Source organism: Xiphias gladius, chromosome 20, assembly GCF_016859285.1.
Source record: "Xiphias gladius isolate SHS-SW01 ecotype Sanya breed wild chromosome 20, ASM1685928v1, whole genome shotgun sequence".
Classification (NCBI taxonomy): domain Eukaryota; kingdom Metazoa; phylum Chordata; class Actinopteri; order Istiophoriformes; family Xiphiidae; genus Xiphias; species Xiphias gladius.
In genome coordinates, this window is record NC_053419.1 from 25044965 (window position 1) to 25183669 (window position 138705).

Genomic DNA, 138705 nt, shown 5'->3' on the forward strand with positions numbered 1-138705 from the left:
CGGTGGACGCGGCCGCGTGACTGTGGTCGAACCTCTCGGTGACTCTCCTCCATCATGCAGACACACGTTTGATTTCTCCTCCTCGGGTAGGAATGGTAAATGGAATGATCTGGGGTTTTTTTTCCTCCTCCTCTGTCAGCAGCTCTGACCTTCTCTCTCTGAGACAGAGGCTGCTGAAGGACGTCCCGATTGGCTGACACTGCACTTCCTGCCTGCCATCAGCGCGCTGATAGCTGCCAAGGTGTGAGAGGTCTGGCTGCAGCGTGGGCACTTGATGAAGCAGAGGAATCGATGGAGCGAGGAATGATGAAGAAATGAGCGGCGGAGACGGACAGGCTGCAAAAATGAGTGTGTCACATTTTCTGGGGGGGGGTGGGGCTTGGGGGGTTATCAGTAACTGAGATGTAACAGTCTCAGCATCTGTAGCAACCCCGCTCATGCATCAAAGCACAGGTTGTTTCATTATTTTCATGTTTAAAATAAATGTGAACTACACTGTTTAATCAGTGGTTTTAATTAAAGTTCTTTAATGAAGTTATTATAGAGTAAAGCTTTCACAAACGGTCTCATCGCAATTCTTCTGTATATTAAGGAGGCTCACCTGAGGCCTGCTATTCTGCGGGAAACAGAAAACCACTCTTCCTCTGATCACTCTCAGAGAGTCAGAACAATAATAAGCAGACAGGGAAATGATTGATGAACGTATGGAATCCTAAACTGCTCTTTGGTTGGTTGCCAGACAGTCGAGGTTTATTTGTCTTCATATTGGGGCGAGTCTGTGTTTATGTTCGGCCTCTGGAGGAACCACATGTCCTGAGAAATGACCCGGTCCGGCAGAGAGAGCACAAATATGAAGTTCTGCTCGACTTAGAGCCGGCCGGCGCTGCCGTCAGTGCGATCGTTTGTCTGAATTTGGGAATTACGTGTAGAGATCGTAAAAGGAGCTCTACTGCGATCCTTCCTCCGCATGGGGTATTGAGGGCAGCTCGCACTGAAGTAGCAAAAGCACAAACATTATAATCCTCCACTTATTATTATTATTCAGGCTCGTTTTCAGCAGATAACTAGTCCCGCAATGTTAGAGCAGCGTGCACAAAAATAACATCAAATTAACGGCCATGATTAGAACAGAAGGTGCTCCGAGCTTTGGTAGCGACTTTTTCCCATCAGGGCTCGACAGAAACTGTCGACCCCTAGGCCTCTGCATCTCATCTAATATGTGGAGAAAGTCCAGCTGGAATCAGATGTCATTTCTCTGTCTGCACCGGCTCCCTACCCGCTCTGGAAATCTCTTGTCCAGTGTTCTGCTTTGAGAAAAAAGAAATCAGAAACCGAAAGGGAGAAATGTATATTTCCTGTTGTTTTGGTTTCATGATGGCGCCCCCTAGGTTTGCATTGCCGTTAAGCATCCGGCTGCGTAGATGGAGACTTCACTTGGATTCGGCCAATCAGAAGTTGCATTCGGCAGCGAGGTCAGTGTGGAATCAGGGGCGGAGCAGACATCAGCCGCTACACAACCAGGGCTACAGACGCCGAACAACAACCCACATCAGCTTCCTGCTAAAGTCTGCCCCTCGTCGTCTCGTCCTGACCGGCTCCAGTAACGTTTCTGTGGTTGCCATGGTCACCCGGTAGGCCGCGAGGTCAAAAAGTTGAGCCCTTAAATCAATGAGTTAAATAAATAAATAGGATCGATATCAACCGATCATTCAGCCTCCTCAGGCCCGATACGTCGGTTTTGGCCTCACACATCACAGGTTTTTTCACGTGTATCAACGTTGACTGAAAAGTCTGCAACTTTTTTTGGTTTTTTTTCAGCGGCAGGTTTTCTGACACGTCGGGACACTGCGGATTACAGACGGTGCCTTTAACTTGACTTAAAACCTCAGGTACAGGAAGTCAACTCGTGTCACCGCGGTGTTGAATATGAAGACGGAAACAAACGGTGCGTTCAGACGCAGGTTGATATCCAATGAATACTTGTACGTAGATCGGTGGAGGTGAAACATTAGATGGCAACGGTAGAATTAGGGCATCTCCTGCAGTCTGCAGCTGTCCCACTATTTCCAGGCAAATTGATTTATTTCACATTATTAATGAACTTTGCTGCAGCTCCACTTGTCAGGCTTGGCCCTTGAGGGTCAATAACGAGAGGAAACTTGATGTTAGTGGATCCGGCTTAAGTGATTCTGTCGCGCTAACGATTCAATATATCAGGACAAATGTCAGCTGCTTGTAATATGTTGATTCTCTGGGCCTGATCTGCATAAGCACTGCATTCGCCGGGGTGCAGGTCTCGCCGGGGCGGGGTGGGCGTATAATGACGAGCTGAAAATTCTTTTAACTTCCAATAAATATTTCATGCAGAGGTAAAGCCATCTGAGCGGCGAGATGCAGAGTGAAAACCCCGCTCACTGAATAAACCAACACTGGAGGGACTCTGTGGTGAGAATCGATAAAGAAGGTGTTTTTAAAAACAAGACGGGATTTTAAAGACATACTTTCATACCCTAAGAGTCACATCCCCGTTGTTTAAAGTTGGGAATAGTCTGACATGTGTGCTCGCATGATCTGCAGCGATGTGTGTGAGCACCGGGCGGGCGGGGCGGGGGGAGGCGTGTAAACACTTAAGGTGACTAAACTGCTGGCTCGAGTTTTCTGGCCCGCTGCAGAAATCAGTGCGATGGATCGGATGGGAGAGATTTAGTTGCAGGTGGCAGAGGTCGGTGGATTGTGTATTCTGTGCAGTCAATAATAAAGTTAGGACTTATGCCCACAGAAAGTTAATGAGTAATCACAAGGACCTTGGAAAGTCATTTGCATCTGGGCACCGGCTCTTCACTTTGGCTGGGAGAGGGCCCCGGGGACACGGAGAGGAATGGCGATGCTGCAAAGCAGGAGAGTTACTCTGAGCTGCCGTACGAGGAACAAAGGAAGCACTGCACACGTAACGATCAGACGCTAGGAAATACCTGCGTGCCCCTCACCTCTAATGTCATCCAGTAAGCCTACATCTATTCTGACTACAGTTGACTGAAAATCACTTTCACCTGCTTTCCTCAAAAAAACTAAGTATAAATTATACAGCAGTGCCGGAGATTGCTGAATGTTTTCCCTCTTTCCAGACGGCCATTTATTTCAGTGCACTATAAAAATGCACTCGCAGAGATTTTACCCTCGCTGAGACGATCCAATTCAGTTAATGTGTCGTTTGATTTTTTCTTAAAGGTAACATGGTACGGATCGGCTGATGTCCCAAAAGACTCTATGTCCACAGCTCTGTGTAAAAGTTTTCAGCACTTCAGGTGTTTAGACTCTTCTCCATCGTCAGTCCCATCAGGAGGCGTCTGATCGGTTCCAGATTCGTCCTGCGGCAGGACAACGAGTCCAAACCTACAGCCAGAGTCGTGAAGAACCGTCTGCAGAGACCAGGAGAACAAGGAGTCCTGCCTCCCACAGAGCCCTGATCTCAGCATCACGGAGTCGGTCTGGGACCACACGATGAGACAGGAGACACTGAGACAGACTGAATCCACAGAAGAACCGCGGCAGGTTCTCCGGATGCTGGAACAACCGACCCTGAAAAACTAGCACTGTGGTTGAATGAATAAAAACGCTTTGCCTTGACCAGTTTATTGGCCACGACCACCACCTCTCGGTAACTTCAACCACGAGTTACCACATGTAGGTTTCACAGAAAGTGAGACAAATGTCGGATTGCCTACTGATCAAACATGCTGCCTCCCTGTCTGTTCTCATCAGTCCTCCGCCCGTTCTCTTTTTTTTTAACTTATCATTTCTACGAGAGTTGCCGGTGTTGGTGGATGTATTAATCTGTGTGTATCAATTATGTTGTTTGTCATGAATATATAAGAAACTCTATGTCATTTTATTCCACTTTTAACTGGCCGGGGACAACAGATGAAATTTATCTTTTAGACTAATGTTCTTTTTTTTTTTCTGTTGATCACTGAGCATTGTCCAGGTCAAATAAATGAATAAAACAGATCAAATAAAAATCAACTGGACATAAAAAAAACGCTGATATTGACAATGATCCAGGGTTTTGCCGAATCGTCCAATATCACCTCATCTACGGCCCCAACAACACTGAACTGTGGGGCGAGGTCCAGGCTGCGCCACCACTGGTGCTACAGGACCAGAACTCATGAACGGGCCCAGTCCTGTAAGCACCGCCTTCTGCGACAGTGGCCCCCCCCATCGCCACAGAAATACTGAACGAGATGGGTCCGGCTGGTCCTGCTCAGGAGTTCCGGTTGGTTTCTGGGCAAGTGATTCATGTGCTGACTGTTCGTGTAGTTGGGTTACAGGCCTGGGCTGATGACATCACACCCCACCCATGACGGAGCCGGCGTTTTTTTAAATCATGAACATGAATCCATCTCCGCTCTCTGTTGTCTTTGTGTGCCGTCCGAGTGGAACCACCGGAGTCAATCCCAGCATGCAGCAGCCCCCTCCGCACACGTATGGAGGCTTTACTTTATCGCGGGGTCGCGCTCGGCCACGCCACACTGGCCATGTAATCGCCTCGTCTGCTTTCACATCCACAGCTATGAGGCTGTAATCTGTCCGGCACACTGTGAGGCAGGAGGCTGCCCCCGCCGCCGCTCCCCCGGGGCCCCGCTGGCCCGTGTGGCCCCTGTCAGCCTCCAGACCCCCACAGGATCCAGACGCAGAGCCAGTGACATTCATACCTACCGTATTACCTGCATGTGGAAATGATTTGTCATAGACTGGAATGTAGCATGGTTGCGCTCACTGAGTGGCTGGTGCCAGGCTGCGGCAGGATGAGGCACATTTTCAATTTTTGATTTCAAACAAATACAGAAAAATCTGCACCTTGTCTGCTGCTTCAAATCATTAAAGGACTCGATAAAGGTGAAAGCTCACTGACCTGAGCGTGGCACACGTTCAGTTTACAGTGATAACATCCAGACTGCCCACAGAGATTCCTGAAACCGAGGCTGCTGGTTTCAGACTCATTTCTAGGCGATGACCAGCGTTGAAAAGAGGACTGTCGCTGGCTGATGTCAGCTAACAGACTGAGGCTAAAGCGAACAGGTGCCAGGTACCGAGTCGCCATCCTCGCCAGGTGATGATCGTACAGGTGCCGCGGGGTATTTCCTGTAGTTACTTTATTCTAACATCACCCTGTTTGGCGGCTTAGCTAATTAGTTACTTTTAGGACTGAACAGCCGAGTTTCAAACTTGTCCTATCATCGCTGATACATTTTTATTTTTATTTAATATTAATATGTTTTGTTACTTTGGTGTTAATATATGCTGTGATATTATGATGCTTGGTTTTTAAAGAGTGTAGTGAGGAGTGTGTGAGGATTTTCCTTAAAACAACACACACACACACACACACACACTTCACCTCAACCACTATACTGGATTTGTCCTGTGGTTCTGGGAAGGAATTTGATCAGATCAGTGCAAGATGTAAAATAAAGTGATTTCTGTTTTATCAGCCTAATTATGAAAAAGTCCAAGTAACTAGTAGCAGTAATTAAGGAGCCCAACCAATTAACCTTGTCAGCATGTCCATATGTTGTTATATGATACATGACATATCATGAATGAAATAAAGAGTTGGCGCCGTGGCTGACAGCCTCAGAAACACGGGCTCGAATAGCCTGGATTTCATACGTCACACACCTGAGGAACCAATCCCGTCGACCTGCGGGGCGGGGCAACAGAAACCGGAACCACCGACGCCGCGACAGCCGCTGCCAGTTACGAGCTAACGAGCTAGCAAACAATTAAAAGAGGCTGACAACACTTACCATCCTGATACGTCTGCCAGTAGCTGACTTTGCTGACATAATCTGACAAATGAATCATCTTGGTGATTTGCATTTATAATCAGTTATTATAAAGCATATAAATATTTAATAAACGCTTTCTAACAGACTCTGACGCAGCTGTGATCAAATCTCAGTGTTTGTCAGCGTCTCTGTCACCGGCTCCGACTCCTCCATCAGCGGAGGCTGCTGGATGAACAGACGATGAACCACAACACGGTAAAACGCAGGATGGAATAAAATAGAATATGTCTTCATAGGAGAAGTTAGAATCTCTGACAAATGCTGTACATTAATAAAAACTTAAAATGTCCTTATATCTGCTTACAGCCACATTATAGTCAATTATAAACTCGTGATTACATGTTTATATATTGTTGATACATGTAAAGCAGGGTGGGTTTTTGTAGTTGATTAATGTTGAGGAAAAAATGATAATACATTGGCCTAATTTTCTTTATTTCTATTTATTTCCACGTTTTTTGTAACGTGTTTTTTTTTTTTAAACAATTGTGACCAGGAGATTTTACAGTTGAAAAATAAACTTGTCCCTTCCCTCTGGTGGACACACCATCAGACACTGTTTGTTTCAAAACATTTCTCTGGCATTTCTTCACGTCTTTTTCTTCAGTTTCATCTATCGGCTCCGACATCACCACGTAAGTGCTCATTTATCTTTCTGACTCGGGGGAGATAAACAGCAGAGGTCTTTATGGACCATATTTTTCAGGAACATCTCATCAAATATCAAATCATACGAAAAAGCAGAAAACTACATGAAGTGACGCAGGTGCCCATTTACTGTATAGACGATAAATGCAGCTTGTGTGGCTCAAATTACAGGTGAGAGAAGAAACGACAACAACGCAGGATAACAATAAGTACCCGAGACAATATGATGCACAACGGCCGCAGCAATTAACCGCTGAATCACGACAGTGACGCAAAACATCCTAATAAATCACGGGTGATAAGCGCATGTGCAGTGCTGCGCGCGTTTCCCCGGAGCGTCGGTGCCTCCTGGCTGCCTTCAGACCCCCTGAGGTGTCGAATGGAAGCACATAGTTAAGGCTGGCGGAGGGAAAAAAACACATTTCATTGCTTTGCTTTGTGGCATTTTTTCCACGTCATTACAAAGCAGTAATGGGCGATCACAGGCAGAAACAGATTGCTCTGCTACTCGCATCCAACAGGCCTCATTTTAATGTGCCACCATTACGCGACTCACTGCTTTGTTACAGTCGAGTATGAGCGCCTTTCTCCCTCCTCCCTGTTTTTATGTATCTGTATAGAGAGAGTAGACGTTACTCTGTTCTGACACGAGACAAATGTTTCATTCAAATGTTGCTTTCGCATATCGTGGAGGAAGTAATGAATTCCTGCACGGTGTCGGCGGCGGCGGCAGGCCCGGTTCACCGTGTCAAGCCCGAGCGCGGCGCAGGCACGGCTCCACAGCAGCAAAATTAAATTTAATGTTCCATTCGCCGCGGGAAAGGTGCATAAATCAAAGCTTTTGATTTGCATGGACTGTGGCGAGCAACCTCATCCCATGCAAAAATAAACCAGGACAGAATATGATGTCACGGGAAAAACAATGTAATCTCAGACTTCCTAATAAAAACAAGCAACAGGCGGGGCCATTTAATTCAGACCGCTGCTCCGATGTCAAGTATATTATTAAAAACATTGCTCCTTCACACCCTCCTCCTTCATTTCAGGAAAGAGGAGGCCGTCTGGAAAGTGCAATATTGTTTCCGTGAAAATGAAATGAAAGTTTGAACATTTAAAAACACAAAGAGGCAGCATGTGGCACCGACAAGGGTGACAGGATGACAAAGGTGACAGGTGCAGACCAAAACCCTGCAGGGGTCCAGTCCAGTGAACAGCACCCCACTTTGGTTTCTAAACGTCTGACCGTGTCTTAGCTTTATAATTATCCAAACTGCTGTGAGCAGTGAGCCTGCGGTTTGTGTGACGGCTGAACAGCTCCGCATTAGGAAAATATGACCGGATGGTTTTATATGTGGAGTCTTGCAGTAGAAACAGGGTGTTAGTGGGTTATCGGCACAGGATTCGAGCTCTGCACCGACAGCAGCACAGAACCGGTGCTGGTCGCCTACAGGAGGTCACTGAAATAAAACCGACTGTTTCTACATTTCAATTTAATTCTAACATTCCCGGGTTAGTGCAGGTCATTACAAGCTTCTGTTAAACGAAGTTTTACCCCAGTTGGGATCATGTTTACCAGGAACTAACTGTGACCATGATGCTGTGTTGTGAGCAAATAAACCGCAGGGGCACAGACAGCAGGTTTCGTCCCTGACGTGACTGAGCCTCGGCCCCCAGGTGTGTGCGGCCTACAGACTCCTCTCAGCGTCAGCCGCTTGGTGCTCCGCTACGTCAGCGCCGTGAACTCTAAAACTACACCGGACGTTAGCATCCGACACATTCGGTGCTGGGAATACACACAGGGAGGTAGGTGATAAAATATTGGTGTGTGTGTTGGGGGGGGGTTTATTCAAAAAACAATCGGTGTAAATGTTTTTGACACCAAGAGCGACACTGAGTAGAAACAGGGTGTTAATAAGAAAATGGAAAAGGTGGCCGACGTGTTCACCTCTGTCGCTGAGCCACGCTATGCTAAGGTTAGCTCAGGCTGGACAAGCTAATGTCACCGTAGCTTAATCCAACAGCAACATTTCTATCAACAACTACCAGAAACCAAGGGGCTCACCTCAGTCTGCATCACAAAAGCCTCACGTGGTGACACAGGTTCCTGGGTCAGGTACAGGTGTGTCTGTCCTCTGTCCAGGTGGAGCACAGAAATCTCAGTCTTGACGAATGTGCAACGATTCCTATCGAAAAACAAAAACAACGGACAGGCAATGGAAACTACTGCTCTATTAACGTACCCAACCTTTTTAGAATCATCATCCCATCTCTATGGGAACCATCCAGGACCGCCCGCACACAGTGGATGAGACGGTCCTGAGCGGGACTAGGGCAGCCTGCGTGTAACCTGAGAGGTGGAACCTGCAGGGCACAGGGAACTCGCTGAGGACTCGCTAATCCAGGTTATTGCCGCGAGTGCACGGCATCTGCGTGTCTTCAATCAGCCGCCGGAGCTCCTCCTCTCTGGATTCTGGCAGCAGGACAGTCAGAGGACATGGCACTGTGAGACTGGAAGAGCGAGGAGGACGTGTCCCCAAGGAAGAACAACCTGATGTAAAAACGAGACCCCTGCAGAGTGTGTTCCTTCTGCACATTAAGGTGAACTGGGCCCGCTGTTCATTATCTATATGCTCTGAACGGGAAATGGGTGAAAGAACAATCGTGCTAATAAAATGCTGTGACTGAGCTTTTCAAACCCGGCTGTTGGAAATCTCAACCATCTGAATGCTCTGAAATAATCATCTTATTATCCGACTGTTACCCTCAATTTATTTTGAAAGTTTTTAAAATAATACCATAAAAAAAGCAAAGGATATATGACAATAACCTCCTGTCGTTTCCTCTGTAATGACATCTCTATCAACACACACACACACACACACACACACACACACACACACACACACACACACACACACACACACACACACACACACTGAAATGGTAGCTTCAAGTACAGTGATTATCAGGCTAATCGCTGATGTTTCCATTCCTGTAAGCTAAAGCTAAATAGCTCTGCATGCCCTCCAGGAATCACACACACACACACACACACACACACACACACACACACACACACACACACACACACACACACACACACACACACACACACACACACACACACACACACACACACACACACACATTGGTCTTTCTATAGTTGTGAGGACACTCACTGACATAATGCCTTCCCTAGCCCTTTACTCCAAACCTTAGCCACATTCTGGCTCAGCAGGACCAGGCTTTGGTCCCCATGAGGACTACTGGTCCCGACAAGGTCAGTGTTTATACTGGAAAAGGTCCCAAAGAGGTAACAAAAACATGCACACACACAAACGTACACACACGTACACACACACGTACACACACACACACACACACACACACACACACACACACACACACACACACACACACACACAGGTCTAAAGCCCCATTAGGAATCAGCCTTGATCAATACCCAGTGAATTAGAGTGCTACTGATCTGATTAACTCCCCATTATTTTCTGCCGGCCCTCATTTAGGATGCAAGATGAGAAAATATCCCACTTTCTTTTTCTTTAAATGAAACACACACGTCCAGGGTTGGGCCTGGTTAAAGACGAAAGCTCCTCTTTTATAGGTTACAGCTATTTGTGGTTTCCTGTAACAGTGCAGACCAGTATCTGTGGGAATTATGTTCACGATTTAGGTCCAGACAGTGAACAAAGTTTACCCTGAAGGCTGAGCTGAAACACTGTCAATTACAAAAATTCAGATGCAGTTTCTATCTGCTCGGAGCAAGTTCACATCTGAGCTCCGCATTCACGTTGGCTCACATTCCTAGTGGAGCAACACGTTGCATGTTGGACTTTCATGAGGGAGGAGACCAGAGTTTGGTGAATATGTGGTGGTTCATGAACAGGAACCACCATTTTCGTTTTTCAGAACGCCGATGTTCTTTCCTGCTGGTGGCGTTGAGCTGCGCTCACTGCGGACGTGTCTGCCTGCAGTCAAAACCCTGGGTAACAACGTGCCCCGGCTGCGCTTGGTCCTTTCGCCCCGCGCTGAGCCAAGCCACTGGGTCTGACCTCTGAGTCCAGAACTCAGATGCAGGGCAGATGCAGGTTATTGAAATGAAATGGATCTGCTCTAAATCTGACCCCCCCCCCACCGTTGCTTTAACGGCGCTGAGGAAGAAGAGACGAGGAAGAGGAGAGGAGAGGGGAGAAGCCAAGTCCTCCTGAGGCATGATGGGATTAGTGTTGGGGGCTATAGAGCGATTGCGGCCGGCCCTGGATGGAGAGGTTCAGGTGTAGCGACTCACCCCTGTAGTTAAAGAGATTATCAACAATGCAGATAATCTAAAGAAAAGTTCCTCCATCCAGACGCAGCACGAAAAGTCTCGGCATTTTTCAAACAAATTCCCAGAAAAGGCTTTTTATTGTATAAGTGTTGTGCGGGCGGGCGGGCGGTACAGGTGGCTGTGTGCTCACCCTGTGATCCCCACCAGCTCCACTCGCCTCCGCAAACTTAATAACACACCGGAGGGATGACAGGCTTTTATATTAAAAGCCATATATTCTGATTAATTCTTCTTTGTGAATTCCAGGTTTAAGAAAAAGATGGGGGCACTGACAGTCTCCTCTCAGAGCAGAGAGGCAGAGGGAGAGCTGGATGTTAGAGGACCAGACCACGGGGTTTTTACACGTTTTAGCTCATTTATTAACAATAGTAAACGATGCTCGCGTCAAACCGAACCGCTCTGCGGAACAAGCTGCTGGTTTTACAAATGGGGACGTATTTCATCTACAGGAGATCTGTTGGTGTCTGTTCACTTCTGGGTTCTGTAAGTTACCACTACTCAGCACAAAGTCATTTGACGTCACAGACCACACCTGAATGGGAATGATATGACATGAATATTCATTTTCTAAACTGCCATTTTGGTTTTTACTGAAGTCCTCACAGTAATCAGGGGGTAGAGCTATGGAACTCTGGGAATTCAGAGATTCGCAAAATTAACTTTAAAAATCTTTAATAAAATCTTTAATTTCCTCAAAATATAATCCTGAAATATGACCTTTTTCTAAAAAACATTAAAACCTTATTGCAGAAATATTTCTATTCTAACTTTTTTCTCAAAATAATCTGATGTTTTTCTCAATTTATTTCAAAATTACGACTTCTTAAATCAAATTCTTACATTTTTCTCACTATATATATATTATATCACATATATATTATATTTTACCCTCAAAATAATATAAAAATTGCCTCCAAAATATTATGAATTTTCTCTAAATATTTTGACTTTGTTCCAAAAATATATGAATTTTCCAAAAAATCCTACATTTCTATTGAAATCACTGGTTTCTGAAAATCTCACAGTATTTCAGAGGATCATTGGCCCAATGCAAGAAAGACTTTTCAGATCACGTTATGTTTAAACTGCATTGTCATAATTCAGTAATGTAACACCGAGAAAAACGAAATTAAACAGCTGCAAGAGGTTTCAAGAGTCTGCTAATGGATGAATGAACAGAAATGAGTAGAAAACTACCTGGAAGAAGCAGAAAAATACGCCGAAAAATCAAAATCCACCTTCATTATTTGTAGATACGGAGGTAAAACTTTAAAAACACAGATATGATCCTTTAAGCCCTCAAAGATGAAACCTAATTATCTGATAAAGAAGCATTAATATTCACAGCCCAGCTTAACTCCTTATTTTGAGCTGATATGAAAAATCAAAAACGCACCGACGTTCTGTGTCCATAAAGTCTGCAGCTGCTTCTCCGATTTCACTTTCACATGTTTAATGGATCATTTTAGGATGAGCTGCGATCAGAGTGGGTCATTTAGAGGTTTTATGTATCAGAGGAGAACCGTGGTTCTTCCGTTATGAGGGATGTTGTGGAGGCGGCAACTTCTGAGCATCATGAAACGGGCGAACCATCTGTGATATTCCCTGGGCTGCAGAGAGTCACTGTTTATGTCCGTATGTCTGCGCACAGGCCGGTCTGGTAGAGCGGAGGCTGCTGAGAGGTGTGTGTGTGTGTGTGTGTGTGTGTGTGTGTGTGTGCCTGCGCGAAGCGTGTGACTTTATTGGTGGTGAGAAAACAACTTGTAGTGAACAGAAATCTGAAAGTCTAGGTTTCACATAGATCCAGTCACGTTTTCGAAACCCCGGTCATGGTCGTTTTAACCTCCCGAGGGGCCCCGGGGCGAGAAGTCAGCGTTGGGCCCCCACTGACCCCTCTATGCATGTTAGATTCATTACTTCCTAAGGCTTCCAGAAACCAACCCGTGCCCTACAGCTGAAACCACTAGATGGTCAATCAATTCGTCGATTGACAGCAAGTCTGATACTTGATCAACCATCTCTGTCATTTTTAAAAGACAAAATGCCAAAACTTTACTGGTTCCAGCTTCTCAAATAAACTCAACATCTTTGAGATTTTGCCTGTTGGTCAGAAAAAATAAGCAATTTGCACGTTCTTCAGGGAACAATGAGGCATTTTTCACCATTTTCTGACAATCGATCAAATGTTGAAGAATGAAAGAAATTAGCCGTCAGATGTATTGATAACGAAAGTAACCGCTGGTTTCAGGCGGACAGGTCTCCTGTGATGGAATAATACGACCGTGCCTGAGGTTTTCTGACGCAAACACAACCAATGGAAGTAATTTGATAAAACACAAGTTTACAACAAATGAGCACCAAACTGAATCGTTCAGGTCTGAAAACCAGGTTTTGACTCACAGTCGTTGTACGAGACCGGGGCCACGAGACGGTGGCCGGAGGACTCGTCTTAGCCCATTTTTTACTTCAAGCTGTCGATCGAGCTCTGCGGACCAACCAACCGGACTCAGGTTCTCAGTCCATTTCCAGGTGGTCTCTGGTGGTTTGTTTGTGGTGTGAGAGCAAAGCACGATTAAGTTCGTTTCAAGCCTCGTTTTAAAAATCATCTTCGGGCGTTTTATCCACTTTTTTCAGCTCTCAGCCGGACGTGAACTGGGACCAGGACGACGCATAAATACACGTTTTTAATCAAGCATTCATAATTTCTGGAAGTTTATTACACTGACTGGTGGCTGACATTTGGTGAAGCTGCTTAATGACTTATTTAGGACTCGAAACACAGAAATGATCTTTAAAATGCTCAAATCTTGACCCAGTTAACTTTTGTTCTGCAGTGTTTGTACATCAAAGATTTCTAAGTTAAGCTCGAAACACCTGAGGCTGAGAATCATTTCTATCGTTGGAAACATCCCTGGAATATGTTTTAATAACCAGTAACAAGGCCACACTTGGCTGGCTACGAAAAACATTTTTTGCATAAATATAAAAATCATTTAAAAAAGTCAAGGCATTGGAGAGTTTGGAGGAAGTTTTTGGTGCATGTGAAGCTGAGTATTGCAGAGGCAGGGGGTGGGTGGGGATGGAGGAGGGAAGAGGGGAGACGACGACGACGGGTGGGGGGGGTTCAGCAGTGAGGGGCTGTGAGAAAAACACACAGGCTCATACAACAGCGATTCAAATCAATTTCAAAGCAGAGCTGGAAGAAATTTCTGTCCCAATGAGCCCAGGGTTCCTCGTTTGGAGAAGAACAAGTACACAGAAGTGGAGAGGGGAGAAGAAATAACCAGCCCCCGAGAGGAAAAAAAAGGAAAAAGAAAAAAGAAAAAACTTCTCCAGATTCCAACTTGCAAATAAAAAAGCAAAGCAATCAATCATGTCGGAGAGCCCTCATTCCTGGACGCTTCTTCCAGGCAGCGGCAGAATGAAATCGGACAAGACTAGAATATGCAAACTTATTCGCTCTTTCTGGTCGGCTAGGGAGAGGTGGAGGGGGCTGACGGAGGAGGAGGTGGCGGGGGGTCCGAAAAGATAAATGGGCATTCCAGGGGACGACACGGGGGCCTGTTAAAAGTTTACTGTCACAAACACTAATTAATCACCGCAGCGGTGGCTATTAATCATATATTAATGAGATGGTCTCTTTACTTTGGCCTGCCCAGGCCTCCTCTCGGCCCCGTGGCCCCTGGAAGCCTCGCTGAGCAGAAAGCATCCAGGACTCAATTAATCTTCTCGCACCTCCGCCCGCCGCAGACAGACACCTTCGGTGAGAGCGGGCAAACAGCGAGGACATTTAAACTGTCCATATTTCAGAGGGGGTTTTTTGGGACAGTTTATCACCTGGAGCTGCTGCGTTCGGATCCAGGCTGTCTGTTCCAGACTGCGGCGCGATAACGACGCAGACAGGCAGACATATTGTATCTGCATCCCACGTTTAATCTTCCCTCCTCACAGAAAAGGTGAAAGTGACAGGGAAGAAACGGACTTGGCAGATTATTTGGAGCGATGCCCTTTTGATTGTCGGAATTGCACCTTGGAAACACATCGGCTGATGTCCAGCGAAGGCTCGCGTTGCGGTCGAGCTCGCTGTGCGCGTTGCACTCTGGGTATCGATCGGGGCCGCCTGAGTCACCTGGACGCAGAGTCCTGCTGACAACGTGGAAGTATGTCGGGCCGGCACAGAAATCATTTTACTGTCGCACGTTCCGTAAATCCTCCACTCACCTAGTGACCACCAAAGTCTTCTTCGTGGCATCAACTGAATGAACCTCAAGTATCAAAGAACTCACCAATAAACCAATGAATTGTTTCAACTCTGTTACATACGATGAGGTTTCTGGGACTTATTTGGATTTTTTTTTTGTTTGAGGGGCGAGACTGTCCTCCAATAAAAAACTACCCCATAGGTCGTCTTGGCAGCGGCTAATTACGACCCATAGTTACGTTTTATTGTTCAGCGGCAGCGTCAGTCTTTTCAACAAACGCCCAGCAATATGTTTACATTCGTGTGACAGCGCCCTCTAGCGGATGGATGGGTCGACAAAACACCGGACTGCTACATGGAACAAAATATCTTTATGGTTTTTTAGGCTGGAGGACCATTCTTCAGGGGGAGAAGGGGGAAGGGAGGGAAGAAAAGTCTCAGGGTGTCTCGTGACACGATGAGGGGAGAATAACCAAAAATGTTCATGTTCTACTACACTAAGAAGAAAGAAGAAGAGTCTCTGAGTCTCCTGGTCTCTGGAAGAAAATGAACTGAAAACTAAACTCAAAACTCACTGACGCGACCAGACGAGGAGTCCTGAGGAGACTGATTCATTCTGAGGTAAAAACGTTGGAAACCACAGAAAACCATGACCTCAGTGTCTCTAACATCCTGATATAGTCAGTCCTGGAAGAAGTATTCAGATCCTTCACTCAAGTAAAACAACCAGTACGACAATGTTAAATTACTCCAGGACAAGTCCTGCATTCGAAATCAAAAGTATGACCAACAAAATGTACGTAAAGTATCACAGTAATAGTACTTCATTTAGTTCCAGTATCACAGTAAAAGTACTTCCTGTAGTTAAAGTGTCACATTAAAAGTACTTCCTGTAGTACCAGTGTCACAGTAAAAGTACTTCATTTAGTAAAAGTATCACAGTAAAAGTACTTCATGTAGTTAAAGTATCACAGTAAAAGTACTTCTTGTAGTTCCAGTATCACAGTAAAAGTACTTCCTGTAGTACCGGTATCACAGTAAAAGTACTTCCTGTAGTACCAGTGTCACAGTAAAAGTACTTCATGTAGTTCCACTATCACAGTAAAAGTACTTCCTGTAGTACCGGTATCACAGTAAAAGTACTTCATGTAGTTCCACTATCACAGTAAAAGTACTTCGTGTAGTTCCACTATCACAGTAAAAGTACTTAGTGTAGTTCCAGTATGACAGTAAAAGTACTCCATTGTGCAGGGACCTGTCTCCTGTGACTGGTCTCTGATTCTCTCTGACGTGATCAGATCATTGATCCTGAGTCACGGAGGCTTCGGCAGCGTTTTACCGGTGAAGCTGCTTTTAGCTACGTCATAGACACAGAGATGGTTCAGTCCACTGGTTCCCAACCTGGGGGCCGGGTCCCTCCAGGGGGTCACCAGATGAACCGGAGGGGTCGTCAGATGGTTCATGGGAAAGAAGAAAAATAATCATCAAAATAAATGTGAGTGTGAGTTCACTGACCGAATGTAGCTCATAATGTACTGGTATCTAACACTGTACTGGCCCCTCTGAATGTGTTATAATATATGTAAAGTCATGGATTTAGTTTTGTTCAACTGATGGGTTCTACTGTCATTGGTGTGATATGTTGGTGTTGTGTGTCTGTAGTTGTGGGATTTTACATTTAGGTTTAGTTCAGGGGTTTTCAAACTCTTGACACTGTGGAACTACAGTTCCCATAATTTGGGGGCTTTGGGGAAAATAAACAGGAAGTATAATGTTGCCATGGACTCAGGGATTTAGCTGTGAGCTAGTTCTTGAGCCTATTTTTTTAGAGCTGTCCCATTAGAAGCTGCTGAAGCAGCTGAGATCAGCTCCTGTTCTCAGTGTAGCCGAGGACGTTCAGAAAACTGTCACTGGGTCACTGCGACACTGAAGGAAACCTAAAAACAGGAAGATTCTGAATGAGGTTTCTAAGTGGCTTTCTGGAGCTTTATTCTGGCGGGACATCAGAGATCGCGACATCCTCAGGAAGTGGACGTCACACTCCATCTAAAAATATGTGTATGGTGTGTGTTCAGATCCGACTGAGTTATGAAAATGAATATTAATTTTGACGTGAACGGCAGCGATCGGCCTCTAAGTGTTAAGTATTTTACCATGTATGCGCGTGCCCCTTTCACCTCACGCTCTCTCCCATGATCCCCTGGGAAGACGCTTCACCGTTTGACAACCTCTGATTTCGTGGATTTGTTTTATTGCGTTATTAATTAGTAGTTTTTTTCTCTCTCAACTGTAAAGACAGAAGATGCTCCGTGCCAAAGTGTAACCTGATGCCAGCTGTGAACCAGCAGCAGAGGGGACGAGGCTCGTTGTGTTTACCGTCGTCCTCAGGACGCAGTCAGCGGGAAGCCGTGGCTCTGGTGTCATCTCTCGTGGAGATGAATAACTGCAGGGTGATTTAGGTGTTGGAGAAAATTACACGAGATTCCTCGGCTTCGGTCTTTACTGCCGTCTGGCTTTGTTACTTATTATATTAGACTGCTGAGAATAAAATATGGTCGTGCTCTGACAGGCTGAGATTGCAGTGTGACGTGAGGGTGAAGCCCAGGAACGAGGCCGTAGACGGGAGCTGGCCGCAGGATCACCTGCTGACGCGCTTCACGACCAGCCCTCCTTTATTCGTATGTTATATTGTTATCGTGACGTACCGTACAAGGCCTGAGGTTTTCTGACGCGAGATATCATCGCGTCACAATAATGAGGGCAGTTTACATTACGGGCCGATGAAGAAGCGCAGGCTCACCCTCGCCTCGCCGCCCGGCGTCCAGACCCGCTGCGGAAACACCGTGCTTCACCGGGACGCTGTGTCCGTGTAGCAGCGTGGCTGTAGATCCGTCAGTCGGGCCCCCGCTGCGGTCCAGACTGAAACATCTCCGCAGCTGCTGGATGGACTGCGATGAAATCCGGTCCGGACGTTCATTCAACCTTTGGGTTCGGCTTTCGACAATGAATGGGAGTCAAAGCAATGTCCTGACAAGGATAGCTTGTGTGTGTGTGTGTGCCGGTGTGTACCTGCGGAAATGTTTATCAAACGTTGGGCATTAACAAACCGGAGGAGTGCATTATACAGTGCAGGTGTCAGTGCATGCCGATGGGAGAGAGAGGGGTATTGTCCCTGCTGTATGCAGATCGGCCCGAGGGCAGCCGTCACACACACACACACACACACACACACACACACACACACACACACACACACACACACACACACACACAGTGTGAAAACTGTTCCCAGGTCCATGAATCGCTGAGATAAGAAGGTGTGATGTTTTATCTGAAAACACACAGGCTAACACATGTTCACCTGCTCAGAGGTTGTGAGCTGATCAGTGCTGAAATGATTAATCGATTAATCAATTAGTCAACTGACACCAGTAAAGAAGAACTACGCTTTATTACAACGGGGGTCACATTTTCGTAGTTTTGTCCGTCTTCTACCGGCTAATCCGAGCTGGAGACGGAGGTAAACGAGCAACTGTGGTTTCAAACCCGCACAATCACGCTGCGATGTATGTCAATGTCATTTTTAATCACTGGTGCCAAGAAATCAGTGTCATTAAAACAAAGGTTAAAACTAAACTAAACTAAATTTAGTCCGGTTTTAACAGCTGGACGTCTTTTTACCTGCAAATCACCAAAACCTCTAACTTCAGCATTCAAACGTCTCCGCAGACGCCGTGCGTTTTTATTCATCTCGTAGCTTGTGTCAAGTCACAGTACGAACAGAACCTGAGGCTTTCACGCTCGCACTGCACAGGTCAGCTGACCAACTAGGACGCGGAGCTCGCAGCGAACGCAAGCAGCGAATCCCCTGCTCAGTTTCGACCGGTCGCGATTACGATTAAGTTTGTTCAAACGAGACGACCGCGTCCTCAGCGACGTTGATGAAAAGAAAAAAAAAAGGCCTCGTTACTTTGTGCAGAGAAAAGGAAAATATGGCGCTGCAGAAATCCGGCCCATCGTTGATCAGGATACAGATCAGGAGACGTGGCCTGAAACTTCAGCCTGGTCGTGAACGCGGTTTGGGGGGCGACTGATTCAGGGTTAAAAACAGCTGAGTCCGCACAGCGTCTGCCTGACTTCAGCCCACAGTGAAGCCGGGATCTGAATCGTACCGTTGGTTCTGTTACGACTCGCAGCGCTTCCACGTTTGCATGCGCCTTCCGTTTCTGCAGGCGTCTCTGTGCACATCTGTCCTGATGCGTTTTTCTTCATCTGCCTGTGTTTTGTCTGCAGAGTTTGCTTATGTTTTCTTAACTTGCTCACTGGCTAGAGGTTGTTGGGGCTGTGTACAGCCTGACAGGACGACCTGCAGGCACCACTCGGGGCTGAAAAAGCCCTCCCACCTCCTCTGAATATTGAGTTTGTTATAAAAGATAATTTAATCTGTAAAACGAACTAGAACTGAACATCAGTCAAAGATAAGTCAGTTAAGGACAGAGCTCTTTTCAGTTAAGATGTTAATACAATATTGTCAGTGAAACTAAATGCGATTTTAAATTGGAATGGAGCATTAATTAAATCCAACCATTTACATACAATGGCTGATTTCTTTAAGCTTGTTGGTTCATGCTTGACCTTGGAAAAAACAGTAAGGGGACCTTGAGCTCAGTCTGATTTTCGTGTTTGTCTTAATGTTGTTGATATAAAACCACAGAAATCAGACCCAAGATGTACTGAATTTTCCTGAATTTTCCTTTAACGATCACATCGATTTCAGTCATTACGACAATCAAAACCTCCCGACATTGTCCGTCAGTGTCCGTCAGTGTCTCTGCTTTCTATCTCTGTGGACTGAATCCCTCTGGGTTTGGGACTTTGGTCCGGGCAAGGCCACGCGTTTGAAGACGCCACCGTGGGCGCTTTTTTTGTTGTTGTTTACAACTGAAAAAACTGCTAGAAAGAATCCCGAAGCCTGATTCTACCCCAGGTACATGATGAGTGGAAGTGGGTCACAGCGTGTTTGTCGTCTTGTGAAAGCTGCCGGCAGCTCTGCGGCGATCACTGCTCTCCTCCACAGACGCCTCGTTAAGTGAACGGAGCTAAATGGAGCGCGGCTTCACTTTACACCTGCAGGATCGGCCGCTCAGGAGAATAAAGCAAATGGAGTGTGAAGTCACAGAGCGGCGTCCGCACAACTTTAACACACAGGTTGACAGACTGCTGCACTCAAAATCTCACCTAATGGGCCCCGAAGGAGCTCAATGATTCTACATCCAGTCCCATCATACACCTCAGATGACCAGAAATTTGCCTTCATAACGGCGAGTCTTTAACATGGGGAACTCCTGATTTTTCCCGGTTTCTGGAGGTGAACAGAAACAGCTACATTCCCCTCCGCCCTGATCTGTTTTCTCCAGAGGAATGAAGAATGCTTCGGTCCCACACTCAGCACTTCATAACGCTTTGATTTCAGAGCTGCTATGAGTTCATGTACACAGGTTTGTAAATGGGCTGAAACTCAGGGCTCCCCTGACGGTCGAGGCCCGCTGTTTCATTACGTTCTAAGCACAGCAGCACACAGACGGGCTGCTCTGTTCAGGGCTAAAGACCTTCATGCCGGAAGACGGGGTTTGTCTTTTTGAGCAGACCTGTGGCGCACGTACGTGAGCTGAAGCGTCGGCTCGATATGCACGATGATCGACGAGGAACTCTGATTGATTAGACATGAGAATCAGGTCACCGATCACATCCCGACACAGACCATAACCACAGTCTTGTCCTAACCTTAACCATATCGTTGTCAGAGAGCTGGAGAAAACTACAACCATTTGTAAGAGCACAAATAAAATCCAACCAGCATTTCCAGTGGTTCTCTCCCTACGTCTAAATAAGGATCATACTTTTTTAAAATGTTTTTTTACAATATATCTTTCTGTTTTTAGTGGGCATTAAAGTTACAAGAAACTTCATTTAGAATCTCCTTTCTTTCATATTTAGGAATACATGTGACGTACCGTGCAAAGCATCAAATAACAACTAAAAATCAACAGTTTAGTCTGATTTTTCTCACAGATGTCTGGACAGCAGGACGATGTCCAGACAGCAGGACAGTGTCCAGACAGCAGGACGGTGTCCAGACAGCAGGACGGTGTCCAGACAGCAGGACGGTGTCCAGACAGCAGGACGGTGTCCAGACAACAGGACAGTGTCCAGACAGCAGGACGGTGTCCGGACTTCAGCCAAGTGTAGAAACTTTTGCCATATTTCAAGATTTTTTCAAATTTTCCATTTTTCCACTCAGCTTTTTTTCCATCCACCAGTTTTTAGGCTAAAAAAGTGGAAATGGGAAATGTAGGATCCAGTGTTTTTGGTCTAAGAGTCAGGAGATCTCTACCTCTGCTGCTCAGAAGACACTGAAACACTGGGGGACTGATTTCAGTGAAACCAGTGACTGATGATGGCCACAAACATCACCAACGGCTTTTTAGTGTTAACTCTACTCCGCTGAGTTTGCTGTACCTTTCAGCAGACCTCTGGCTGGCCTGAACTTTGAGTGAACACATCAGAAATGTAAAGTCATCCTTCAGCTCACATTTATCAAAGCCCATCTACTGTGAGTGTAAGTAAACCAGCACTCTAACCCCCCCCCCCAGGACGTTTCTTAATAACCTTTTAAACTGATAAGTTATGGACGGGAATTAAAGCCCAATCGGAGACAAATGATGATAATTAAGCACTCAGGCAGCCATCAGAATAATCAGGGCATGTAAAACCGCAGGCCAAAACAGAATCCCATTTCCATCAGTGACCTCCAGACTGTGACACTTATCTGTAATAACGGCCCCCGAGTGTAGGGATGACATAATAAACATGCGACCCTGTGGCCAGGTTTGTCACAGAGATGTCCTTTAACTGCGGAGACGCTCTCTAATTGGTTTGCCTCCCCCCCCCGTAATTACCCACCAAAAGCAGGCGTGGAGCGTGCGTGCGGGCGCCAGGCGTGTAGGTCCGAGCTGATGGGCGCACCCGCCGTCCTTCAGTACATTACCCAGAGATCACCTGAGGAGGGTGACACAGATAGATCTCCCTCATGTGCCCCATGGGGGAGTGTGATGGCTTAAAAGCAAGGTAGCCGCGGGAGACCCATTGACCTGAGGACAAGAGATGGAAGGGGGGAGGGTGTGATGGAGCAGGAGGAGTGGGGGATAGAGGACGGGGGGGGGGGTATCTGTGCTCTGCTGTCAGTGGGTCTCTGCTGCTTTAATCAAGGACACCCTGCTGCAGGACGTCCGACTCTCAGACACAAGCGGCTGCTCTATCAGCCCCCGAGAAAATACCTTTATGTACGACTAATGTTCAACAGCAGATTCGCTCTGAAGGGAAAGTATCTGCGGCCGCGTCATGTGTTCTGTCAACGTAACGAGGAAAAGTCGTTCGTTTACATATCTGGCAAATCACAGTCACGTTGATACTGAAAGTGTAAAATGTTCACAGACGACGTGAATTTCGTTTTTTTTCCACCAAAATGTCGGTATCGTGCAGCACAACATCCACTTGCAGTGACTCCAGCGTCATTAAACTGGTTTACGGTTCGGTTCAGACTCTCACAGCGCCTGGTTCAGGTTCGGGAAAGATCCTGGTCTGGTTTAATACAGACAAAGTTCATAACCTGTACATTTACATTGAACCAGAACCACCATCTTTCCCGAACCTGAACCACAGACGAGACTCTGGACGTGAACCTGGTCTCTGGTGGGACAGTCCCGGACTTTGTACGTCCTCCATCAACCCCGACCACGTCCCTGTGACTCTGCTGCTGTTGACAACTGTAGCGCTTCATTCATTTAATCATTTATCCAAAAAATAAAGAGAGATCCCTGCGGCTTCCGCCACAGTGTCGATGTGGAAACCGTTCAGTTGTGTACGAATGAGGTAAACAAGCCGCCGTGGCTGTGGCACACACACACCGACACCCATCGATGTAGACGCACGGAACCGATCCAAAATCAAAGGATGAATTCTATTCGTTTACACATTGAGAACAGTCTAAAATGCAGCAGTTTTAATCCGTTTCTTGGTCTATATCATGACAGTGCTGTAGTCTAAGTCCACGTGTTGGTTAGTGTAGCAGCTTCTCTCTGAAGATACAGGCCTGTCTGTGGGTCTGTGGGTCTGTGGGTTCTCGTCGTGTCCTGGGCTGAACGACTGGTTTGGTTCGGCTCCGGCATGTTTGTGGGCTCAGAAGAAACTGGCGTCCGTGTGGTAATGTTAACATTAATGTTATGATTGGTTGGGCAGAGGGCCTTTGATGACACGCTTAATGAGAGGTCTGAGGGAGCGGCTCAGCAGGGTGAGGGGGGAGACCTCCCACATCAAACGGCGACCCCCGTCCCCCCCGGCTCCCCCTCTCACCCCACTCTGTCCCGCTCCGAGCACAGAAAGGCTACGAGTACCGTCCCGCACATTAACTCCTGACCGTGTGAGAACGTTAGAGCTTCAGCAGAAAGCAGCGTTAATACAGGAAGATTCAGTTTCACCAAACATCAGCGAGAGCGAGGCAGGACAAAAGGTGCCCTGTTCAGAGCCTGTGCTCAGGCTTCAAACTGTAATTACGCTTTTCTTTTTTAAATATAACTCTGGTCTTATTTCTGTAGTTTGGTCTATTGTTTCTATCGGTAATAATAACACTGGATTCACCAAGTTAATATCAGAGATCTGAAAACACAGTCTAGAAAAAAAGTCTGTCGGGTCAAGTAACAGACGATCAGGTTGGAAACAAACCAAGTGTGAAACTTCCAAAGAGAAAATGAAGGTGAACAGTGAAAACACCGGAAACAACCATCATAAGGAAGCCAATTCAAAAAATTAAATAAAAACAACTTCATTATCATGACAGTTTCTCATATTTATGAGATACTTCGCTAAATGTATAAATAATTATGAAACATTTCTAATAATTCTGACAAACTACGCCAAAGGGTTCATATTTTATCAGAAACGTCTCATAATTATGAGAAAGTTGGAAGAGTACAATAATAGATACCAAGCTACTATACTACTGTCAGAGTACCTTATATTTAGGAGACACTCTCTCATCATTATTAGATGCTTCGACATGGTATCTTGATAAAATACAAGAATCTTTCTGATAATTACGAGATACTAAGTCATGATTATGAGACAGCATCTTGGACTTCTGAGGAGGAGAACGTGTAATGTAACCCTGGCGTACAGCTGGCTCCTGGTGAACAAACTCAAACAAGCAAAAACGTCATCGGTGCAAAGATCGTCGATGTCCAACGCTGAGGAAACCACATCTTCCCTGAATTGCTGCTGTTGACCTCCACGTTGCCGACGTCAGTCGCTTGCAGGAGTGAAAATCTCATCCGTAGCTACAGGCAGTAACACGTGACATATCTTAACAAACCATTTCGGGATATATTGTACATCACGTTCCCGCTTAAAATTCACAGCAGGTCATTATTTCAAAACAGCTAAACACTCTCATGAAGGTTGGAATAAAGAGATACTACACTAAACGTTCTCATAATATTGTGGGATACTAAGCTAATCTTTCTTATTTAAAAAATAAAATTCTTTCATTCTTTTTGAATTATGAGAGAGTAACTTTCTCATAGTGTTTCTTGTGTTCATAAGATCCTCTGATTATAAGATGATCTCGTGCACAGTTGACAACTACAGAAAGAGCCTGAATCCCGTAACCACATGTTCTACATTAAGTTCCAACTTACTACACTTCATTATTTCATATTTCACTTTTCTAGTTTTTTTTACCTGCACATTTGCTCCTCGGGAGCTAAATTCTAACGCTAACTTTATGAAAATTTGACACTTTTATTACGTTTAAAGCCGTAATCTAAAGAAGCCGCATGTTATATGTCAAACGTAATGATGGATGTGCATACGAGTCAAATAAACTGTCGGCGCTCCACGTTACTGCACAAGTACAAACACAGCTATTCACATGTGTGTAGATACGAGGCTCTGTGTGTGTGTGTGTGTGTGTGTGTCCGTCCCGCTCTCACAAGTTTACTCAGCTTGGGAATTTCATCTTACAGATGGCGGCTTCGCGAGGGGAACGGGCTAATGTCACAGGGGGAAAATATTATTGCAGCACTGACCTCTGTTTGAAAGTGCTCTGAGTGAGTGTTTTCTGGGAGTCCTGTAGTCCTGACCTCACAGGACATAATCAGCCTCATCAAAGACTCGACCCCCCCACCCCACCCTCCGTCACACTTCACTTTCACATCATGTTTTAACTGAAGCGCATGACTACAGAATGATGACAGAAAGGTTCCAGACACACCTGAATGTTTTCTGTGCTCGTGCATCGAAAATAACTGAAACAAAAGGCCTTTTTCTCTCGGGTCAGAACCATTAAGTGTCTATTTGAGGAGATGTGAGACCACAGCGTGTTTTCTCAAAGAGCAAAAATCCCTGCGGTATTTACTTTAGACCACGCTCCAGCGCTGAACATCCCTCCACAAATTAACATCAAAGTGTGTCTGCTGAAGGAAATGCTTGGGAAGTATATTTTAAAACTCAGTGTGACTTCACTCTCCTGCCATCAGCTGGAAGAGGAGAAGGAGAAAGAGGAGGAGGCGGCAGAGTTTCTCACTGTCATCTGTCTCCAAATATCACCGTGCAATCTCAGAGAGAAACCGGCGTCGACGTTTAATGTGAATCTATGAGGTTGTTCAGGAGGCGCGATTAGTTACAGACACACAGAAAGTGATGCTAACGCCAGATGTCAAGTCTTTAACATTCACCAAGGAGGGAGAAATAGTTCTCACGAGATGCAGATTTAATGGAAAAGTTCCTCACCACCCACAGGTTCATTACTGGGGAGGATAATTCAGGCTCCCACCAGGACTAAACAAAGACCAGTTTCACCACAGTGACCTCTTCATCTCCTCGGGAGCTGAGCTGGGAAAAGTTCGCTTTCACTGTCTCATCACAGCAGACGATGTCCAAACGTCTCTCAATCGATTTTCTAAACCCCAGCGGACATGTTGCAGTCACACAGGTACGTGCCACAGCTCAAAGAAAACCTTACAAACATCCACCACCATTAGCTGATCAGGTTATTTCACTTAAAGCTGCAATAACTGATTTTTAGGCAGAAACCAGTCGCGAGCACATCAGTGACATATCATTAGCTTATTAGTTCATATGTTGAACTTGTGATCAACCAGCTGCTTATTTCCACATCCAGCAGTTACAGAGCAACATGATGATCCTTCATCTGGATCTGGTGTCTGTGTCACCTGATGAGTCTAGGTCCAGTTCCCCCCCTCTCTTAGCTCTGGTTTTGGTCTCCACCGGCTCCTGAGGGAAATATCTGGCTCCTCAGCTGCTAAATGCTCCACCGTGTTCACCAGCTGTTCACCACTTTTTCTCTATTAAACCCGATCAGGATCTTTCCTGAACCCGAACCAGGTGCTGTGAGAGTCTAAACAGAACCATAAAACAGTTTAATGATGCTGGAGTCACTGCGAGTGGACGTTGTGCTGCAGGATCAGATATTTTGGCGAAAAACACCATTACGTTTCTTACAAAACATATTTCCTGTTGCAGTTTAGTCGTGTAGAAATGTAAACTCTAGGAGACAGAGATGGGAGAGGAGGGGCTGGGGATCGAACCACCAACCCTGCTGAGCAACATTTCCTGCTGCTGTCACTGCAAAATATGTTCTCAGCTCTCAATACTGATCATCAAACACAACGGGATGTCGTCACCCTGAACACAGACCACAACACCAGATGCGTTTATAGGATTTTAAAGTTTAAGATTCATAAAATCCAGAGGGCCGGAGGGGGCTCAGCGTGTTGACGTGTGTGAGTCTTCAGACGGCACATTAAACCCACTCATCCCAGCCTCCTGTCACATGCGATCGTCCCATGACTTTATGGATGTGAGTGTTAGAGCCATGGAGACCTGTGTGTAACCTGCCGACATCAAAGAGCCAATCGGAGCTGTCAAAGCAGCTCATCCACCGTGAACCCGTTAAATGGAGAATCGTCATGAAGGCCGGGCTTTGTTACTGCTCCCCGGGAAAATAAGAGGACAGTGCCGAGATGCTATATGAGCAGGACTAAAACGTTTAAGGGGATGAATGTGTCGTATCTGACACAGGTTAGACGAGCTGCCTGTGAACTCGACCTCCGAGAGATTCATAATTCACGATAATGCTCGCCACGATGTTTAGTTTCATTTGCAGGGCTGCAATTTCCACTGGGGATGGGGGGGGGCATGCCCCTCCCTCACGTTTATAGTAGAAGGTTGGACTTTCTCACAGAGCGTCTCCGAACATCGTCCTCTGACCGTCCAGCCTCCACAGTCCAAAGGAGAGAAGGAGGAGTTGATTAAAAACTTTCCTAAACTCATCTGAGTCCATGTCCCCATTGGTGAAGGTTGTCAGAGATGAATGCAGCCCAAGAGGAACACCCGCAGACAGTACTCAGGGCCAAACAAAGGTCCCGGCAACGTTTATCTGCAACTGGAATTGTCAGAAAAAAGACGTAAGAATTGAGCCTCAGTTAAGGATACGACAGAAAAGCTCACAGCTCTGGGACGAGACTCTCTCTCATAAAGCGTCAGAAACTAAAAATGAGTTTCAGCAACAATAGCAGAGGTTAAACAGCGTTTCTCTTTCTATTACACTACCACTATTAACAATTTATCATCATTTGTTATATACAAATTTATATTTCTAAAACGGACACATGTATTTTACATTTTTTATACACTAACATTTTAATGCTTATATTACAAACTGTATACGTGTTATTTTCTTATCTTATTATTTTCTGTCTAATCCTTCTCGTTCATTGTTGCGCAGCATTAGCATCAGCCTTTTAGCACATCCTCCATAGCCGGGATCCTCACCCTCTGTGGGTGTGAGGACTGGAAAGCCAAGAGGGGCGTCGTGGACCAGCGGGGCCGCGAGTCCACTTTAAAGAGACTTTCTCCTGACACGTTTCAACACGCACCACAAGGATCTGTTCTGAGGGACATTATCCGTCTGACATGGAGACGGACTTTACCGAACAAGTGCATTCAGTCGAGATGAGTTAAGAAAAGAATAAAACCATAAACTAGGGTAAAATAAGCTTCACTCCAGTTCTGTGCAGCCTGGTAGACCACACTGTGCAGACCAGTACCGGGTCACGGCCCGGCCTCTAGAGTATGCCTCCCCCGCATTTCACTGCACATATTGAAAGTACAAACACACACACGAAAACACACACACACACACACACACACACACGTATATATGTATGTATGTGTGTCTACGCCCTCGTTATTTTTTCAAATAATTCATGTCGTACCGGTAAAAAACAAACTCGTGGTTGTGGTGGTTTAAGGTTTAACACAATAACAAAGAACGAACAATCCAAAATGTAGGGAACTCACTGGTGTTTGCTGAAAAATAAAATTCAGGCTGTAGTTCACATTTACATCAACGGGGGGCTGTATTCACTCCTCTGTTCGTCCTGTATTTACAGTTGATGCTTTCCTGTTGCCGTGGAGCATGATTGGACTCTGTCACTGATCTCAGAGGACACACTGAAACACAGGAACACCGTCTCCTGTCCCGCTCACACAGTCCTTTAGACATCTGACTGTCCTGACTTAATCAGTAATAAAGAGAAGAAAGAAAGTGGCGGCGATGAACCGATTAATGAATTGATTTACTTCTTCTTTTGTGATCACATCAGACCTCCTCACCCCTCCCAGAGTAAAATAACACATGTCTGGGAGATTAAAGGAGAAAAAGAGACATTACCTAACAAATACATGAACATGAATAAATGAATCCATTCACAAAAGCACCTCTAACTCCACTAGTTCCGGCCTCTCAGCAGTGATGATGCTTGTCTGTGTCTTCTGTGTTAACGAACTGAACACCTTTGACTTCCGGACCGTTGGTCGGTAGCTTTCATAAAACTGGGATGGGATTCGATGCGTTTTCACTGTTTTCTGACATTTTAGAGACCAAACAATTGATTAATCAAAAAATACTAAAAATGTATGGATATATAGCAAAATAATCAGCCCTAAAGCTGTCGTTTAGTCTTCAGGTAATTAAAGTCATGCAGTAAAATGATACCAGTGGTTATTTTCAGCACTGCACATACACACACAAAGGTCTTACTTTCAGCGGCTTGTGTTGTCTCTTCGAGACACTGGAGTCACTAGTTTGTTTCTACATTGTTGTTATTGGAGAGGTTTTTCTGACTGTACATATTATGGGATGGAGTTTTGTGTCATTTTCAGGCATTGTTCCATTTTACTGACTGTTGTTTTCTAGGTTTTCTGTAATCAGCGTTGGTCCATTAGGATGGGAGCGCTGTCGTTTTTTTCTATTTTCATGGATGAACTGAAAAACTGAACCTTAAACTTTGATGTGTTAAAAATAGCACATTTTTTAATTAGTGCGTCTTGCCCATATTTTCCCATATTTTCCTCTTTCAGGATGTGAAAGTGGAAACTATGAGGAATCATTACCGACCGCAGGCTCCTCCAGCCTCTCCCTCTGTCTCCCTGCGGGTAAAGCTGATTTAACTCACCTACACGCTCCATTCATTCTGCTGGTTAACCACCGGGCCTGAGTGATTTTATTTATTCTCCTCTGTGAGAATAGAAACTGCATTTAAGTCCCATCGCAGCTAACTGTATAAACCAATTAAAGTCAGGGAGACTTATATCAATTTAAGTGTCTGGATGGAAACTGTTTGCTGCAATTTGTTCTGCATTTAAGCTAATGACATTAAAGTCCATCCATCAAGCAGGATGGAGGGCGTTCTGGCGGTGGTGGGGGGGAATGAATGGGCGTGTGTGTGTGGGCGGGGTATGAATGGGCCAGGTAGTGTGTGTGGGGGGGGAGCAGCTGGTCGGCCATGGATTGACTTAACCTCTGTCACTTTGATGGCTTTTGTCTTTTCTGCTTGTCCAAAATACAGGGGCAGATGTCCCCCACCCTCACCTCCCACCCCCCAAATTTTCTGACACACACCCAAGTTAACCTCACAACACACACACACACACACACACACACACACACACACACCAACACCAGCTGATTAAAAACAGAGGTACATGATAGAATAAGTAGGTAGACAGGTAAACAGGTTGGTCAGCAGGTAAATTGGTAGGTAAGCGGCTCGGCAGGTTGGTTGGTTGGTTGGTTAGTAAATGGGCAGATACGTAGGTAGGTTTCCTCTCCAAGAAAACTGGAAACTTCAGTTTACTGGTGATTGGTGACATTGCTTGAAAACCACTGAAAGCCCAGTCCCAACACACACAGCTGGTCGTGACCAGCCGTACAGGATGGTAGCCACCTTCCCGAAACAAACCCAGCAGGGGTTGGTTGAGTTAGCTAATCACACCACATGATGCTAACAACTGGAAGCAGATCCAGATCCTGATCCTGAGCTCCTGTGGGTTTATCCACAGGAGCTCAGGATCAGGATCTCTCTCTATGGTTTCTAGCGATTTTAATTGCTTCCACTGAACTTTTATTTCTAAAGTTTAACGTTTTACTGGTTTATCGTTAAGCTTTTACGACATCAGGGACTGACAGCTGGTAAATAATCTTTTACATTTGCCTGTTTGAAGTTGATTCGCTGCACGTTTGAACTTTGACACCCTGATGCATAAGTTGCTGTGGATTCTGCTCCGTATGTCTGGCAATTTAGGTTCTGTGCGGCACTAACTCTGAGGACGACAACATATTCTGTACCTTGACCTTCTGATTTTGATCTAATGGAAAGGATTGAGGAGCGGCTGGACTGGTGTGAAATAGCATTAATGTAATATCAATTTTATTGCATAATCTGTGATATTGTAGAGTAGACAAACTACCTGAGGAAACAGGAATGGCAGCGCCAACTGCAGCTCTGTAATTCATTGTGTTTCTGTTTTTTCCATAAAATAAAAGAAAGACGTGAGCGAGGTAAATTAGGAACCACATCAGCCAAATGGAAAGCACCCTAGTATTCTCACCAGCAATTAGACAGATCCCCTGGAACAAGTAGCGCGGCTCTCAGGAGTAATGTTTGTGGTTTTTTGCTGAGACGTTTCTGAGTTTCCCCCATTATTGAACATTATTTTTTTAATGACCAATGACGTGGTGCTGACAGGAAATATCAAACATGGGGGATTTTAACTGATGGATGTAAATGTTTTACACTGAGGGATTTATAAGAATTTAACCTCTCTAGAGTGAAGGTTGTTTATTTTTGTATAATTTATTAATTTAAGCAGGTTTTCTGTTTGTAGCTCGGGCAGCTCTCTCTCAGGTCGTGAGTCTCCTACGAGGAGATTTTAAGCTCAAAGAAAACTTTGAAACTTTGAAAGTTCAACAGAAACAATGACTTCACTTATCCCGTGATAAACATCAATTTTAACTGATACGAGAAAAATAAGTTTTGTTTTGTTTTTTTTGCCGTTTCTTTAGCTGAATTAAGACTTTGTAATCAGGCCACATTAAAATCCTTCCAACCAAACCTCCCCCATCTGCCGCTCGGTCTCCCCCCTGGCTCCCCTCCCTCCCTGCTCTGAGTGAAAGGGAATTCACTCTGCGATGAATGTTAACCAGTCAGGGGATGAGAGGGGGCCAAACGCTGCACTGTTGTTGTGATCCACTCAGGCAGATCAGCATTTGACTGAGAAGTTTTTAATAGCCCTCTGGAGTTGCTCCATAAATAGCTTGGCTCTGGCTATTATTTGTCCCCGTTTCCTTTCTTTTGAGAGGGAGACTATTGTGCGCCACACCAGCAAGCCAAGGCAATCATTTCCACTGCTTTGGATCATTTGGGGAGTATGAATCCTCTTGATTTATCATCTAGTCTCTATTAAAATCTACAGGTCAGATTATGGCTCGGCATCTTTTAATCAAACCGCCTTCATTCACCCATTATTCACTCTGTGTTGTTCAGCAAACAATAGCAAAATGTGCTCGTTTCCATTTGCAGACTCCAAAAGTCAAATATTCGTTGTGCGACACGTCTGAGCAGAGAGTTCAATTCACAGCGACTGTGCCGAATAATACGGGGACGACTTTTTATTTTCCTGTGTGTTGTGTTTGGACCCGTGTTTAAAAAAGGTCTTAACAGAGTCTAGAGACCATCTTCTGATGGGATTACTCCAGAGCCTTGAGTCCTCAGTAGTCATTATTACATTATCACAGTAGTACTCAGTAGTCACTACCGCATTATCACAGTAGTACTCAGTAGTCACTACCACATTATCACAGTAGTACTCAGTAGTCACTACCACCATCTCCCTCAGAACATCCTCTACTTTAAATTTGCTTCTGATGGTATTTGAGTTTCTAGCGCAATTAGTTCAAAGGCGTAGGTCTGGTTTTAGAAGTAAACAATTAAGTTAAAAATATTATATACGTCTACGCTGTATACGACAGACGGAATACTGTATAGTTTTTTAGATGGTGTTGTGAGGATCATGATCGTGCAGCCAAACGTGATTTTTACAACATCGTGAGAACGGCTTCTGCATGACAACTCAATCGAGGAGACGGTCCAAACCTCAGGAGGAATTTAAAGCCAAATATGCTAATTTTTCATCAGTCTCCAAGAAATTGCTTCTTTTTTTTTTAACCAACATAATGAGAAAAGATCTTTAAATTCTATATTTTTACTTCTACTCTAAATTTATTTAAATTGTTTTAAAATTGTTTGAAATTGTATTAACCTGTTTACTTATATATTTTTTTCTATTTTGTATTTATATGATATGTTCAGGCTCTTTGTACTTTTAACTAGTGTTTTCACTGATGGAATTATCTTACGGGAACAAACAGACTGATAGATTGAATTAACATATCTGGCAGCTGTAAAATGGTGATACCAATGCATCTCTAAAATCCTCACGCTTTGTTTGTTTCCCTAGTTTTCGCCGATGGCAACTAAAGCCTGATTAATGTTTCTCACGGTTCTGTTTGGAGACTCGTGGCTCCTGGTTAAGGTTCAGAAAAGATGTCCCAACACTGAAAAAGTCAACAGTGACACGAAGCACAAAATTAGATGTTGATTTTATTAACATGTAACTGAAACCACCATCTTTCACTAACATCTACCAAACCTGGCACAACAAAGTCCATGCCCAGATCTTTGTGTGGTACTGGATGTGGTTCTGGAGAAGCTCCGTGGACTCGGAGGTCAAGAACCTTGAGTGAAGCTGAACTTGACACGAAAGATTTGCGGAGAATCTCTCGATCACGCCAGTTTGGTACAAAGCAGTTGATGCGACTGTGACCGAGAATCTCCCTTCGCCGATCCAGGACTCCGCTGTGTTTACAGGAGCAGCTGTAAATGAACAGGCTGCAGGTTGTATCACGGCTCTAGTTGTGCTGTCTACAGAGCAGAGGAGCAGAGCTGTATTTACATGTTAATAAACGTGTCGACTCTGAGGGGGTGTGACCTCTCTGTGATTACAGTCCTGCCATGTCAGATATCCCAGCTGGATGAACTTCCTGTGAACTCCAGGCAGGGTCAGTGTACCTGCTGACGGACCCTCCTCCTACACTGTCCTCTGGGTGGGTGGTCTCTGCATTCACAGCCACAGGGTGGTTGGGGGGCTGGGGCGTTGGGTTGGGCTGGGTTGGGTTGGGTTGGGTGTGTGTGTGTGTGTGTGTGTGTGTGGGGCAGCAGCCATTGTTACAGACAAAGAGGAGGGCTGAGGCCGTTCATTAAGTTAATTAGCTCCACAAGACATCTTTACCTCCATCACCCGTCAACTTACTCTCTGTCCACAGCTCCTATTCCTCTCAGCATCTCGGCGTCCCCCACAAGAAATCGGACAGAGTAAGACCAGGACTGAAACCAGTCAAACCAGGACTGAAACCAGTCCCACCTCAGAGAGAGTCAAACCAGGACTGATTCCTATGATGGCAAAATTAACATCTACTGCTTTTATCCTGTTTAGTCACTGACAGGCCACTAGTGTGGCTCAGAGCACAAAACCAGTCTTGTGCCTGTTACTCTTCTGTATTACAAAAAAAACCTAGACAGTGAAGAGGACACAGAAACTGAGAAAAATGAGAACATCTGAAACCGAGAGTCCCAGATCTCTGAACTTATGCTCAGACCTCCTGTAGCGGGTTTACACAAAGAAACAAGGGAAACTTTCCTCTCACTGCGTCACATCTAGGAGTCAGGTTTCCTGTGCTCTTTTCAGACAGGCCGGCTTGGCCTGTGAGGAAGCGGCGTTTTATAAGAGTCGGTGCAGCTGTTAGCGGAGACATTCATGAGTTACTGTGAGTTGTAAAGGTTTTGATGAATTCACAGCACTGTTACAGCAGTCAAATAAAAGCTTACTATGAAAACATGGTGTAAAACTGCCCGTTTTATTGAAACAAGTGTTACCATTATGTTGTGGGACATTATTATGGCGCAGTGCCTGTGAAAAATGGATGCGCTGATCTGCAGACGGCCTGCGCCTCAATCCAATGATCTCTGCTTTATTACAGGTCTGTAATTACAAACAGTAACTGTTAATTGTGCAACTGTTTGTTCAGTACAGCGGTTTTATAAAGACAGCAGGTTTGGTTTGATTATTTGTGAGATACATCTCCTCTGAACCACTGGAGGAAGTGAAAACCCCAGAGAAAATGGCTGTCCACTGAAAGAGAAGGATAAGATGCATTTATCAGAGGCTCACTGACTGATGCAGTCGTTTTTCTTGCATTGCAGATTGTCCCTGGAGGTAGTGAGGTGCAGAATCGTCCGATATGAACGCAACAATGAGCTGAGGGACGTGTACGGAAGGAGACTGCAAATAAAATCAATGCAGCTTTTTCGTCGTTGTTTGCACCTGATAAGGGCAAAAACATTTGAGCTGCACCGATTAGTCGATTAGTCGATTAGTCGATCAACAGAAAATTAATCAGAAACTATTGTGATAATCACATAATCACTTTGGTCATTTTTCAAGCAAAAATGCTAAATATCAAATATCAATTCCAGATTCCAAATGTGAAGATTTGTTGTTTTTTCTTTGTGATATACGACAGCAAACGGAATATCTTTGGGTTTTGGACTGTTGGTCAAATAAAACAAGACACTGGAATGGATCTCTGCCAGCTGTGGGAAACTGTAACAGCCGTGCTTCACAGTTTTCTCACATTTTATAGACACAATTAACAGAATAATCCAGAAAATAATTGGAAGATTAGTCGATAACGAAAATAATCCTCACTTGCTGTCCTCCTTCAGACGACGTACTATTCATCACGACAGTGATATTTTGTTTTGTCAGATGGAGCTCACCTCTGTGCTGCAGGGTCTACCCATAACTAAAACAGTATATACCCCATGGGCCTCAGTAGTTTTCACTGTTCGGTTGCTGAGTGTTGGTTAATTTGACGATTTGTACTTTAATGCTTCATTTAAATTCAAAATATCACCGTCGGCAGATTGATAAATACAGAGCTCTTCAGCTACTGGGTCACCGACAGTGTGCTCTATGCAACCGAGCACATAAAGAAAGTGACATTAGCCCCTGAGAAATCGCTGCTTCATTTAATTGCATTAATTAAAGTGCTGATGTGTTTGTGCCTTTTATAGGAGCCGGAGCTCGCTGGTATCGACACAGCGGCCCGGCAAAGACAAATTACACGGCTGCCACGTTTGATTAATAGCCACTTTAACATACATGTTAGCCGTGAAACATTTCAAATGTAATAATAAAAGAGCACATCATTCACTGCTCAAACAGCCTCTCTCATAAACTCAAGATGTGAATGAATCATTATAAGAAAGCTTTTTCAGCCCTGACATCCTTCAGCTGTGGCAGCCTCACCATCACTCTGCCGCTGGAACGAAACGCCGACTCCTCTGGCGGGAAGAACAGCATCGTCACATCTGAGGACCCAACCAGACCCTTCTGAAATATGCCGACATTCAGCGCTGCGTTGGCTGAGCGGCGGTCTGGACGTCCACCGAGAGACTGAAACTGAGCTCCACTACGACTGAATCAAGACGTGGCTCCCCAAGCTCTGCTGCTTTCAGGCTGGGAGGGTCCAACGAAAAGTACCTTTACAAATCCGAGCAGAACGCACCACAGACCCGCATTCATCAGCATCTCGGAGCAGGAAATCAGCCTTAATTGGCCCAGAATTCTCAGGTTCAAACCTTCAGGCCAATCCGGGTTAACCCGTGCCGATGTTTATTTGAGCTGCAGAGGAGTCCTGACCTGTGAGGAGCTGCCGGGGATGGAGGTCAGACGGAGACGTGCAGTGATCGCAATCAGTTCATCAAAAGTTGTGTGGGATGCTCTGTAAAAACTGTCGCCCTCAAAACGGCTTTGTGACGGATGATCTGGGTCTGTCCCAACCGACAGTTTCTGCAGTAATCAATCAAACTTTGATCAATCATTCAGCTCCACTCACTGTAAAGACATGGAGAAACAACCTGCATTGTTGCACATCGTGCGTTTACTTTTTGATTTATTCTTCACGTTATTTAAAGTTGAGAGAGATGTTCATATTGTTGCCGTGTATTTCCCGACGCCGGGTGACATTACGAAAAAATAAATATTTCTTCCACCTGTCGGGATGCATGACATAACAGAGTCGGAGCTGCCTGTGCAGTTATTGCACAATATATGTTGGATGCAAAGCTCTGCCTGCAAGTGTTTACTTACAGCTTATTGCAGATGGCTTATTGGTGAATATCGCTATGAGACACAAGCTGTGTTGATTTTGGGATAATACGTTTGCAATCGAAGCTCAGTTCCCCGTTTTGTTTGTCTTTATACATGAAGCCTACACTGCTGCTGTTTTCTGGGTTTTTACGTTTTGGCTTGTTTCAAATCGGAACTTTCAGAAAACCTCAGCACGTCATCATAATTTCTACTTTGTGTCTGAGGGGTTGGTAAATCTGAGACGTTAGCATTTGCTGATTAGCAGTAAACACAAAGTATAGCTGATGGGAAGGTCATTAGTTCTGCGGGTATCTGGTCATAAACCGGTCATAAATGTTCAAATGCTGACCTGGTGATGGCGCTAGAGGAAGAGTCAGAGGATCAGCAGAGTCATTGCAGTTCAACCTGAGGGGACCACGAGCTCTGAACCACACGTCATCACGTTCCATCCAGCAGCTGTTGTGGAAGTTCCGGTCCGGACCAAAGCGGCGACCCACAGACTGACAGATACCGTAATCCCTGATCTGAGCTCGGCCTCAGATCACACAGACTGTGCTCACTGCCTTTTAATGACCCTACATTAAACTGACGAGGAGCCTGAAACTCACAGTTTCACCCCCCCCCACACCCATCCCGCCTCCTCCCATCACACTCTAATCAGCCACGCATTCCTGTCTTTAATAATAACACCGAGATGAGTATTCCTGCGCGGTGTCACAGCTATCGGGCCGCGCTGGACGGCTACGGACCGCGACACCTCGTTAAAATACCAGCTGCGGCCGCGGCCATAAACCACACAGTTAGTGTTAGCTGATAAGCCTCAATAGACTTTAATGGCTGCATTTACCCAGTTAGACTAATATTATTGTTAGACATGATATTGTGATGTGACAGGCTGCTCATGTCAGAGAACAACTTTTCCCTCCGGTGGTACGAAGAATTACATCATTCGCAGCAGATTATAAAGCGAATGTGCAGAGCTGCCTTGATGCATTACGGTAGACGACTCATAAACTGTACATGCCCTCATAACGAGATCAGTCAAAGTCCGTCGGTGTGCGACACTGATTATTGTGACGGTGAGTACAATGTGTAAATACAACGGGAGTGAATGGGTCTTCATGGACTGCTGTGCATTACGTAACTCAGAACAACTCAAAAACCGTACACGTCACCAAAGGGAGATTATGTTCAGTTGATCGCTGTGTAAAACTGAGTATTCTGACATTTGAATGGATTATGTACTGCATACAGGTGCTGTGTTATAAATACAGTAGGAGTGAGTGGGCCTCCACAGACCTCGATGCATAACCTCACCTATAACAATCCATAACCTGCACACGCCATCATCATTAGCTTGGTCACCGTTGAGCAGTGAGCAGAACTGAGCAAGTCCGAAAGGAGTTTTCACTGGATACAATGGCTGAGATATAAAAACAATGGGAGTGAATGGGCCTACACTGACTTTAATGCATTATGTAACTCATAATTACTCATAAACTGCACACGCCGTCTTAACAAGCTCATCTATAATCAATCAATCAATCAATGCTGAGTATCTTCAAATTTGAACGGAGTTCATACTGTGTACAGGTGCTTAATGCATTATATCACATGATATCACCTTTAACAAACCGTATCATAAGTGAGCCAATGTACAGTGGGTCAGTTTACAATACTGGGCACTTTGACCGGAGTTTGTACTGGACACAGTGGCTCAGGTATAAAGACAACGGGTGTCAATGGGGATTGTCTTTCATTTAAAAAAGTCATAGTAGCCGCTGCATGATCTGACACGTGAGTCATCTTGGTTGCTCTATTACTGGTGTTACTATCATTATTACCAGTATTATCAGTAAACATGCAAATCTTTCTAAAATCACGGGAAACTACGTAAAGTCCCGTGCATCTGTTTTTGAGTCACACGTGGGGAAAAAAAAAAAAAAAGAAAAGAGAGAGAGAGGAGGCCCAGGAAATTAATTAGAAGAAGAAGCCTGCAGGACAACATAAGTGCTGCTGCACAGAAATCACAGTAATTACAGCTGCAGCTCATGAATTTATAATCACGTTGTGATTTCGTAGGAGCAATTTATTTTAGGGAAAACTGTTCATTTTTCCAACTTCCGCAAACAGAACATTAGTCGCTGGATATAGAGAGTTTGATGCCTCGGTGGATACGTAATAATCTGCTCCTCGGTGCCCCGTGATTGAGAGAAAAAAGACCTGTTGAAAAAAAGGGGCTATTTAATTGAGTAGCTAACAAAATACAAATCTCGATAGCTTGGGAAATAATTGCGCAACCCTCATTAACCATTCCATCTGGGCAATTACCTTCTTTTTAGCCTCGGGGAGTTATAAATGACTGGCCGGTAATTGAAGCTAGCAGTCAGAGAGAGCCTGAGATGAACTGAATTACACAATGTCATTAAAATAAATACATCAAATAATTATCCGATGGAAAATAAATGGACTGAACGCGTGTAATTGTTCTTTCGAATTAGTTCCCCCACCACTCTCTGAGCCATCACTCAACCTCTCCTGCAGGAAGCGCAATAAATATTTCACTCCTGTGTTGAGCATTTAGTAGCTGCATAATTAGTTTTACATTTTTTACAAAGGGCTTCATTTGCCACATCATTTAGCATCATATAATGGTGGTGAAAGTGGAGGTGGTTCTGCTGCTGAGAGAGTAAACACAGCTCTGAGATCAACCTCTTCCTCAATTGCACCGTTTATAAGATTAAGCAGCACCGAATTGAAGAAAAGCTCATTTCTTGTTCCGAATATGGAGCACGTACTTCAGTCCAACCATTGTGGGAGACACGTCTTTGTCCTCTCTGACAGATTACTTTCTTGATTTGGTAAAAAAGGGGAATCCTTTCCTTTTTTACCTTGAACTCTGCAGACGAGCGTGTGCTTGAAACATTTTCAGCTGAATTGATAGTGACCTGATTTATGGGCCTTATTGCGCCGTATAATTAATTTTATGCATATGACTTCCTTTACAATTACCATGCCGGCCGATTGGAGAAGTTCACTGCTTATATGAAGCCATCAATAACTGCAAATTCATCACTGGGCGGGCTGAACGTTGGCATGAGCAGAGCAGAAAAGGAGATTGTCTTCTGGAGGAGAGATATTCTGCAAAAGGGCAAACGCTTCAAGTTGACTAAAGCCTTTAAAGAACTGTGCAGAGCAAACCTGAAGGACATTTAGAGAGGCGTTGCGTTGTCCTCTACTCGGTGCAACATCAAAAATCATAACATTCCTCCTTCATTTACAGGGGCACATTTAGTTTTATTTGGTGAAGCTTCGGGCTCGGCCGAGGCTCGCCTTTAAACGCAACTTCCCATTTCCCAGTGATTCGCGGAAAGCCAATGCGTTGTGGAAACATCGCGAAGGCGGGGACGCAGAATCAGCAGCATGCCAATAGAAATGCCGCTGCGCAGGACGACTGAGACGTACTGGGTCGGTGAAAAGGCCACGCCGCACCTTTTCCTTAGCTTTCGAAACTCATCCACAGTGCGTTCATTGCAGAATTCCTGCAAGCGACGGCAAGTAGTGCAGCGAGGCCTATGGTTGAAGCCAGGGGGACGGCGCTAAAACCGTTCTCTTCCTCCGCGGCCCGTCCCCTTAAAGAGCGAGGCGACGGTGCCTGTACAACTTGTGTTCTGGATTATAACTGTCTGGCCTGAGTTTTCCAGCCAAGTTCAAGTTGATAATTTTTTATTTTGAGAAACCTCTGGCTCATCAAATACGAGTTACAAGTGCAGCAGTTTTTATTCCAAAGAAAGCATGTCACTTCTTTATCTGTGAAGACGAACTAATAAAAAAAATTAAAACAAAAAAAACAGCTGGGTCTCAGATCTGTTCGATTGGGTCGGGTCTGAAAGGCACGGGTACGGGCCAGGTTCAGGCCTGAGTTTTAGGCCCATGTCAAACTCTAATCAGGCCCCCCTCAGGTCTTTTTCCTCACCCTCTCTTTAATCCAGACTGACGGTATAAAGTGGGATTTTTTTACTCAAAGAACACGAAAACTAGGTCTTCTGAGTTTTCTACAAGTTAAAATTCTCCGTTCGGTATCAAAGTATCATCAGCAAAACGCCACCAGTGGAATTAAAGGAAGATTCCAGCATGTTTCCACCCGCTGCAGGTCCCATACGTTTGTCCAATGCGGCTCTAGGGGTCGTGCTAACTTTGCACTCTTCACCTCTGTTGCAGAGATTCAGGGAAACGAGCACAAACGACGCTGTGGCTCATGGTTTTGAACCTTGACCACTAGACCTTGGCCTTATTTAGAATAATAATTTCTAAAAGGTCTCTAAAAGAAAACAACTAAATACCTGAATATTTAAAACTATGTACGCTACACCTGCTGGTGTATATAGCATTTAAAAGCACATACGAGCCGCCTGCAGAGAAGTGTCGGCTGACGGAGACGAGAGCTGATGTGGAGAGTTGGAGACTGAGAGATAAGACGGAGACAGAGGGTCAGAGGTGTTTGAGGCAGAGAGCAGAGCGGAGCTGTTGAACAGCAGATGGACAGGTGAGAGCGATGCGTTTGAGCGTTTCCTCTCAGGTGTCAGCCGGGTGCAGCCTGGCCCGTGATTGGACGTGAAGGCCGGCGGCTCTGCATGTGTTCGGCCAGGGTCAGGTCCAATCCCACGTTTGTTTTACTAAGTGAGAGATGACCGCGGAGGGGTCAGGAATAATGAAGAGAGCAGTCAGCTGACACCTACAGACACATACACGCTAACACACTTAGAACTACACACACACACACACACACACACACACACACAGAGGCCAACAGCCTGCAGAAAACAGTGCTGGGGATCTGACATGACTGGAAGCTATTTCCATTCAACCTGAAACTAATAAATTACAAAGACTTTCATACTAATTAAAAACAGCTTTGCAATTTTCAAACATGCAGTCATGATGTGGTTCTTGTTTCCAGGACTGTAAATAACCATTTTTTTAATTATCAATTAGTCTGTCGATATATTTTCCTAAGTGATGCCTTCAATGTCTTCTTTTGTCCGACCAACAGTCCAAAACACAAACATATTCAGTTTAATATCACAGAAGAAAAAGAAGAAAGTCTTCAGCTGGAGCCTGAAAACCTTTTGTTTTGCTTGAAAAATGACCAGAATAATTAGACAGATGCGAAGATGAGCGCCGCCAGAAAGGAACGGATCCACAGACACACAAAGAGCTGCTGAGGATAAACCAGGCAACCGGACGTCGGTGGTGCGGAGACACTGAAAGACCAGTTTGGACATGAATAGGATGGGACAGTTACCGAGCCCCGTCTCCGTATCGGGGCTTTACTTTTACCATCACAACCAACTAGCACAAGCCCAGTTAACTGGGCCATCCATGTTGAAGAAGAGGACCTGAAGGACAGCACATATCTGAATAAACACCAACCAGACGTTATGAATTGTTATACAACCAGATGATCTCAGGCTGTACTGACAGCACATTTCCCCAAATAAACAGCTGTGATCCACAGCTCAGGCTCCAGGTGATTCCCCGCCCCCCCCCCACAGCGTAAATCCAGCTCTCTGACACCTGACATCATCATGTTTAGGCCACATAATTGAAACCCCTTACACTCTATATCCACTCAACAACACATCACCCCCTGATTCTGCAAAACAATGACAAACAGTGTATACCGACATATTAATGTCAGCCGGTTAAACACTGCTCAGCGTTATCAGCTGCAGCTGGAGGACAGGAGATCTTTATTAAAATGAAATGAATGCAGAGGGAAAAAAGCCCGTTAGATGTACGACCTGCTCCAGCAAACGCATCGGGACTGAATTGATCTGGATGACATGAATAATTTAGCTGACACTAAAGGAGGTAATATAAATGCACACATATATTCTAATCTTTTCGCCGGTGGTGCGTGGACGCTGTGTTTTCCCGCCGCCTCCGTCTCTTCCATGTGGAAAAGCGGCAGATGCCCTCAGTGCTGAATTAATCCAGAAATGTATCTCCGCCTGAGAATTATTCACATACGGATGCATGATAATGATTCCCAGATGAATCCGTGACGAGAGCGGCTGCCTGCTGTCTTTTTGTGCACTGCAGGTAACTTTTTTCCCTCCTGACCTTTAGCTCGACAGCGGTCTCTTGTCACGGCTAATACCCCGATAGACGCCGACACCTGAGCTGGGCTTTGTTCCTCCCGCCTGTCACCCGGGAATCCCAGTGTCCCTGTAAGACAGCACACTGGGAAACGGCTGTCCTACGTTTGTCCTCGTCTCAACCAGATTCCAGTACAAATAAGTGACTTTCACTTTTTTCAGGACAGCTCGCCTGGTTTCTTGTTGAATGTGCGCTGCAGAAAAGTTACATGATGTTTTACTGTATCATTAAATGCAAATAATTAAAATATACAGAATGATGATATCTTACATATTTAAGGTGTAACAGGGCTCAGGTGTACAGCATGTGTATTGCTTGCCTCGTGTAGTTTTTATCGTTATTTCTTATCTTTTAATTCTTATTATTTCATTGTACTTCTCATTTACATATTTGTTACTTTTTCTCCATTTGTTTGCTGCTGCAACACCAGAATTTCCTCCCGGGATCAATAAATCCTTTCTTATAAACTGTTATCTCACCAAGACGCCGACAGAAAAAGTTAAAAAATAAAGAAATATTTCACCATTTTACTCATTTTTCATCACAAATAAAAAATTTGCAAGTGTCCTGTGTCTTTAGTTTTAGCCTCAGAAACTGAGGTAATAAATATAAACAAAATCAAGTCTTTGTTACTCTGCAAAAAAATAATTTCTGCAGAAGTGTTTCTACTCATTTTGGAGAGCTTGCATTTTATATATAATATAATAAATCAGTGTGGTCACATAGTGTACTTCATTACAATTTTGAGATACTTGTACTTTACATGAGTATTTCTGTGTTATACTTCTACTGTGCTACATTTATTGAACAGCTGTATTTACTAGTTCCTTTTCCTTAAAAACCATCATCAGGAGCAGTTCGGTCTCAGGAAACAACAGCCAATAAACGCCAGGTGTGATTTCATCAGTTCAGCAGATGAATAAAACCGAAGAAAACACTGAGCTGGCCATATGTGCAGGCCCCTTATCAGTACAGAACTTCATTCAGAATCTTCATGATTTTAGGTTTCCTTCGGTATCACAGTGATCCAGTGATAGTTGTCTGAACGTCCACGGCTACACTGAGAACAGGAGCTGATCACAGCTGGTTCAGCAGCTTTTACTGGGACAGTTTGACTGAATGTGAAGACATAGAGTCTAATTAATAAGTAAATAAATACATTAATTTTGGACTGTGAGCGATCTCGTTGTGTGAACAGTTGATCACGGATACGTAAAACAATGAGTTTACTAAACGTGTCCTACAACAACAGGGTGGTTCCCTGATGGATTAAAGCCCCTGGATGGATTTTAAGATTTTAAGTGCGGGTTTGATGTTACGGCACAACGATGTGCTACAGTGCAGGATTTAAAGTCCGTCTCTACGTAGGCCTGCACAGAATTATTAATTAAAGTAAAATGAGTGCATTTGTGATACACCCAGTGAGAGGCAGTGGAAATATTTTTTATTAATGTTGTTATTAATCATTTATTTTCTTTTAGTGGCACTTTGTGGTTACATGTGCACTAACAACAAAAAACATGAACTGATTGTTTAGCTGACCACACTGCTTCTGAATTCTGAACGGTTGAGATGTTCTTCTACAAAAAGTGCACTTTCAAACTTCTACAGAGGATTTTTTTTAAATGGACAATAGCCAACGTCTAACACTCCAGAAATAAACCAGGATCATGGGTCCAGACCTGGAGGGGGTCCCTGCGTTACACTTTCATTGTTCCAGTTCTGTGCTTATGTTACACATTCCTAAATGAATCCAGTGTTTAATCCAGTTATACCGCAGGTCTGAGGACAGGTAGTATTCTAGCACAGAAACCTGCAGACACGCTCTACAGGCGGGGGGAGGAACTGGGGTTACCGGGGGCCCTGGGGCCTCCTAGCAGGTTAGTCCGGCCATGTTTTGCCGAAGTGGCAGTCGAGCCAACATTTTGTCCTGATGGTGCTGCTGGACCAAAGGTCAGGGAGTCACTCAAATCATCAGAGATCGTCCTCTGGGGACCATGAACGTCTGTCCCAAATGTAATGACAATCTGTCTGGTAGCCGTGGCGAGAAGGGCCGAAAACCCACCTCGACACGGGTGCAAACTCTGCGGCGTTACGGCGCCGACGCTCTGCCGGTCTCTGAGCTCCGGAGACCAGGGAGCTGGTGTTTTGCCAAACGGCAGCGGCCACAATAGCGTTGTCTGTGGGAGTCGGAGACAAGTCTCGCAGGCAATCGCACAGATGGCCCGGGCAAAACAGCTCATTTGGACACCAACAAAGAGCCGCCAATGATTTAATGATCATTTCTCATTCAGCCATTATTTATATGGGCATATAATCAACTGACGCACAATATTTCATCTGTGGGGAGGCTCTTGTGTCAACAGAAGCTCACGACACCGAGACTTTCTACTTCTGAGGAGGAGAGAAGCCTCTGCTGAAGCACCAGCGCTCGCCATATTCATGACGTGAATTATTATGCTCATTATAAGCTGTTTTTATGACACACCTCTTTCAATTAAATGGGTGATAATGAATGCGTCCCCTGACAGGTGTTTTTGTCGTCGCTGGAATTACGGCGCTCTGATTTACATGGCAGACTAATTTGGTTGAGAGGCTGATATAAAGAAGGTCAGCCCCCCTGCGGTGAGAGGCTGCGTGTAAAGTCCTGCTCCGACGATGTTCCCGTGTAAATACACAACAACAGGCGGGCGACGGAGCTGTCGGGCTCTAAAAGGGGAGGTAATGAGTTCCGCAGGTGAAGCCGCGTGCGGCGTGCGGTTGCCGCGCTGTGCGGGGAGCCGCCTCCGACCTGAGGTTCAGGTTAATTAATGAAGTGATCCGGGCCGAGGGAGGGAGACACAAGGCTTCCTGCGCACCCCGAGCAGCAGGTCGCAACACTGACAGATGCCCTATTACAATGTTAATGATAGCAGGGCCCGGGTCAGATAATCACATTCAAAGCTTCTTCTTCCAGATAACAATCAGAAGCGCACATGCCACCGATGGCCTCCCTGACGAGGAGCTGTTTTAGAGCATATGTGGCACAGGCCCCCGAACGCCACCCCCCCGACGCCGCAATCTCCCTCCAAACGCTGCTGTCTAAACTGAATGGTTGAGTCACCAGGTTCCCCCCCCAGGCCCCGAGGACTGATCAATGTGATCAAGACCTGATAAGATCTGCTCTGCTTGGCTGACTGTCGCAGCACGCGCCACACACTCTCACCAGGGATCTATCGCCAAGTCTGCTCTGCTGATCACACACACACACAGGAAATTGACATAATGCATTCCCCTTACAATTAAATCCCCATCCCCGACACCTAAACCTGATTCCAACCTGGACCCTAAAACCAGGTCTGAATCCTCAAACAGCCCTTTCAAGGTGTGAGGACCCGACAGAATGTCCTCACAACGATTGTCTAGAACTCTAAAACTGGCCCTCACTACGTTTAGCCATACCAGTACACACACACACACACACTCAGAAAAGCCAATAATCAGTTGTACTGCACATTACAGCAGAAACAATGAGTCAATCAACATCACGTCTTCCATTTATTTTGGTCATCGACTGATTGTTCAAGTTCTGCCGAATATTTGCTGCTTTTCTGTTTCATATCTTGTAAACTGAACGTCTTTGGGTTTGCGGCTGTTGTTCGGACAAAACAAGACAAAAACTAATATTTATTTTCATGACTGATTAATCTGACGATTATTTTCTCGATGAATCAAATGTGTGTTCTGTAAAATGTCAGAGAATATAATTTCCCAGAGCCCAGAGAAACATCTTCAAAATCCAAAGAGCTTTAGTTTCCAGTGATTTAAGACAAAGTAAAATAAGACTTAAATGACTTTGTTGCTGATTAACAACTATTTGATTAATCAACTAACTGCTTCAGTTCTGATTGATGGGGCAAAAAAGGAGCTAATATTGGGGTTTTTTTCTATTGGGATGAAAATATTCAGAATTTTGGAACTACAGTGCCCATCATGCTTTGGGGACTCAAGCAGGAAGTATAATGTTGCCATGGAGTCAGGGCCCGCGTGTGGAGTCCCTCCACTCCAGACTCAAACTTTCCACGGTGAAGAAAGCAGAGCTTGTTGCATGTACGCAACCGTGTGTCCACAATCCCACAATGCAATGCGTCGCATTATACTGATGCAAAAATAAAAGGCACGTGACTGTGCGGCTGATGATGATTCATAAGAGTACGAAGTCCCAGTGACCGCTCGTTACACGACGTTCATTTTGTCCGAAGCGACTCAGAGTGAATGAGATGTTTATAACCGAGAGTCAGTGATAAAGCAGAGGGACGGGAATGAGGGAACAGGGGAGGGACCCTCACACCTGAACTCTGAATGGCTGACATTTTCTATTCATTTTACTCTTTAATCCTGTTTTTTATGTTTCGCTGTGTTTAGCTAATATCTTGTCTTAATGTCCTGCTGCAGACGGGTTCTGCATAAATAAACTTTGCCCCGGCCTCGTTTGATTGTGCTCATTTTGAGTGTCAAAGTCACAAAGTGAAGCTGAAGGGTCACCACTGCTGCTGATATATCTGAGGTGTGTGTGTATATATATTTTACAGCTGTAAAATCTGAAATAACTCATCATGAGCACATGTGAAGTCACAGAGGGAGGGGCGACCAGCAGGCCGTGATGTGGAAAAAATGAAGAGAGCAAAAGAGAGGCCAAGAGGCAAACAGGGTGAAATTTATTTTTCAACCTCTGTCAGTAAGGTGCATTAATCTAAGAACATCCTCCGAGTGTGTGAACGTGTGATTTCTCCATCAGCGGCCACTCCCCTGCTCTCTCATCCCAAACATTAAATATCACCTGCCGTGATTAATCCAAACTTAATTAAATCCATCAGCCAGACAATGGCCAGCCAATGAGCTATGTAATCATTCACATAGTAAATTAAAAGAAGTAAAGGCTCCTCTGTGTTCTCCTCTGACAGAGATGGAGAGGATGGAGCAGGGGGTCCCAGAAACTCAGCTGGGGGGGGGGCAACCGCCACCCACTAGAGCTCAACCACAACACACAGACAATCACACACACACATGAATGTACCCTCTATATAACGCACACGCTCACATATGATATCGGACACAAACGTCAGATTCTCTTTTCCTGATCCCATTTGCAAACCAACGTATTCTCCCTGGAGTTAAAGCGGGGCTGAACGGCGGGCATGAAATATCTAACTGGGATTTTCTGATCAATAAGCTCAGTGGTGGAAGTACTGAAGTAAAAGTAAAAATACCACAGTGTAAAAAGAGAAGTATAGGAGCATTAGCATCAAAATATACTTGAGGTACCAAAACTAAAAGTACTCATGATGAAGAACGGCCCATTCCAGACCTGCAGTATGTATTTTTTCTATTATATTGTAATATGTTTAAACCATTGGCTTATAATGATTGATGCATTGCTGTGTAAACATCACCAGTTTGCAGCTGGTAAAGATGGGAAAGATGGTCAGCGCGTCGCTCCGAATGTGACCGAAACATGACGACTGTTTTCCCTCAAACTTCCTCCAGTTTGTTGTTGGAGCCGATGAAAACAGCCCGGGACTAAAAACACGTCCAACCGTCTGATAAAAAACTGGACTGAATGTGACTGAAAAGATTCAGTTTTGCAGATTAGAACCTTTAGAGATGGGCTGAGCGCGGGGACGGTCTGTTGAACAGAAACATGACTGGTTTCCATCGAACACCTCAGATTCCTCGGTAAATACTTGTTACGACATCCTCGAAAAGGCGTTTGACCTGCAACAACAGCAGTCGGCTGCGTCGCTCTCAAACACGCGTCCGCACGCACGCGCACGCAGACACGGGAACGCCCGACACGCGACACGCACGCAGACACGCACGCACGCAGACACGCAGACACGCAGACACGCACACACACACACACACACACACACACACACACACACACACACACACACACACACACACACACACACACACACACACATAATGGGCAAACAGCAGCCACAGCTGGGATGTTAATGCCAGCAAACAGGATTATCCTCAGAAAGGATTTCTCTGCTAAGCATTTCCTCTTAATTAGATTTCTCAATCTCAGGGATGAATTGCCTTTTAGCAGCGAGAGCTGCCACTAAGGGAGCTGTTAGCTCCTTATAACTGAATTAAATGCATAATTAGTGATACAATTACATTAGCACAGGGTCTTTTGTATTTGTGTGAGTGAAGGGGATGGAGAGTGAGGCTGGGGGGGGGCTGACATGTGATCTATGAGGGAGAATGTGCAGCTACATTCAGGAGTCTGATCGCTGCCAACAGGTGAGCTGTGTGGATTCTGGAGAGCAGGTGAGAATATTCAGAGCAAAGACCGACTGCGGCAACTGACCCTCACACGCTACACACAGCACATCTGCACACCTTGTGAAATCAAAATTCTTCTAAAGTTTTCTCCGTTGATAAAGACCTCAACCGAGAAAGTTTAAAACCCATTTGATGTTTAGTGAGATGAACTGCGTTCCGCTGTTTTGCATGACATGAAACCAAAACCCTTCAAGGGTCAGAAATTAAAACCTTAAACTACCTTTGGCAGCTTTTATTTACGATGATAAAACCGTTCCTTTGCTGAAGACTCCAGTGTCTGTCTTTAGCTTAGCATCAGTGATATGATCTGTAACCGCCTGACCAACAGAAACACTGCCGCACTGTGCTGGGGAATGGGGAAGTTATTATTCCACTGGGTTTCATCACCACATTAAGCACATTATCAAACTACGAGACTACAAACTGTACCGTCGATCTCACACACGGGTGATAATTATTCACCACCCGTACCCGTATATGTCTCATCATGTGGTCCCAGACCGACTCCGTGATGCTGAGATCAGGGATCTGTGGGAGGCAGGACTCCTTGTTCTCCTGGTCTCTGCAGATGGTTCTTCATGACACCGGCTGTGTGTTTGGACTCGTTGTCCTGCTGCAGGATGAATTTGGGACAATCTGACGCCTCCTGATGGGACCAATGATGGAGAAGAGTCTAAACACCTGAAGTGCTGAAAACATCTCCACAGTTCTGTATATACACATGTCAGAGGTTGTTTTTTGGTCTTGTTGTTGGTCAACAAGTCTCAAAGTGAGATCTAAGATTTCATCACGAATCACAAAGTGTAAAGTGGCCTTGAACCTCACCACACACACACACACACACACACACACACACTGTCCAACTCAGAACACAAACTCTGATCTTTGGAATCAAAGTCTGACGCCAAGAGAAAAATCGTTGCCACTGAACAGAACCCAGGCAGCAGTTACACTTCCTGCAAAGCAAGCGGCACTAAACACAAAGTCCAGCACAATGTGACGACCAGACGCGCTGCAGCTTTTCTCTGGCTCACGGATGTTGTGAACATTTGAAAGTCACGTACTTTAGAGCTCACATTAACCCTTGATGTCCACAATCTGGATTCCTGGTCAATTCATCATTAGTCCTCCTCCAGCTCACACACACACACACACACACACGCGGCCTGAACATACACTGAGCACACGCCCTGCTCACACCTCTCCCTTCCATCCTCGCCATGTATCCCCGAACCATTCATCACCAGGCGGCTGCTGACAGTGACGGATGGGTCAGCCCGCCACTGGCACTCTCCCAGCCAGAGACTCATACGGCTGCGGCAGCCGACTGACAGCTGGAGCAACATGTCAAGTGGTGGAGAGACTGCGGCCATTAATAACCTCCGTCACATGACCACCGCGGCTTGGGGCCTGCGCGGGCTCAGGGGCGTCCACAGGAGATGTCACGGTGAGCGGGGGCAACAGTCATGGACGCCTGATCTTTAATCAAGTGTGCGGGGATGATGGGTAATGAATATATCGCTCTCAAATTGGAAGGTGTGCTTCAGGCGGGGGGGCGGGGATGGGATGAGATCGGTGAGCGGGCTGCGGAGGGAGATCTGATGACCCATCTCTGGTTTCCCGTGACCCGGGGGAGGGGTCCTCTTCAAGACGAGCCCGCCACTCTCGCCACATCTGAGCACATGTAATGTGTCATTCATTCAGTGAGCGGCGGTAATCATCTGAGCGGGTCTGCTCCACGAGGCTCCACGGGGCAGACCTGGAGTCAGCCGCTCCGCAGACCTGTGAATGTTCAGGGATCTTGTTGTTCTGATGCGTCTGGCTGCTTCCCTGTTCTCCCAGTAGAGCCGCTGCGATTATTTTTGATCCATTAGTCGTTTGGTCGACGGAATGTCAGAAAATGTTGACGTGTTGTGACGTGGTTAGATGGTTTGTTTTGTCTGACCCTCAGTCCAAGACCCACAAACATTTAGTTTACTATCAAAAGACTGAGGAAACCAGAATATTCACATTTGAGAAACTGGAACCAGTGAATTTGGGGATTTTTTTTCCAGAAAATGATCTGATTCATTGATCATCAAAATAGTTGACAACTCTGCTTTTCTGCTTGATTAACTGAATATTCATTGCAGCTCTGGCCGCCGTCATCTAAAAACCTGACAAATCATTTCAAATATTAGGCTTGTTCCTTGTGAAAATTTTAAACAATAAGTTTTGTGCTTCTTTCACGAGGTGTTTTTCCATCCCCCTGTTTTCATTCACATTTTCAATTTATGAGTTAAAAAAACCTGAGCTGAAACACAAAAAAATAAAAAATGAGTGACTAAACGCTGACGCACATGAGGAGGGGACCGTCAGGTCTGTGAGGAGCCGTGAGGAGGCTGGAACCCTCCTCACATCAACGCATGAAACCCACAGAAACATCAGGTTTCCATCACATTCTCCACACGGTTTCCCATCGTCTGAGCTCTGACTGCTGCGCTTTCAACGACCTCGTCTCGCCGTGTCCTCTTCTTCTGTGGTGGTTTAATGGCAGCGACGGGAGAATCGGCTCCACCGGCTGCGTATCGGCACATCTGGATGGAAACCTGGCTATTGTCAACAAACCCCTTGAAAGTACCGAAACAAACAGTGTTAGTTCCGCTCCACACTTTCTGACTCCCCTACTTTCAGAGATTCATCAAATAGGTGCATTCACGAGTCACTTCATGCATCTTGGGTGGATCAGATTTCTCCCTGATCTCGAAGAAGCTCAGAGCAAAAGCATCCAAGACCCGTTCGAGACGGACTGAAATCTCAATGTTCAAACCACCTCTGGAGGAGCTTTGAAACTCCATCCAGATGTTTAAAAAAAAAAAAAGTGTACATGCATCCATCTCTCCAAGACACATACGACCCCCCCACCCCCCCACACACACACACACACACAGTGTGGCTCCGTCAGCCAGCAGTGTGTGGAAACAGCCTCTACAGAGTCTGTAGCTGTGATGGCAGCAGCTGGAATTATCCATCGTTCTTTCTGTCATTAAAACAACAGGAAAAGGGCGCTCCAGAGATTTCAACACACATTTACCCAACAGCTTCAGGTGCATTTCCACCTCCTTCTGGGGGGTTAGAGAAGGACCGACCCTGATTTACATGGAGCCGGGAAAACAAAGACGGACGGATCAGATCTGTGTCTACGTGTAAATGAAAGTGTCTTAAATCTCACCTGCATTTTATCTGGATACGAGACAAGTCCGTTCACTGATGCTCCTCAGTGAACAAACACTGCTGAGCATCAGGACATCGAAGAATCCGACCCACGTGGATTTTACACAATCCAAAAGAAAACTACGTGAGCTAATGGAATGAAAGGACCAAAACAAACACAAACTTGTTATTTGACCCTAAAACATTCCTAAACACGAGCCTGGATCTCAGCACTAAAGCTGATTTCACACAAGCAGACAAAAGGAGCAACTAGCTAAAACATGGACTCTCTAGAAGGATCTTAAACATGCATGATATCACGTCAACAGTCAACTGTTTTAACTCATTTAACAACACAACGGTTTCAGTTTCCTACAGCAAACTGCTGTGTGGAGCGGCTTTGTCTCACGATACGGACATTAAGTCCACGAACAAGCGTCATGTTCTTTCAGAAAGACACCACAGCCTCAGCTCTCTTCGGCTGGCATCGCGACTGTAAGTCAAGAGATAAAATCTGGAAATGGAACAAACCAAAAAAATGAGCCAGCCGCATAAGGTCAAAATCAGGGAGCCAACCTATGAACATAATCAGTAAAATCTTGAAATCAACTCGAAAACTGACTGGGGACCAGTCACGAGAGGCCAGAACGGGGCTGATATGATCTCCTCTCTTTGAATTAGAGCATTAATGCAACAGAAGCATTAATGTTTAATTGACTTTCACCTCTCCTTGTCCACTGAGCTGATGTATGCAAAGCAGGAGGCAACCGTGCAACTGTCCACAGAGCCCAACACACGAGTAAGCCGTTTATTTCTCTGCAGTCTTTAAGAGCCGAGATGATCCTTTAATCCAATTCTACACGGCAATCAAAGATCCATGAATCAGGCCCATTATGAGCAGACCTATGGCCGAGCTGGGCGTTTTGCATGTCATTACTGGGGGCTGTGCCATAACAAAGCTGCTTTTAATGAGATTCCACAAAGCTCCAAATCAGGCCGTCCCACCATGCATCCTGACTAATTCGCTTAAAAATAATTCATTCGCAAAGACAATCGCTAACTGAGCAGCAAGGAGAGGGTTTGTCCTCCCGACAACCACGCTTCGATTTCAACCTTCACAGGGAAGAGCGGGCCCTTATCCCAATGAAGAAATATCATTATCCATGTGAGGGATATTTGGGGGGGGGGGGTGTACATCAGCAGCCAAATGTAGAGAGCATGATTAACTCAAATGTCCTCAGTGTCCCTGGACTCACAAACGCAGATTTGGCAGACAGCAGCAGAGGCTGTGGAGTATCAGTCATCCCATGCAAAGCTAATAAAATCAGATAATGCAAGGCTAATGCTAGCAGCGCTCACTCCTTTATGAATAGGAAAATAAATATGATATTCAATTACTACTTTATACAGAGAGAATTCAATTTCTATCTCTCTCTTCTAGGAGGGTCGCTCAGAGTCTGCAGGACATTCCTGAGGTAAACAGAGAAATGAGAGTATAAAACCCCATCGGTCAGAGGGAGGGGGCTTTAAACCGGCGCTCTGTCAGCCGAAGCACGTCTGCTGAAGTGTTCAGACGTAGATCTACATGCCTTAAATCACCCGCGAGCGTTTCCCCCGTCAGATCCAGTCGATATACAGTATCTCCGGCAGGTGAGCGCGTGAGCGTGCGCGAGAAAGATGAACACATTGTGGCTGACATCTTTCTGGAGTCGTCCATTATGGTGGGAAAATTTCAAACTGGATTTGGTTTGTAGGATCGAGCACGGAGACAGATCCATCAGGCCGTCGTACCTTTGGTTTTTGTGATCATTTGTTTGAAAGACATTAAACATTAAAATTAGGACCATGTGAAGTTAGACACACAGAAACAAAAGAAGACCTGTTGCTGAGACAAACATTTGTTGTTCTCTCCTGATTTGTCAAAACCATCTATACGGATTAATTCAATTACATTTGTTCCATATTCCTTTATAACTCTCATTGTTCTTCCTTCTTTATAAGAACCCTATCTCATATGACCTTGTTCTAAATAATAAATGAAAGTCTTTTTAAATGATGATGCATGTGGACTCATCAACACAGACCCACACGTGACATGTGTATGTACAGTTGTAAACTGGACATCAAGGCAGAGATCGGTGCTTTATAATAATCCAACCTTTATAAACAAAAAGTAACTGACGGCTTTGTTAAGGGTTAACAGACGATTTACTGATCCTTCGTAGATCATTCATAAGCCGTTAATTAAATCTTTGGGTTTTCCAGCATCTGAAAAATGCTCCAGCGTCACACATTTTGTCTTTTTAGTTCGGACGGATGGCGAATGCGGGGATGGATCTGGGCATCGTGAGACCGTCGCTACGCTTGAGCCGGAGTTACTGGTCACGATGCAGATGAAGATTTTACACACAAAACACAATAAACTCAAAAATATGGTGAATTATTGTATATTACACAGCCCGACAGTTTATGAAATAAATTAGCTGCAACTCGAGCAGCTGCAACACTGAAACGCCGTTTATACATTATCAGATCAGCATTAATAATCTACTAATGTAATATTTGATCACACAGCAGTGAGGCCGAATACTTTTACTTTGATGCTTGAAGAACATTTCGCTGATATTACGCCTGTTTTCTTAATGAAGGAACATTTCGAGTGGGGGATCACCACTTTTACTTAAACCTGCTCTTGCTGACGGGGAGCAGACGTGTGAACAGTCTCGCCTGCTCTAAATGAGAGTTTCATAAAGCAACAGATGGGACCTTTTTCCCCTCCGTCCTGCCTCCAGATCAGGGCAGGATTACGAGGAGACGAATATCAGCTTTTTGTAAAAAGCTGGCGGACATCAAGGCATCACCGTCCGACGGTGAAACGGCTCAGACACACCCCTGTGAAATCGACAGACAAAGTGCTACACTCCGTGGAAGAAAGGCACAAGCCCGGGCGATGCTGCTGAGATCAGACCACCTGTCAGAGCCGCTCCGACAGGATCTGTGGGCGGCGTGTTCCTTAACTAAAGCGCTGACTTTCTTTAACTAAACTCTCCCATCTGTTGAGTGGCTATTGTCTGTTAAGTAATGCAGCTGCAGAGCACCAGCCCCTCTTTCATTACCCAGAGAAAAACACTTATTCACCCTCCTCCTCCTCCTCCTGCTGCTGTTATTCAAATACTGTTACTAACCACTGATTTATTCATTGGCTTTACACAGTCCACTATCCCTACCCCCCTCACACACACACACACAGACATAAACACACCCCTCCAAACCCTCTACCCCGACCTTATCCCCCAAACGCCCGCCTGACGCTCCACGCTCATCCTTTTAGCGCTCGACACATCTCATCCTCCCCTTTATTTCTGTCCAGTCAGACCTCCCAGCATCCAGCTGTCACTCCAAACTCAGGCCGCACCGCTCGGGTCAGAATGGAAATCAACATTTTCTTATTCTCATAGACAGCGTCGGGAGGCTCGGGTGTTACGTTGTCTCTGTGTACACTAGGGCTGTCACTTTCTCAAAACGTTAAGTTTGAACAAATTTGACATATCACGTAATTCGTTTGGCCCTCAAGCCGATCGTCTCAGTTTGAATATTTATTTTTTTCCCGTGTTCAGACAAAAGTATGGATTCTGAAGGAAAAGTGACAACCAAAATATGAACCCGGGCTGGAGGTCTAAATATAGTAAAACTGAACACATTTGAATGGGGCCAGAAGTTTTGGAATTGTCAAGATTAAGCCAGAAATCTGCTGAATATTTTCTCTTGTTTAGTCCAAAACCCAAAGATATTCAGAGAAAAAACAGGAAATTCAGAACCGCTGCCGATTCATTTTCTGTCAATCGACTAATAGTTGCGGCTCTACACTAACAGAATCTGCAGGGATCGAGTGGAAGGAAGGTAGTTCATGCTCTGCTCTGTTTGTTCGGTGAATAAACAGAGCAGCTGGGAGGATGTTGATGATGATGCGGATGTTGTTCCCTTTGGACGTGGCCAGGCTAGCAGTTTCCCCTTGTTTCCAGTCATTATGCTAAGCTAAGCTATTTACGGATATGAGGGTGGGACCAAGCCTGACTCTCAGAGAGGAAGATAATGAGATGATTCCAATGAATGTCGAACTTTAGTCTCTTGTCTGCCTTCGGTTTGCCTTGGATTTTTTTTGGTGGAATTTCAAGTGGTTGTACAATTTTGTGACGTAACTTTTTTAGGGTACTAGCAGAACTTGGGCTGGACAGGTTTTTTTGTTCTGGGGGGGGGGGGGTTGTCCCGTAGACATTCCTTCAGGTTAGCAGGACGCAAACCTCTGAAAGAACCGAAAAGAACCAAAAGTCCCGCTCACTCTCAACCACTTGTGCTCACTTGGCTTCTCCATAAATCTGAGGGGTCACAAGATGATTTACAGGGTAGAGAAGGAACAAGAATACATATTTTTCAATGTAAAATTCAGTTTATTCTTTTGACTTTTTCTGAAAATTCCCCTCTGAAATAGGGAAGAGTTTTACTCCTTCAAGGTTAAAAAGTACTTTAGTGTATCTGATGTTGGTTCAGTCCACTGTAACTTTATCAGATTTAACAGTAGTGTGTCAGGACAGTTTTAGGATTATCAGGATAACACACTTTACTGTGATGGTTTTCACCACAATAGTCGTAGCACATCACTAGCCTCCATCAGCAGCTACAAGCATAAGACACCCCAATCTCAGACCCAAGGTCAAGGTGCACCGTGGGTAATGTAGGCTCCAGGTTTTGACAGTGAAGAAGAACAGGCGGAATAAAGAAAGGTGAGAAGCCTCCATCGTGAGTCTGACAGTGTTACAGAAGCGACGCGACGGATCTTGGGATGGCTCTGCTTTATCCGTCAGCAACAGCCTCTGCAGATAAACCTCGTGTCCCTGCTGGCTACAGGTCTGAGGACTGATCAGGTTACCCTCCTGATTAGGTCTTCACCACAGAAGGCAGGACAGACATCTCGTCTCTGTGTGTGATCTGCTCCCCGCCGTCGGCCTCTTTGTGGCCGATTTCATGCCACATTCGCCTCCGTGTTGAGCCCTGTGCTCCGACGCCCCGCGGCCTTCAGCGGGGGCCTGACGGCCTGTTGTGTTCACTGCAGCTCGCCGCAGTATACTGGACAAATACCGCCACGTACCGCCGCCGCCTGAGGGAAATATGGCTTCTTTTATGACGGAGGATTTAAGTGATGAGTTAGCGTCATCGCCCCTGAAGCTGTCAGCCGAGGAGCTGCGGCCCGGCCGGGGTCACACCCAAAACTATGGTGGGAATCACCCATCGGAGTGGGCGGGAGAGGAGGGGGACGACCAGCCCACCCACAGTCCTTTGCTGGGCTTTAATTCGAGGCTGATTTTTGTTATGCAGCCCCCCCCCCGTTATGCAGGGCAGAACAGTTTTACAAGCCCCCCTGAAGCCTGCTAATAAAGGCTGTGAGGGCTGTAGAATGGGCCTGGTGCTGCTCTCTGACTGCACATGGCAAGCGGTAATAAAGTGGGCCATTCATCCCGCACTCCCTTTCACCGACTCACTGGGGGGGGGGGCGTTTCGGATACGCTGCTTGTGTATGGAGAGCCGGGCTCGTCCAGCTGCATTAGCTTTAATTGATCTTCAGATTTGTGCATGTGAAGGTGCTTTTCGGTCCCCGTTTCCTGTGACTTCCTTTGTGGCGGCTGCATTGGTGCAATGAGATTATGAGGAGGATGAGTGGCTCCTTCTTCTTCTGCTCGAGTGGAGAGTCGGAGCACTTCAAGACACTTTGGGCCACAGACACACAAACTCACACAACAATAAAACACACGCTAAGACTCAAACTTTAAACTTGCTTCGTCCTCTTTCTTTCTTTTTGTAGAATTTCCTCAAAACATTTACTAATTGCTGTTTTCTATGTGTATAAACTTAGTTAAAGTTCAACTTAGATTCAAGAGAATGTTTTTACTGAGAAGAGAGCATTTCTGCACTGTGGTTACTTTTATTTCAAAGATGTGAGTACTTCTTCCACACCTGAATAAAAGTAAAAGTTGTACTTCTTATTAACTACCTATACCTGCATGTACCATAAGTATGAATGTTAACATCGTTGTATGTGGGGCTCCTGCACGCGGCTTACACCACTATATGTTTATGTTTTCCTGTTATTTTGATTTTATACTTATTTTTCCTGCCTTTTCATGTTAAACCTTTGCTCGTCAAGTGACAAATGGTGAGTCTTGCTGTTAAGGAAAGTTAATGTTGAGGATTATGTTTGTATAAAAATCTGTTAAATAGGAGATAAATGAGTGAAAAAAATGACCTGTTGCCGCACGTACGATAACTAACAGTTGCCCTGTGGCGTTAAGTCATCGGCTGACAGTTGTACAGATTTCGCAGTGGCAGCAACTTCAAAATTGTGGCTCATCATGGCAGTCGATCTATCTGTTCATTTCCTTAATTAGGACTTTTAGTTGTTGAGGTAAATGCCTTTTTAATTCATTAGTAATATCTTTGTAATTAGTAACTATTAGGCTCATCAGCTGAGGACAACTTTCAGGTGGCTTATCAAAAGCAGATTAAACATCATCAACAGACTAATGTGGGTTTGATGGTGCTGCGTACGGAGTCTTAACTAATGACAGCGCTCTGCTCTCAGGCTGAGTGGCCCCATTAAATCAGCCTGCCCAACTTAATGTTAGGAGGTGTTAACAGATTGATTCGCTTAATCTGTTCAACTACATCAACAGTCAGCATGGGGTAGGTCAGCGGCCACCGTGTGTGTGTGTGTGTGTGTGTGTGTTAACCAATTTCACAGTCCATAGTCATGCACAGTTAAACTCTGCAGCGGCACAGTTTTGGGCAGAGCGGCCCACGATGAGGGAGGGTGAGGAGAACTGGGGGTTGCTGCCTGTGCTGTCGGGCAGAATGGCAATCTTCAAGTTCATTCAGCGTGATTAAACCAGAGCAGGGACTTTTCTTCCCGGCTAATTATGTGGAAATTACAAAAACAATAAAGCATCTGGTAGTCATTCTTCCTCTTTCACGTTTTCCTCAATATTGTGACAGGCTGATGCATTGTGGGTGAGCCTCGGCCCCCTGCACCGAGGCAGCTCGGAGCTGAGGTCAGCAGAGAGCAAATAGATGAATTTATAACTGTGCCTTTTCACAGCCTGAGGAGCGGGGATCATTGTCCCAAGTCTGCCCCCCACCCCTCTGCTGTTCCACCCCAGAGACCACCACTTATTCTGAGGACACCCAAACTGAGCTCAGCCTGGCTCGCTAATACCAGCACACCCCCCCCAGCTGTAAGACACAAAGAGGGAAGGCAGGGGAGAAAGACTGTGAACCCCCTCCACCTCCCGGATTGGCAGGCCACCCTGGTAAAGGCGCCGTGTTTTCTAAATCTTGTGTGCTGAATCTGTGGAGGCAGACATGTCACAGCGACGGCGCTCACAAAGAGCAGGAAGTCATGTCCAACCATCACTCACTGAGCCCCCCCGAGAAAACACCGAGGAACCTAAGAACAAAACTCCTAAAAACAAAACACATTCTCTTCTCCTTATTAGATTAATTAAACAACACTTTATGTCCCCCTGTGTGTAATCAGTATATGTATAAACTGCTTTATTTATCTGTATAATCGCTATATAAAGACGTAATTAACTGATTAATTTCAGGGCTGAAAGTAAAAATTATTTTCATCATCAATTAATCTGTCCATTATTTTGTCGCTTAACTGTTGAAAGATAATAGTGAAAAACGTCCTTGAAAAGTTTTCAGAGCCGAGGATGGACTGACTCCATAAAACAATAAATCTGACATTATTTCATTTATATTTTATTAACTCATTATAAAAATGTGTTACCCATTAATTGACTAATTGAGAAAATAATACGCATATTAACTGATGATGAAAGTTTCTGGGAAAATTCTCCACTAAGATCTTTAATAAAGTTGTGTGGGTTTGTACAAAGTTTGGTTGTACAGCATGAGGTTGTCATGACTGAGCCTCCAGTCACATTTTCTCTGTCAAGTTCAGACCTTTACTCACTTTAGTCACAAACATCTGCAGTTCTGTGACAAACTCAATCTGCCGCTTGGATCCTGTGATATGGTCGAAAGCTCCACAACAAGTGAGTAAGTGGACCTTGACTTGAAATCATTTTGTCAACTGGAAACAGGAGTTTGACCAAAACAATATCTGAACTCAAGGTCCACTTACTAGCTTTTCCAAAGCTTGGTGATAAATGAGCAAACTCCATCTGCTGAGGAAGGCAGAGAGATATGGTCCAAAGCGTCAAAAAAAGTAAGTAAGCTGACCTTGAGTTTTTTTTTTTCTGTCCAAAGTCAAATGACTGTTGAAAATGTACAGTTTAACAACATGATTTTAATAATGTGATTTTGATTGAAGTTTCGAATGTTTTACTTTCCTAATATCAGACAGTTCTGCCAAACCCTGGATACATTTAATGACGATGTCTTTTAAAATTCTCCTTTTCTGAAATATCCAAAGTTAAGAGCTACTACTGCTACTGCTACTACTGCTACTGCTACTAATGCTACTACTACTCCTGCCACTACTCCTGCAACTACTGCTACTGCTGCTACTACTGCTACTGCTGGTACTACTACTACTACTACTACTGCTGCTACTAGTACTGCTGCTGCTACTACTGCTGCTGCTACTGCTGTTACTACTGCTACTGCTACTACTACTACTACTGCTGCTGCTGCTACTACTGCTACTACTACTACTGCTACTGCTACTGCTACTGCTAATTATATGAATGTGAACATGAAAGTGAATTATAAATTTTTTCTTGGACGTTGCTCTTCACCCAACTGCCTTGGATGAAATCATAACAGCTACTGAGTATTCACTTCGATAGATCCGTCTCCATGACAACTGAGCAAACTACTTCTGCTGATGAAGTCCATGTGACACTGCCGAAAGCCCTGAAAAAAAGCTAGTGAGTGGACCGTGGCGTCAGCCTCACCTGAAAGCAGCAAGTGCCCCTTGGACATTTTTGCCCTGGATTTCACCTGAGAGGCTAGATGCAGGTTCCTCTACCCCAGCAGATGTTAAAGGTTTTCTTTCATGCCCCCTTCAGTAGCCAGAAAAAAACAAAACCATTCATGCCCACCACCACAAAAAAGACAAAGCTTGTTTTTAATCAGTCATCAACAATACCGAGGAAACTAGTAATAAAACGGGTCAGGTGTAATTGTACTGAAGTAAACATTAGCAGGATAGCCCTGCTAGCATCAGAGCCCTTTTGTTTGTCTGTTAGCACACGAGTCATATTCATGCAGCTTCAGGATTGCTCAATATTACCCACCCCTGGTCATCCATGACTCTGACGGTGGCTCTACACCAGAGTGGCCCAACCCCCAGTTTGAGAACCACTGCCTAGGTGAATCTGAAAGGCGAAAGTTGTTGTCGCTGTATGCAGCCTGAAATACATACCTGCAGACAAGACTGAGGGTTGAAAGACGTCCTGTATCTGTATTTTTATTTAGGCCTACGGGTAATATTCTCCCACAAAGACACTAGACTTGAAAGAAAAAAAAAAAGACAGAGCCTTTTGTTGTAAAGATGCAAATACAACATGATCATGAAGTATCAGGGCTCTGACTCAAAAAATGATTTGAAGAGGTTTACATAGTACTACCACCTCTGATACTATATAAATATAGTAACAAAATAGTACATTATAGAGTGTAATTGTATATTTATGTTTTTTTTTTCCACAGGTTAAAAGGAGAACCACGGCTTTTTTGAACTGTGACGCTCAGATTGTTTGTCAGTCCAACATATTACAACTAGTAGATCAAACACGTTTTCTTTTTCTTCTTTGAGAGTTAATCTCCGTCTCAGATGTCTTTCCATCTCGCTTCTCACCTCATATCCACCCGTCTCCTCCACCTGGTGTCCAACATGTCTTCCTCCACAGTTCTGCTGCGACCCGCCTTAATTAAATGTGCACTTCATTAATGTAAATTGGGGGGTTTTAATGCCCTTGTTGAAATTCTGAAGAAAGTGCAGTGGCCTCGCGAAATGCTCCAGCATCATTGCAAATTAGATTAGGGACCAAGAAAGGCAGTAAAATTAGAATGATAATGGTTGATATGGCTCCCTGACAGGCATGACTATTCAAGGATCAATGGGATGTTGAATGCTTTGGCGGAGCCCACTTCTCAAAGGCCGGGGGACAAACGTCAGCCTACAGATGTGCCTTTTGGAAGCACTTGAAATTAGTTTAATTTGGTAAATGGTAGGGATTTAGAAGCTTTTAGCCCGACTGTAACAAGACAAGAATACATTGAAATGTTTTGCCGTTCTTTTATTAGCATAAAACGGGGCTGGGCCAATTTGCATTCCCAACAAGCCCATTTCCTTCCCTCCATCAGAGGCTTTTTTTCCTCCTCTACGAGATTGCATTTGCATTCTCTCCTCCGCCTGCTGCTCAGAATGAACGCTGTTTTTTAACCTGCTGTAATCTTTTTAAAGGGGAGGGGATGGCTTGATTTTATTCCCACTAATCTAATCAAAGACACCAATTACAAGGTAATTTTGATTAAAGTCCAATACCTCTAACGAGGATAAGAACATTCTCGTTCCTGATAAGACCTGAGCTCTTTGGGCCTGTCAGGTTTGGGCGAAATCATAATCTCTGACAAGTTCAAAAGCTAAAATATGTAAATGTCACCGTCACATACTTAAAATAACAGTGTGTGAGTAGGAGGCTGATGATCAAGCGGCTTAAACAGACTGTGTCCTTTATTCAGCCTCCTGCAGTCTGACATCATTGACCTAATGGCTTTGTGGGTAAACACACAGAGCTGGCCCACTTCTCGAGGGGGGGGGGGCATGCAGTGGAAGGGGAGGGGATATTTAGAAAGAAAAGTTTAAGATTAAAGCCAAAGGGCACAAACAGACAAAAGTGATTGTTTAAAACTAAATAGTTCCTTGCTGATAGACCGTAAATAGACCGAACTCTATTAATCCCAAAAGAGAATTACTGTGTTACACCGGCCAAAACACATAAAATGCAAAATAATGGGTTGTACAAATGAAACGGTAAAATGACCAACAACCACAACCTGCCGCCGCAGCCCAGGTGAGGCAGCGAAGGACCAGGAACCACGGCAGCAACATCACCTGTACAACCTGGTCCGGCTGAGCGCTTTTCACCACACTCATCCTCAGAAGCTCAGGGCTCGTAAACCATTCGATTCAATTCAGTTTTATTCATATGGCAGCCAAATCACAACAGAGGTTCTCTCAGGGCACTTTTCATGTAGAGCAGGTCTAGACCGGACCCTTTATAAACAGACAATCACATGTCAGATATAACATTAAAAAAAGCTCCAACTTGGAACGCTGTGTCAGGCAGAGACGTCTCTGGCTAGAGCTGGTCTTACAGCTGCCAAGCGACTAATAGCGTGACTTCACAGACACAGCAGAGCATGAAACACTGGGCTGCCAAAATACACCCAAACAAAAACAGAGGACATTTCACACTGTGAAAGAAGCAATTACTATAATAAAATCCTTAATATAACTGTTCTCCATGTCAATAAGGTCCAGGCAGGGCAGATGGGGCGGTTGGGGTGGGACGGAGCCAAAGGGAGGGGTATGTCTCATGTCTTTTTTTTTTTTTTTGTCAGTTGCTTGTCAACTTTGTGCTGATTAATGCAAGAACATTTGTGATTATATTAATCTACTTAATTCCTGATCTATCAACTTGTAACCTCACCCCTATAATCATGTTTAAATACCAATAAAAAAAATCAATTAAAAAAAAAAAAAAAAGATTTTTGTGAATCAATTGAGAATCATAGAGGATATCTGCAGTTGCAGCTGACCTCCCCAATACGTTTTTATTTCTAATAGAATATGTGTGATTCAGTCAATCCAGGATCAAACGCCGGGTACTGAAGTGGTCTGCAGTACTGACATTCACTTGATGCTCTTTTGTTTTGTTTTTTTTTTAAACCAGCAGCAGGACGCAGGTCATGGCAAAGTTGCAACTGGCAGCCCCATAATTAATCAGCTTCCACTGTAATTAAGGTGTCCATCAACAAGCCAGGCAACGGCGTTCGCACCCCGGAGCCACGGAGGCCTCGGGAAATCAACCTGCAGGAATAATGAGTTCACCTTTAACTGGCTTAGTAACAAATAAACACCATGTTACAGGCTGAATGCACAATTCGTTAGATGGATCATCAGGGTCTGCAGCGGTTTGGAGATTCACCTCAGAGCTTTGAAGCAAGATGTGGTCCGACAGATTCGTCTAGAACTGGTCCTCATTCTCAGCCCTGAAACCTCCTCTGGTGGTTTAGCCAGTTTTCTTGGGTCTCCGTCCTCAAATGTCCTGACATGGGAGATATCTAGGTGTCCCTTTTTGATTCTGCTTTAAAACTCGACAAAGAGATAAACTCTTCGGTCGTGACTGTTGGTCCATACTGAAATATCTCAACAGCTATTGGATAAATAGTCATGTTGCCTTGGGGGTTTGTACAGACGTTCACGGTTCCCAGAGGACGAATCCTGCTGACTTTGCTGAGCCTCAGACTTTTCCTCTAGCGCCATCATCAGGTCAACATTTTAATTTCTCCAACACTTTGGTTTATGACCGAATACCTGCAGAACTAAAGACATTCCCAGACTTTATAGGAGGCGTTCGGACAGAAAACAAAGTGAATTTTCACCTTTCACCTTCTTTGGACACGGTCCTCTCATAAAAATGACCCCTCAGGTCGTCCGTGCAGCAGCTTGTTAAGACCCATGGTTTCATTTTATTGTTAAGTGACATCTAGTGGCTACGTGAGACAGTCTTTTCAGCAAAAGCCCCACGTGACAGCGCCCCCTAGTGGCCATAGTAGTTACATTGGTATTCAGGTAGAAGTCAGGTAACGTTGTTATATAATCAAGAAAACACCAGACTGTGAAATGGCACACCGCTGTTTGTTTCCCGCTTCAAACCGACAGTCAGTTTGTTCTTTTAACCCTAACCACGGTCTTCTATAACCTAGAGGGTCGGGACAAACGACATATATGGTCGTTTAGGTTGCAGGACCGGTTGTTCTTTTGCACAAACTTGACCACTGGACCTATTACGTGTGTTTGACCCAAAGGGCCAATGTACCACCTCGTCAGACGTTAGCTGTGAGCTAGCTAGAAACAGACGCACTGTGTTTTTTAGTTCAGCCTGTGACTGAACTCTGAAGTCAGAAAAAACTGCAGTTCTGTTGTTAGTTTTGTTATAAACCACTTATGAAATGTTTATATAAATATATAAAATAATAAAGACGCTTAAAGCGTTGTCATAAGATTTGTTTTTTAAATGTATGTATTTACTTTTTAATTTCTCGAGTATAACACAGTATAATCTGCCTAAAGATGAATTTTACGGTCGGACAAAGAAGAAATTAATTTATATAAGTGTTGACCGGGACAGGGCCTAAAATGGACCCCTGCAGCACACCTGTGTATTTATTTAGTTGTTTATTTTCTCAAAGTCCTTTCTTCTATTCTAGTCACACTTATTTTTTTTAACTGTGCCTTCTACATTGCATGTTTTTTTTATGGTTTCCAAGATTTTGTGTAATACATCGCTCTTGTTGTCTTGGAGTCTAAAAATGCGCTTCTAGCCACTTTGCATGCATAATCTTCTGACACCCACCTGCCGGGGTGCTGTCGAGCAAGACACTGGATCCCAACCAGCTGCATGGCTGCTACTGCAGCTGACCTTTGACCTTTCTGAGCAAGAAAACAAATTAATTTCTCCTTCTGCCGATCAATAGCAATTTAGTAAATTAAAATGTTGTGTTTCTATATAATGCCGCATTGTTTGATTGGATCTTTCCACACTTTTTGTTTTAAGACAGAACCCCCCCGCTCAACGTCTCCCTTTTATTTTTCAGTTGTTCTATAACCTTGAGCAATCTGCTCATTGCTAAAAGCAGGGCGAGTCCACCGAGCAGTCTCTAAATGCAGCCATTCTTCGGCGAGGAGGCCCAGCCCCTGCAGCCGTGGATCAATGGTAAAAAGTGGAATTAGTCATTCTAAATCATGCAGCTGTGGTCGAAGAGAGCTCCTCCAAAAATCATTAAACAATCATGTATTCCCATTGATTTATTCTAAATACCTGAGGAGAGAGCAGATTAAAGCAGGGGAAGAGGCGGCTAATGCAGATGAAGCAGCTGAAGGATGGGGGGTCCTCAGGGAACGCTTTTGTCCTAATCAGAAGGAAACAATACTGCTGCAATTACCAGCCTAAGCAGGTCTATTAAGGCTCCTTCACTTGACATATTTATGTATTTCAGATACTGCAGGCCACATTAAATGGAGTTTACTCAGGCACTTTTACATTTCTGCAGTGGATACACCAGGGACAAGGTGAACAACCCATCTGCTCCCGCGTTGCGTCTCCTGTTGTGCACCACAGCAGATATTAAATACAGTAAAGGAAATCAAACCGCAGGGCTTTGTTTCAGACAGAGTGAGAACATAGTTTGATACTCGAACCGTTTCTTAGACCAGCGGTGCCAAACCTTTTTGGTTTACGGCTGCAACTAGATTATTTTCATTCTTTTATCGTGATCAGGCTGCCAATTATTTTCTGGATTAATCAACTGCTTGTTTGTTCTATAAAATGTGAGGAAATGGTGAAAATTGTCAGTCACAGTTTTCCAGAGGCCAAGGTGACGTCTTCAAAGTCCACAACCAAAAGATATTCTGTTTACTATCTAAAAAGGACTGAGAGAAGCGGGAACCCATTGCATTTTTGCATTTTGGGCATAATCTCTTAACAAAAAAAATTCCCTAACTCGATAATTAGAATTGTGACCAATTAATTTTCTGTCAGATGATCAACTGATCCTTTCTTCCTTTTAAAAGGAACGAGGTAAGTACGTGACCTCGTGGCCTTGTCACAGGAGGAATGGTTCATCCCTAAACCGACGTTCTCAGATTATTTCATTCTATTCGTTCGGTGTCATTGTTTAATAAGAATCTTCTTATAATACTTCTCATAAAAACATGATGTCTCATGTAGCGCTGTAACTAGCGATGATTTTCATTACCTATTAATCTGCAGATTACTTTCTCAATTAATCGATTCAGTGGTTGGTTTACAAAATGTCAGAAGATAATAAAAAATCACAATTTCCTACAATCAGGAAAAAGCCCAACGTGGCGTCTTTAAAATGTCTCCTTTTCTCCGACAACCAGTCTAAAACCTAAAGATACTGACTTTACGGTCACATGAGATAAAGAAGAGCAGCTCTTCGAGGTAGATAGATCATTTTTTCTTTTTTCAATTAACTTTTTATCAAAATAGTTGCCCATGAATTTTCTGTCATCACACTAATCAGTTAAATTGCCTAATTGTTTCAGCTCGATTCTTATGGTCGCGTTTACACTCTCAGTTCTTTGTTATGATTCAGGAAAGATGGTGGTCTTGGTTGAAGTGTCTGTACTGTATATTTTTATAACACCAATGTATTGCATAATGCAGCCAAACAGCCAGGTGTTTCCCTCAGGAGCTGGTAGAGAATAAAAAAACAGAGATAAAAGAGAGGGAGCACTGGACCTAGACTCATCAGGTGGACACAAACACCACTTGTTGTTTTTGGTGGCTTACAACTGCTCTATAAAGCATTTGTAAATTATTAAGCATTAATAAAGCCATTAGTTTCTACTAATAAACTTTTCATAAAGGGTGGCTTATTACAAAGTGGTAGCAACACCTTTTTGAAAGGTGAAAAAGGTAAAAACTATCCACTATTTCACAATAATGAAACAATAACTAAAGGAAAATTGAAGCAGAATTTGTTTATTTTCTTATTTCCAATCGTGTTGATCACCTCGCCACCCCTCAGAGTTGTCCTGCGACCCACTGGCGGGGGCTGGGGGGCCTTATCCTCGGGTTGTGAAGCCACTGCATCAGACAAATTTCAGGCTGGGAATCATTTCTCTTCAAGAGATTATCCACAAAACCACTAAAGGTATTCATGACATAGGCTATATAGATGTAATTTGATTGATTCATTTATAGCCGCCAATTGTCTCATAAAATACAGATTAATAGAAAATATCAGTTTCCATTCAGAGGCATGAATATGATGGGAAGCCAGATACCCAAAACTACAAATTGCAGAGATTTAAATAAGTCTCGCAACTTGTTTCTTATGAGACTTTAAAGCCTTGTAACTTATTCCCTCGGAGAAAATATTAATCAGGGCAGATTAAGCACTCGGCACATTTGCTTAATGTCTCCGAGGGGATGGGAAGAGAGCATATTTCAAATTACACATCTATAACAAAGCTTTTACATCTTAGCTGAAGTCAGAAAGGCCCCGCCGCCTGAGAGCTTTACTCAAATCCTCCGGCAGAAATAATGAGCGAGGCGACACAGCGGTGAAAGAGACGCACAACACTTTGAGGATTTGGAGAGATTAAACAGACTCTGATTTAAGTTTTCACAGTCGAGTGTCGCAGTCACACTCTGACTAAGTCAGAGAAGTCAAATGCATCTTTTCATCTGCCCGTGTGGTCACTGTAAAACATATGGAGCTGTAAGTCTGACGGCCGTGGCCAGCACATTAATTCAGAGCGAGGGATCCTCTCTTCAGCTGAGCAAAGAGTCATTGTATCAGTGCCGTGAGGAGCCGATGTGCTGCTGTTTAAACAGCTGGGAGTCAACACACACCCTGGTCGCGGGAACGACCACTGTCATTCGAGTCGTCCGGCAATTCCTGCACATCTTCTTAGGACAGACGGAAAATAATCCTGTCGTTTTAGAATTTCTTTCCTTGGCCTGGCCGTACATGAGCCTTTTACAGCTAGAAAGTGTGCTTCAATAGGTTATCGAGGGCTGTTTTCATGACAATTAATCTGCCAAATCATTTCTCATTAATCACTTAGTCTGTCAAATGTCAGAAAATAAAGAAAAAGAGTCCACGGTGATGTTTTCAGACGTCTTGGTCTGTTTGACCAGCCGTCAGAAGCCAAACGTGTTCAGTTTACCGTCATAGAAAACTGACAAAATTACAAAATTCTCACGCTGGAGAAGCTGGAACCGAAGAACTGTTGCAAGTTTTTAACTGTTTTTGCTTGAAAAATTACTGAAACAATTAGTCGGTTATATTGGTTGCTGATTATTTTTCTGTCGATCAACAGCTGAATAGTTTTACTAATCATTTCGGCTCTCTGAGGAACCCCACTCTGGGCCAGCAGTGTCACGAATGACAAACCAAAGGGAAAAGGAGCGGTAGTCCTCACAGCGAAACCTGGGAGGTCTGATGCAGACCCTGTGTGCAGTTTTTCCTCTACACCTGTACACAACCTGGGCTGGATGTGCACATCACCAACCCTCTTTACTAACGGCAAGACATCAATAGGAAACTGAAATTCACCGCTATAGAAAGGACAGGACACAGAAACTAAAGAGGCATGGAAACAGACAAACTCATCATCAGCATTCATAAGACGTGGTCCTCTACTACTTCAATATTACCATGTCTTCCCCAGTCCAATCGCAAGCTTGTCGAAATCTACCCTGACATAACGCCGAGTTATTGCTCCTCTACTAGTGGAGCCTCGGATCCTTGGGCCGGACCCCTCTGGCTGTTCCTAAGACCCGGCTCAAGACTAAAGGAGACCGGGCTTTGACAGTCAGGGCCCCGCAGAGACCCTCGGCTCTGGAACTCCCTGCCTGAAGATCTGAGACTCAGTCACATCTTTTAAATCACCTCTTAAAACTTCTTTTTCTTTAATTGGCAGCACACTTTCTGTCGTCTTTTTCACTACTGTTGTTTTTATTGTTTAATTTTTTTAAAAATCTTATATTTGGGGCATTTTACTCAATTTTATTTAGTTTTATTTAATTTTAAACGTCTAATTTTGCTGCCTTATTTCTATTTTCCTAATGTTGTAATCCTGTTGAAAACCATGTGACTTTGTTTTAAAAGCGCCGTATAAAAAAAGATTACCATTAGTATTATCATTATTATCGTTATCATCATTATTATAAGTGTGGATGAGATGTTAGCAGCTGTTCTTATAAGTCAACTCTGAAATCAACATATTTCTTTCAATAACATGGCAAACGTTAAGTTACAGACACATCAGTCACTGCTGACTGGTTAAAGCAAAACTAAACAAAATAAGCCCGTTCCCGAGAAGACGTCGGCCAACAGGAGCACAACGTTACACTGGATGAACCAAGTGAAACTAAACGGACAATCAGTCTGATTATCAGGATACAATTCAGGCGAGTCCACAGAATCGACATGTTGATCGGCTCCTCGCCTTTCTCATCTGGAATGAGATCCAGACTTAAAGCCTTTAACACACAGTCCATGCTACATAACAGAGATGAGACGTTCGAAAGACGTGGACATTGAGGAGGCAGCGATGGGCCCATGAAAGACATTGTCCAGTTGCATTATGGGAATGTAGGATCCAGTGTTTTTGGACTGAAAGTCAAGATATCATCACCTCTGCTTTTTAACCTGGCTCTAATAAATCCAACTACGTTCTGACCTTTATGCAGGTGAAATACTAAAATACTGGAGTGTGAAACGATCATGGAGACTCCGGTGGTGGTGAACTATAAATCAGAACCTACACTAAAAGGTATCTACAGCAGGACTGCCTCTAACCAAGTGTCACGTATAAACCCATATTAGATGATAATAATTCTTGGCTCGACATATTATGTAAAGAAGCTGACTAGTGAGCTGAAGTTCTGCTCCTCCATTTTCTTTACTCTGACAAGCAACGGGAAAAGAAAATGTCAATTCAACTTTGATGAAATCTCACAAAGAGAAAAAAAACTATTTTTGTGTTTGTGTGTGTGTGTGTGTGTGTGTGTGTGTGTGTGTGTGTGTGTGTCAGCTTTCAGTGCAGGTGTTTGAACAGTATCTTGAAAAAGCGCAGTTATGCTGATGATCGACTGGGCACAAACTTGTTGAGTGGAGCCGTGGAGCCGGTCGATATTTCTTTAGCACAAACACAGAAAATGAAAGCACTTTTAAAGGCTGAGGTGACTGTTCTGCCACAGCAATCTGCATCGAATGCAGGATTGACTGCTCCACCAGCTTTACTATGTGGGTAATCAATGAGGGTAGGGGTTGGGATGTAATGATTAACTCTATATGGGGGTTCCTTAGGCTGCCTGGAGGATGACTGGGGACATGCAGAGCCGGAGGAAGACAAAAGATCCATACCTGCACATTAGCCACCAGTTAACATATTACTATATTACAGTGTTTGGTTTGCAGCCATCTCGGAGAAAGAAGAGCTTAAAAACCTGCTTTGCATAGAATAAATATGACCGGTGCAGCTCTATCAGGATGAAACTTTTGAGATGTATCGTCTGGTTTTCAACAGGAGTCCAAAACATAAAACCTACCACAAACATGCCAAAGAAAAAGGACTCAATAACAACAACAACCTGAGGGAAGCCTCTGTAGTAAGGAAAGTATGCGACTATAGGGAAACAGTCGGTCATAGCATGACTGAAAACAAATGCAATTGGGTGGGCTTTTGCGTGATAAGTGACTTAAAGCCGCTACGATGGGTATTTTTTCTAATGCCGCTGTATGAAATGACATGTGACAAGAAGTGAAAACAGTGTGATGATGTAGGTTCTCTCGTATTAATTAACCCACAGAGAATTGTCAGCTAAATCTGCAGCTCCCCTCGACTTTACGGAGCTTTACAGTGAGTTTCAGCTCATTGTTTCTCCGTTTACTGCTCTGGTTCAGGCTCACCGCTCTCACGGCGTCGTTTTCAGAGAAACAGCTGTAGTAAGCCACCGTCCAGTACCTGCTCAGCAGCAAACAGCAGACAGACCCAGCCAGAGACCAGCCGGTGAACACAGTGGAGCATCTAGCAGCTAAAGAGCCAGATGTTTCCCTCAGGAGCTGGTGGAGACCAAAACCAGAGCTAAGAGAGGGGGAGTGCTGGACCTGGACTCATCAGGTGACACAGACACCAGAACCAGATGAAGGATCATCATGTTGCTCTGTAACTGCTGGATGTGATGAAATAAACAGCTGTTTGAACCCAAGTTTAACATCAACTTAAAAGGTGACGATATGATGATGAATATTTCCACAATCCCACTGGAAATCAGACAAGAAGCTTCAATGAAACAAAACATGCAGGACACCAACGTCTGTAAAAAGGGAAGCTAACCTAACATTAGCAAGATGGAGTTACATGCCGTGTGTGGACTAATACAGTAGGCAGTGCCTTCCCGGCCAACCTCGCAACAGACAAGGACGACACCTGTAACCCTGGTAACATTTAACAACAAAGGTGGAGGAGAAAAGAGAAAAGACAGGAGAAGAGCCCTGGGCTGCTTCCTGTCTTCTGTGCATGTCTTTCATACATGCACAGAAACACATACAAATACAAAATGTCAACTCATCACCTCTGTTTGTTTGGTGGTATTGTCTGTATATGTTGTTACACCTGTGTCAGTCTAATTGCCCCCCACCCCCCACCCCCAATTTCACCAATACAGGCACAAAAACAAAAAGAGCAACAGCTGTAGCCTCAGAAGAGAACATAGAATAAGACGTAAAAATTGTGACTGCAAGACTAAAATGAGACTAAACAGATAAAATATCCCCAGTTAACGCACAGTGGACAGTATTAACACCGATACAAATGCTGAAGCGGCCACATGACAGACAACAGGTATGTTAGATGATGGTGTTTAAGTGCAACATGAGCTGTAACACATCCCTCAGATATCCGTGTGTCTGCCTGTTGTCAGGTCTGCGGCATTAATGTGTCTCTGGTGGCCTCGTGTTGACAAAAGCTAACTGATGACAGCCCAGCAGACACAGCAGTCAGCCATATTGGAGGAAAAAACACTGTTGACCCTGCTTAGATTGGATTTACCGCAAGGCTGGATCCAACCACTGGTAGACATGATGGATTATTGTAATGGCCACCTCAATGGCCTCTTTGTCATGTTTAAATGGCAATACATTTTAGCTGGGAGGGGGGAAATTTAACAACGTAAGACCGAGGAGGCAAATGATGTGTTTGAGGTGTAAATAAAAAAGTGTCACGGGTTGACTTTGTGCTGACGAGCTGCAGGTGGGAGGACGTGTTGGACTCAAGCAGGCTGTGTCTGCCACTCAACCCACTGCGGGTTATTACTATTGATCGTCTTTCATTATGTGCATTAATCAGCAGCCATTAAAAGCCGTTATTATATCTGGCTGGACGATCGCCATGCTCGAGTTACACAGACAGCGCTGGCATTTTCTGATCGTCCATCTTTTCCAGCGGCGAACAGAATAATTCGGTTTGGTTTATTGACAACATGTTAATATATATTTATAAAGTACAACATATATCAGACTTTGACAGAGACAGAACGATAGAGTCCCGGTGCCACGACACACACAAAAGAGACACGCACACGCTATTTCACACACTAACTGGCCGTTGTGCAGTTGGGTTTTGTCGTCCGGCTACAGATCGGCCTCTGCCATTAATTCTTGTGTATTTCACTTCTTTCTAAAATCGTCATATTTGCGTTTTTATATCGTTTTTTTTATGCGCGTAAATGAATTTGCGCAAACTCACTTGCATCAAATCGCCTGTGAGAGACAAAGAAAGCATTTTGAACTGAACTGAATTTATAAAACGGGGAGTAATGTGCAGCGAGACTGTGAAGACCTCACGCAGACTTCGGGTGAGAGGCCAAATCGAAATGGAAAAAAAAAACAGGGTTTAGGTTGACAGTTTCACTGACTGTGAAATGCCCATCAAAGGCACATTTCTAAACTTAATTTTAATTTATTACTGCTGTGCCATTAATTTCATTCTTTATTTCCCCGTGTTGAGGATCTTTGATCTTGTATTTTTGAACAGAAGTGTTGTATGTTAAATGACGGATTATCATCGTCTGCTGATGAGGGTTTATGGGTACATGTGATGGAATAACGATGCAGGTAACAATGCTTTACTTTTTTGTTCTGTTTTTCTGCGAGTGGAAATGAGACACGTGCACATGCGCAGGTGTCACAATGACTGAGTCTTATAAAACAGAACCAAGTGTCCACACTGCTTTATAAAACCAACAGAAAGAATGTGTGCGCATATTTCTGTCTTTGAGTTCGTGGTTCTACAGAGTTTATGTGCATCTGCAGCCTGTTTAAGCAGCTGCCTGGAAGTTCAAACCAGTTTTGTTTGTTTGTAGAGTGAAAAGTAGGTTGCGTTATACAAGTCTGCTACAACTGAGGATTAAAAGTCAAGGAAAGGGTCAGTTTTGACACAGTTAATGTTGAGTTTAACTCAAACTCACCATCAGTAGGTGCAACACGCTGCTGGCTCCTGGACTCATTTCCATCGTTGTCTCTGGCGTTCTCACAGTCCAGCAACCTTTATCAAGACAGAGACAGATACTCAACTTGAGCCCCGTATTTTTAAGCCTCTACTTGTCCACATTCAGTCAAACTGTCCCAGTAAAAGCTGCTGAATCAGCTGCGATCGGCTCCTGTTTGCAGTGGAGCCGTGGATGTTCAGACAACTGTCACCGGATCAATGTGATACGGAAGGAAACTTAAAAACATGAAGATTATCAGGCAGGTTCTGCAGTGATAAGGAGTGTCTTTTTTGCTTCTGATAGAGAAACATTAGAAAATTAAAAGAAAAAAACACGAAGGTGAATCATATGATCAAACATTGTGTTTCAGGAAGCAGACAGGGGAAAAAGCGAGGCTCCTTCAGATAAAGCTCTGGTGAGAAACTCTGCAGTTGCTGTTGGTAGAGACACTGATAGAGACTCAAACTTCCCCCTCAGTCATACTGGTTTGCAGCTGCATTATCTGCTGCATCTTCTCACCCACCAGTCATTAAGTGTGTGACTTGTTGAACTCGCAGGGCAATCATTACACCCTTATCATCAGCTGCGCGGTCTGAACACTCTGTTCCCAAGAAAAGCTGGTACAACACTTAAAGGACCAGACCGTCAGAAAATTCAGGTCCTACATTCCAGGCAGCTTCCATCGATTTCAGCGTCTCTGAAAATTTCACGTGCAGAGACCTGAAACTGGCAGGTAGTCGTTTATCGTTTGCTTGGATTCCGTATTAATTGTTACTATGAGAACAACTACTCACCCTGGGGTCTGCTGAACTTACACTACCCACTGTATTAACCTGAGGCAGTCGCCCATTTTCTCATTTCTTCAGTTTCCTGTTTTGGGGTTCCGGCAGCTATTGCCAGCTAACAGCAAACACACGTCAACAGTCTCAGTCCCGATTGGTTCACACAAGCCCCGTTTGGACTGGATTTATTCAATACTAAATAGGCGGACCAGAGTCCACCTATTGAGGACCCGACCCTTAGAAAAGGTCCCATATTTTTACACTTTCCGGTGTTTTATTGGAAGGCCTGGTCACACCAGCACTTAAAAAGGCAGAATTTTGAATGAGCAACCCAGTAGAGAGAAATCAGAGAGAAGCTCGGAGTGACGTTGTGACTGAGTAGCGCTCGCGGGCTCCCACCTGGCCGCCATGGCGGTGGTTAGCACGCCAGCCACGGCAGTTCTCCAACTAGTCCTGAGATAGGTCACGGGTCACCGAGACTCTCGAAACAAATACGCTGCAAAGGTGCGAGGATTAGGATTTGCTGTGGCACTGTCTGATGTGACCGAGCCTTCGCCGAGCGTGATCAGGTCAGCTCACAGTGTGACAGCTGAAGAAGAAAAAGAGTTAATATCAGTAAACTAATACAAAGGAGAATAAACTCCCCGAAGCCGAGATGATTATGAAACTGAAATTGTTTTCTATTAAGGAACGTTTTCTCTGTCATATGTTATTTGCAGTGTTTTTTTGTTATGTTGACTGTTTTTTTAATCTTATTATTTTATATATCTTTTTAATTGTCTGTTAATTTTGATGTTTTCGTGTCCAAGGATCCCTTCAAAAAAAACCACATGCTGCATCTCGAAAGGACTCTTGAGATAGGTGACCAGGCTGAATCCCTTAGTTTTTGGGACAGAGCTCCACCTCCGGTCTGAGCGCTTCACGGTGCGCCTGGAGGCGGAGGACAGCCGGGAAAGCATCGGAGCGGAGAGCTACCTGTGCTCTAACACAGTCGGGCGGCTGTGTGGAGAGCTATGAAGAGTTTTGTTGCGAGGCGACATGACTGCATGACAGGGAAAAGGAGTGAGCAGGACAGGTTCATCTATTTGGAGATAGACAGAGCTCCCACGCTGGGGCAAACAGTCTATAACAGAATGTAAATGAAGTAGCCTGTGCCAACAAACCAGTACTTTCTCTCTATCATGAATAAATATTAGTAGTTCTCAGTCTCCGGGCCGGGCTGCTTGTTCTCCCACAAAGCCCTGTGTGTGGCGTCACATTCCTCGCTTCCTGTTGCTACACCGAGCGTCTTCATCGTCCTCAGCGGTGGAAACGCGGAGGGAGGGGGAAGGCTGCCTTGTTATCAAAGAGCCTGTTGGATGGTAAACACAAAGTCATTAACCTGCGACCCGGCTGGATGGCAGGACGGGGGAAGCGGGGGTCTGACTGTTTGGAGAGGAGATTCCCCCGAGTCTCAGGGAGGTGTCAGGAGGAGATGGACTCATCAAATTGGCTTTACCATCAGAGTGATACTGAAGCTGGTTAAACTGCTCGGATCCCCATCCGTGTTCGTAATGTCCCCCGGAGACGCCGCTCTCAGAGAGACGAAACCGGGAGGAAGGAGCGAAGGAAATTAGAGGAATAATCTGAACAAAGCTTCATCAGATTTGATGTTTCGGGGTTTAAAGAATGAGGAAATGTCGCCCGATGACTGAGTCATTTCTGTACAAAAACACGTAACGGACACGTTTGATGAGGATTTTTTTTTTTTTTTTAAGAATTGTGAACACGATATGAAGCTAAGTGGAAGTCATAGTTACTCTGTTCATTTCAAGTTTTTCTTCCCACCTTCGACTTGAAACCTTCAGATTTATCCAGGACATGAGATTCATATTACACAAAGTAAATCATTTGATTATTATTTGCTTCAAAGACTAATTTATAGACACAATCTAAAGTCCCATCTCTGATGGAGCTGACACTGAGGATTCAGACCCATTTTGATCGTACCCCGACTCCACCACAGTGAGCAACATGAACCGGTGCGGCTCGAGTCCCGGGTGGAGTCTCGGTTCCTCACAACCAGCCGTAGCTACGACTAAAAAACACTGAGGTCACGGCTTCAGCTGACTTTACATTCTGTAACCAAAACCTCACACGTGGTGGAAATTTTAGTAGGTCGTTACACCACCTTTAGACCCAGTGTGATAAAGCTTGAGCAGTTTTCCTGGCAGCGTGGAGGCGGCTTTAAACCAGGAGTTCGCCTTTCAAACAAATTAGCCAAAAACAAATTCATTTACAGGAAGTATAACGGATATCGGTGCTAACCTTCGATTCATTTCCATTCCATTTGGTTTTTGATGGTTCAGTTACATCAGGTAAAGACCAGTGTCGCCTAAAATGCTTCTCGGGATTTATCCCGGGAACTCACATTTCTAGCAACTGCTGTGCTGGTGAGAAGTATGAATGGTCCTTTAATGACAGATTCCTCTGAGTCATATAAGGCAGGGGCCGAACAAGACGGACAGACAGGAAGCAGAAAGTCGGGGCAGCGGTACGTGAAGAGCCGATTTGAGCGCCGTCTCTGGTGACAGACTGCTGTCTCCGTGGCGGTGAGCTTTAAATGGTTTCTCTGTCAGGGAGAATGGAGGGGATAAACTGCACTCTCCAATCCCCAGACCCATTTAGGGAGCAGATGAAAAGGCAGACGGACAGGCTATACATGTTCCTCCACTTTTATTCAGCGCCAGCCAGCTGATAAACAAAACAGCAAATATCCACTGCATTTTTTGACAGCCACTTTTCACCTGCCACTCCACATAAAGACGCCGCCGGCCGCTTTTCTTTTTCCCCCCGTCGCTGTCAATCACGGCTCGGCCTCCCTGATCGCTGCTGCTTCGCGTCTCCTCTCGCTCTGATCGCGCCCTGACAGCCCATTAATCCAAATCAGCAGCTGAAAATAATTATTGCATTATGGGAACAGTAGTCATTATTTAGAACATGATTAAATGTTTCCGCGTCTATTGACTCGAGCCTCTGTGATTTATGCATTTGTTTAGTCAATAGTGTAGTTGAAATGATGTCATTAATTACGTATGGAGAGTCCAGGAGCTGCCTCCTCCTCCTCCTCCTCCTCCTCCTCCTCCTCCTCACATCCTGACAGATGTAAGAGCAGGAATCAGAGCTTAGGGAATTGCACGGTCCCACAATCTATCTCCAGCTCCATCTTTACGCTCTTTATCTCCCATTTATATTCTCTCTCTCTCGCTCTCCTGTCCTCTCCTGTCCTCCCTCTCTCTCCCTCCCTCTCTCCTCTCTCCACCTCTCCCTCCGTCACCTCTCTCTCTCCCTCTCTCTATGTCCCTTTCTCCCTCTCCCTCCCTCTCTCTCTCTGTCCCCCTCTCCCTCTCCCTCCCTCTCTCTCCCCCCTCTTTCTCTCCCTCTCCCTCTCTCTCCACCTCCCTCTCCCTCTATCTCCCTCTATCCCCCTCTCCCTCTCTCTTTCCGCCCCCCCTCTCCCTCTCTTTCCACCCCCCCCTCTCCCTCTCCCTCTATCCCCCTCTCTCTCTCTCTCCCTCTCTCTCCGTCTCCCTCTCTCTCTCCCTTTCTCTCCGTCCCCCTCTCCCTCTCCCTCCCTCTCTCTCCCCCCTCTTTCTCTCCATCCCCCTCTCCCTCTCTCTCTCCCTCTCTTTCCACCCCCCCTCTCTCTCCCTCTCTTTCCACCCCCCCTCTCTCCCCCCCCCCCCTCTCTCCCTCTCTTTCCACCCCCCCTCTCTCTCTCCCTCTCTTTCCACCCCCCCCTCTCTCCCTCTCTTTCCACCCCCCTCTCTCTCCCTCTCCCTCTCTCTCTCCCTCTCCCTCTCTCTCCGTCTCCCTCTCTCTCTCCCTTTCTCTCCGTCCCCCTCTCCCTCTCTCTCTCTCCCTCTCTCTCTCTCCCTCTCTCTCCACCTCCCTCTCTCTCCATTCTCCTCTATCCCCTCTCTCCCTCTCTCTCCCACTCTTTCCACCCCCCCCTCTCTCTCCCCCTCTCCCTCTCAGTTAATGAACTTTTAGTCCTCAGCTGCAGGTTTTTAGTCTCCATTCATCCTGTGTCTGAACAGCCTTGTTTACAAGGTAAAAACAAGCTTACGGGACTCTCTTTTTTTTGGAGGAATAACAAATTGGAGTAATGCCACCAGAGCTCCGAATATTCAAGCCTCTTATATGAAACTCATCATTTGTGTGATTCACACTCAAGCCAAGTCAGAACAATGTGAGGACGATTCTGGTCAAAACAAAAATTCTCTAGCCCTGACCTACGGTACCTTTAAACTGACCTCACACACCTTTAAGCTGCTTTTAACTCCTACCCTCCCCCAAGCGAAGAGTAAATACTCAGGGGCTTGACCCGGCCTTGTATCTGCTTGGGCTCAGCTGCTGAACGCCACGGCCCACTCAGTGGTCCGGCCATCATCCCTACTTACCTAGCAACACTAGTTGTAGCAGTAGTTACTAGTTCTATCGGGAAATTTACGCTCTGACCTCGTGCACCTGCACAGTGTTCTTGAATCCTATCCTCACCCCATGACCAGGCCTTATGTCCGGTTGCATCTGCTCAGGTTGGGCCACGGCGGCCGGCCCAGCGTCACTCCCTGCTAATGCAAACAAGGCAGAATCGGTGTCACATTAAATTGAGATCACGTTGAGTTCTCGGCGGAGACCGGGTCTGTATTACAATTAATTATGCAGCAAATCCAATTCAAAAGGACTCAAAAAGCCCAACCGGGCTGTATGTCTTCTAAATTTTTAAATTTCAGAATTAGAAAAATCTTTGGAGAGTTTTATTCTGTCACTGCAATTTAAACTGATCATGTTACTGAAGTTCAACTAATGCCAACTTTTGCAAGATTGCTCAACATTTATATGCACACACTTCGTCTGAATGTTGCTGCAATGGCAAAATGTAATCAAGAGTTATGGCGGTTTATGTAAAATAAAACACCCTTAGGACCAACGGAATATGGTATAAAATATAATGATAAATAAAAGTCACAGTGCAGAAGTAGAAGACGACCTGAGGACGACAAGATTGGGAGCTCAGACATATTTTATGTACCAGCTTCGGGGCAAACGGGACTACATTTTTGGGACAAAAATATTTTTTCCAAAAATGAGAGCAGAGGCAAAGTTGTGAAGGAGCAAATGGCCGTGGTCCAGAGATGCAGATTAAGAAAAGCTTCTTTTTTAATGTTACTATCCCTGCAGGTCTGTTGGGGTCTGATCTCAGAAGAAATTCACGTCTATTTAACCAAAAACAAATACCATCAGTGTGCAGGTTTAATCAGTTGACCGAGCAGCTCGATATTTGGGATGTCAGTGTGGAGCTCTTAACGTAGCCCAGTAAAAAGTAAGACCAGCTCGGGCCCCCCCCCCCATGTCAATACAGTGGGGTCCTTATCAAAGGCTGCAGGAAGAAATGATCCAGAAAAGTGTTAATTCAAATCACACACATCAGTCTTCAGTCTTCATGTAACAGGCTCCTCAGGCTCTCTCCATCCGTCCATCAGTCCATCTCGCTGAGGGATTCCACAGTCAGTTTGTGGGCTTAGTCAGAGGTCAAAGGTCATCCACCATTCCCTGGTCGACCCTCCCCTGAGTAATTTCCATTTTAATGTCACACTTCCAATCTATCAAAGCCGTGACGGACATCACACAACGGGTTAAAGCCCCCTTCCCCTGGGCTCTGTTCCTTCACCCCGGTGACTGTTTAAGATGAAACCTCTCCGTTTTCCGCGCTGACAGCTGCTGCGCCGTCAGAGGCTACAGCAAACACCCGCTCCCACTTTTACTGTAGAAGAACGCGACGCTCGGGTTTTGGAACCCGCGCGGTTTATAGTGCAGATGTGGATTCAGTTACGGGCTAGGCTGTCGTACGGGCATCTCGCTCAATAAACGAAGAAAACCTTTAAACGACAGCAACGGAGCAAATAATACCAGAGCTGAAATATTTAGTTCATTAACCGATTAGTCAGTTGCCATCAGCAGCTATTCTGAAAATCGTTTCTCAACGGACCTTCGATCAATCCTCAAACTGACACCTACAAAACCAGAGAAACGGATACGAAAACAGAGCAAAGCAGCAAATCCTCACATCGGCGAACATTTGGCTTTTTTCTTTGAGAAATGACAACTAACCATTAATCAAATTGCAAGATAGCTGCCAATCAATCACGAAAGCTTGGTGCTAAGTGGCAGAAATATTATTTTGCGATGTGGGAGAACTACACTGAATGTTTAACGAAGAACGTTTTAACAATTAAGAAAAGCTCGTTTCCATAAGATTGAGTCGTTTCCTCAGAGGAATAGGATGCAGAATGATGTTCCTGTTAGATGATAAAAATCCAAATATCAGCGTCCATGTGTGGTCTCTCCGTCACAACCACAACAGCCGGGCAGTAAGGTTTTAATGACTTCACATCGGGTCACGCGCACGCCGGTCCGGCTTTCAGCGTGTGGCGACCTGCTGACTGGAGATCTGCTGCTTCACACGCACCATCATTTCTCGCTGTCAGTGTCGGCGGCGGGGGAGGAGGGAAACCTTAGCATGTAGTGTTGATGTTTCACAAACAAAATGATGTTTTCAACATTGTGAGAGATGGCTGGTTCCAGTCACTGCATTCCCCTCATGCCTGACTTGGGATATTAATGCGCCCCAGTAACTGTTAATTTCACTTTGGAGAAGTGATTTATGGGCAGACTGAGAGCAGAGGCATAATCTAATTGAGATCAGAATGGCTGTTTCTCACACAGTCACGCCTGCACCTTCCAGATGGGGCACCATGATTAATGCATAATGAGCAAATAATTCATGAAATTAATAAAAAACCATTCTTCTGCTCTTCATGGAGGGAAGAATAAATACAAATAGGAATCAAAGTGTTTCTGTCATTTTTTTCTCTGAATGAGTTTCTCTTCTCTGCACACTTGAAGGGAGAGCAGCAGGCAGCACAATCAATGGAGAGAAGCAGCATAATCAATCTGAGATTGGACTGTCTGTACGCTCGCTTTATAAAACAATAAGGAGCAGCAGGGAGGAGGTTTCTGGACCATTAAAGTCTTCGTCCCGGCGTCTGCATCGTTCAAATCACAGGGCAGGAAGGAGCCTCTCGGTGCTGCCCGACGAGAGCCGAAACCCGACAGCGGAGGTACCGAGGCTGTTGTTATCTACGAGGAGATGACGGTAGAGGAATCGGAACGGGAAGCGGGTTTTAGAGGGCGCGGAGATCAATAAAGCGGGACGCAGCAGAGGACCAGATGTGCATCGGCAGAACCTCCGACTCTGTCGTTCCTGTTCCACGGTCGTTTTCGTCAGTTTACCTGCTGATTATTTTCTCGATCATTTTGTTCCTTTGTGTTTCAAGTAAAAGTGAAAAGCGCCCTTTACAGCTTCACGAAGGCCGACGTGACGTCCTCGAACGTCTCGTTTTGTCCGACCAATGGTCCAAAACCAGAAGATTTTCCAGTGACGATCACGTCTGACAAAGACAAGCGTCAAATCCTGACATTTAAGAAAATAAAACCAGCAAGTATTTGGCATTTTTGTTTTTTTAACTCATTTGTTAAATTAAATTTTTTTTAAAATGACTAAAACAATTATTTGATCAAGAAAATAGTTGCTGATAAATTTTCTGTCAATTCACTAATTTATCAAGTAAATGTTGCAGCTCTAGTCCAGAGGATTAAATAAACTGAAGTATTAGAAAGGACCATTCCAGCGTGTCTTTGTCAACATAACGAGGAGACGTTTATAACGAATGTCTCAAATGTTCACACCGACCATATCTATAAAATGTTCACTGACAACACAGACGGGCGACAAATTAAAGCAAAATGCTGGCTCTTTTTTTATTACTGATAAAACCTCTGCAGTAGAGTCACTTCCTGCACAAGCAGTGACAAAAAGCAGCGTGAGTTTCCCATCAGATCAGACCTATTAGGATCAGGGATTACCGAACACTTTATTTTATTATTGCGTCCCTTTAACTAACATTCAGACCATGTCCGTGTCCAACTTCAATCTTTCTCCATTGTCCATTTTTTGAAAAAACTGTTTTTCTTGCCGTGCATCCAGAAAATGTTATCCTGTTCATAAATATTGAAATCTTTTCTTCTTGTTTTCACTTGATCGTTTATTGTTTCATATCATATTCCACCGGTGGAAGGCATTTTTCATTTGACATAAACTGCCACGATTCTTGAATGCATTGCAATTGCAACATTATTTAGAAGCACATACAGAATAAACCTGAAGAATTTCAATCCGGTGAGGTTGGTGAAGGTAAAAGAAAGACGGTGGTCTTGGTTAATTATCGAAAAGGTCGGGTCCTGTTTATTTCACTAACATTAAACCAAAACCCTCTTTTGATAACATTAACCATCCTGTAGTTGCCACAGATATTACAGAAGGCCAGAATTAAAAAAACATGACAGTGTCTCTTTAGAGAATCGGGGGTTTTCAGAATTGTACGATATCAACATCCTCGTTTGGCGATAGCGTTGCTTGCAGTTTTGATATAAAAAAATTGCCGACATGATTTATTATTTGATTTATTTAAACTTCTTTTTTCCCGGTTGCAGTTTCTCAATTGTGAGGATTTGCTGGTTTTCTGTTTTCAGTCAAAGTAAACTGAACACCTTTGGGTTTTGGCCCGCTGGTCGGACAAAACGAGACATCTGAAACTATTTCCTGACATTTTAGAAACAACACGAAGAATCGACTGAATGCTAACCGGTACCTTTAAGGACATGAAACTGCCTAGATCCCCTTGATCAGCAACAAATGGATAAATGTGATTTAGAATCATCATTAGAATATGTGAGAACCGGACATTAGCCGTCTAAGTGTAGCCGGGAAGATGGATGCTGCCTGAAAAAGGAAGATGGTGAAAGAAGTGGCCGGTTTATCGATTGACAAAACTATAACGTTTTCTGCTTAAACCAGCAGCTGCTTCTCTGTCGGGAAGGATCCATAACACTCAACGCTGACACCTTTCTGGAGAATATCCTCTATTGATTTCTACATAAGAATTCATCTTTCTGCATTAGAACACACTGCACTGCACATTTCCAACAAAGACCAATCAAGTATATTTATCATTATTTGATTTATGTGTCATCATCGAACGGGGGCCGTTAGACGCGTCTGCGGGGTTAAAGTGTCTCGGCGGTAATGAACTACGTCTTTAATCTGGAGGCCGGGGGGGTGGGGCATTACATCACAGTATTTATTTGCTTAGCATGACTCCTGGCTGCACTGACCTGCATAGCTTATGTTACACACATAACACATTTACACAGCTGGAGCAGAGAGCCGTGAAGCCGTTCGCTCGCATCAACTGGACGAGTGTCAACAGTTGGAAAAAGGTTAAAAGTGCCTCTTATCGCTCATGTGGGAAGTGTCCCATATCCTCACCAAGTTAACCCCGGCCTCAGCGCACAGGGCTGCAAATCTATCCGCACCGATCAGCTCAGGCAATAACCAGCCCTGTCTCCTAGAAAGTAAGTTTATACACCGCTAATCTGGAACAGCAAATACACTCGGAGGGAAATGTAATGCTGCCAGGATTAGGGTTTTTTTTGTTTTATTTAAATCAGGAGTTCTTGACGGGAAAAAGAAACCAAAAATCCTGCAGACTGCCCCTCACTTGAACTCACTTTATTAAGGCAACGTTTCCATCCCGAGACCTTCGTCAGGCACAATTCCTTCTGATGAAGTTCCGTCCTTGAGAGGTGGAATCTGAAGGTTCCTCTTCTCACAGTGAAGCCAATCACTTATCGTCAGTGTCGTCGTTACATTGGAGATTTTGTAACGTCTAACTGTGACGGGCAGAAAATGACAGGATGTTAAAGTGGGACTCTGATCTGATTCCTGTTTACTCACATGCTCCAAGCGTTTGCTGGAGGTTCGTGTTTTTTCGTCCACGCGGCTGAGACGAATGAAAGCTCAGAATAGGGAGAGTGCTGCTGACTATTACTGCGACTCCATGAGTTGTTTTTGTGTTTACATTTTTCAATTGGTCCAAGGTGATTTACAATAAGCACATTCAAACTAAAACGGAGCTAGACGTCATCAAAAATGGGACATTTTTTGAGCTACGGGATTAAGTCACATTGATCTTGATCAGGCAGAGAAAGACGCGTTTCATTTCTCTGTCTTCGTGTTTCACCTTGAGCTGTTTCAGCTTCTGCATTAATCTGAAGGCATTCACTTCAGACCTGGGTCACTATGAAATACAGAAATCTTTAGGCCGCAGTATAACAGAAAAGAACTAGCTCACACCGCATCTGAAGGACAAAGTGTTTCTAATAGTTCTTCCGAACGCCAACCCTCGATGGTGGAGTGAAAAGATGGCCGTCACGGAGGGGGGGGGGATAATTATTTAACAGATGGAGATAACACGGCGCATTTTCAGACAGACAGTCTCTCCTGGAAGACATTCATACTGTTGACCTGGCCTGTTCACACGAGTGAAATGATAAAGTCTGAGAGACAAGTTGAAACCCTGCGTACTTTGACACACTATCACACCTTAGCACAGGGTGAAAGCAGCACACTGACGCCTCGACAGGTCTGAGGTCAGCGTCTGCAAGTTATTCACTGACATCACATTTCATTCGTTTCCCTACAATATCTGCACGGAGCAACTAAACCGTGATGAAGGTTTCTGTGGTCCCGTTTAGAGAAGCGCGGCCTTGGTTAAGGTTCAGGACAGACGGTGGTCTGCGGCGTGGGACAGGACGAGTTTACTCTATTACCTTTAACCTAACCGTCCACACAGGAAGGTGCGGTACAGGAAGGTTACACGTCCTCGACCGGACGAAAACGTCGCCACTGAACATGATCCTGGCGGCGCAGACATTTCCCGCGTTACGTGTTAGGCAGGACAAATTACCAGGATATAAACATAATTTCTAGAAGTCCCGGTTGCAACGGTATAAGTCTTTAGAGTTGGAATAAATGCTAAGAACTTCATCAGTGACGTATAAAAATGCTCATATTCCTCGCGAAAGTGATCGAGTCCACTCAGGGTCTCGGAGTCCCCCCTCATGATGGTGGACCCCGGCTGAAACGAAGTCCCACGGGAGGGCAGCGATTTCAATTTACTTAGAGAGCGGGTGTGCACTTCTCTCTCAATAAATACCTGAGGATTGGATTGGACACACTTAAAGTCATTGGCTGTAAATGAGAGAGACTGTGAGGTCAGCAGACTTTATAGACCCATTATAATCTGCCTGGGAGCGACCCAGTGCAGAGAAATGGTGGGGAACATGTGAAGCGCAGCGTTCAGCCTTAACACTGTAAACATTTCCACCAAACTGAATTATTCAGGCCAATCGTCACGTCGGTTCTCACAGGCTGGGAGGGAGGTATTGAACCAAGACGAGCCCCTGTGGGCTGATCGAGATGATCAGTGCATAGATTGATTCCCCACAATGCTGACCAACCGGCACTGTCTGTGTGTGTGTGTGTGTGTGTGTGTGTGTGTGTGTGTGTGTGTGTGTGTGTGTGTGTGTGTGTGTGTGTGCGTGCGTTCACTTCACAGTGAGAAACAGGCTGAAACATCAACAGCTGCAAAATTCCACAATTAAACTGGAAAATTGTAACTTCAAAATCTCATTATCATTGTCTGACGATGATTTTCGCTGCTCAATGGCTGCACGCTGTGTTGGGAAAGTGCTTATGTGTAAAATGGGAATCACAAGACGGGTAATTTGTCAAAAAGTGTGATTCGATTTTTGCATCTCTGTGTGATTTGTGAGATCCGACTGTAGAAACACCAACTACAAAAAACCCCCACAATATTGATTTATGAATTTGTCATGTTACAGAGTTAAATATACTTTAAATGTTGTCGTTTTTAGTGAACCACATTTATCTGATGGTTCTTGTTACTTTACAAATTAACATTTTATATATAAAAACAAGTAACAGGACACAGTAAACTACCCAACAGTATATTAGTGAGTAAATTAAATTAGAAAATGAAATTACAGCTCTATAAAAACACATCTCACAACTTTCTCAAGGTGACGACATCACATAGTTTGTTTGTATTTGGGACTCTCACTTAATAATTGACAAATAGTCCATTATCAAAATTATTAATTAGTTATTAAGTGTTAACTGTCTAATAGTCTCAGCACACGTTTTATTGATACTTTTACTTCAGTAAAGGATCTGAGATTTGTGCCTGGACGAGTAGACTGACCCTGATGCCCAGAGTCTCTTTGTGCCTCTGACCCCCCCCCTTGGTCTCCGTCTCTGGCCCGTGGAGACACCCCCACAGGGGGCCCCTTTGTAATCCTATAAAGTGGGGAAATACCAATTTGTAACAATTTGTCTCACAGCGGTGTTTGGTTAGAGTGCGCTCCGGTCGGCCCTCCCTTCAACCGGCCTCCACGCAGTCACCAGGCAGCTCACTGCCCCACTGCCGCTCAGCTGCATCGGGGGCCCCTAGAAAGAAACCCATGTCTGTCTGCAACCCTTCGTCACCGGCTTCGTCGCCGAGGAGTTCAACAGATCGACTTTTCATTTTCATTTTAAGAAAGGGCCAGAGATAAAAAGGCTGAGAAGCCCGGGTCTGAATAATCCCTTCTGTGAAGCAGAAATGTGTTCCTTCTTCTTTTCTGTCTGTCTAATCATCTCGCGAGCCCTCGTCTGGGGCCCCGAACCCCGGTTTGCAATGAGAAGAAATAACAAACACTGAACGGACCGTGTGTTTCTGCCGCTGTGACGTGGATCCGACTGTTTTAACGTCGCTGCAGTGAATTCAGAGCTGTTCTGAGGAAAAAAGGTTGGAAGTCACCAGGAATAAAGACTGATGCATCAAGTAGACGGGGCAGGACTGCATTTGTAGGATTAGAAATTGGATTATTGTATCAGCTTAAGGACAGATGAAGAATTTATAATTTAATGATAAACAAATTCTAATGATAATGGCAGAGAGAGCAGCGAGATGGACATTCTTAAAGGAAACCATCACAGAACTAAATACTTAAAGATCGATCCATTTTCCCTTTCAGAGGCGGGGTCACACACACGCACACACACACACACACGGACTTGTTCCGCTATCCCTGTGGGGACTCTCATTGACATAATGCATTCCCCAGCCCCTCACCCTGACCTAAGCCTGGTTCTAATCTGAACCCTAAAACCAGGTCTGAACCCTCAAACAGCCCTTTGACGCTGTGAGGACCGGACAAGGTGTCCTCAAAACGATGGTTTCAAACCAGAATTTGTCCACGCAAAACAGAAAGACATGGACACACACACACACACACATACACATATACACACACACACACACACACATATACACACACACACATATACGCACACACACACACACATATACACACACACACACACATATACACACACACACACACACACACACACACACACACACACACACACACACACACACACACACACACACTTTCACAACTTCCTCGAGTCCAATGTGACGTCTCAAATGTCCTGTTTAGTTCAACCCACAGTTACCGTGATATAAAAAAGAAAATCATGAACTCCTCACATTGGAGAAGCAGACACCAGGAAATATTTCGCATTCAATCACTATTGTTGCCTGACAAATGACTGAGACAATTCACCGATCATCAAAATAGTTGCCAATTATTTTTCTATCGATCGACTAATCGACTTATCGCTTCTGCTCCAAAATTTAAAAAAATTAAAAAAAACTAGCTGACCGGAGCGAAACCACAACAGATGGTTTGCTTGAACTGGTTGAACTGACCCTTTAATTTCCTAATTTTCTTTGATTAAGTAATAGAAACCTGTGTGTGTGAGTGTAATTGCCAGGGAGACTGAGGAGGTTTATTCAGCTTGTACATTATCTTAAATCAACTGCAGTCGCTCTGCTCCTCATTAATGAAGAACAACAGGAAGTGTTCTCTCACACAGACATGAAAAACCAAAGACTTGACTTGGCCCTGCTCCTAATCACTCTGTCTGAGGAATTTGCACTAATGGGGTTTGGACTGTTTACCTCATAGTATGTGAGAGGAATCAGGATGTTACAGGCTGTGGCTCACACCATCACTGTGAGTGCAGTTTCATTAGCGCTGCATACGGAGCCCGCCGCGGTTAGCAGATCATTTATCTGTACGAACGCGAGTGATTTACCGCCGCTCGTCCTGTAAGCGTTTATGACCGAGCCGCATTTTGGTTCCCCGCATCCCTGCAGGCTGGAGGTGACGGGGTTAACGGGATCCTTCAGCTCCTGAGTGAAGAGACCGAGGCGCCTCCTCCGCCGCTCGGGGTGACATAACTAAAGAGGCATTAACACCCGGTTGCGACATCGCTAAACAAACGGCGGGGCCTTGGCGAGCATGGGAAAACCGCATTATAGTCCTGCGGTGAATTGACAGAGAAAACAAGGCACAATTTGAGCCTTGTGTTGAGCGGCCCGTCTCTACCTCTATCTGCACGGAGCTGACAACTTTCTATCATGTCTACCAACTTTCCCAGGCAGGATCCGCTCCATAAAAGGGCCTTTTCCTGCGTCTGAGCTCATAAATCAGAGCGGCAGGGTCGAGGCTCTCCAACGCCTCTCCCAGCAGACACGGCATGTTGACACTGGTTCTGTCTGTTCTCCAACAGCCGTCCACATCTCTCCGGTGTGTGTGGAAACCGCTGCACTGCATATCTGATAAAGCCTGAATGCTGTGGGAGGGAGGTGGCATTCGCTGGCTGCAATCGATTACACAAAAGATCCTTCAGGGAGTCCGAAATAGAGACCGAGGCGAGAGTTATGATAATTGTTCACATTTATCAAAAACAATGAAACTGCCCGAGCTCGAGCTGTTAAACTGTGTGGTGGGAAAAGCACTTAAAGGGATGACTGTGGTTAATTTTTAATCCCGCGGAGCCAAATTTCAACACATTTTCAGCCCTGAAATCACCCACTGAGAATCAACTGAGACCAGCAGCTATTTACTGGGTTGTTGATTCAGTTGCTTATTGTGAGGCAGGACCCTGTTTCTGCCCTAAAACTGGTTCAGAAACAGATCTCGGCGGATAATCGAGGATATATTCTTAGCCGTGTTGACGGGAGTGTCGCTGGGTCCACCACTCTGGTCCAGACTAAAACCTCTCGACAGCGACAGGCTGGACTGTGATGAAATTCTGTGCAGACGTTTATGATCTCCAGAGGACGGATCGGGACTCTGCAATGCGAGTGAAACTGAGTGTGTGCAAATGTGAAACATTATTTGGGGGCGCGTTAAACCGTCAAGAGAACAGATTTCACAGTTTGCAGCTTAAATGACTTGATAGTCGGTGTTAGTATTGTATGAATTCACTAACCACGACGACGTGTTTCGGTTTCAAATTCAATGACCAAACATTCTGAGTTCGGATTTGCACATTTGTCTGCCTTCTCCTCCACGGCAGTGGCCGAGGCTCATGGGTACTGTAGTACTGATGGGCCATAATAACAACGTGAACCTATATGATTAGGGCTGGATAAATCAATAAATAATTGAATAAATATGATTGATTGTGCTTTTCATTCGAATGATCCAGTATTGAACACCTTTAAAACCCTGAGCTGGTTCTTCGTATTGGCTCCTTCTCTCGCTGAACGTGGACATCTCTGCCAAATGTCCCGTGTGGTTCAGTTAGAGCTGCGTGAAGTGTAAGATGTCGACTCTGGAGCTTATTTTAAAGAGTAGCGTAGACGGGAGCCGCCGTGTGAGCCGCCCCGAGTCGCTGTGAGCTGAATGGGGAGCGAACACCAGCTAACATCTGTCTGCACATCCCAGGCTGACGTCCTGTCAACGCAGACGGTGCAGCTGAATCAGGGAGCAGACTTTCGGTTTCTGTCCTGTCTGAGCTCACGCTCATCGTTACAGTCAGCCGAAGCATCTGCTGCTGAGCGTCCACGAGTAGCTGCGTTATTTAAAATATGCAGAATGATGACGCCCTGGTATGTGGGGCAGGTTTTTGTTCTATTATTCTCGCTCAACCGTTTACACACGTGGGCCGAAAGAAATATAGATGTGTCATGTTTTATTAATTTTGCTTTCTGTCCACAGTCTTATAACCAAAGCGTGTTTCAGTTTTATATTCAAGGAGACGACAGTGTTGCTCACTTGTTGAATGTAGAAGAGGTTTAGATTCCCCAGGATAAATTCTGAGAAGCCCATTACACAGTATTGGTATTTACCTGATGAAACTGAATCCAGAATCAAATCAAATCTGGAGATCAATGCTAATATCCAGCCCTACAGATGATAGCTACATTATCCAGAGGAATCCTGTGTTCCTGTGCTCAGAAACATTGAGAAGATTTAAGAAAAATTGGTATTTCCATTTCAAACAAGGTAAAACGCTCTCTATGAAACACACATAGGTGTAAAACTACAACACACTTTTCTGATTTGTTAAGTGTCTCATCCATCATTACAGCAGAAGGGTACGATAATTACTTACATCCATTAAAAGAAGCAGCTGAAGCTGCGACGGACAGCCGCGCTGCCATTAACGTCACCGATTTGGAAAAAAGTTATCAATACCCACACATATTGACGGAAGTGTCCAGATAAGATATGGGCTGAGTTTTAGTGCAGGCTCCCTCTTTAAGGCCGAGGCAGGAGCGTGAACTCCAGCCAGCCTCATTTCACCCAGCGCTAATATCCGAAATGCTTCTTATGACCTACTTATGAAGTCAGCCTCAAAGAATCTATTGATCTGAACGCCAAATGATTTGATGCGTCTGTGCCGAATCAGGGAGGACCGGGGAGAAAAGAGCGGCTTAAGTGCATGGGGGTCTGCACCTCCCTTTACTTTCCTTATGACCAGACACTCCCCCGGGTCAAAGGTCAGAGGTCATTAACCCACCCAAGGTCACCCCGCATTAACATTGCACCAGAGTTAATTTAATTTCCAGACAACAAAGCTTATGCACAAAAATGAAATCCTTTTAAACAGCAGTAGATTTTGAACGGCGACGGGGGAAAGCTAATCGAATCAACGTCTGATTTAACTGCCAAAGTATTTTCCTCTGCGTATTTAATCAATACTTAAGACTCATAATAACCCGGGTCAGTGGCGGAGAGATTTCCATAATCGATGAGAAGAGGTTCTCAAGTTCAGCGGGGTATTGTGCTCTCCCTCCCTCCTCATTTTTCATAGAGTTATTTATTGTCAGGGTGTCTGTCAGATGGCGGAAACACTGCAGGATGGCAGCGGTGCGCTCGTTCCGGGGGACCCCGTCCACCCGAGGTCACCGTCTGATCCCTGCTGCCGCGGACCCGAGTTCTGGTCTGACCTGACTCACATGTGAAGTCCTTTTACTGCCCTTTCACAGTGTTAAGACCTGCCATTTTAGGGAGGCCACCGGCTCAGTCACATATATTTGCGTCAGTGAGGAGGGGGGCAGTTATTGAGACCTGGACCACAGGCAAGGACATCGGTGTTACTGAGGGGACTGACCTTCTCATGGCCAAAAGTTTAATGACATCTCATAAAAACTCTGTTTTTGAGCTCCCAATCCCAATCTGAGTTAAATAAATAAAAATTAAAAATAAAAAAAAGCCTGAGCTGGTCCTGATCTTGATCCTGTATTTTGGCTCAGGACACTTTTGCTTTCATTTTCATTTCAGGGTACAGAACATTGTTTGTCATCACATCTGTTACTGACCGTCAGCCGTTCACGGCAGCTTCTCGCCTACAAGCACCTACGATCTCTTAAATTAGTGATCTGGTTGTTTTTCCGTATACCCGATTTATATTCTGTGTGGGGCTGCAACTATTGATTATTTTCATAATAGATTACTCTACAGGTTACATTCTCAATCCATCCATCCTTCGGTCTATAAACTGTCAGAAACTAGCAAAAAACGTCCATCACAACAAACTACAGTAAACGGTGGTGTCGGTTAATGTCTTGTTTTGTTTGTCCAACAGTTCAAACCCCAAACGCCTTCATCCTACTGTGACAGAAAATAGAAAAACAGAAAATACTGTAATTTGAGAAGCTGGAACCAGTTAACTTTTTCCACTTTGGCTTCATTTTGTTCACAAGCACAAAAATAATGCACCCAAAATAAAAAGGTCACTGTTTTTTAACCCTTCTAATCACAGTCATAATCCTGGTCTCCGTTGAAAGGAAACTCTTTAAATTTTACAACCAAGAAGTCAGAATAAGCAGAAGAGACACTGAACCAAAGTTACAGAAGCACAAACGTGGTGGAAATGTCAGGTTTTTGCCATAAAAAGGGGAATCTAAGGAATCTAAGGAGCTTTAGTGTGAACACACTTTGGAGCCAGAAGTCTGAACCGGTTCTGCGTCGACAGCTGCTGAAGTGACGTGAGGATCCTAAAACGCTTTGGAGCTTTCAAACACTGTAGAATTAGTCCAGGTTATGCGAAGACCGAGTCCAGTAAAGACCAAAAGAGACCTGAAGCAGCTCTACCAAGGCCAAGGTGTCCCACGGGTGGGCCAGATGTTTTAATTTATCAAATGACAGAGTGTCAGCCTCCGGCGAGTGTCCTACCTACAGACTCCTCTCAGCATCAGGCCTTTAGTGCAGAGTGAGCGGCGGGTTTATTTTTTAAGAAATAAAATCTGTGCGTCGTATGTCAGCGTGACAGACTTAATACTTGATCGAGTGTGTGAAAGAAATAGCAAAAACTTTCTTCCTCCTCCTCCCCGTAGCTCGGCTAAGAGCAGCCCTGCTCCCCAGCGTGATTAAGCACCACACATACAGTTACCTCCAAATCCTTGACTTGTTTTTGCTGAGCACATCCCACTCCACATCTCCTTTTGATTTTATTTCATTTTGTTCGATTTTACGAGAGCTTGTAAAACACATTTTGATACCCCGAGCTGTTAAAGTGTAAAGAGCCTCAAGAAAACAGCCCCGTCACCGGCCTGCCAATAAAAAAATGAAAACTCATTTAAGCCGATCGAGGTGCAGCTGTGTGTCTGCGGTCAGTCAATAAACCAAACAACGGGCCGGGCAGGTCGGATCAGGCTGAGCGAGCGTCCGGTCGAGACAACAAGGTCACGGCTGAATCCAAACGAAAGCTTCAGACACCAAGAACAATCCAATTTAAATATCAATACGCTCTCCTCTCACTCAGTGTTATTTGTTAAAGTTACAATCATGACCTCTGTTTGACTCACTGTAACTGAATCGACTCAACACCACTGCTTTAGAAATACTCTGCATTAAAAAACTTCACCCAAACTACACAAGAAAAACACATTTTCTTTGAGGAGAATTGGGGCAGTCTGGTGTTATTCTGGATTTATTGCTGTCAACAAATCTCATGTTCAGACCCAAACCAAGTGTGTCGGTCCATCTCTCAACACTTCCCGACTTCTCTCCTCAGTCTGTGGCTCTCAGCTCTGAGCCCGTTGATTCCGACTGTAGACGTTGAGTCTTTACAAACGGCTACAATCAATATTTTTATACTAACCAAAGTTTACATTAGTACCAACAGAAATCACCATCGGAACTCTGCAGCTCCCACCACTGCTTTGGAGCTTTACAGTGAGTTTCAGCTCATTGTTTCTCCGTTTACTGCTCTGGTTCAGGCTCACCGCTCTCACGGCGTCGTTTTCAGAGAAACAGCTGTAGTAAGCCACCGTCCAGTACCTGCTCGGCAGCAAACAGCAGACGGACCCAGCCAGAGACCAGCTGGTGAACACGGTGGAGCATTTAGCAGCTAAAGAGCCAGATGTTTCCTTAAGGAGCTGGTGGAGACCAAAACCAGAGCTAAAAGAGGGGGAGTGCTGGACCTAGACTCATCAGGTGACACAGACACCAGATCCAGGTGAAGGATCATCATGTTGCTCTGTAACTGCTAGATGTGGAAATAATCAGCTGTTTGAACACAAGTTCTGCATCAACTTAAGCTGAGGATATGTCAGTGATGTGTTCACTACTTCCTTCTGCTGCCCCCAAGTGGTCAAACAGTCAGTTATTGTAGGATCTCTCAAAATGAGTTACTATGGCAACGTCTCTACTTCCTTCCTTACTTCTACTAAGACCTTTCCCCAGATTATTACTGCTCACAGTGCTTGGGTTTGGTGACACCAAAAGTAAATGTCTCTTCTCTCAGACTGATAAGTAAAGAAATGAAATGTCGAATCTACAGCTCTGTTTCAGTCCTGGAGAGATGCTGGTGTCAGAGAAAGGAGAGCAGCAGGAGCTGAAGCTATTTCCGGTCACCAACAGCGTCATCTGACCTTGTAACATCTGAAAAGTCCAACACAACTCATTTCATTTATTTCGCTTCATTTATTATTAGGGGGTTGTGTTTTCACCCGTGTCTGTTTGTCAGTAGGATTACGCAAAAACTACTGAACCGATTTGCACCGAACTTGATGGAGGGACGGGGCCTGGCCCAGAGAAGAAGCCATTACATTTTGGGGCAAATCCAGAGATTTTTTTATCACTTTCCTTGACATTGCGAGATAGGGCATTTTTTTGCCTTGGCGGAGGTTCGTACTCTGCTGAGTGCCAGTCTAGTTCGTCTCTTTCTGGCAACACACAGTGATCGACATCTCTGTAAATGTGCCAGGGCTAGCCAGCTGTCTAATTGTCAGCTGCAGTCCTTTGCTGGAATGTTTTGAAACCAATGAAGTGATGGTTCAAAAGCACAGACCGAGGCAACAGGACGCCTTAAAGACTGCAACAGCGGCCACTTTTTGCTCTAATTGGGCAGTAAAATATATGAAAATATGAAAAATGGCGGTATCTCAGAGTTGTGAACTGTAAGGGAGGCACAGAGGGAGATAGGTAAGGCAAAGATACCGTGTGAGGTGAAAGGGACAGGTGTTTACATATGTTCTGAAAACAGGAAGTTAGTTATTGTAGTTCAGCTGTTGATCAACATGATCACACTACACAGTTCATGGAGCCAGTTAAGGTCGGCTACTTTAAAACCCTCAGTGTCCGACGGCCGTAACTGGTGTCAAAAATCAGAGTCCTGATATCTGAACACACAGGCACGAGACACATATTTTTAGACTCATTTCATTCATTTAGAGTTTACACTTGGCAATCACATCATTATCTCCGACGTCCATCGCAAATAAACGTCTGTAAAACTGCTTAGAAATCACAGAAAAAGACGCTCCTTATGACTGCCGAACCTGGTTGATAATCAACATGTTTTCAAGTTTTCTTCAGTGTCAAAATAATGTATCGATAGTTGTCATTACAACTAATGTTACATAGCAGAGAGGAACTACTAATAATGAATTCGGCAAAGTCAATTGTCCAAAATGTAAATAAATACAGGCTAAACAACTAGGATGACCACAAAACCCCAAATGGAAGTTAATATTTGAGTTAGTTTTATCATGACTGGTTGGGTTCTAGGCTCTGACTGGGTTATACAGAAGACACTGATGAAGAAGAAGAAGAAGAACAGCGCACAAGCCATGCACAGCAACAGGAAACACCACTACCACCATCACCACAACCAACAACTACACCACCATCACGACCACCGACAACTGCACCACCATCACCACCACCGACAACAACACCACCATCACGACCACCGACAACTACACCACCATCACCACCACCGACAACTGCACCACCATCACCACCACCGACAACAACACCACCAACACCAACAACATCAACAACATCAACACCACCACCATCACCACCATCACTGACAACACCACCAACATCAACAACACCACCACCACCATCGCTGACAACACCATCATCACCACCAACAATCACCAAAAACACCACCAAAACAACACCATCCACTATTCAACACAGCTTAGTAACAGTGATTATAACCATATTTTGACACATGCAGAGCAGCAATAAGACACAAGTCAATAACCGTTGATTTTAATAAAATGTTAATATCATGCACCAACACATGAGCCATGCAGCGCAGAGTTGTGAGACACAACAACAGAGGACCTTACCTCATTTCCCGGTCGCTGTCGGGCCTATCTGTTCTTGAATCCAGCGCCGGGTCCGGGTTCACACCGGTCCCTGGTTCACGGGCCTCCTAACGTCAGTCACACTGCGGTGCTAGCAGCCGCGCTAAGCACTTAGCATCGCCGTTTTTCGCGGTAGCTTAGCGGCTACCAAGCGTAACAAACCGACCCCACCGCCGCGGACACAGGCGCTAACTTCCGGACCAGTTAACCGCCGTTACGACGACAAAGTGCGCAGACGTTTCGCCACCTCCCGCAGCATTTGGCCGGCTCCTTGGACAGCTCCAGACCGGGGGACCTGCCCTGTTCGTAGCCTCTCTCCCCGCCCTCTGTGGGTTTCTTCCTCACCTGCTGCCAATCACACAGGTGTGACTGACCGACCAGTGAAACGTAACTATTACTCCGTCATTATGTTTTATTATTTTTTTACATCTTACTTTAGACAGAAGTAAATGATTAATTATTAGCCAAACTCCTCACTTCCGCCTCTGTTGGACTCAAATGTTTTGTGTGAAATGTTTTTGGCGGTTTTGAGTCCATTGACCGTTTAGCTGCTGCGCTTCCTTCATAAGAATTTTCCGGCGCGCTAACTGTTAGTTGTTAGCTCAGTTGCTAACAGGACGACAGTTCACACAGTTTATTCAAAAGATGCGTTTGTACCATTGTCTCTCGTCGACTGACTGTCTAAAGATTCAGTCGGCGGCGTTTAGAGCAGCGATTCGTTTCACTGGTTGAAGCTAAGCTGCAGTTTTTTTGCATCTAGTTGTGTCTTTTTTTTGCGTCGTAGCGTATTGTACTATATTAGATTAGATTAGATTAGATTATGACCTGCTGTCGGAGTGAAACACAGTTTCAACACAGTTAGGAGACAGGAGCACATGCTACAGATTCCCGACTGGCTAGCATGTTAGCGGTCAGAACCCAATATTTCCCCAGGATGCGCGGACAAATTTTGCGTTAACACTCTCTTGTGTGACCGTGCCTTGAGTCTTAGGGCTATGATGGAGCAACACAGCTAATAAGCTACAACAGCTTCCTCCATTTTGGACTATATTGGTCAAAAGCGCAAATTTGTGTCAAAGTTCACAACAATTTAACTCAACACAGATTTACTTTGCCGCCTTAATCAAATCCATTAATCGAGGCGATTCCATTTAAATGAACTTTGGCCGCGACATTTGGCTGATGTGACCGTGGTTGTTATCTTTCACATCAATGACAAAAACACCTTATTGACCCGAAAGCGGATTTTCCCGTTGACGTAATAGGAAGATGAATTCAAACAAAAAGAAACACTCCGTGGCTCTCAAACCCAGCAAAGAAGAGCGAGAGACGGTTTTGGAAATGAGGAGGAGAGTTGTTCTTACGGCGGATCACTGATGTAGTCCAGATGTGCGGTAGCAAGTGCACCAGCTTTGCCCCGATGGTCGCAGCGTGTCCTTCAGCCTTCAGCAAAAGCACCCGAAGAATGTGGTAAGTTTAAGATATTCACCTAAAGGCCTTTTAAATGTCCGTTCTCTCTTATTCCTACAACATAATATGGTCTCCTGCTGAGACCTGGCAACATTTCATGCGAAGGGATGTTGAGCCTTACTTCATTTTTCATCCGCGTGCATTATATTTAATGTTGTTTCCGGTCACAGTGAAAAGCTTGTCGACGGTCACATGTGTCATACGGTCTCTGTAATGGAGTGACGGACGCCCCCAGAAACACATTTGGGTAATGTGATGGGGTGCTCCCTGTTTATCATGTGATGCAGTCAGTGGTGGTGCTGAGGAGGAAACTCATTGTGTGGCTAATTCACCAGCTGCATTTGTCAAAACAGGGATCTGTATGGAGGCTAATGATCCACGTGAAATTAATGACTCCATAAAATAGAAAAATCCACCGTCCACACAAGCATGACAGGATCCTCTGACTTTGATAAACCGTTAAATGACAGATAATCAGGAGGGTGGGGGCTCATCAGTCCCTGCCCCACTGGTAGAAGGTGAGTCCTGATGTCTCTATGTGCTCAAAATAAGGAGGCTGCACGATAACAGAGGGGACGTTATAGGGCGGGACAGCGTCTCTGTTGTACTGCGTTCATATCGACCGAGGTCTAGGTCTGCTGGTATTTCAGAATTTTCTCCTCGTCAACAAATCCCGTCCCCTACTAACAAGCACCGTGTCTGTATCAAAGCCTTATCTATTTTATTACTGTATTAAAAACACATCAGTGAGTCACACTGTTGCACATGTTCCTTCATCACCATGAACACACACACCGCAGTTTATTTAGAATCTCACACACACACACACACACCGTCCTGCTGCCCCAAACACTCACTACAGCGCCAAATGTGGCCTAATACGCCGATGAAAATAGTCCCCAGCAAAGCCGCTGTTTGTTTGATAAAAAACTCCAGTGAGCAGCTGTTTTGGGAAAATAACTGAGACTTTTTTTTTTTTTAAATGAAACTATACTGTATTTGTGTCCTCAAAGGACAGTTTAACACCGTGTTTTAGCTGGAACAGGCCTGACACACACAGTCCGCTTCCCGCTGGCTCATTTCAGGTAACAAAAGTTCTTCGGTTAAGGTTCCGGAAAGACGGCAGATTTGGCGAAATGTTGATAAACAAGTTGCGTCTCACGTTTCAAGTCGCTGCAGGTTTCTTCTTCATTAAAGCATCGTCTCTCCTGAACCTTAACCAACGGCTGCCAGCACCTCAACAGAACCACTAAACAGTTCAATACGGCTGGAGTCCCTGTGAGCGGATATCGTGCCGCAAGATCAGATGTCACGGCGGGAAACAAATGATGTGCGTTGTCGACGAACTCTTTGCTGATACACTCAACGTTTTGCGACATATGTTAATTGACAACATTTCCTTACTGTGTTATTAAAAAATGTAATCTGTGCCCATTCCATTTCCTTCAAAGCGTAATCGCTGTACCAAGTTAGTTGTGTAGGTGATTTGTGGGAGACGGGGTTGTCTATACGGTGTGCCTCCTCATTTATGAATATTGTTTCCTTTCAAGGATTAAAACGACATCAGACGTCGTAAACCCACAGCTACACAGGATAAGCCAGTATGTTTGTGACTTGCAACAGCTCCCGACCGCATATCCCGCTGTACAGCAGCTGTATAAAGAAGATGCGGTAACGTGCTGTATGGTTTAGGGCCAAACTTTTCTGTGACATGCACATGTCCTCACGTTTATTACAGCTTTCCTTGATGTCAGCTGGTATTTGTAGGGCTGGACCAACAGTTCAGAGCAGGAACCCCACTTCAGCCCAGACCATTCTCCACAGGCTCACGACGGACCACCTGTACCGTGACCGTTGTGTTTTAGTTTCCTTTAGTCTTATTACTACACACAAAAACTGCTTCGAAAAACATCAAAAATAGGGTCATCTGCAAGTGCTGCCTCCCTCGGTGCTGTGAATACTGCGTCATTCAAGCAGTAAAATGACATCAGGTGTCGTAAAACCATAACTTCACAGGATAATGCAGTATCTTCCCGTTTGTACCGTCTTCGAGTTGCATAACACAGCGCATAGCAGCTGCGTAAGCATCGGCGGGGACGCAGCTCGCTGCGGTCCACATCTCCTCGTCAGTGGGAGAATCCGTCTCCATTGTTTTAATTTCATTAAAGGCCTAATGCAGTTTATTACCTTTTTAGTGTCTTCTCAATTTATGACACTGAAACACTCTCTGCTGGCACTAAGCACCAGCTATGGAGGAGGTGCAGGTGAGATGGTGGGGGGGGGGGTCATACCAGGGAGCCCTCACCCAAATGAATGTATAATCAGGCTTTGATTTCCAGGTCTGCGTCAGACAGCCTGGGCACAATCTATTACTTCACTGCCATTCCCTAAGTGTTTGCTCCTCACGCTGACCCTGCCACTTTATCTGTTGGTTTTTATTTTCAGAGTGCACGCTGTCCATATGTTACCCTAATAGTTGCTATAATTCTTGTGCAGCAGGGTTCGTGTTTTATTAGTCCTGAGTACGAAGAGAGTGGGCAAGAATGCATTTTAATAAAACCCCTGTAGCAACACGCTAATGGGCTGACACCGAGGTATTTGCATAGAGATGAATTACGCCAGGCCGCCTTGACGTGACTTTTAAAATATGATTGAGGAGGTTATTATTGCTGCACTATGATACGTGTTAACAGGTTATTTTAGCGTGGCTAGTGCTAATAAAATTCAGAACAAAAGACTCGGGTGACGAGGGCAGGGTTTTTCATTGCCAGAGTCTACTGAAGGTGCTCATTTTGTCATTACTTAGCTCAGCCCCGCCCCCGCCCTCACCTCGTTCCGCAGGCGGGAGAAATAACAGGCAGCATTTCGCCGCCGTCCATCCTTCAGGAAGGCCACGACCGACTTCAGCCTCACAATTAATCACAATGGTTTGTCTCTGCTTTAGTCTGAGACAGTTAAAGGTCTCGGTCTGCTTCAACCCAACTGCAGTCGGATGGTAGAAGAGCGTCTGAAACCCTGCTGGACCTGGAAGGGAGGGGGGGCTACGTGTGACCATTTCTGTAACTTTCCAAAAACAGCCACAGCCACTTTGTGGGTGTATTGGACAAATCTGCTAAACCCAGAATGTCTTTTAATGACAATGTTTTTATGCATCAACTGCCAGTGTGAATGGCAGCTACAGTGGTTAAGGTTGGAGAAAGACGTATGAGTTGAGGTACAGGTCTGGTCAGGGTTAGGCGTCTACAACAATTGAATAAGGTCAGGGTGGGGCCAGCTGAGTACATCTCTGTGATGGGACATGACATCTGCTCTGCTGCATGAGAGTCAGACCCCCCTCCAGACCCCTACTGTCCGCCTCCATCGACACCGGATGTGGTTGGAAAACGTGTCAAACGAACAACTTTGTTTCAAGCGTTTCCCGCCCTCCGAGCGATGTACCGTCAGCAGCGAGCAGAGACAATCCTCCGCACGCCTCCGCCGCACCGCCTGGGATTAGGCTTCGACATGCGGTTACAGCGTCTGCCTGTAAGTGGCTGTCGCACCAGGACACCTGTTCCTAAGCAGCCGGTTTACAGGAGACGCTCCTGTGACAGAGGGAGAGAGGTGAAACATCATTAAAGGAGATTATCTCCGAATAAATACTTGAACGAGGTTAGCACCCAGAGCTGAGGGACCTGCTGATAACACCGACACAGATTATATCTCCTCCATCAGATGATCCACGCTCAGGAGTCTGTGTTCAAACACCGAGCCAGCAGGTGAGGTCTTCCCCTGGAGGAGCACCTGCTGGGAAGCCCGCACGGCCCGGGACCCAGTTAATGATTCACATAAGTTGTCATTAACTTGCTGAAGCAGACAGAGCAATTAACACCGACTTTATTTCCATACCCTATGGGCCGGTGATTATTGCACTCAGTGAGCAGCGTAATGCCGCAGGAATGAATTACATTCTCTGAGAGCGAGGTGCATTCAGAGCTGCGGCTCACACAATGTTTCCACTCAACCATGAATGTGTGGTTACAGGGAGGAAGCAGAGAGTGAGGAGGCTGCCGCCGCCACCGCCGCTGCCGCTGTGTGGCCCGTTAGCTTCTCATAATGGAGGATCCCAAGGCGCTCCTTATCGCAGGACTCCAGGCGGGTTAGAGGGAGATAAGACAACCATTCATGTCTGTGAGAGCCACAGCCTCCCCCCCCTCCCGACACATGTCCTTGTGTGTAATCTCTTGTAGTACATGGTCAACTGAGAGCCTGTCAATGGGCTCTTTATAAAGATCAGCTAACGCTAACACATTAGTCACGCCAGCAAACAGGAAAAGATTTAGTGGGAGTCAACAGGTAGAGCTGCCGGCTGAAATGCAGCTAACAGGTTGGATTCAATTCGTCTCTTGTTTATCTCAGCGGTCCCGACAAAACACCTCTGCTGAATAAATCCTTGACACGTTTTCATTCGGCAGACGCCATTTTCCAAAGTGACTCACGGGTGAGGGGCCTTGCCCAAGGACACTCCAGCGCTCGGACAGGAGGAGCCAGGGATCAAACCACCAACCCCGCGATCGGTGGACAGCCTGCTCCACCACCTGAGCTACAGCCGCTCGACTCTGCTAATGACGAGTCGAGCGGGTGATGGGGATGTCATACACCCTTACCAGCACCAGGTCATTTGATCTGTGAGGTAATATGAACACCCCTGTCCTCCAGCTGGACTTCAGCGCAGGCCTCTGCGGGATATCAGACCCTCCCCGTCCTCCACCTCCGGTGGCTGTGGACGTGGCGATCAGAGATAGAGGTCAATGGCTGCCAGCACCTCCACATAACAGCAGACTCCGTCTGCAGGTGAAGGAACAGTGGGTGTAGTCAGAGCTGGGGCTGTCTGGCAGAGGAGGCGAGTGAACAGATGCCGCAGCGGGTCCCTGAGGGCCGGAGTCGGCTTCACTACACCTGGAACACATAAAAGCAACGTTCCCCCGCACCTGGAGCCAGCGGGGAGCTTGATAGCGCCACCTGGATCCTCCGCGCTGAGGCTGTCAGTCATCACTGTTTGCCCACTGCGTTCAAATCACATCACGACACCGTCACCGACATCACTGCTGACCAGTCGGCTCACGGCGCACAGACGCTCATCACATCGCATCTGGGTTTTCACAAGAGGCCGAAAGTGACGAAGTAAATGTAATCAAGTAGCCGCCGTAACTGAGTACATACAATCAGGTCCAAAGTATTTAGACTGCGACACAATTTTCGTTATTTTGTCCCTGTGCACCAGCAGAGTGGATTTGAAACGAACAAATCAAGATGTGACTGAAGTGCAGACTCTCAGCTTTAATTCAAGGGGTTTGACAAAAATATCACATCAACCGTTTAGGGATTAGAGCCATTTTTATACATAGTCACATTCTCTATCAATTCATCTGCTGATTTCATCTTCAATGAATAGTTGAAGTCAATGAAATGTCAGAAAATGTCAGAAAGCAGTAAAAAATGTCCATCTCAGGGGGACATCTTCAAACGTCTTGTTTGTGTGTCCAGCCGTCCAAACGCAAAGGTTTCCAGTTTACTGGGACAGAAAACAGAAAACCGAGGGAAACGGAAAATCCTCACGTTTGGAAACAGAAAAAGAAAAAGACTGAAACAATGAACCGACTAATTGATTCAGCTCTAACGTCGGATGCATGAGTAGAATTTTTCATCAATTCAGATAAACTTCATTCACTACTTATGAATACAGACAACAGCGTGGTCTTGGTCTTAGTTAGGCCGCAGACTGCTCGTGCTGTTTGGGCATTTTAGTAATGTATGGGCCGAGCTGTGTTGTATGGGGAATATTATTTGGACCCAATGGTTTTATTTTCATGATGTAAAGTTGTTTTATATGTTTGTATTGTGAGATTTAGGACAATAAACGAACCAACTATACGGAAGCTGACGTTGTGTGAAGGTGTTTTTATTTGCTTTTTTGATTCTACATCACAAACCGGTGTGGAAACAGGAAATGTGAAAAAAGCGGAATTATCTGTAAAAAGTGTCTGTTGTTGTGTTCGTTGTGGAAGCAGCTGAGGACGAAACAGACGTGGCGACTAAACGCTGACGTGGATGAAGCGTGAAGAGAGGAAATCGTCAGGTCAGTGAGGAGCCACGAGGAGACTGGAACCTTCCTCACATCAACACATGGAACCAGCAGGAACGTCAGGTCTCCATCACGTTCTCCACACGGTTTCCCATCGTCTGAGCTCCGACTGCAGCTCTTTCAACGACCTCGTCTCGCCGCGTCCTCTTCTTCTGTGGTGGTTTAATGGCGGTAACTGGAGAATCGGCTCACGTTCACTCAGCAGCAGTGGAGGGAGACCAGACTCCACTCAGGTTTTCTTTTCAGGATTTTCTGGAAATTCATTTCATGTTTGGACTAAAGTCGGACTGAAACCAGAGCTTCCTGCCACAGCAGATCAACACCGACATAATACTAAACACTTAACACTACAGCACAATATGTCAGATACTATGGGAAACCACCAGAGGAGGCCTGCGATCCGTTTCCTGTCCAGTTCATCATCTCGCGGCCCCTGAGGTTTACCTTGTGTCCACGGGCAGCGGCGGTGGAGGAGGAGGTGCTCTGGTCTTCTACCAAAGGTAAAAGTTCTCATTATGCAGAATCACACATATTATAATTATTGATGCATTAATGTGTTGGTGACTAATGGCTTTGTATGCTGCTGGATATCAACCTGTAACGATACATCACAGCGTATCTGTCGGTTATAGTTGGTATTACACATCTGAATTTGGAGAACGGCCGTTAGATAAATGTAGTGGAGCAGGAGTGTAGAGTGGAATAAAATGGAAACACTGAAGTACAAGTACCTCAGAACTGTACTGAAGAAAGTACTTGAGTAAATGTACTTAGTTACTTTCCACCGCTGTTGGGGGGGGGGGGTCCTGCCGATCAGAGGTAACCTCCTCCGTGTTGTTCACAACCTAATTATTTTCACTGTGGATGAGTCTGCTAATTCCTCATCTGTAACATCTGTAACATCTGTAACAGCGGGGCCCCTCAGGATCTCGGAGACCACCTCCCGGGGCCGGAGAAGCTCATCCCCGTCGGCCTCAACACCGACATGGGGAACGGATGCGGGAACACGGGAGAAGCTGCATGTTGGAAGGAAAAGGAGTAACCGGAGGTTTCAGAGAGAAAAGCTGGGCGGTGGCTGACGAGAAGCTCCGGAGAGGAAACTCCCCGTGTGTGTGGCGCTACCGTGCGTTTGCTTCTTGTCTTGATGCTCGGATTTGGAGAGATGCTGTTGTTGTTGTCACATTTTTCATCACCTGGACGCCGCTGCCTTTCCACCGCGGACCCCGGTGGAAATCCGTCCTGGGCTTTGCTGTGTTGCCCTCGGACATTTGGCAGATGCGTGTGAGCAGAGCTCCTCTACCACGGAGTCAAATAAACTAAACTGTTCCCTGGATTAACTGATTCATCCTTGGTTTTCTATAAAACTTCAGGAAATAATGAAAATGGCTGTTATTTGTCCAAGGGGACGTCTTCAGATGTCCCGTTTGACGTTTTTCTTGAAGAATGAGGGGTCGAATCTCCTGTTCGCTGCTTCCGTTGACTGAGCTCTTGTTTTTGCCTGATTTTAAAGCGAGTCTGTGTTGAACTAAGCAGCAGCTCTTGTGTTGGGAACAGTTTTCGGTCCAGATGTTTTATCAGAAACACACTTCTGCAGCTAACGACCGTTTTTATCATCTGTTAATCTGTCGGTTATTTTCTCTAGTTTGGCCTGTAACATGTCAAACAGTCTTCGGACGTCTCGTTTCGTCCGACCAGAAAAACACGCGGTCACTTTACGTTGTCAGGACGAGAGCGTTAACACTTGACTTCCGGGGTTTACACTTCAGTTGTGTTTGTGTTGGAGTCTGACCCTAATAACTGAAATGAGACGAAATGAAAAAGCACGTCAGGCGGGAACGTGGAAACAGGTTTGCACCTGCAGGGCTGTAGCTGGGATTTCAGAAGACCCGCGGGGACACGGGTCTGCGGGAGCAAGACGTCCCTCTGCTCAAACACACACCCTGAAAACAGAATCCCAAATCCAAACCGGTTTCCAGCCCGACGCTGCTTCGGCTTCCCGGAGCCGCCGGGCCTCTTGTTTTATTGATACTTCGGGACATTTCCCGATTGTGAAGATTAATCAGGTATTGAAGTGACGACGCGTGTCCTCCGTCCTCCACAGAGAAGGACTCATGTCCTCTGTCTGGCTCCGGCTGTGAAGGCCGGGACTTTCAGATTCTCTGCATCTGTGATTAGTGTTTTTCCAGCGTCTCACACACTTCAAACCAAAATGGGCCTGGTCTGTATTTGTGTTGGTGAAGCTCTAGAACAGGGTTACATCCCCCCCCTCTCTCTCTCCCCCTCTCCCCTCTCTCCCCCTGTCAGAATGGAAATGTGTTTGTTCGTTCACACACCAGGTCAAAGCGAAAACGTGAAATATTTCCTCATCTGACATATTTATAATTCTGCAGAACCACCATGATGTGGACCGTTACCACATTCACCACATTGGGGGTTTTAACAAGGCCGGAAGAAAAGAATAAAATGTGTATTTAGAGGAAATCAAATGGTTCGTTTTGTATTTTTTTAAATGGATACTATAATCTTTTTTAATTTTATTTACACTGAGGTCCGTGGAGCCGAGCAATGAGGAGGCAGAGCCGCTGTCAACACATCACGGGGGTTAAATGCAGCCCATCGTGCGAACCGCGTGTGTGTGGCCGTCGACTCTCCCTCACCGCGGACAGAGAGCGGCCTGCTGCCCGCCGTGTCTGCACCAACACCGGGGAGGAGACGCGATGTGGACGCGCCTGAAAACCACCAGAATCTTCACCTTCTGTCGTTTCGGGACATTTTTTTTTTTGTCCACGGGTTCAGTCACTTTATGATCAGACACATCAGCAGCGCGTCACATCTGGATCCACAGCTGATAAATTAAATATCAGCAGCGCGTCGCTTCGCTGATTTTTCAATCTGAGAGAAAACGAGCTGATGGTCAAAGCGTGAAGCTGAAAACTCGCCTCCCCTCAACATCTCAGCGTTTCCCCGCTTCAACCACAGCGGCCACAATTTCCCAGGAACCTCGGTCGGGCCTCTCTCCTCCTCCGCCTCAACGCGGGTTTCCCCGTTTCTCTGTTCGCGAAAATCAAGAAAATTAAAAAAAAAAAAGGTTTGAATTTGTCCCGAAAAACGTGACGCACGGACCTTAAACCCAAAGCAAAGACAACCAGGTGGTTGAAATTATGACTGCGGGGAATCCTGCGATTACAACAACAACAACAACAAAGAAGCGATCAGAATGTTAAAATAAAAAAAAAGAAAATAGATGATGATAATAATAATAATAATAAAGAAGTGATCAGAATTGTAAACTGATAAAAAATAGTATTGATGATGATGATAATAGTAGTGATAATAATAATTTAACAATAATAATAATAATTTAACGACAATAATAATAATAGTAATAATAATAAAGAAGTGACCAGAATTTGTTAAACTAATAAAAAAGAATATCGATGATGATAATAATAATTTAACAATAATAATAATAATAACAGTCATAACAACCTGTAGCGGTATCGCAGCAGGAATAACGAGGGGGTGAAATAATGAATATTGATTCGAATATTCGATCCGTTATTAATGCATGAATCACCGCGTTATTCGTTAATGAAACTCCCGCACTCGTGGACATTAATCCGGTGAAAACAACGAGCAAACCTTTGAGTTTTTATTAAATAAAAGTGCATTACATGAACCCGCCAGGATACACAGCTGCGCGGGCTTCACTCACAACTTCCACATATAAATAAAAAGTGTGTGTGAGGAGATTTCTCTGCAGGTGAGGACGTGTGTACAGGTGCGTGCGGTGCGTTCGAGATCTCCTCCTAATTTGAGACTGATGAGTCGTGAGGCCTTCGCGGACCCACAGAAGGAGGCTCCGCGGTTATTTTCTAGGAAAGACGTGAAAGGCTGTGAGATACAAAACCAAATCCGATGTTTCCGGGCTGATCTGAGAGCAGTGCGTCTGTACAAAAACGGCTTTCACACATAAATTATTCACAGCAGGATAATTTCTATTCACACAACTCACGGTTCTATTTACAGGTTTAAGTAGCGTCCTCTCTGCTGGAGCGAGTCCGTGTTTTGGCCATAAAACGTTGTCTCTGTCCGGACAGGAGTTCCTCCATCATCGTGCAAAAAAAAGGAATAATAAAAAAAAATAAAACAACAAAACAAAAAATAAAAATAAAACAACAAAACAAAAACAAAAAATCAAAATAAAACAACAAAACAAAAAATAAAATAAAAAAACAAAACGAAAAAAAAAGACCAAACGAAAACCGAAAGGGAACCGAAGGGAAAATGTGCAGGAAACCAAGTGAAGCTTCGGACCTGCAGCGTCCGACAGTTTCATCCCCGCGGAGAATTTTACCGGGAACCGGGAGAATTACGAGCTGTCGTTTTCTGACGTGTGGAGCAGCAGAGCGGAGCCCGGCTTGTGCTTCTTCAGCAGCTGCGTGATCTTCTCGTCGTCCGAATTCGGGTCCAGGGGTTTGTTGTAGTCGTCGTCTTCGTCCTCGTTGTCCGAGGTCCCCTTCAGCCGCTCCGTCTCCGAGTCCTGCTTCTTTTTGGCGGAGGCCATCTCCGCCGCGTGCTTTTTCCTCCATTTGGTTCTTCTGTTCTGAAACCACACCTGAGCGACACACACACACACACACACACCCGTCAGTTTTTTCCACGTCTTTTACTCCCACACCTCACGAGTCTGCGGCTCGACCAAAACCGGCAGCTCTGGTTCTGGGTTCCCTGCTCCGGAAATGAAGGGCTGCGAAATGTAGTCGAGGCACCGGAGACACTGATAATTCTTTAAACACAATTGTCATGATAATCAGACTTTATCTCTGGAGCGAGATTCAAGCAGAAATGCAACACAATGCTCCGCAGCAGAAAATGGAAAACACACAAAATAATAACAATAACAAAATAAAAAATAAAATAAAAATAATAATAATGATAATAACATTAATAATAATAATAATAATAATAAACGTGAGGCATTATAGGAGCACCCGAGGATTAAATGAAGCTCCTGCCAAAATGATAGAAAGGCCCGGTGGAAGCTTTTGAATTAAATGGCGTTTTTAGCACAAATGAAGGAAGGAAATTGGGTTGATTTCTGCTCAAAGACAGACGGAAGATAGGAAACAAAATAGACGCCAACCTGCCTGGAAATGTTGAAGCCTTGATGTGTAATTGACTGGAAGCATTTTATCCATAATGATGATAATGAAAAATATAATGGTAACTATAATAACAATAAAAATAACAATAATAGTATAAATAATAAGAATAATAATAATGATAAGAATAATGATAACTATAATAACAATGATAGTAAATATAATAATAAAGATAATAATAAATATAATAACGACAATAATAGTAGTAAATTTAACAATAATAATAATAATAACGATAATAAATACAATGACAATGTATTAATTTAGCTTTTTTTCAACGCAGACAAAGCAGATTTTTTTCAAAGCAACGTGCATGAATGACATGACTTTGCTCCGGCGAAAACGAGGAAGCCGACCGGTCGGTTCCGTTGGTTATTTCAGTGGTTTTCCCAGTGCGGTTCTGAATTACCTTGACTTGGCTCTCCGTCATTCCCAGGGAGTAGGCCAGCCGCGCTCTCTCCGGCCCCGCCAGATATTTAGTCTGTTCAAAAGTCTTTTCCAGCGCGAAAATCTGCTGTCCCGAAAACGTGGGCCGCGTGTGTTTCCTTTTCCCATCCTTGTCCAGCAACACGGAATTCTGATCTGAAATCATAATGAAGTCAAAGCATGAAAATGCATCGCGCACAGCAGAGGATTCGAACCGATTTACCGGGTACGACTACTGTTACTTCCCGCTGGGCCTTTTCTGCGAATGGCTCCACACTTTACACTTTATGGACCCGAACCGGGGAGTCCAGTCCGGCCTCAGCACACGGGCCTACGGAGCCTTTTTTCTCTCTTTTTATTCTATTTTTTATTTTAATTTTTTAACACACATTTGAATGAAATCAACGCATTTCTGCTCTGACAGATTTAAACAAGCCCCCGGTCACTTTTTTGTTCCGGTGACACCGCACACACTTACGGGGTGAACACGCAAATCTGGCGTCCCTCCAGTGCGGACTCTGCATAACTCCCGGCCAGAAGATCGGCGTCCTGCCCGGGAGGTCCGCCAGGGGCTTCGGGTACCGGGCCACCGCCACCGCCGCGGCGCCGGGGCTGAAGTAAAGTCCGGGAGGCGGCGGGGGGCTGAGGCTGCTGAACCGCGGAAGCCCCGACAGAATCCCCGCCGAGGAGGAGGCGGCGGCGGCGGCGGCGGCCACGGCCACAGTGGCGCCGGCGGAGGACACGGAGGGCCGGTTGAGGATGTCGTTTATTCCGTGAGGGGTGGCGGAGGAGCACTGCTGCGGGGAGCCGAGCCCCGAGGACAGCCCTGCGGAGCTTTTGATCCCCGGGGAGGACGCGGCCATGCCGCCCGGGTTGGGAGAGGTGGTGGCCGGCGAGGTAGAGGAGTTGGGGCCGCTGGAGGAGAGCGGGTAAGCCGGATACAGCGGGGTCTTCATCTCGGCCATGCTGTGCAGCGCCGCCAGAGGAGGGGTGCTGAGGAGGAAGGCGCTCTGTCGGGACCCGTCCATCTGACCCACCGCTAACATTACCACTTCTCGGGAGGATCCGGGGGGACTGGAGCAGGTCTCTCTGGGGTGTGAGGGCCCTGCGCACCTGACAGAGTCCGGACTGAAACTAAAGCAAAACCGGCTCTTCTCCGGAGTCACATTCAAAGCCCATCTCAGGCTCGGACCGCCAGCAAAATGCCAAATTCCCCACCTGCAATAAACCTGTTAGTTTCCCACGCAGGCAGCCCCGGATCCCGGTCCGCTTCAAAACCAGGACGACGAACGGACCCCTTTCTCTGCTGAGTTCAAGAAGTTGTGAGATAATAAAAGCTGATCATCTGGTCCGACTGTCTATTAGCTCCAAGTCCAAAGTTTGAGAGGAGGAAGCGGAGAGCGGGGGCGGGGCGGGCCGGCGGTGGGGGGCTGCGTCCGGATTGGGCGACCCGACGCTGACGTGGGGCCGTGGGGCTCGGCGGAGCCTCCTGATTGGGTGAGCGGCTGGGCCCCGATTCGCCGCAGGAGCAAATATCAGCGATTGCTGATGTGATTTGTTGCCGAGCGAAGTAAACTTTTAATGAGAGGTCAAGTCATTTAAATATTTAATGAGCCGGATCGGCGGCGGGCACTGGGGCCCGGGGCGTCTGCGGCGGGGTGCGAGGTCCACTCGCGGGCTTTTGTTCCCGTGACCTTTCAACCGTGGTCGCACTGTCTTCTTCAGCGGAGGGACGGGGACTGTTGACGCGGCCCGTCTGATTTCAAATCGTTTTATTTTGACACCCAATCCTCGGAGGAAGCCCGCGTACTGCAGCTGAAAGCACAGGAGGAAGCTGTGAGCGGCCCTGGAGTCGGGCTCGTACTGGTGGGCTGCTCTTTCACGCTGGTTCGAATGCCCCCCGGAACTGATCTGGGCTCAGGTGTGGAGCCGTCCACGCTGATGAGGCCTCAGACTGAACAGGTTCTCAGGTGAGACCCTCCAGTCCACGAGGAACCGAATCCTGGCTGAGAACCGGGCGAACAGCGGCGTTTCTGCTCGCGGCTGAAATGGGACCGGTTTTCAGAAACCCGCGTTTTTATTTGTCTTCTATCCGTTTTCAACCCCGACGGCGCGGAAAGGTGCGACCAGCAGGGGGCGCGCTGCCTTTCACGCGTTCGCGCATTTTAGAAAAATACTTTGACTTTATGTTTTTGGAAAACAGTGACTCTCGGGTGAATTTCCCGGTTTTTTTCCGTGTCAAACACGCCGTTCGTGCCGTTTCTTTTCAAACAAACCGAACCAGAAGTTTTAAAACGACCGTTAAACACGAGACCATGAGACCAACCCAACTTCCCTCCTCTTCTGGTTTTCCCCCGGACTCAGGTTTGGCTCCTCGTCACCGACACACTGCGGGACGTCCCGCAGGGCGTCGGTGGAGCCGACTGGTCTCCTCTCACCAGCCTCGGGTGAAAACAACAGGTCGCCTGAGGGGGTTTTTCAACCCAGTTCTGCCGTGGCCCCGAAGTCGTCCGGCTCAAACGGGGAGTCTTCACACCGTATCCAGCCCTGGACGGATTCATGCAGGGCGTAAACAACACGGACGAGTCTACAGGATCTAGCTCCGATTATTACCGATCTGAAACAAACAACCGAGTCACTGATTCTTCAGGGAAGTTGCCGGCAGCTTTGATGATCAGTTACCTGTCGAAGTCATTGATCAGGCCCAACGACTCAGCCTCCGTCTTTTTTTCTAAAATTAATTTCATCAGTTTTACATGACTGTGAATTTACCGTCCGGAGGTTTTGGGCTAAACGATTAGTCAGTTAATCGGTTAAAACCCTCACTAGATTAGTGAAGGAGGCGGCTCCAGGGTTTGGGCCCCGGCTCGTGTGGAGAAGCACGTTTTTAATACCGACTGTAAATGAGGGGAACATTTCAGACCCCGCGTCTTCAACCAAGTTCAAACCTGCACCGCCCAAACTTGATGAGGATGAGGAGGATGATGATGATGATGGTTTGATTTTTTTTTCCACAAACACGAGAGTCTCGTTATGTAGTTGATTCCTTCTGTGGATGTTTTAACTAAACCTGGTCCGTGGATCAGGATCTGATCTCTAGGATCTGAGCTCTGCAGCGACGAGGCCGTGGTTTTTAAAGCTAATGAACGAGCTCAGGCGGTTCGCCTGCCGGTCCTGGTCCCTGACTGACTCGATCTGTCACTGTGGAGACAAACCGTGTGTAACGAGGACCACCATCGGTGGCTGAGTCACGTTCAGGTCTGATCCCGCAGCGGTACGACGGCGCCCCCCTGCGGTCAGGTACAGAACAGCACTGACAGCTCATTTTCAAGCGATTTCTACTCCGGCTCATCGTCGTCCAGGTCCCCGTAGACCACGTCAAAGCAGGACGCAGGACGCCCCCAGCAGGGGTAGGGACTTCTGATAAACGGGTTTCAGGTTTTTCTGTTCCGCTGTTGCGAGACCGAAAGTAAAATCTCACGAGGATCCGGGACGAGGTCTCACCTCAGACCACGTGTTTCAGAGAGGAGCTCTTATTGTGAAAAACCGAGGAAAACACCCTGCTGCACCTTCCCACTGAGGCACCGGCCCAACGGATCCTACACAAACTGGAGCTCTAGCTCAGACCTGCTCCATTTACCGGAACCGTTTCGTGTGTATTTCTGCATAAAGTTTCATCTTCGTGGACATTTCAGTTTCTACAACAGGAAGTGAGACTGTTCATGTGATGTAAATCAGCTAATCACCGTCAGCCGTGACGTCTGGTCTCCGCAGACGCAGGTCAACGTGGGGCCCCCGGCGTTGCCAGGGTTACTGTGAACCGCGACCGGCTCTGCGAAACGACGGCGCCTCCCTGCGGCCAGTGACAGAACGACAGCGACTGATCCAGATCCGGTACATGTGACTGTTATGACCATCCCACACTTCCTGTCAGTGGTCCACAGCATCGGCCCAGTGGAATCACTGCAGGCCTTTAGGAACCGGCGTTTCCACATCAGAACGGGGGTTTTCCGTCCAGTTAAACTCACCTCGGTGGGACTGGGCAGGTGAGCTGCCCCCTCCTTTCACCTGAGTTTGAGACTGTCAGGACCGAGACCAGTAGCTCAGCTGGTCCCAGCGAGACGCATCGAATCCCAGTGTGTTCTCTGTGACCGGTATGGAGTCTGGCAGATTTCACTGACGGGGCAGGAGCTGGGGGACGACGACGACAGGCTGAAGTACTGTACCTCACTAGAGATGAGGACTACGACCGAGCAGCTCTTCTTCCTCACCGATGTTACACTGAGGACAAAGCAACAGCAAGGAGACGGAGGCCACAGCTTGAAGGTCCACTTCAGACCTGATCGATCAGATCCCAGCAGCTGCGTCGCCGGAGACGTGTCAGAGAAACGCTGCGGACAAACTATCACACAACTGGAGGCCGAACTCAGTCAAACCACTTGTTTTACAGGTTTATACCACGAGCAGCCGAAACTCCCCCCATTTTTATCCTTTTGACCTTTTAAACCTTTTGACTCCAACCTCTCAGGTGTGAGGACCTCAGTCTTTCGTGACAGTGAAGGGAACTCTGGACCGTTGAGGACTGTGCTGCACATCCTCTCCTCCCACTGATCCGGTTCTTACAATATTAAATACAATATTAAGCCAGTGATAGAGAGGGGAGCCATTAATGGACAGAAACAGCACATCCTCAATATGAAACAGGCAGCGTCCACAAGGTGTGAGACGTTCTGTCAAAGTCTGCAGAGCATCGACAACAAAGACAACCTGGAGACCTGAGTGATAACAAGTTTTCCATTTTATTAATATTTACTCCCGTGCCATCAGTTTCTGCTTCTTCAGCTTCTTCTGTGAAACCTGCAGATAAAAACTCAGAGTTACTAAACCGTCGGTCACACAGGAGAACAAACAGTTGAGAGTTTAGGTGCTCAGAGTTTTAACGGTTTGTTTTCATGGGTCATCCAAAGGTGTCCTAAGAAGTCATCACTGCAACCACACGAACCGCGTCGGCCACGGACGACGGGAGGATCTCCGTCATCTGGACCGGAGGGTCCGGAGCGTTCAGACATCCGGCGCCAGCCTTTATTTTAACTTTCATATTCAGTTCTGGTCGGCTCAGACGTTATTCTGCTCTGCTGCATATTCCTTCCTCCAACACAAGTACTATTGTTTAATCTAGGACAGCGTTGGGTCAGACAGCCTGACGTTTATATAAAGTTAGACCTGCATCCCGGGTAACAGCCGGTTCACCGTCACACCGGCCAAAAATGGCAAAACCAGTAGAACAATAAATCCTACAGTTATTTATGAAGTACGTGAATTTGTTGACACATTTGTCAGTGCTTGGCAGCTGTATGTGACTGACTCCCAGCGATACCATCAGCTAAACTACGCAGCTTGGATCCATCAGAAAACTGATGGACGGACCGACTGTGTCTGAACGCCCCGTGAGCCCTCTTCCCTCCGTTATTTGGTGTACCGCACCTTTTTCTTCTGGGCGACCTCCTCCTCTGGTTTGGGGACGATCTGCTCCTTCTCGGTCAGGATCATCTCGATGTGGCAGGGGGAGCTCATGTAGGGGTTGATGCGGCCGTGGGCGCGGTAGGTGCGCCTCCTCATCTTGGGGGCCTTGTTGACCTGGATGTGCTCGATGACCAGAGAGTCCACGTCCAGACCCTGAAACCACATGGACGTGCAGACACAGACAGGTCAGACGCACTTTTACCTAATCAGCTCACATCTGGTTCAGTTTCCTAAACCTCTCCTCTGACCCGCCAAAGAAAACCAAGCAAATGTCTGCATTTTTTAAACTGCATCTTCGGCTGAAACCGACAATTATTGGTGATCAAATCTGACGATAATTTTCTAAATTCCTGTGTTAAATCATTTGGGCCTCTACAAGTTCCCAAAGCAAGGCTGATAGATTCCAGGTGTTTGTGTCACGTCCGACCGACGGCCGAGGAACAGAGATTTACATCATCAAAATCAATGTAAAAGTCCCATTCACACTGAATTTGGATTAAAAACTGGCATCGCTCTTCATTTAACAGATTAAAAAAATGTGCATCTGCAAAATGTCAACTGATTCACTTAAGGGCTGCAGCTAACTAATTCCCATTATTGATTAAGGAGCCAGTGTTCGGTCTGTTACATGTCAGAAAGCTGAGTAATGCCCATCACGCTTCCTTAAGGCATAAACCCAAGTCTTCAAATGTCTGCTCCTGCTCAACCAACAGACCAAAACCCCAAGATAGAGGCAGCAGCTCCTTAACAGCTGAGAAGCTGGAACCAGGGGAAGTTTGGCAGATCAGCCAGAAAATGATTCATCAGTTACCAGACAGCTGCTGGTTGACTCTGTCCATCCTCTAACTGCTGCCGCTCTAATTCGTTTCAGTTTGCCTCGTCAAGGCTCAACACGGAGCAGTGGTACTGTGGAGCACCGACATGTTCCAGCCGACGCAGGAAAACTGCTGAGCTTTCTCACGCACACAGGCAGGTGATCTGTGTCCTGAAGGCTCGTCTGAGTTAGTCCCCCGTTTCTTTAAAAATCAAACGGTGGCTGGCATATACCCCCAGACCTGAAGGTGCAGAGTTAAAGGTGCCGTGGGAAATGAATCGGCCACCTTTTTTAAAAATCATTGATTGATCATTTATCTTTCAAGGAAAAGCCAATACTCTCTGGTTACAGCTTCAAAAATAAGAGGATGATGCTTTTCATTGCACATAAAATTGAACTGAATGTTTTGAGTTTTGAACTGCTGCTTGAATAAAGCAGACGATTTGAATACATCACCTGACAGCAGACATTTGACAACTTTGACATTTTATAGACAGATCCATTAATTGCTAATGAGAATAACTTAAGTTACATCCGTTAATGGGAGCGAGGTTTTATTATAAACAGCACATCCAGCCTGAACCCGTCTGACCCCCCCCCTGCCCCACTTTTAAAAGAAATAGTACATTATAGTATCTGTATTTCTATGCAGCCTTGCTACGTTAAATCAAAATTGATTGAATTGAATTACGTTCCCAGGCCTACAAACGCTTTGCATTTATACATTAAACGTAAAAAAAGAGTGATTCTGTGATTCGCAGATTGCTCAGATTTATGGGTTCTTTTCATGGTTCATACAAAGGTGTCCTAAATGGTCATCATTGCAATCCGTTTCATGTGAATCACAGAATTCAGCTGTAAGACCAGAGGTCTGCGTGTCCCGAGAGGGTCTGGTCTCAGGATCTGGTGCAGCGCGTCAACACTGAATAAATCAAAATTAAAGCGATTAAACGTCGGTGTATTTAAGTTGGTGTTAGGGCGACAAAACAGGAGCTAACATTAACACACGGCTGATGCAGGAAACATCGATTCTTCCACACTCTTATTCCCTATGGAAGCGTCTCAAGCCAAACTACAGGCCCAGTGACAGACACCTCATTATCCACCAGTGCATCAGCACTATCACCATACTGGTCCCCCCTAAAGGCAGGAAGTCCATCCACAGTAGAATAAGAGTCACTATGAGCTGCTGGATTTAACTGATTTTCCAGCAGTTTGGTTTGATACGTGCATTTATGATACAGGAAACCTAAACATTTAAAATGCAGGTCATCATACCAAAACTCAACCTTTAAATAGAAGCAGTGATGTCTCCATAATATTTAGGATGAGGTTTCCCAACACAATTAGCTTCTAAGCATATTCTTTTTTCTTACTGCATTGTAAAATGATATAATTTTACTAGTCTGGCTCAAAGCATGAGGGCAGTGGGAGTAAAACCGCCAACGCCCGCCACTCTCCCCCCTTCCGCTACCGGCCCGTCCCCGCTTTCAAAACAGCCCTCGTTAGAGTAAATAACCACCACCTGCTCCGATCAACTCCTCCTAGAGCTAGCAACCTTCACGCTGATAATCGATTTTGACTAAGATTTGGGTCGTGCACTAGGGCGAAAGGTCTAAGGAGAATATGTTGAATCCGCCATTTTAAATGAGAGTGATCACCCCCTACGTGCAAAATGTAATGTAAATACGCTTCTAATTTCTTGCTGAAGGATACATGGGTGAAAACTGCAAAGTGAGGTCTGAATTATCCTGAACATGTGGAAAATTACTTTCTCAACACTTTGAGCACCGAATCCCGGAAGTATCACTATTAAGACAGACTGAACTGTGTCCGTCTTCTCCCGTCACCCAGGAAGAGGTAAATAACAAGCACACATCACAAAATGTTTGTCATTTCCTCGACACATCTGGGCTTGTTCTTTTACACACGTCTGACCAAATTAAAAACAGTAAACCACAGGTTTTTTGGGTTTTTTTGCATGAGACCAAGTTTAATTTAACATCGTCTCATCTGAAAGCAAACCTGTAATGTATTATCTAATAGAAGAGGAGTCAGTCTCCAGTCTGAGCTCTGCAAGAAAAGGAGAGAAGGGCAGCGGCTCTGAACGTACCTTGAGCTCAGCATTGCTCTCGGCGTTTTTGAGCATGTGGAGGAGGAACTCAGCGCTCTTCTTGGGCCAGCGTCCCTGTGTCCAGCCGAACTGTTTGGCCTGAAAACAACCAACAGTTCAGAAGAAATGTTCCTCCCCTCCTCCATGTGAACTACAACCAGCTGATTCACAAAAGCTGCTCAGATTAACAAATTAGTTTCATCTTCAATCCAAAGGTGTCCTAAGATAGTCATCACTGCAACTTTTCAACACTCAGTAAGTCCAGTGATCCTCGGGCAGAGCTCACCTGGGCACACCTTCCAACACCGCCATTGTAGCGACGGAAAGGGACGCACTGGTGCTTGACGATGACGTCCCTCAGGTACTTGTTGGCCTTGCGGATGTGCATGCCCTTGATGGCCTGGGCTGTCTCACGGGTGTTCTGTACATAAAACAAGCATCCAAACAGCTCAGACTGACATCTGCACAGCAGAGAGAGCAGCTACACTTGTTTTACTCGGACAACGGCGTTGGTGGGACGAGTTAACAGGAGCTTCCGTCAACAAAAAGGTTTTATGACTGAACTTTTCCTTTAAGCATCGATTTATTTGACTAGAATCAACCAATTAAATACTGAATCACCTAAATCAGACACAAGTGTGCAACCTTTCAATGCTAGTGCAACCACGTAATTACAGGATAAGTTGAGTAATTACAGGTTAACAAGGCATTTTATAGAGATGGAAAAGCGTCTCCGCGTAGCTCGTCATACTTTGTCAATGAGTTAAACAGTACTAGGGCTGCGACTGATTGTCTTCAGTTCAACCAACTGCACAGAACCCAAAGAAATTCAGTTTAGAGCTGAAAAAGACAACAGAAAATTTACTACAACCATTTTGATGATAAACTGCTGCTGTCAGACTCTGACAGAACTGTTCTACTCGTTTAACTTGGACGACAGCGTTGGGTGATTTTTCAAGCATAAATGTCAGACCTTCGCCACACTGAGCTGCTTTAATCTGAGGATTTTACGTTTTTTCTTTGGGTTTTGGATTGTTGGTCAAAACGAGACATTCGGAGACGCCACCTCCGGGAAACGGAGCATTTTTCTCTAACGACTAATCGATTAAATTAGTAACTCTTAGGCACTCTCCTTCCATTTGTTAAACATGTGTTCCTGCTGTTGCACTGCATACTGTTGTCTTTTACACACACACACAAAATTAAGACAATCTGTTATTCAGTAATGAAAAGAATCACTTCCATTCCTTATTCACTTTACTATCACACAAGACAGAGGGAAGTGGCACAGTTTCAGGTAACAAAATCCTTAACCTTTCATCTGTTAATTACTCGTTTCAGCTATACACTGTTCTACAACAGAAACAGACCTCGCGTATTAATTCAATTAACTCGTATTTCTTTGTAACAGCCTGGAGCCAACATGTGGACTCTTCAGAACCATCTTACCTTGAAGTGAACCCGGAGGTTGGAGCCCCTCGACTTGCATGCTGAAATAAAGAACCGAGTCATTACAAACACAGCAGAAGCTCGTTTAGCAGAAAGTGTCCTGGTTACATTTGGAAGCTCAGCTCATTCATTTTATTTTGTTTTCATGTTTAATCCAAAGGTGTCCTAAGAAGTCATCACAGCAACCGTGCTAACCCTGGAAAACCCACACAACTCCGGCCCTACTCACATTTAGTCGGGTTCTCGGGGTCGAGTGAGTAGCGGACCATTTTCAGAATATCTGTGAAGAGAGACGAGCGGTCACTTTTTAGTCTTATTGCAGACGGTGTACGACAGGCTCCTCATGACTCCTGCTGGTTAGCATTAGCTCAACTTACGGCACCAACTTCACTAAATATCGCCGAGAAACGGCAGTTGACGCTATAAAACGCCACAAACAGCCTCAGACACAAGTAAAGCACAGAAATAAAGTTAAAGTTCACGTTAAACCCTAAAATGCCCCGGTTTTCATCGCCAGACGCTGCCAACATGGCGGCCCGCCGTGATAGCCACCAAACCGGCGTCTTCACAAATGTTACAAGAAAAGCCGAATTTGCGGCTCCACACACAAATATCCAACATCGTCTAAGGCGTTTAATGATTATGAACGAAACCCAGCGAGTTAAAGAGCCGGATGGTGAAGATTTAGTGCAGATTAAAGACAGATTCTGGTCTTCATATGCGGGACGGAGCTCCTACCTCTGAGGCCGCGGAGGGAAGAGGAAGGGCCGGAGACTGCGCTCTTCTTCTTCTGCTTCTCGCCGGGGGCACCGCCCCCTGTCGGACAGGAGGAGCAAGGTCCTCCGAAAAAATCCAGCCGGAGCTGCCGTCAGAGGAGCAAGTCCTCAAACCGAAACCGGCACAGGCCGAGTGGCGGTTAACGGGTGAACCGGATCAGCGTCTCCGACCCTTCCGGCTGGTGAGCCCTTCAGATGTCCGTGAGCCGTTGAGCACTTTCACCACAGAGATTTCTCCTCTAAACGTCTCACACGGTTTCATTAAAAAACCTCTCCCAGGCCCAAATATGGTGAAAATCAATCAAACTTCCCACTAAGAAGAGATGGAAAAAAGAAAATCTGAAAGCAGATCGGCGGATCTGAACCGTGTGTCTTCTTCTGTCCTCTCCCATGAATCATCTGACGACCCCTCAGATTTATCCGGTGACCCTCTGGAGGGGCCCGACCCCCAGGTTGGGACCCAGTGGACTGGATCGTGACCAGGACGTTTAGGGTGAACCCCAAACCTGAACTAACTTTCAGATACAAAAGACTGACTTTCTTAGATTCATAGTGATTTATAATCTTAATAAAATTATAATTTTAGATGAGAACATGCAGGTTATTGAAAAACTGATTTGATCTGTTGTAATTACGACAATTTCATTTTTTATCACAAAGAGATACTTTTACTTATATGTGAAGAAAGAACCAAACAGAGCAAGGAGGAACCAAACCAACGTGATCTGAGAGACCGTCGAAAGACAAATGAAGCCAGGACAGCTGGTGTTTCTTCACCTCAACACTAAAACCTAAATTAAATAATTAGCTGCTGAACTCACGTTGCTGTGATTCATGCTATTAAAGCTGCTTTTAAAGAAATGGGGTTGAGGCTTCATTTTCACAGCAGCCTATGACTTTCACTGAAAAGTCTGCTCCACGTCCGCGGGGGGAGGACTCACCGTCTGAGCACATTCGCTGCTGATGTCTGATGTTTGACGGTGGTCAAAGGTGGAAAATAGCAGAAACAAAGCATCTAAAATGAGACATATTGTCCGTGAGTCTGTGTCCCCAGTGCAACCGATTTAGAGAAACTTTGGATTAAAGGACCAAATTAGCCGGATGAGAATAAATCAACTTTAGCCTGGATTAGCTGCGTTGGAAGAACAGGAACCTGATGTCGACGGTTTTTGTGTGTTTGTGTGAAACTGCAGGAAAAACACTCTTCTGTCGGTGTCAAAATTCGACCTTGAGCTCTTCCATCCTGTAAGTGGGCTCAGGTAGAACTATATCTGACCTATATCTGGACCAGGACCAAACCCAACAACGCGCTTGGCCCCAGTCCGTCCGTGGCGCTCGGCCCCAAACCCGTTCATTCCCACGGGAGACATAAACCCTCCAAAGTGGCTCATAAATATACAGTTTCATTTTTAATAAAAGACTCTGCAATTTCCTGGAACAGCGGGGAACTGTACTTTTTAACAAACGTCGCTCAAACAGACGTATGAAGTGCGTTTGTTGGGGACTATTTTCAGCCGTGGATTAAGACACATCTGATGCCTCCGTGAGCGTTTTCGGCAGCAGAACGGAGTTTGCGGTACTGACTCATGCCCACATTCATCACAGTGCGGTTCACCGATGCGTTGTTAATAGTTTGTGAACAAGAGCCGTGGCAATAAGATTTATCAGGTCTCAGCTACACAGAGAACACGGGTTTCCTTTTCCTGGGATTCGTCGACAATCTGAAAAATGTAGAACATCAGCAGACTCATCCTTCAATGTTGCAAAAAGATCAAACACGTGGTTCAAACGCAACATTCAGCTCTGATGCACAGTTTGTAAACCACAGGGGGGTTGAATAAAGAGGAGACGGGGCAGTGGTACTGAAGCCAGTTACTGGTTTATTTGTATTTGGTATTTCATGTTGTACTGTGAGATGTTGAAACCGGCTACATAGAAAACCCCGTGTGCACTCTCACAGCGAGTCATGCACAACATTGCACTGTAACTAATGTCAAAGCTGGAGTGGTGACACCTCGTGTCAACATACAAAAATAAAGATATTATTTACATCAGAAGAAAAACAAAAACGCTTGCCTCCGCACAGTTCAGTCTTTTTCCTCTGGAAATGAATCGGAGACCAGATGCAGTGAAACAAAGGCTGAGAAAGACCTGACGCTCGTCTCACACCAGATCCACCTCCCACCGGTTTAGATACCGTCCCTGTTTTTGGACGAAGTGTGATGAAGTGACCTGGTTTGGTCCGAGGAGACAGTTTAGATAAAGACTTGTACGAACCCCCCGGACTCTGACATCCTCGGCATAAAACATCATCCCTTCGCTTTACTGCAGGAACCGGACCTCTGTACAGGGAAGAGTGGGTTTCTGTTGGGACTGTGTTTGGGGTGGGTGGACATGGACCCGTCTCCTGGGACAATGAGGCTGTTTCTGTGTCACTGGACATCTGACTGGTCTAGTTCTGGTCTAGGACGGGTTCAGCTAAACGTGAACTTTCAGGGGTTTGAAATGCAGCTGAGTTGAACCTGATTGTTGCGTCAAAACCGGCTCAGGTTCAGCTGAGCCGGATCTATCCAGTCAGGTGAATGTCCAGCTGATTCGGAGCTGGACATTTACTCCAAATGAGTTTGAGCTTTCGGATTTTCCAGTTCCGCCTTTCACCACCTGCTGGGCAGAGAATTAGAAATACCAGCAGAACTGCGCACAGTCTGACTTTAATGGTCTCTAGTCTGGTCACAGGATCTTAAAAATACTTCTTTTTGAATCAGTTTAATACAAATGTAAATCAATAATAACTTAGTGCTCACAATTTACTGCAGTATCAACAACCTGTCAAATATATTAGAGCTGAAACAGTTGGTCGGCTCGTCTCTGACAACCGCAGACAGAGAGCGAAGGAACGAATTTCCCCTGATGTGGAACCGTCCTTTAAACCCGCAGCAGGTTTGAGTCGAGCCGCAAAATAAACCACAGGTGCAGCGTAAGAGGCTCTGATTTAGTTTAAAGCCGGTGTGAACCTTAAACCTCGGCTAAGCTAACGACACAGCAACAGCCCCGGTACCTTTCGGTTTGCCCTCAGACGTGGACGCAGACAAATATGTACACGTGCACGCGGTTGCGGTTACTCTTCCTCCGCTCAAAGCGAACACGTCTTCACATCCTGCTGTCCCGCTCTCGTCATGGTCGTCCCGTCCGTACAGAGCGGTGGTCAGACCTTTAACCGTCCAGTAAAAAACCTCCAGTCCTGATCTCAGAGGCTTTAATCGGGTGAGACATGGCAGAAACCTGAACCGGGTTCCACAAGTTTCTCAGTGTGAAAAAGACATTTTTTTATTTCCATTTGTCCTCAATAAATTTCTCTGTCTCTCTCTGTTCACAGCTGAGTGACACTTTCAGATTCACAAAGCAGAGACAGGACATTTTGTCCTTGTGTGCAGAGGCTGAGAAACCTGTGAACCGTGGTGGGTCAGGGGCCTCGTCTATTGCTACTGTGTGGATCATCCAGGCTGAAGTCGGTGCTCATCAACGCTGCTTAAGTACAGTTCAGAGTCAGGATGATGAGACATCAGACACAGGCTGAACGTCCTGTAACACAAGGAGACATGGACTTCATTCAGAACACGTTAACACTGACAGAACCGCGTTTTCTCCACGGATTCGGCCTTTTTGTTCTGCATTAGCCCTTTAACTACAGGTTCAAGAGTAATTGACATAAAACATCACATCTGCGTCGCTGCCAAACTGTTTTCCAGAGAAGTTTGTCTTCGGAGCAGGTCGCAGTCAGAACATCAACCTGAAACACGTGAGACCTGTAATTTACCACAGTCAACGTCTTGCGGCTGCAACGATTGGTCCATTTATTGATCACTAGCCTGAAAACGTAGCAGTTAATCGGTTTCAGATCACAGATTAATCAGCTTTGACGTCTAGTTGTTAACAAATGCATCAAAACACATTTCGATCAGCTGATATTCTGTTATAAACCATCCATTACATGTGTATATACTGTTATACAAGATAAATGAGGGGATTCATGTAAAGTGTTGCAGAGTGTCGCCTCCTCTAATATGGAAACATTTCTGAGGGACATTTTTACCATTTTATCACCTTTTTTCAGCCCAACGATTAATCGATTAATCAACCGACAGCTGCAGGTCTAATATATGTAAATAAATAGCATTCATGACTTTTTTTGGTCTGGTTGAAGAGTCCCAGACTTTGCTCTGCTTCACCAACCAAACTAATGGCCTGAAGCTCATGGACTTAAACCCAATGCTGTGCGGCGATGTGGACGTGTGTGTGTGTGTGTGTGTGTGTGTGTTATTAGATAAGAGGCATGAACCACTGCTGGGTTCCTTCAAATTCAGCTGCGGTCGGTGCACGTGAAGGAGGAGCCAGGGTTAATCCCACACAGGCTGAGGGACATGGTGAGGACATGCAGCTGCGTGAGATGCAGACAGTGCAGCTGCCTGCAGCTGGAGAGGGAGAGGGGGTGGGGGGGGGGGGGGGGGGGGGGGGGGGGGGGGGGGGGGGGGAGGAGGTCGGGGGTGGAGGGAGGGTGGTGGAGTGGAGGGGGTGGGGGCCCAGGGGGCTGAGGAGACAGGGCAGGGGGGGGGGGGGGGGGAGCCACCCAGAGCCGCCTCCCGAGCCAGTTCTCGTTTCTTTGACACCGGATCCAGACCTCAGACGCAGACGGCGGGCAGCAGCAGCTCTCACCACACAACACAACAAGCAAACTGTTTCTGTGTTACAGAAGTCGAAACGACAGGAACTGAACCAGAAGGTTCTCAGGTCACTTCGTGGGGTGAATTTCTTCTGTTCCTCGGACAAAACTGACCACACACCTGGTCTCAAAAAAAAAAAAAATTTTCCCTCACCTTTCTAGACCGCAGGATAAATCCATCAATGGGAAGAATAATAAAAACAAAGATGAATGAATGGAGAGCGATCAATAGAATAATAGTTGCAGCAGCAGCCAGCCAGCTGAGACCCAGTCTGAGCATGTTCCCCTTCACCCACCTCAGGAACACCACCACTCAGCAGCACAGAACCATCCATCTGAGGAGGAGATGAGAGGAGAGAGAAAGAAGCTACTACGACTTTTTCTTTTTTTTACCAGGTAAAGCTGGCATTAGGATTCACAGAAAGAGAGTCTTTTTTTTCTCAAAAAAACTAAATCTGAAGCCATGGCTGGATCTCAGCCGGAGGTGGATCTCAGCTGTAGCTGGATCTCAGCTGGATCTCAGCCGGAGGTGGATCTCAGCTGGATCTCAGCTGTTTTTTTTCCAGTCTCCGGATGTTTCATGTAAAAGACAGTTTGACAAACATCTGCACTTCTCTTCAAAAGCCTCCTCCTGTATTCACACTCTGCTCAGAGTGTGAATGGACGGCGCCGCCCCGACACTGAATAAACATGACACACATTTCTACTGGAACTGGTTTATCGATCACTGGGAAAACGTTTCCACATTCACTCTGTAAATTCATTTTTTAATCGTCCAGGTTGGGATTAGAAAAGTCTTCTGATCTGGAGAAATGATTCATCAGCTCAAGTGTTTCAGGGAAAGTGGAAATGAAGTAGATGAAGGAGACTGTGATTCTCAGTGAAACTCTCGTCCTCTGGTCCTGTCTCAGACTAGATTCTCCACGATACAGATGAAAGGGGAAACGGAAAAGAAAGTTGTTTTGGTTCTTTTATTAATCCCACCTACAGATCCCCGGTTTTTAATCTGATGGTGAATCGGAAAACCGGTCAAATCCACTTGAATCTGGTGTCAGTCCACTTCAGCAGGGACCTGCAGCCGTGCCGTGATCTGGTCTCAGCCGCAGCGTCGTCACCGACGGGTCTCATCCACTAGATGGCAGCTTCTCTACACTGTGAGCAGAGCAGCGTCACTGAGTCCCAGCAGGGGGCGCTGCGTCCTATGAGAACCTGGATTTAAGGTGGGTTCTGTGTTGATGTGAGTTTATGCAAGGCCAGGAACAAAGGCACCTTTTTCACCCTGAACTCAGTCTCCCAGGCTGCGTTCTGTCTCATACCAGTTCTACTAACTGACCTTGTAACTGAGTACATTTACTCCAGTACTGTACTCAAGTACTGCCACTTTATACTTGCCCTCCACAACATCTACTCCACTACTCAACTTTAGTTACAGTTACTTTACATACAAAACTCACCGATGATCTTAAAATATGAAGCATTGTCATAAATTAAACTGTAAATCGGAATTTTGCTATAATCCAATCACAGTGATGATTAAACTATAATGACGACGACGACGCATCTTTCTGTGATCGTCATATTTATCCCGTCGCTGTGGTCGTGAGGTTTGTGGAGTTGAATCTGACGACTCCTGACGCTAATTCTATTTCTTTACCTTCTCTTTGCTGGTTTCTCTGATGCCAAACGTACAGTGTACATTTTATTTTGTATAGAAATTATTCTGAAATATAATTTGACTGGTTAGAAACGGAGTCAGTAACTTTATTGTGGAAAGTCGTTTTTGGCTTCACCAGAGTGTTAAAAACATTAGAGGACAACGATGGGGACGAACGAGACGGGACACACGATTTAAAACACAGAAATACCACAACAATGGATAAATAAATAAATAATTCTGAGCTCAAAAGTCCCATCGCTTGCTCAGAACTGAGACTCAAACCTAAAGCAATAGGAAGGTTCAGGGTGAAGCCTGAGGGCTGCCTGGGAGCCTGGACTCAGGGCAGAGGCCTGCAGCGCCGAGCAGCTGTGTAGTTTCCCGTGCGCGGTTCCAGCCGTTGTTACTGTACGTGTTCTGGTTCTGGTTTTCAGTGTGGACATACATAAAAGATGAAAACGTGGCAGCCAACGCACGCACACACACGCGCACACGCACACACACACCGTAAACTCACGCATCCACATGTTCACTTCCTGTCTCATCTGTCACAGGGACACAAAAACAAGCTGTCGTCTGCAGGATCAACGCTGATCAGCAAGTGGCCTATTTCTTCAACATCAGTCCCTTCTCATCAGATAATGAGGACTAAAGCAGCTTAATGGTCTGTGGTGGACCCAGTCCTCAGGTCCTCTAATGTCCCGTAAAGAAAAGTTCCGTTTCTCACCAAAACTCCGGTTGAATTTATTTTCTGTCGCATCAGAAATTTGGAAATATTTAATATTTAATCGGAACAACCTGTCCATGTGTTCACTACTGTAACGCTGTCCTTAAAGGTCTCAGATCGGACAGCTGCAGCTGATTCAGAGTCCTCACAAAGACCAGGAGAGGCCGTATCAGGCTACGTCCCAGATCTCCCCGCTGGCTTCCTGTTTGTCGAAAAACCGACCTGAAAATTCTTTAGTTAGTTAGTTTCTGCTGCTCCGTTCTGGACTGTCTCGACCTGCCGACTGTCCTCAGAGTCCGGGCCTCTCGGACGGTCTGGGACTGTTTTCAGACCATTGCCTGACGCGGTCTTTGGCTCGGTTAAATTTGGGAGGATTCCCTCGTCCGGTCTCTCTCTGTAGCTGCGCTGTCGTTTTTATTTTGAATCCTACTGTCGTCACTTCTTTGGAAGCTTGTAAGTGAAGCTCAGGCAGACGTAGAGTCCCACAGAGGGAAACCTCCGCTGTCTCACACACGACTGCCTCGCTCAGCCAGACGACATCATCGTTTCCAGCTCCTCTGTTGTTCCACTCAGAAATAACCGCGCGTTTCAGTCACCACACTAAAGACCGAAACGCTCTGAAAACACTCTGCATTGTTCTCCATGCATTAATGCCTCTTTTCAGGGCATCCTCAGCTCAATAAAACCCTGATCAGCACAGAGTCTGATCTGGGTTTATCTGCCGCACACAGATTGACCCGCTTTCAACGTCCGGCTTCTTAACCTGCGGCAGTAACGCGACACGCACACGGGAGCCTGTAAATTCGTCTCCAAAGCCACAAACACATTTAGAAGAAAAACAAAACTTCTCACTCTTTTTCGAGTCACGTACGCTTGTGTCATTTTCTGTGACTGTCCAGCTCAGACTTCAATCGAAAACCGTGACTGGCCGGAGCCTTGAATCATTAAAGGCTGAATATTACCAGACGATTTGGGCCAGAATGTGAGCTGCCACGTTTTGAGCAGATCAGAGCAGAGTCTCCAGGATTTCAGAATCATTCTTCACGGCTAAATCTGGTTTATAATCCCAGCGAGCTGCCAGATTAACCGGCAGTGAGCTCGGTCATTTAGATGCTATGGAGTTCTTCAGTTTAATTTGTTTCCAAGTTTGATATTTAGTCCGTTAAATTAAAACGACATGTAAATAAGATCATGAGGTAGATTTTGAAATGAAGCCGTGCTGCAGTGATCGGTGGGTTTTTCCCTACAAAGCCAAAGTGCAGGATATTTGTCTGTATTAGTTATTGTATATTTGTTGTATTAAACTGGATTGAGGCCACAATCTAATCATAATCATAGATTTTATTACAACAAAATAAACATATATGTAACGTACTCACTCCAACGTTTTTGACCTGAAAGATGAAGACGTGTCTTTCTTTCCTCAGCCCTGAGTAGCGTCTACAGGTGCTCCTTTGAGACCCGGTAATGCTGGGCAGCCTGTTTCAGCCTGAGAGGCGGAGCCCAGGGCAAACGTTTGTGAAGGACCAACCGCAGCACTCGAAGCTGTTGGTTCACTTGATGGCTCTGACTGCACAGCAATAACTGAAGTAATGACCGTTTCCCTCGGCTCACACGTTAAGAAACAAGAAAAGTGAGGGGAAAATCGGATCATTAATCCAAAAGGAAAAGAGCCAAATGTGCTGAACAGGGCGTGAGCCGGCGTCAGCCCCCGGCTCGGCAGAACAACCAGTGAGGGGTCAATGAAACCTCCGCGCCTCCTGCAGGCCTGCAGTGTCGCGGACGGTAAATCTGGTCGCAGGCAGGAGTTTCGCAGTGGAAGCAGGAGAAGCCGCCGTGAGAAACGCTGCCCTGGACGCCGCCTGTTTGCTTTCTGCTAAACCAACAAGATAAGAGGCAGGTTTTTACCATCACACCCTCCGACGTCAGCAGCACTCAAACCATTAGGCCTATTGATTATTTCTCCTCTCTCCAGAGAGACTGGAGCCAGATCCAGTCAGATTCTTCACGTTCACTCTGCAGAATCTCACTGCAGTCTGACTGTGCCCTTCATCATCGTCATCATCATCTTCACCTCCATCACCAGGCTCTTTTCTCCCGAACTTTACTTTAGCTCCAATCTGAGCTGCTTGAACTTTAGTTGAGTATGAATTTAATCGAATCTTTTCATGCTACTTCCATATTTCTGCTGCGCCACATTTAAACCGAACTATCGCACTTTTAATTTCACAATAAGTGAAGCAGCTTTGGTCTGCAGTCGTGTTCAATCTCCTGAATCACCTTCTTTTCCCCCGAACACTAAACTGTGGTTAATATGATTATCGTGTTTTCCATTGTAATGTCAGATAAGAAGCCACGTGGGTTATAAAGCCCTGACAATAACACCAGTAACCTAGACTTCGCTGGATGGAGACCTGATAGGGCCTAGAGTGGGAGCTCTGAGCTCTTCTTCCACTGCTGGAAGTCAGATGTGTTTTTCAGGACGGCTCAAGCATCCGGCTGTGTGTCCTGAATTAGGTCAAAGCCTGATAACTCCTCCTCCTCCTCCTCCTCCTCCTCCTCCTCCCTCACACTGTGACCGAGAGGAGTCGCACACTAACCCACAAAGACCTGACATCAAGAAACAGGAATGTGCAGCTCTCGTGTCTCCCCCCTCCTCCCTCCTCAAACACCATCGGCAGGTAGACGAATCATTTGCGTTCCTGCTCTGCTCGGCTCGTTTCCCTGCGAACTCCCTCCTCTCCTGCTGAAAGCCTTTCTACCGCAGCCTTAAAAGGAAACAGCCACTTCTCTGGTAGTCGGAGAAGTTTCCCTGTCTCCAGGAAACTCCCACTGGGATGTTGGATGTTTGGAAAACCAAGGAGTCTCGCTGAGCTCCATTCACAAACTGTTTCCAAACCGCTCAGACATCCCATCTCGCTTCCTCCTCTATTGTGAGTCTCGCTTGTGAACGGTCCGAGGAGGGTCTGAAGGACTTTGAGGATTTTTGGTCACAAGCCACCAGACAAGTGGTTTCAAATTCACGCTAGTGGTCATTTTATTATGTGCATTCACCCACCTAAACCTCCAGTACACACCAATCACCGATCATTCGCATCGTCGCAACATTGTGCAGGAAGGGAGTGAAAGAAACTAATATTTGATCGTCGGTCGAAGAACAGAAATACAGGAGCTCTGCGTAATTCAAGTTAACTGAAGTTAAGTTTTGTAGTTTTTATTTCAGAGCGTGAGAGTGTTCATGAGACAAATTAAGTGCGTGAAACGCACGATTAGCGTTTCAGCATAAAACCAGGGACGTAGTTATAGATCGGATACGTCGTCTCCACTCAGCTTTGCTGCTAACTTGTCCCAGTGCTCACTCGCTGTGCTGCAGCTACAAAAAACCCAAAAACTATATTTTCCCAAAAGAGGCGTCTGTAAACCCGGCGACAAGACGCCTCCAGCTGCAAACAAGGTCGACTGTCACTAATAATCCCCGGAGGTTTTATATTTGTAACCGTTGCCAGAAAAGGGATTTTAAAGCGAGTGACATGAGTGTTACGTCTCCGGGAAGATTGGCTGAGCCAGCAGGGGGAACACTGATGCACCTGAACCGCTCATGGGTTTAGATCAACTCCCCAGAGGAACCGTCTTCATTGCCGAGAGTGTGACGTAGTGACTTCTCACAAGGCTACGACGGGTTCCTCCACTCCTTCTCCAGGTTGTCCTCAGGAGCCATGTTAGTGAAGGACGCACATCTGGCGTCAGCCTGCGTTACTGCTGGATGTTCTTCAGCACGACAACGACGGATGGGCCAGAAGAAAACACGCAAGACAAGACTTTTATTAGGGAGAACACAGACCGTGGAAAATGACCCCGCTATCATCGCGTGTCTTCCTCATCCCTGCGTCACATGTGGAGCTCAAATAGAAGTCTGTCCCCGTCCAGAAGCTGCACACGAGGATCGGCAAACACTGTAAAGACGGAGGCGCTGCATGTCTCTGTGTTACAGAGCAGGGGGCTGAGCTCACAGCAGCAGACTCATTGTCACTCCAGACTGACGAGGGACCATCCTGCCTCTCCTTCCCCCCTCTCTCTCTCTCACTCACACACACACACACACACACACACACACACACACACACACACACACACACACACACAGAGCGAGCTGGGAACCACGACAGGCTCAGGATCGCGCCCAGAACAAAAGATCATATGTGAGCTGAAATCTGCTTATGGCACAGTGAAGAGATTTCAGGGGAAAGATAAAGTCTAATCCATCTCAGTCGACCCCTGGCGTGACGACGGTCCCGCCGAGAGCTCTGCTCCCCGACACGGCAGTGGGACACAGCCAGCGGATGTTAATGGTCCACGCGACAGAGACGAACAGACCAGGGGACGAAGGATAAACGTCCACAAATCACAAATCTGCTTGGAAATCGCAAACAAAGACGCTCGTTACGGCCTCAGACCTCGTCTCGTAGTCAACAGTAGGCACAGCATATACACTATATGTACACTACACTGTGCTTCCTGTCTACAGCCACCAAAGCATGATGGGAAATGCAGTTCCAAAACTTAGAACATGATTTCCCCAAAGAAAACCGGTGACAAAATACCATTTTTCATTTTGAGCCATCACAACATGTTTTGTACGTGTTCTTATTTCTCTGACACTGTCCTCTACGTCCTTTGCCTGTTTTAAAGCCGTGGACATGCAGACGAGCTCATCGAAGCTGCCCCAGAGTGCGGTACAGCTCACGTGCCCGTTGGAGGCGTTTCTAAATAACTCCACGCCACGTCCGACGGCAGCGCGGCGCTGCGTGCTCTCTGTTCGCTTCGTCTATTAGCAAGCTCCGAATCAAGGACGAGCAATCTGAAGATGGCACCTTGAACTCGTTTCACTGACTGCACAATGAATCGGATCATTAAAAAATGATCAACAGATTAACTGATAATGAAAATCAGGTCAGTTGGGATCCTAACTCGCTTCCGGCTAAATACGAGGACATCTCTGTAAACGCTGGGTTGCAACAGAGATCAACACGAGTCTTTGAGTCAGACAGTCGAGAGGAAAATGGGAAGAGCTCTTCAGAGAAACTGCCGCCTCTGTAACTGTTCATTTTCTTTGGAGTCTTCACAGCCCCCGAACAGATGTGAGACGCCATCCTGAGTGACCTCTCAAACACAGAGCTAGAGAGACCAGAGCTGGTCTGCAAATAGTCCCAGGTTCAGGTTCCAGGTGACCGCAGGTCTGAAGGCCGACACGGAGCTCAGGACCTGGACCAGGTGCTCATGTGGAGGGGCAGACAGTGAGCAGTGTGAGTGAATGAGCGAGGAGCAGAGGGCACGAGCTGCCATCGGCTCAGCCTGAGGATTAACACTGCAGTGGGTCAACACACACAGTACTAACTCCCTACACACTCTCAGTCAGCAGAGTCCATTTCAAGCTTCTGTCACTGTGTGTGTGTGTGTGTGTGTGTGTGTGTGTGTGTGTGTGTGTGTGTGTTGCGTCACTGGTCAGCGTTGAGGCTTAACAACACGTCGCCACACTGAGACACATCTGATCCCTGCAGTCAATGGACAAATATGTAGAGTTCAACAAGAATAAATCTCCAAACTCCATCTAACAATTATTTTCATGATCAATATTCTGTTCATTATTTGTTTCTGTTGGTTCCTTGTGTTGATGTGAGGAAGGTTCCAGTCTCCTCGTGGCTCCTCACTGACCTGACGGTTTCCTCTCTTCACGCTTCATCTACGTCAGCGTTTAGTCGCCACATCTGTTTCGTCCACAGCTGCTTCCACAACGAACACAACAACAAACACTTTTTACAGATTATTTGATGGATTTTGAATTTCCAGTGTTTCCAGTCAGTGAAAAGGGGGTTTATCCCTATGGGAGCGTCACACTGGCATTTAGGTCATAAAATATCTGGCCTGTTGACCAATACTGACATTTCATCCTGCGGCTGGGACTACAGGACAGCTCAGTATCCAAAATGGACATGGTTCATCCCCTGTGGAGCACAAAATGAAAAGACACTGGGAAGTTGAGTCTGATGTTGCTGGGCGCTCTAAGTAACAAATAATCAACCAGTTAAGCAACAATGTCAACTTCAGGACATCGACGGAAACAAAGAGGCTCATCTCCTGGGGACCACCAATATCCAATACAAGAACACATTTTGGTGCGCGGCTTTCTGGGTATTTTCCTCTGAGCCTGACGGACCTGGTGTCTGATGGACCGACAGAACGGCCCTGCAGCTACTGAGGCAGGAAGCCCTTTCAGAAACACAGTTTGCTCTTGCTGAGCGATGATCGTATTACAGGAAAAAAGTTCCCGAACATCGACGCTCACGGTGGCAGCCTTCTGCTGCTCTGTTGTCTTTCCCCTGTAGGAGCTCCGCTGTGGGTCCAGACCAGATAACTGGACTGAAGAGAGGAGTGCGTGAGATCAAAACCAGGATATGAGAAGTGGAGCAGACTCCGTCGGCGGGATGAGGCTCGGAGAACCGGCTCAGACCCTGTCGGCGTGTAACAGTCAGATCCAGATACGGTGGCCGGTCTCCTGAAACCCAGAAAATGAGACTAATCCGCTCCGATCAGCAGCTGTACCGACCGAGAGCCCAGATCCTCAGGAATGTGTGGCCTACTTCCACAGCAGAGGAAACGGACCAAAAATAACTCAGTGTGGTTACTGAGCAGGTCTGAACACAGATCCAGAGTCTGGAAATGAGGCAGAGCAGGACTGAACCTTTTACTTCACATAGAGGAGCGATGGCTTCCTCTGCAGTGTTCTGCACGGGGCAGCAGAAATGAGAGAAACCTGACAGTGAACGCAGGGTTCAGGGTGAGTCCAAGGCCTGGGCAGAACCCTGAGGGCCGAAGCTGCAGAAGAGTGATCGTCGCTGCTGATATTCTGCTTATTTACATTCCAAAGGTTCGGCCTTTAACAGGAATCCTGCTTTTCGTGGCACAGAGAAAACCCCAGTGCTGTTAAAGTAGGATCCTTACCACAGGTGTAGCGGCGCGTGTCTGCGGGTAAACCCGCCTCTGGGCAGGAGGATCTATACATATACCGACATAAAAATAGTCACAGATTTAAAGAGCCGGTCTGCAGCCAAGCGAGTTACAATCTCAGTCTTTAAGGAAGAGCCCCGTCACAGGCAACATGCAGTAAGTACCCCCCCAAGGCGGCACCAAGCCCGGGGAGAAGAGCCCTCCCCGGGTTTATCACCGCACGCCTTTGGCACTGGCAGGCAAGCGAGCACCTTAAAACGCATGAAGCGCTCCTCACATCTGGACCTCTGCTGTGGCGTCGAAGCTCTGGGATTCCCCTGAAAACTGCTGCTGATAACTGAGTGTGTGTGTGTGTGTGTGTGTGTGTGTGTGTGTGTTCCAGCTGTTAACATCTGCCGTGTAATCAGATAAACTGGCCTCGTGCAGCTGAGCAGGGATCTGTCACACACTAATGCTGGCTGAGACTTTACTAAACCTAAAGACACATTAAGAAAAAGCTGCTGATTGTGTTACCGTGTTGTGTGTATTCCAACTCCCTTCGTGGTTTAATCTGCCTTCTCTTCGGTCTCAATGCTGCTCCGTCGGCCAGCAAACAGACTCGAGATTCTACATTGTCTATCAGGGACCCCCCAGGAGTTTTTTCTGTTGGGGAACCTGAACTGTGGCCCGACCTGCTGGATCGATCGGTATCTTCCTTTGCTTCTGAAAACCTTTTTACCTCTTTGAAACTGCTTTTCCTTTTTAAAGTTGCTTCTGAAAATATACTTTTAACATTAAACTTTTTTACGACTTCCTGCACTAAAAACCAACAGCGTGTCGGTCCGTCTCTCGGCACCTTCCCTCCCCAGCCCATTGGTTCCTACTGAAGACGGGAATCTGTAAAAACGGCTCACAATCACACTGTTTCATTTTTAAACAAGGCTCAGTCCTTTTCCTAAAAACAGCTGCTCACTGTTCAACATCAAACGCTTTAGAAATGAGAGAATTCTCTGCAGATTTTTTCAGACCTCTGTTTTTAGCAGAGTAACCAATCAGGATCAGTCCAGAGGGACTTTCTCAGCTTCCACTTCTTGGACCAGAAAGTGGAATCAGTGAGTCTGAGGGTCAACACCCTGCAGTTTCTGTCCACAGGAGCCACAGCGGCCTGACACGACCCGATAGTAACGGGAATGTGAGAACTATAATCATCAGCCTCGTTGATGGTGATTCAGCAGCCTGTTCAGCTCCAGCTCCACATCAGAACTTCTGTATCACATGACCAACGCGCTGCCCGGACCCTTTGCTGCCTGGATCTGTGCTGCACTGACGCAGACTGACGGGCCTCAGACAGCAGCTCAACCTTCCTCACACTGAGGATGAAACCAGATATTCCTGTAGACCTGAGTGGAGGAGCAACTGAGGACAAGGACTCCAGCTGCAGTTTTGCCACCTCCCAACGTCTGGTTCACGTCAAACGGTCTGGAAAGCGTTTTACAGGCGTTGGTCTGGGTTCATGGTCTCGACAGTGCAGGTAGATCAGAGCTGTTCTGTCAACACGGTGGAGGTGGGAGTGGATGTGGGTGGGGGGGTCAACGGTGTTAAAAAAACCAGGGCTGTCCGGCAAAAAAGTTGGACCTGGTTGAACCCTTGCCTCAAAGCAATGTGAAGTCATCCGGCACGACGGCGCGTCGGCCAATCAAACACGTGCAAGCTCACATTCCTGGTGGATCACGTTGTAACACGAACGCTGTGTTTCTCGTCACCTTGTGACCGTGGAGCCAAAAGCTGATCTCAGAGTTGTACAGTCCTGCCCGTGAGTACTAGAAACCTCGGCGCAGGGTCATGGTCTCGGATTAACCTTCAAATTCACCCATCTGTTTCTCAAACTGCACAAACTGGATCATACTTCACGTCTCCCCCCGTACCTGACCAACACAGACCCTCCGTTACCTTAACGCAGGACTGTACAAACTCAGACAGTCCGTCCAATAGCTGTCTCGGATATTTCAGTTTGCACCACAGCAGAATGGGAATTCAGGGTGGGATTCAACCTGCAGGAAACACTGAGCGACGCTGGTGAGACACAGCGGTCACGTGACCAGCCGCCAAAACCGATTCCTCAAAAACAAAACCAAACAACGTGCAGACCTGGTTTGGATCCGCATCACGCAGTGCACGTGGTTTTACGTGACGCTGTTTGTGTTCACCGTCAAATAAACCACTCCTCACACCGTGTTGACCGGTCTGGCTAAAACTCATAGTGACGGCTCAGGTCGTCTGCTCCCCGAAGCACAGTATGACCTGAAACGAGGGGGTCCTCACGGGGGCCTCACGCCTCACGGGGGCCCTCACTGGGGCCTACAAATCGCGAGGCTCCGTCGTGTAGAGGCAGCCTGCTGATAATGTGTGTATACAGACCGTATTCTTAAAGACATCTCTGTGCAATCAAATGATCACACACTAAGCTGGGGAGGGAGGTGGGAGGTGGTGTCTCCGGCTACACCCAGCAGCAGTGTCTCATATCTACAACAGGACCGGGTCTGTGTGAACAAACCTGACGAGGAGTCCTCACTCTAATTTCTATAAAACAGCAGACCACGTGAACTGAAAGCGGGACGGCAGCTGGAGGGCGGGTAACGGCAGTGTCTTGGTTAACGGGGCGGTGTGCCGACAAATTGTTGGCTGGCTGTGGTGAGCAGACGTCGATTCAGCAGCCAAACGCCTCGCCGCGGTCTCTCTGCTGCTGCCACGCCGCTTTTTAGCTGTCAGGACTCGGAGCTCCGAAACCCACCCGACTTGGAGTTAAAACGCTGCTTTTTCAGACATGAAAGACGGGAGGCCACGTGAGACAGGAAGACACAAAAACAGTCGCTGTGAGGACACTCCGACGCAGGAGGACAAACGAGACAAGTGCGGAGTTGTTGCCTTGCCATTTTCCTCTGGTGACGCAGCTCAGGTTCACACTGGAGTCAACACTTTACAGTCAACTGATGAGGCGGCGCTCAGGGATCCAGCGTCCTCCCAGACCTGCTCAGAAACCCCCTCCCCCCGCACCGCCGCCACCACCGTCTCAGCCACATGTCTGAGATAATACAGCAGGATTACCGCAGGGTGATGTAACAGGATTGTCATCCTCTCTACCAGATTACTCACCAACACACTTCACTGATAAATACGGTAACAAGAAGCCAAAACAGTCACAACACGCAGACAAGCCGCTGCTCCCTGC

The 138705-nt window shown here is 45.7% G+C and overlaps 2 protein-coding genes, 2 long non-coding RNA genes and 4 other non-coding genes across 10 annotated transcripts; 1 reads left to right on the forward strand and 7 right to left on the reverse strand.

Annotated features, from left to right (window-relative positions):
- Positions 1-1508: 1508 nt before the first annotated feature.
- Positions 1509-97899, reverse strand: LOC120806058. 3 transcript variants are annotated; one of them, XR_005709629.1, is made up of 4 exons: positions 97514-97899; positions 74752-74828; positions 8563-8683; positions 1509-1659 (listed from the first exon to the last, which is right to left on the reverse strand). It is a non-coding gene; the product is annotated as an uncharacterized LOC120806058 (long non-coding RNA). The 3 variants fall into 3 exon arrangements; XR_005709630.1 differs by lacking the exons at positions 1509-1659; positions 8563-8683 and adding an exon at positions 56900-58191; XR_005709631.1 differs by lacking the exons at positions 1509-1659; positions 8563-8683 and adding an exon at positions 68274-68355.
- An 11498-nt stretch (positions 97900-109397) lies between these two features.
- nkx6.1 (NK6 homeobox 1) lies at positions 109398-112047 on the reverse strand. The gene is made up of 3 exons (XM_040157907.1): positions 111195-112047; positions 110700-110872; positions 109398-109743 (listed from the first exon to the last, which is right to left on the reverse strand). Exons 1-3 carry the CDS (start codon positions 111760-111762, stop codon positions 109498-109500), a joined length of 987 nt encoding a protein of 328 aa, XP_040013841.1. The 5' UTR covers positions 111763-112047; the 3' UTR covers positions 109398-109497.
- Positions 112048-115496: 3449 nt separating this feature from the next.
- Positions 115497-121435, reverse strand: rpl17 (ribosomal protein L17). The gene is made up of 7 exons (XM_040157403.1): positions 121354-121435; positions 120845-120895; positions 120616-120656; positions 119453-119587; positions 119167-119265; positions 116201-116392; positions 115497-115573 (listed from the first exon to the last, which is right to left on the reverse strand). Exons 2-7 carry the CDS (start codon positions 120882-120884, stop codon positions 115526-115528), a joined length of 555 nt encoding a protein of 184 aa, XP_040013337.1. The 5' UTR covers positions 120885-120895; positions 121354-121435; the 3' UTR covers positions 115497-115525.
- Positions 115640-115708, reverse strand: LOC120806898. Its single transcript, XR_005709753.1, has one exon. It is a non-coding gene; the product is annotated as a small nucleolar RNA SNORD58 (small nucleolar RNA).
- On the reverse strand, positions 117815-117880 carry LOC120806900. Its single transcript, XR_005709755.1, has one exon. It is a non-coding gene; the product is annotated as a small nucleolar RNA SNORD58 (small nucleolar RNA).
- LOC120806345 lies at positions 118606-121368 on the forward strand. Its single transcript, XR_005709681.1, has 3 exons — positions 118606-118913; positions 119382-119715; positions 120578-121368. It is a non-coding gene; the product is annotated as an uncharacterized LOC120806345 (long non-coding RNA).
- Positions 119341-119407, reverse strand: LOC120806906. Its single transcript, XR_005709761.1, has one exon. It is a non-coding gene; the product is annotated as a small nucleolar RNA SNORD58 (small nucleolar RNA).
- Positions 120729-120800, reverse strand: LOC120806899. Its single transcript, XR_005709754.1, has one exon. It is a non-coding gene; the product is annotated as a small nucleolar RNA SNORD58 (small nucleolar RNA).
- Positions 121436-138705: the final 17270 nt, after the last annotated feature.

Excerpts from the sequence above, each read along its gene's own strand:
- nkx6.1 (XM_040157907.1), bottom strand. The coding sequence starts at position 111,762 with ATGTTAGCGGTGGGTCAGATGGACGGGTCCCGACAGAGCGCCTTCCTC. Across the intron at positions 110,873-111,194 it reads CAGATTTGCGTGTTCACCCC|ATCAGAATTCCGTGTTGCTG; the intron begins GTAAGTGTGTGC and ends TTATGATTTCAG. Across the intron at positions 109,744-110,699 it reads TGACGGAGAGCCAAGTCAAG|GTGTGGTTTCAGAACAGAAG; the intron begins GTAATTCAGAAC and ends TGTGTCGCTCAG.
- rpl17 (XM_040157403.1), bottom strand. The coding sequence starts at position 120,884 with ATGGTCCGCTACTCACTCGACCCCGAGAACCCGACTAAAT. Across the intron at positions 119,588-120,615 it reads ACCTCCGGGTTCACTTCAAG|AACACCCGTGAGACAGCCCA; the intron begins GTAAGATGGTTC and ends TTTTATGTACAG. Across the intron at positions 116,393-119,166 it reads AGAGCAATGCTGAGCTCAAG|GGTCTGGACGTGGACTCTCT; the intron begins GTACGTTCAGAG and ends ATGTGGTTTCAG.